The sequence below is a fragment of the Urtica dioica genome, chromosome 7 (genome assembly GCF_054948205.1).
Source record: "Urtica dioica subsp. dioica isolate 48M chromosome 7, U.dioica_male_clone48M_v1_H2, whole genome shotgun sequence".
Lineage (NCBI taxonomy): Eukaryota > Viridiplantae > Streptophyta > Magnoliopsida > Rosales > Urticaceae > Urtica > Urtica dioica.
The window spans coordinates 13641016-13784582 of NC_142762.1; positions in this window are offsets into that span (position 1 = coordinate 13641016).

Genomic DNA, 143567 nt, shown 5'->3' on the forward strand with positions numbered 1-143567 from the left:
AGTCGGCACGAGGAGTATCAGTCGACTCGCGGACTCAGAGCTCGACTCGAGGAGCGAACTGGACTCGAGGAGCGAGCTCGACCCGAGGAGCGAGCTCGAGTCGAGGAGCTAACTGGACTCGTGGAGCGAGCTCGACTCGAGGACTTGCGTGAAGAGTCGGCACGAGGAGTATCAGTCGACTCGCGGACTCAGAGCTCGACTCGAGGAGCGAACTGGACTCAAGGAGCGAGCTCGACCCGAGGAGCGAGCTCGACCCGAGGAGCGAGCTCGACTCGAGGAGCGAACTGGACTCGAGGAGCGAGCTCGACTCGAGGAATTGCGTGAAGAGTCGGCACGAGGAGTATCAGTCGACTCGCGGACTCGGAGCTCGACTCGAGGAGCGAACTTGACTTTGAGGAGCGAGCTCGACCCGAGGAGCGAGCTCGACTCGAGGAGCGAACTGGACTCGAGGAGCGAGCTCGACTCGAGGACTTGCGTGAAGAGTCGGCACGAGGAGTATCAGTCGACTCGCGGACTCGGAGCTCGACTCGAGGAGCGAACTGGACTCGAGGAGCGAGCTCGACCCGAGGAGCGAGCTCGATTCGAGGAGCGAACTGGGCTCGAGGAGCGAGCTCGGTTCGAGGACTTGCGTGAAGAGTCGGCACGAGGAGTATCAGTCGACTCGCGGACTCGGAGCTCAACTCGAGGAGCGAACTGGACTCAGGGAGCGAGCTCGACCCCAGGAGCGAGCTCGACTCGAGGAGCGAACTGGACTTGAGGAGCGAGCTCGACTCGAGGAGCGAACTGGACTCGAGGAGCGAGCTCGACTCGAGGACTTGCGTGAAGAGTCGGCACGAGGAGTATCAGTCGAATCGAGGACTCGGAGCTCGACTCGAGGAGTTGCGTGAAGAGTCGGCGAGGAGTATCAGTCGACTCGCGGACTCGGCTGGGCTCGAGGAGCGAGCTAGACCCGAGGAGTGAACTGTACTCGAGGAGCGAGCTCGACCCGAGGAGCGAGCTCGACTCGAGGAGCGAACGGGACTCGAGGAGCGAGCTCGACTCGAGGACTCGCGTGAAGAGTCGGCACGAGGAGTATCAGTCGACTCGCGGACTCGGAGCTCGAATCGAGGAGCGAACTGGACTCGAGGAGCGAGCTCGACCCGAGGAGCGAGCTCGACTCGAGGAGCGAACTGGACTCGAGGAGCGAGCTCGACTCGAGGACTTGCGTGAAGAGTCGGCACGAGGAGTATTAGTCGACTCGCGGACTCGGAGCTCGACTCGAGGAGCAAACTGGACTCGATGAACGAGCTCGACCCGACGAGCCAGCTCGACTCGTAGAGCGAACTGGACTCGAGGAGCGAGCTCGACTCGAGGACTTGCGTGAAGAGTCGGCGCGAGGAGTATCAGTCGACTCGCGGACTCGGAGCTCTACTCGAGGAGCGAACTGGACTCGAGGAGCGAGCTCGACTCGAGGAATTGCGTGAAGAGTCGGTGAGGAGTATCAGTCGGCTCGCGGACTCGCAACTCTACTCGAGGACTGAACTGGACTCGAGTAGCGAGCTCGACCCGAGGAGCGAGCTCGACTCGAGGAGCGAACTGGACTTTGAGGAGCGAGCTCGACCCGAGGAGCGAGCTCGACTCGAGGAGCGAACTGGGCTCGAGGAGCGAGCTCGACTCGAGGACTTGCGTGAAGAGTCGGCACGAGGAGTAGCAGTCGACTCGCAAACTCGGAGCTCGACTCGAGGAGCGAACTGTACTCGAGGAGTTGCGCAAAGAGTCGGCGAAGAATATCAGTCGACTCACAGACTCGGAGTTCGATTCGACGAGCGAACTGGGCTCGAGGAGCGAGCTCGACCCGAGGAGCGAACTGGACTCGAGAAGCGAGCTCGACTCGAGGAATTGCGTGAAGAGTCGGCACGAGGAGTATCAGTCGACTCGCGGACTCGAAGCAAGACTCGAGGAGCGAACTGGACTCGAGGAGTTGCGTGAAGAGTCGGCTAGGAGTATCAGTTGACTCGCGGACTCGGAGCTCGATTCTAGGGGCGAACTGGGCTCGAGGAGCGAGCTCGACTCGAAGAATTACGTGAAGAGTCGGCGAGGAGTATCAGTCGACTCGCGGACTCGGAGCTCGACTCGAGGAGTGAACTGGACTCGAGGAGCGAGCTCAACCCGAGGAGCGAGCTCGACTCGAGGAGCGAACTTGACTCGAGGAGCGAAGTGGGCTCGAGGAGCTAGCTCGACTCGAGGACTTGCGTGAAGAGTCGGCACGAGGAGTCTCGGTCGACTCGCGGACTCGCAGCTCGACTCGAGGAACGAACTGGACTCGAGGAGCGAGCTCGACCCGAGGAGCGAGCTCGATTCGAGGAGCGAACTGGGCTCGAGGAGCGAGCTCGGTTCGAGGACTTGCGTGAAGAGTCGGCACGAGGAGTATCAGTCGACTCGCGGACTCGGAGCTCGATTCGACGAGAGAACTGGGCTCGAGGAGCGAGCTAGACCCGAGGAGCGAGCTCGACCCGAGGAGCGAGCTCGACTCGAGGAGCGAACTGGACTCGAGGAGCGAGCTCGACTCGAGGACTCGCGTGAAGAGTCGACACGAGGAGTATCAGTCGACTCGCGGACTCGGAGCTCGACTCGAGGAGCGAACTGGACTCGAGGAGCGAGCTCGACCCGAGGAGCGAGCTCGACTCGACGAGCGAACTGGACTCGAGGAGCGAGCTCGACTCGAGGACTTGCGTGAAGAGTCGGCACGAGGAGTATTAGTCGACTCGCGGAGTCGGAGCTCGACTCGAGGAGCGAACTGGACTCGATGAGCGAGCTCGACCCGACGAGCGAGCTCGACTCGTAGAACGAACTGGACTCGAGGAGCGAGCTCGACTCGAGGAATTGCGTGAAGAGTCGGCGAGGAGTATCAGTCGGCTCGCGGACTCGCAACTCTACTCGAGGAGTGAACTGGACTCGAGGAGCGAGCTCGACCCGAGGAGCGAGCTCGACTCGAGGAGCGAACTGGACTTTGAGGAGCGAGCTCGACCCGAGGAGCGAGCTCGACTCGAGGAGCGAACTGGGCTCGAGGAGCGAGCTCGACTCGAGGACTTGCGTGAAGAGTCGGCACGAGGAGTATCAGTCGACTCGCAGACTCGGAGCTCGACTCGAGGAGCGAACTGGACTCGAGGAGTTGCGCAAAGAGTCGGCGAGGAGTATCAGTCGACTCGCGGACTCGGAGCTCGATTCGACGAGCGAACTGGGCTCGAGGAGCGAGCTCGACCCGAGGAGCGAACTGGACTCGAGAAGCGAGCTCGACTCGAGGAATTGCGTGAAGAGTCGGCACGAGGAGTATCAGTCGACTCGCGGACTCGAAGCTCGACTCGAGGAGCGAACTGGACTCGAGGAGTTGCGTGAAGAGTCGGCTAGGAGTATCAGTTGACTCGCGGACTCGGAGCTCGATTCTAGGGGCGAACTGGGCTCGAGGAGCGAGCTCGACTCGAAGAATTGCGTGAAGAGTCGGCGAGGAGTATCAGTCGACTCGCGGACTCGGAGCTCGACTCGAGGAGTGAACTGGACTCGAGGAGCGAGCTCGACTCGAGGAGCGAACTTGACTCGAGGAGCGAAGTGGGCTCGAGGAGCGAGCTCGACTCGAGGACTTGCGTGAAGAATCGGCACGAGGAGTCTCGGTCGACTCGCGGACTCGTAGCTCGACTCGAGGAGCGAACTGGACTCGAGGAGCGAGCTCGACCCGAGGAGCGAGCTCGACTCGAGGAGCTAACTGGACTTGAGGAGGGAGCTCGACCCGAGGAGCGAGCTCGACTCGAGGAGCGAACTGGACTCAAGGAGCGAGCTCGACTCGAAGACTTGCGTGAAGAGCCGGCACGAGGAGTATCAGTCGACTCGCGGACTCAGAGCTCGACTCGAGGAGCGAACTGGACTCGAGGAGCGAGCTCGACCCGAGGAGCGAGCTCGAGTCGAGGAGCTAACTGGACTCGTGGAGCGAGCTCGACTCGAGGACTTGCGTGAAGAGTCGGCACGAGGAGTATCGGTCGATTCGCGGACTCAGAGCTCGACTCGAGGAGCGAACTGGACTCGAGGAGCGAGCTCGACCCGAGGAGCGAGCTCGACTCGAGGAGCGAACTGGACTCGAGGAGCGAGTTCGACTCGAGGACTTGCGTGAAGAGTCGGCACGAGGAGTATCAGTCGACTCGCGGACTCGGAGCTCGACTCGAGGAGCGAACTTGACTTTGAGGAGCGAGCTCGACCCGAGGAGCGAGCTCGACTCGAGGAGGGAACTGGACTCGAGGAGCGAGCTCGACTCGAGGACTTGCGTGAAGAGTCGGCACGAGGAGTATCAGTCGACTCGCGGACTCGGAGCTCGACTCGAGGAGCGAACTGGACTCGAGGAGCGAGCTCGACCCGAGGAGCGAGCTCGATTCGAGGAGCGAACTGGGCTCGAGGAGCGAGCTCGGTTCGAGGACTTGCGTGAAGAGTCGGCACGAGGAGTATCAGTCGACTCGCGGACTCCGAGCTCAACTCGAGGAGCGAACTGGACTCAGGGAGCGAGCTCGACCCCAGGAGCGAGCTCGACTCGAGGAGCGAACTGGACTTGAGGAGCGAGCTCGACTCGAGGAGCGAACTGGACTCGAGGAGCGAGCTCGACTCGAGGACTTGCGTGAAGAGTCGGCACGAGGAGTATCAGTCGAATCGAGGACTCGGAGCTCGACTCGAGGAGTTGCGTGAAGAGTCGGCGAGGAGTATCAGTCGACTCGCGGACTCGGCTGGGCTCGAGGAGCGAGCTAGACCCGAGGAGTGAACTGTACTCGAGGAGCGAGCTCGACCCGAGGAGCGAGCTCGACTCGAGGAGCGAACGGGACTCGAGGAGCGAGCTCGACTCGAGGACTCGCGTGAAGAGTCGGCACGAGGAGTATCAGTCGACTCGCGGACTCGGAGCTCGAATCGAGGAGCGAACTAGACTCGAGGAGCGAGCTCGACTCGAGGAGCGAACTGGACTCGAGGAGCGAGCTCGACTCGAGGACTTGCGTGAAGAGTCAGCACGAGGAGTATTAGTCGACTCGCGGACTCGGAGCTCGACTCGAGGAGCAAACTGGACTCGATGAGCGAGCTCGACCCGACGAGCCAGCTCGACTCGTAGAGCGAACTGGACTCGAGGAGCGAGCTCGACTCGAGGACTTGCGTGAAGAGTCGGCGCGAGGAGTATCAGTCGACTCGCGGACTCGGAGCTCTACTCGAGGAGCGAACTGGACTCGAGGAGCGAGCTCGACTCGAGGAATTGCGTGAAGAGTCGGCGAGGAGTATCAGTCGGCTCGCGGACTCGCAACTCTACTCGAGGACTGAACTGGACTCGAGGAGCGAGCTCGACCCGAGGAGCGAGCTCGACTCGAGGAGCGAACTGGACTTTGAGGAGCGAGCTCGACCGGAGGAGCGAGCTCGACTCGAGGAGCGAACTGGGCTCGAGGAGCGAGCTCGACTCGAGGACTTGCGTGAAGAGTCGGCACGAGGAGTATCAGTCGACTCGCAAACTCGGAGCTCGACTCGAGGAGCGAACTGGACTCGAGGAGTTGCGCAAAGAGTCGGCGAAGAATATCAGTCGACTCGCGGACTCGGAGTTCGATTCGACGAGCGAACTGGGCTCGAGGAGCGAGCTCGACCCGAGGAGCGAACTGGACTCGAGAAGCGAGCTCGACTCGAGGAATTGCGTGAAGAGTCGGCACGAGGAGTATCAGTCGACTCGCGGACTCGAAGCTCGACTCGAGGAGCGAACTGGACTCGAGGAGTTGCGTGAAGAGTCGGCTAGGAGTATCAGTTGACTCGCGGAATCGGAGCTCGATTCTAGGGGCGAACTGGGCTCGAGGAGCGAGCTCGACTCGAAGAATTGCGTGAAGAGTCGGCGAGGAGTATCAGTCGACTCGCGGACTCGGAGCTCGACTCGAGGAGTGAACTGGACTCGAGGAGCGAGCTCAACCCGAGGAGCGAGCTCGACTCGAGGAGCGAACTTGACTCGAGGAGCGAAGTGGGCTCGAGGAGCGAGCTCGACTCGAGGACTTGCGTGAAGAGTCGGCGTGAGGAGTCTCGGTCGACTCGCGGATTCGCAGCTCGACTCGAGGAACGAACTGGACTCGAGGAGCGAGCTCGACCCGAGGAGCGAGCTCGATTCGAGGAGCGAACTGGGCTCGAGGAGCGAGCTCGGTTCGAGGACTTGCGTGAAGAGTCGGCACGAGGAGTATCAGTCGACTCGCGGACTCGGAGCTCAACTCGAGGAGCGAACTGGACTCAGGGAGCGAGCTCGACCCCAGGAGCGAGCTCGACTCGAGGAGCGAACTGGACTTGAGGAGCGAGCTCGACTCGAGGAGCGAACTGGACTCGAGGAGCGAGCTCGACTAGAGGACTTGCGTGAAGAGTCGGCACGAGGAGTATCAGTCGAATCGAGGACTCGGAGCTCGACTCGAGGAGTTGCGTGAAGAGTCGGCGAGGAGTATCAGTCGACTTGCGGACTCGGAGCTCGATTCGAGGAGCGAACTGGGCTCGAGGAGCGAGCTAGACCCGAGGAGCGAACTGTACTCGAGGAGCGAGCTCCACCCGAGGAGGGAGCTCGACTCGAGGAGCGAACTGGACTTGAGGAGCGAGCTCGACTCGAGGACTCGCGTGAAGAGTCGGCACGAGGAGTATCAGTCGACTCGCGGACTCGGAGCTCGACTCGAGGAGCGAACTGGACTCGAGGAGCGAGCTCGACCCGAGGAGCGAGCTCGACTCGAGGAGCGAACTGGACTCGAGGAGCGAGCTCGACTCGAGGACTTGCGTGAAGAGTCGGCACGAGGAGTATTAGTCGACTCGCGGACTCGGAGCTCGACTCGAGGAGCGAACTGGACTCGATGAGCGAGCTCGACCCGACGAGCGAGCTCGACTCGTAGAGCGAACTGGACTCGAGGAGCGAGCTCGACTTGAGGACTTGCGTGAAGAGTCGGCGCGAGGAGTATCAGTCGACTCGCGGACTCGGAGCTCGACTCGAGGAGCGAACTGGACTCGAGGAGCGAGCTCGACTCGAGGAATTGCGTGAAGAGTCGGCGAGGAGTATCAGTCGGCTCGCGGACGCGCAACTCTACTCGAGGAGTGAACTGGACTCGAGGAGCGAGCTCGACCCGAGGAGCGAGCTCGACTCGAGGAGCGAACTGGACTTTGAGGAGCGAGCTCGACCCGAGGAGCGAGCTCGACTCGACGAGCGAACTGGGCTCGAGGAGCGAGCTCGACTCGAGGACTTGGGTGAAGAGTCGGCACGAGGAGTATCAGTCGACTCGCAGACTCGGAGCTCGACTCGAGAAGCGAACTGGACTCGAGGAGTTGCGCAAAGAGTCGGCGAGGAGTATCAGTCGACTCGCGGACTCGGAGCTCGATTCGACGAGCGAACTGGGCTCGAGGAGCGAGCTCGACCCGAGGAGCGAACTGGACTCGAGAAGCGAGCTCGACTCGAGGAATTGCGTGAAGAGTCGGCACGAGGAGTATCAGTCGACTCGCGGACTCGAAGCTCGACTCGAGGAGCGAACTGGACTCGAGGAGTTGCGTGAAGAGTCGGCTAGGAGTATCAGTTGACTCGCGGACTCGGAGCTCGATTCTAGGGGCGAACTGGGCTAGAGGAGCGAGCTCGACTCGAGGAATTGCGTGAAGAGTCCGCGAGGAGTATCAGTCGACTCGCGGACTCGGAGCTCGACTCGAGGAGTGAACTGGACTCGAGGAGCGAGCTCAACCCGAGGAGCGAGCTCGACTCGAGGAGCGAACTTGACTCGAGGAGCGAAGTGGGCTCGAGGAGCGAGCTCGACTCGAGGACTTGCGTGAAGAGTCGGCACGAGGAGTCTCGGTCGACTCGCGGACTCGTAGCTCGACTCGAGGAGCGAACTGGACTCGAGGAGCGAGCTCAACCCGAGGAACGAGCTCGACTCGAGGAGCTAACTGGACTTGAGGAGCGAGCTCGACCCGAGGAGCGAGCTCGACTCGAGGAGCGAACTGGACTCAAGGAGCGAGCTCGACTCGAAGACTTGCGTGAAGAGTCGGCACGAGGAGTATCAGTCGACTCGCGGACTCAGAGCTCGACTCGAGGAGCGAACTGGACTCGAGGAGCGAGCTCGACCCGAGGAGCGAGCTCGATTCGAGGAGCTAACTGGACTCGTGGAGCGAGCTCGACTCGAGGACTTGCGTGAAGAGTCGGCACGAGGAGTATCAGTCGACTCGCGGACTCGAAGCTCGACTCGAGGAGCGAACTGGACTCGAGGAGTTGCGTGAAGAGTCGGCTAGGAGTATCAGTTGATTCGCGGACTCGGAGCTCGATTCTAGGGGCGAACTGGGCTCGAGGAGCGAGCTCGACTCGAGGAATTGCGTGAAGAGTCGGCGAGGAATATCAGTCGACTCGCAGACTCGGAGCTCGACTCGAGGAGTGAACTGGACTCGAGGAGCGAGCTCAACCCGAGGAGCGAGCTCGACTCGAGGAGCGAACTTGACTCGAGGAGCGAAGTGGGCTCGAGGAGCGAGCTCGACTCGAGGACTTGCGTGAAGAGTCGGCACGAGGAGTCTCGGTCGACTCGCGGACTCGTAGCTCGACTCGAGGAGCGAACTGGACTCGAGGAGCGAGCTCGACCCGAGGAGCGAGCTCGACTCGAGGAGCTAACTGGACTTGAGGAGCGAGCTCGACCCGAGGAGCGAACTGGACTCAAGGAGCGAGCTCGACTCGAAGACTTGCGTGAAGAGTCGGCACGAGGAGTATCAGTCGACTCGCGGACTCAGAGCTCGACTCGAGGAGCGAACTGGACTCGAGGAGCGAACTGGACTCAAGGAGCGAGCTCGACCCGAGGAGCGAGCTCGACCCGAGGAGCGAGCTCGACTCGAGGAGCGAACTGGACTCGAGGAGCGAGCTCGACTCGAGGACTTGCGTGAAGAGTCGGCACGAGGAGTATCAGTCGACTCGCGGACTCGGAGCTGAACTCGAGGAGCGAACTGGACTCAGGGAGCGAGCTCGACCCCAGGAGCGAGCTCGACTCGAGGAGCGAACTGGACTTGAGGAGCGAGCTCGACTCGAGGAGCGAACTGGACTCAGGGAGCGAGCTCGACCCCAGGAGCGAGCTCGACTCGAGGAGCGAACTGGACTTGAGGAGCGAGCTCGACTCGAGGAGCGAACTGGACTCGAGGAGCGAGCTCGACTCGAGGACTTGCGTGAAGAGTCGGCACGAGGAGTATCAGTCGAATCGAGGACTCGGAGCTCGACTCGAGGAGTTGCGTGAAGAGTCAGCGAGGAGTATCAGTCGACTCGCGGACTCGGAGTTCGATTCGACGAGCGAACTGGGCTCGAGGAGCGAGCTAGACCCGAGGAGCGAGCTCGACCCGAGGAGCGAGCTCGACTCGAGGAGCGAACTGGACTCGAGGAGCGAGCTCGACTCGAGGACTCGCGTGAAAAGTCGGCACGAGGAGTATCAGTCGACTCGCGGACTCGGAGCTCGACTCGAGGAGCGAACTGGACTCGAGGAGCGAGCTCGACCCGAGGAGCGAGCTCGACTCGAGGAGCGAACTGGACTCGAGGAGCGAGCTCGACTCGAGGACTTGCGTGAAGAGTCGGCACGAGGAGTATTAGTCGACTCGCGGACTCGGAGCTCGACTCGAGGAGCGAACTGGACTCGATGAGCGAGCTCGACCCGACGAGCGAGCTCGACTCGTAGAACGAACTGGACTCGAGGAGCGAGCTCGACTCGAAGACTTGCGTGAAGAGTCGGCGCGAGGAGTATCAGTCGACTCGCGGACTCGGAGCTCTACTCGAGGAGCGAACTGGACTCGAGGAGCGAGCTCGACTCAAGGAATTGCGTGAAGAGTCGGCGAGGAGTATCAGTCGGCTCGCGGACTCGCAACTCTACTCGAGGAGTGAACTGGACTCGAGGAGCGAGCTCGACCCGAGGAGCGAGCTCGACTCGAGGAGCGAACTGGACTTTGAGGAGCGAGCTCGACCCGAGGAGCGAGCTCGACTCGAGGAGCGAACTGGGCTCGAGGAGCGAGCTCGACTCGAGGACTTGGGTGAAGAGTCGGCACGAGGAGTATCAGTCGACTCGCAGACTCGGAGCTCGACTCGAGAAGCGAACTGGACTCGAGGAGTTGCGCAAAGAGTCGGCGAGGAGTATCAGTCGACTCGCGGACTCGGAGCTCGATTCGACGAGCGAACTGGGCTCGAGGAGCGAGCTCGACCCGAGAAGCGAACTGGACTCGAGAAGCGAGCTCGACTCGAGGAATTGCGTGAAGAGTCGGCACGAGGAGTATCAGTCGACTCGCGGACTCGAAGCTCGACTCGAGGAGCGAACTGGACTCGAGGAGTTGCGTGAAGAGTCGGCTAGGAGTATCAGTTGACTCGCGGACTCGGAGCTCGATTCTAGGGGCGAACTGGGCTAGAGGAGCGAGCTCGACTCGAGGAATTGCGTGAAGAGTCCGCGAGGAGTATCAGTCGACTCGCGGACTCGGAGCTCGACTCGAGGAGTGAACTGGACTCGAGGAGCGAGCTCAACCCGAGGAGCGAGCTCGACTCGAGGAGCGAACTTGACTCGAGGAGCGAAGTGGGCTCGAGGAGCGAGCTCGACTCGAGGACTTGCGTGAAGAGTCGGCACGAGGAGTCTCGGTCGACTCGCGGACTCGTAGCTCGACTCGAGGAGCGAACTGGACTCGAGGAGCGAGCTCAACCCGAGGAACGAGCTCGACTCGAGGAGCTAACTGGACTTGAGGAGCGAGCTCGACCCGAGGAGCGAGCTCGACTCGAGGAGCGAACTGGACTCAAGGAGCGAGCTCGACTCGAAGACTTGCGTGAAGAGTCGGCACGAGGAGTATCAGTCGACTCGCGGACTCAGAGCTCGACTCGAGGAGCGAACTGGACTCGAGGAGCGAGCTCGACCCGAGGAGCGAGCTCGATTCGAGGAGCTAACTGGACTCGTGGAGCGAGCTCGACTCGAGGACTTGCGTGAAGAGTCGGCACGAGGAGTATCAGTCGACTCGCGGACTCGAAGCTCGACTCGAGGAGCGAACTGGACTCGAGGAGTTGCGTGAAGAGTCGGCTAGGAGTATCAGTTGATTCGCGGACTCGGAGCTCGATTCTAGGGGCGAACTGGGCTCGAGGAGCGAGCTCGACTCGAGGAATTGCGTGAAGAGTCGGCGAGGAATATCAGTCGACTCGCAGACTCGGAGCTCGACTCGAGGAGTGAACTGGACTCGAGGAGCGAGCTCAACCCGAGGAGCGAGCTCGACTCGAGGAGCGAAATTGACTCGAGGAGCGAAGTGGGCTCGAGGAGCGAGCTCGACTCGAGGACTTGCGTGAAGAGTCGGCACGAGGAGTCTCGGTCGACTCGCGGACTCGTAGCTCGACTCGAGGAGCGAACTGGACTCGAGGAGCGAGCTCGACCCGAGGAGCGAGCTCGACTCGAGGAGCTAACTGGACTTGAGGAGCGAGCTCGACCCGAGGAGCGAACTGGACTCAAGGAGCGAGCTCGACTCGAAGACTTGCGTGAAGAGTCGGCACGAGGAGTATCAGTCGACTCGCGGACTCAGAGCTCGACTCGAGGAGCGAACTGGACTCGAGGAGCGAACTGGACTCAAGGAGCGAGCTCGACCCGAGGAGCGAGCTCGACCCGAGGAGCGAGCTCGACTCGAGGAGCGAACTGGACTCGAGGAGCGAGCTCGACTCGAGGACTTGCGTGAAGAGTCGGCACGAGGAGTATCAGTCGACTCGCGGACTCGGAGCTGAACTCGAGGAGCGAACTGGACTCAGGGAGCGAGCTCGACCCCAGGAGCGAGCTCGACTCGAGGAGCGAACTGGACTTGAGGAGCGAGCTCGACTCGAGGAGCGAACTGGACTCAGGGAGCGAGCTCGACCCCAGGAGCGAGCTCGACTCGAGGAGCGAACTGGACTTGAGGAGCGAGCTCGACTCGAGGAGCGAACTGGACTCGAGGAGCGAGCTCGACTCGAGGACTTGCGTGAAGAGTCGGCACGAGGAGTATCAGTCGAATCGAGGACTCGGAGCTCGACTCGAGGAGTTGCGTGAAGAGTCAGCGAGGAGTATCAGTCGACTCGCGGACTCGGAGTTCGATTCGACGAGCGAACTGGGCTCGAGGAGCGAGCTAGACCCGAGGAGCGAGCTCGACCCGAGGAGCGAGCTCGACTCGAGGAGCGAACTGGACTCGAGGAGCGAGCTCGACTCGAGGACTCGCGTGAAAAGTCGGCACGAGGAGTATCAGTCGACTCGCGGACTCGGAGCTCGACTCGAGGAGCGAACTGGACTCGAGGAGCGAGCTCGACCCGAGGAGCAAGCTCGACTCGAGGAGCGAACTGGACTCGAGGAGCGAGCTCGACTCGAGGACTTGCGTGAAGAGTCGGCACGAGGAGTATTAGTCGACTCGCGGACTCGGAGCTCGACTCGAGGAGCGAACTGGACTCGATGAGCGAGCTCGACCCGACGAGCGAGCTCGACTCGTAGAATGAACTGGACTCGAGGAGCGAGCTCGACTCGAGGACTTGCGTGAAGAGTCGGCGCGAGGAGTATCAGTCGACTCGCGGACTCGGAGCTCTACTCGAGGAGCGAACTGGACTCGAGGAGCGAGCTCGACTCGAGGAATTGCGTGAAGAGTCGGCGAGGAGTATCAGTCGGCTCGCGGACTCGCAACTCTACTCGAGGAGTGAACTGGACTCGAGGAGCGAGCTCGACCCGAGGAGCGAGCTCGACTCGAGGAGCGAACTGGACTTTGAGGAGCGAGCTCGACCCGAGGAGCGAGCTCGACTCGAGGAGCGAACTGGGCTCGAGGAGCGAGCTCGACTCGAGGACTTGCGTGAAGAGTCGGCACGAGGAGTATCAGTCGACTCGCAGACTCGGAGCTCGACTCGAGGAGCGAACTGGACTCGAGGAGTTGCGCAAAGAGTCGGCGAGGAGTATCAGTCGACTCGCGGACTCGGAGCTCGATTCGACGAGCGAACTGGGCTCGAGGAGCGAGCTCGACCCGAGGAGCGAACTGGACTCGAGAAGCGAGCTCGACTCGAGGAATTGCGTGAAGAGTCGGCGCGAGGAGTATCAGTCGACTCGCGGACTCGGAGCTCTACTCGAGGAGCGAACTGGACTCGAGGAGCGAGCTCGACTCGAGGAATTGCGTGAAGAGTCGGCGAGGAGTATCAGTCGGCTCGCGGACTCGCAACTCTACTCGAGGAGTGAACTGGACTCGAGGAGCGAGCTCGACCCGAGGAGCGAGCTCGACTCGAGGAGCGAACTGGACTTTGAGGAGCGAGCTCGACCCGAGGAGCGAGCTCGACTCGAGGAGCGAACTGGGCTCGAGGAGCGAGCTCGACTCGAGGACTTGCGTGAAGAGTCGGCACGAGGAGTATCAGTCGACTCGCAGACTCGGAGCTCGACTCGAGGAGCGAACTGGACTCGAGGAGTTGCGCAAAGAGTCGGCGAGGAGTATCAGTCGACTCGCGGACTCGGAGCTCGATTCGACGAGGGAACTGGGCTCGAGGAGCGAGCTCGACCCGAGGAGCGAACTGGACTCGAGAAGCGAGCTCGACTCGAGGAATTGCGTGAAGAGTCGGCACGAGGAGTATCAGTCGACTCGCGGACTCGAAGCTCGACTCGAGGAGCGAACTAGACTCGAGGAGTTGCGTGAAGAGTCGGCTAGGAGTATCAGTTGACTCGCGGACTCGGAGCTCGATTCTAGGGGCGAACTGGGCTCGAGGAGCGAGCTCGACTCGAGGAATTGCGTGAAGAGTCGGCGAGGAGTATCAGTCGACTCGCGGACTCGGAGCTCGACTCGAGGAGTGAACTGGACTCGAGGAGCGAGCTCAACCCGAGGAGCGAGCTCGACTCGAGGAGCGAACTTGACTCGAGGAGCGAAGTGGGCTCGAGGAGCGAGCTCGACTCGAGGACTTGCGTGAAGAGTCGGCACGAGGAGTCTCGGTCGACTCGCGGACTCGTAGCTCGACTCGAGGAGCGAACTGGACTCGAGGAGCGAGCTCAACCCGAGGAACGAGCTCGACTCGAGGAGCTAACTGGACTTGAGGAGCGAGCTCGACCCGAGGAGCGAGCTCGACTCGAGGAGCGAACTGGACTCAAGGAGCGAGCTCGACTCGAAGACTTGCGTGAATAGTCGGCACGAGGAGTATCAGTCGACTCGCGGACTCAGAGCTCGACTCGAGGAGCGAACTGGACTCGAGGAGTTGCGTGAAGAGTCGGCTAGGAGTATCAGTTGACTCGCGGACTCGGAGCTCGATTCTAGGGGCGAACTGGGCTCGAGGAGCGAGCTCGACTCGAGGAATTGCGTGAAGAGTCGGCGAGGAATATCAGTCGACTCGCGGACTCGGAGCTCGACTCGAGGAGTGAACTGGACTCGAGGAGCGAGCTCAACCCGAGGAGCGAGCTCGACTCGAGGAGCGAACTTGACTCGAGGAGCGAAGTGGGCTCGAGGAGCGAGCTCGACTCGAGGACTTGCGTGAAGAGTCGGCACGAGGAGTCTCGGTCGACTCGCGGACTCGTAGCTCGACTCGAGGAGCGAACTGGACTCGAGGAGCGAGCTCGACCCGAGGAGCGAGCTCGACTCGAGGAGCTAACTGGACTTGAGGAGCGAGCTCGACCCGAGGAGCGAGCTCGACTCGAGGAGCGAACTGGACTCAAGGAGCGAGCTCGACTCGAAGACTTGCGTGAAGAGTCGGCACGAGGAGTATCAGTCGACTCGCGGACTCAGAGCTCGACTCGAGGAGCGAACTGGACTCGAGGAGCGAACTGGACTCAAGGAGCGAGCTCGACCCGAGGAGCGAGCTCGACCCGAGGAGCGAGCTCGACTCGAGGAGCGAACTGGACTCGAGGAGCGAGCTCGACTCGAGGACTTGCGTGAAGAGTCGGCACGAGGAGTATCAGTCGACTCGCGGACTCGGAGCTGAACTCGAGGAGCGAACTGGACTCAGGGAGCGAGCTCGACCCCAGGAGCGAGCTCGACTCGAGGAGCGAACTGGACTTGAGGAGCGAGCTCGACTCGAGGAGCGAACTGGACTCAGGGAGCGAGCTCGACCCCAGGAGCGAGCTCGACTCGAGGAGCGAACTGGACTTGAGGAGCGAGCTCGACTCGAGGAGCGAACTTGACTCGAGGAGCGAGCTCGACTCGAGGACTTGCGTGAAGAGTCGGCACGAGGAGTATCAGTCGAATCGAGGACTCGGAGCTCGACTCGAGGAGTTGCGTGAAGAGTCAGCGAGGAGTATCAGTCGACTCGCGGACTCGGAGTTCGATTCGACGAGCGAACTGGGCTCGAGGAGCGAGCTAGACCCGAGGAGCGAGCTCGACCCGAGGAGCGAGCTCGACTCGAGGAGCGAACTGGACTCGAGGAGCGAGCTCGACTCGAGGACTCGCGTGAAGAGTCGGCAGGAGGAGTATCAGTCGACTCGCGGACTCGGAGCTCGACTCGAGGAGCGAACTGGACTCGAGGAGCGAGCTCGACTCGAGGACTTGCGTGAAGAGTCGGCACGAGGAGTATTAGTCGACTCGCGGACTCGGAGCTCGACTCGAGGAGCGAACTGGACTCGATGAGCGAGCTCGACCCGACGAGCGAGCTCGACTCGTAGAACGAACTGGACTCGAGGAGCGAGCTCGACTCGAAGACTTGCGTGAAGAGTCGGCGCGAGGAGTATCAGTCGACTCGCGGACTCGGAGCTCTACTCGAGGAGCGAACTGGACTCGAGGAGCGAGCTCGACTCAAGGAATTGCGTGAAGAGTCGGCGAGGAGTATCAGTCGGCTCACGGACTCGCAACTCTACTCGAGGAGTGAACTGGACTCGAGGAGCGAGCTCGACCCGAGGAGCGAGCTCGACTCGAGGAGCGAACTGGACTTTGAGGAGCGAGCTCGACCCGAGGAGCGAGCTCGACTCGAGGAGCGAACTGGGCTCGAGGAGCGAGCTCGACTCGAGGACTTGCGTGAAGAGTCGGCACGAGGAGTATCAGTCGACTCGCGGACTCAGAGCTCGACTCGAGGAGTGAACTGGACTCGAGGAGCGAGCTCAACCCGAGGAGCGAGCTCGACTCGAGGAGCGAACTTGACTCGAGGAGCGAAGTGGGCTCGAGGAGCGAGCACGACTCGAGGACTTGCGTGAAGAGTCGGCACGAGGAGTCTCGGTCGACTCGCGGACTCGTAGCTCGACTCGAGGAGCGAACTGGACTCGAGGAGCGAGCTCGACCCGAGGAGCGAGCTCGACTCGAGGAGCCAACTGGACTTGAGGAGCGAGCTCGACCCGAGGAGCGAGCTCGACTCGAGGAGCGAACTGGACTCAAGGAGCGAGCTCGACTCGAAGACTTGCGTGAAGAGTCGGCACGAGGAGTATCAGTCGACTCGCGGACTCAGAGCTCGACTCGAGGAGCGAACTGGACTCGAGGAGCGAACTGGACTCAAGGAGCGAGCTCGACCCGAGGAGCGAGCTCGACCCGAGGAGCGAGCTCGACTCGAGGAGCGAACTGGACTCGAGGAGCGAGCTCGACTCGAGGACTTGCGTGAAGAGTCGGTACGAGGAGTATCAGTCGACTCGCGGACTCGGAGCTGAACTCGAGGAGCGAACTGGACTCAGGGAGCGAGCTCGACCCCAGGAGCGAGCTCGACTCGAGGAGCCAACTGGACTTGAGGAGCGAGCTCGACTCGAGGAGCGAACTGGACTCAGGGAGCGAGCTCGACCCCAGGAGCGAGCTCGACTCGAGGAGCGAACTGGACTTGAGGAGCGAGCTCGACTCGAGGAGCGAACTGGACTCGAGGAGCGAGCTCGACTCGAGGACTTGCGTGAAGAGTCGGCACGAGGAGTATCAGTCGAATCGAGGACTCGGAGCTCGACTCGAGGAGTTGCGTGAAGAGTCAGCGAGGAGTATCAGTCGACTCGCGGACTCGGAGCTCGATTCGACGAGCGAACTGGGCTCGAGGAGCGAGCTCGACTCGAGGAGCGAACTGGACTCGAGGAGCGAGCTCGACTCGAGGACTCGCGTGAAGAGTCGGCACGAGGAGTATCAGTCGACTCGCGGACTCGGAGCTCGACTCGAGGAGCGAACTGGACTCGAGGAGCGAGCTCGACCCGAGGAGCAAGCTCGACTCGAGGAGCGAACTGGACTCGAGGAGCGAGCTCGACTCGAGGACTTGCGTGAAGAGTCGGCACGAGGAGTATTAGTCGACTCGCGGACTCGGAGCTCGACTCGAGGAGCGAACTGGACTCGATGAGCGAGCTCGACCCGACGAGCGAGCTCGACCCGACGAGCGAGCTCGACTCGTAGAACGAACTGGACTCGAGGAGCGAGCTCGACTCGAGGACTTGCGTGAAGAGTCGGCGCGAGGAGTATCAGTCGACTCGCGGACTTGGAGCTCTACTCGAGGAGCGAACTGGACTCGAGGAGCGAGCTCGACTCGAGGAATTGCGTGAAGAGTCGGCGAGGAGTATCAGTCGGCTCGCGGACTCGCAACTCTACTCGAGGAGTGAACTGGACTCGAGGAGCGAGCTCGACCCGAGGAGCGAGCTCGACTCGAGGAGCGAACTGGACTTTGAGGAGCGAGCTCGACCCGAGGAGCGAGCTCGACTCGAGGAGCGAACTGGGCTCGAGGAGCGAGCTTGACTCGAGGACTTGCATGAAGAGTCGGCACGAGGAGTATCAGTCGACTCGCAGACTCGGAGCTCGACTCGAGGAGCGAACTGGACTCGAGGAGTTGCGCAAAGAGTCGGCGAGGAGTATCAGTCGACTCGCGGACTCGGAGCTCGATTCGACGAGCGAACTGGGCTCGAGGAGCGAGCTCGACCCGAGGAGCGAACTGGACTCGAGAAGCGAGCTCGACTCGAGGAATTGCGTGAAGAGTCGGCACGAGGAGTATCAGTCGACTCGCGGACTCGAAGCTCGACTCGAGGAGCGAACTGGACTCGAGGAGTTGCGTGAAGAGTCGGCTAGGAGTATCAGTTGACTCGCGGACTCGGAGCTCGATTCTAGGGGCGAACTGGGCTCGAGGAGCGAGCTCGACTCGAAGAATTGCGTGAAGAGTCGGCGAGGAGTATCAGTCGACTCGCGGACTCGGAGCTCGACTCGAGGAGTGAACTGGACTCGAGGAGCGAGCTCAACCCGAGGAGCGAGCTCGACTCGAGGAGCGAACTTGACTCGAGGAGCGAAGTGGGCTCGAGGAGCGAGCTCGACTCGAGGACTTGCGTGAAGAATCGGCGCGAGGAGTCTCGGTCGACTCGCGGACTCGTAGCTCGACTCGAGGAGCGAACTGGACTCGAGGAGCGAGCTCGACCCGAGGAGCGAGCTCGACTCGAGGAGCTAACTGGACTTGAGGAGCGAGCTCGACCCGAGGAGCGAGCTCGACTCGAGGAGCGAACTGGACTCAAGGAGCGAGCTCGACTCGAAGACTTGCGTGAAGAGTCGGCACGAGGAGTATCAGTCGACTCGCGGACTCAAAGCTCGACTCGAGGAGCGAACTGGACTCGAGGAGCGAGCTCGACCCGAGGAGCGAGCTCGAGTCGAGGAGCTAACTGGACTCGTGGAGCGAGCTCGACTCGAGGACTTGCGTGAAGAGTCGGCACGAGGAGTATCAGTCGATTCATGGACTCAGAGCTCGACTCGAGGAGCGAACTGGACTCAAGGAGCGAGTTCGACCCGAGGAGCGAGCTCGACCCGAGGAGCGAGCTCGACTCGAGGAGCGAACTGGACTCGAGGAGCGAGCTCGACTCGAGGACTTGCATGAAGAGTCGGCACGAGGAGTATCAGTCGACTCGCGGACTCGGAGCTCGACTCGAGGAGCGAACTGGACTCGAGGAGCGAGCTCGACCCGAGGAGCGAGCTCGACTCGAGGAGCGAACTGGACTCGAGGAGCGAGCTCGACTCGAGGACTTGCGTGAAGAGTCGGCACGAGGAGTATCAGTCGACTCGCAGACTCGGAGCTCGACTCGAGGAGCGAACTGGACTCGAGGAGTTGCGCAAAGAGTCGGCGAAGAGTATCAGTCGACTCGCGGACTCGGAGTTCGATTCGACGAGCGAACTGGGCTCGAGGAGCGAGCTCGACGCGAGGAGCGAACTGGACTCAAGAAGCGAGCTCGACTCGAGGAATTGCGTGAAGAGTCGGCACGAGGAGTATCAGTCGACTCGAGGAGTTGCGTGAAGAGTCGGCTAGGAGTATCAGTTGACTCGCGGACTCGGAACTCGATTCTAGGGGTGAACTGGGCTCGAGGAGCGAGCTCGACTCGAAGAATTGCGTGAAGAGTCGGCGAGGAGTATCAGTCGACTCGCGGACTCGGAGCTCGACTCGAGGAGTAAACTGGACTCGAGGAGCGAGCTCAACCCGAGGAGCGAGCTCGACTCGAGGAGCGAACTTGACTCGAGGAGCGAAGTGGGCTCGAGGAGCGAGCTCGACTCGAGGACTTGCGTGAAGAGTCGGCACGAGGAGTCTCGGTCGACTCGCGGACTCGTAGCTCGACTCGAGGAACGAACTGGACTCGAGGAGCGAGCTCGACCCGAGGAGCGAGCTCGACTCGAGGAGCGAACTGGACTCAAGGAGCGAGCTCGACTCGAAGACTTGCGTGAAGAGTCGGCACGAGGAGTATCAGTCGACTCGCGGACTCAAAGCTCGACTCGAGGAGCGAACTGGACTCGAGGAGCGAGCTCGACCCGAGGAGCGAGCTCGAGTCGAGGAGCTAACTGGACTCGTGGAGCGAGCTCGACTCGAGGACTTGCGTGAAGAGTCGGCACGAGGAGTATCAGTCGATTCGCGGACTCAGAGCTCGACTCGAGGAGCGAAATGGACTCAAGGAGCGAGCTCGACCCGAGGAGCGAGCTCGACCCGAGGAGCGAGCTCGACTCGAGGAGCGAACTGGACTCGAGGAGCGAGCTCGACTCGAGGACTTGCGTGAAGAGTCGGCACGAGGAGTATCAGTCGACTCGCGGACTCGGAGCTCGACTCGAGGAGCGAACTGGACTCGAGGAGCGAGCTCGACTCGAGGAGCGAACTGGACTTGAGGAGCGAGCTTGACCCGAGGAGCGAGCTTGACCCGAGGATCGAACTGGACTCGAGGAGCGAGCTCGACTCGAGGACTTGCGTGAAGAGTCGGCACGAGGAGTATCAGTCGACTCGCGGACTCGCAGCTCGACTCGAGGAGCGAACTGGACTCGAGGAGTTGCGTGAAGAGTCAGCGAGGAGTATCAGTCGACTCGCGGACTCGAAGCTCGATTCGAGGAGCGAACTGGGCTCGAGGAGCGAGCTAGACCCGAGGAGCAAACTGGACTCGAGGAGCGAGCTCGACCCGAGGAGCGAGCTCGACTCGACGAGCAAACTGGACTCGAGGAGCGTGTTGTCAATGGTGCCCACAAGAAGAGTAGTAGTGTCTATTTATGTACATTCGATGTCATATAGTCTTACGAAGACTCTTGCTTGTAATTGCCTATCTATTCATTAATAAAGTTGAAACGTTCATTCATTCTTTCTTTGTTTGAAGCTTTATGATAAAACCATAGTCTTTTAGTCCATAAACAAACTTAACAACTTACGAAGAGACAAATGTAGATTTGCATGAACAAACTCTTCGTAGTTTGCTTAAAACGATATATTCGCAATCTTAGGGTCAAAGGACTATTGACCTCAGTATGATTGTTAGAAGAATCTATGATGTCTGGTTATGAGGCATTGAGAGTTGGGGACTCTATAGTTCTTCTAGGTATCTTCCGAAGGTACTGAATTGACCAGTGCACTTCTACAGACAATATAAGAACAAACCATTTAACCTCTTATGTCTCGAAGTCACTATGTATGAATTGCATCATGCTTACCTTAATCCTGAAATGAGACATGCCATTTCACACCTTAGTATTCTCATTTGAGAAAGTCAAAGTTCGGACTCACTATGTGATTCCGAACAAGGCCTATTGGTGAAGTACTAAGTTGTGAGTCTGTCATGAGTAACTTTGTGAAGTTCTCATAGATATGGAATTCATGTACAAGATTGCTGAAATGCAATGTATGTCACCTCATGCTTTGTTCCTTGGAGTGTGAATAAATGAACTGGCCAGTGTCCAAATTGAGTCCTGACTCTTTTGGATGAAACAATGTGACTTGTTAGCTCCTCGTCAATACATTATTTCTAACTTATTCACAAGCAACAAAGGAGTTGAGGAAATAACAGCTAGAAGGGTAAAATGGTAATTTAGTAAATCCCGACTAGCTGATGATATTCATGAAGGGTAAACATAGATAATATTCAGTGGATCCGCTCATCGTAATTAAGTCGAATTCTTGAGTAGAAAATAAATTCATTTGAACCGAGAGATTTTCAGTGTCAGCTCTTTAGTGGAGTCAGTTGGCATTAATCTAAACTTGGAAAAGGTTTGTGAACTTTTGAGTCCAAGTGTTTAGCTCAAGCTTTGTTCATTTGGGTCCATGAGGTCACTGTCACGAATCACATCGATAGGAATAGTTAAACTGGAAGCTAAGTCAAAACAAGAACGAAAATTGTCGAAAGGGTATTTTTGTCTTTTGAGACATAAGGATGAAATGGATGTCAATAAATTTTGACAAGTTCATTTGATGACTTAATGTCACTTGGCCATAATATGATTAATTGGGCCTTGTGAATTAATTTCGTTTCATAAGAATTTTATTGAAAATTCTTAATGGGCTTTTCTCATATTGTTATGAACAAATGAAGAAGCTTCTAGAAGCTCCTTCTAGATGAGGATAGGCGCCCAAGTACCCAAGGAAAAGAGAGATTATTTTGTGCATAAATGTATCAAGATACTTGCCAAAAGAAAATGAGGACACAAATCTCCTCTATGAGGAAAGTAGATGTTCGGCCAAAACAAGCCAAGAGAAAGTCAAAGGCAAGGCATGGAATAAAAGAGGAAACTAATCCCTTGGGGATGTGTTTGATGTAGGCGCCCATTTAAGGGATTTGGGCAATAAAAGATTGCTCAAAAAGGCTTGGAAAATAAGAGGAAACTACTTCCTTCCAAGGCTAACCCTTGTCCTATAAATAGGACCCTCATTCCTCTCATTCCATTCATCCCACACAAGTTAGAGATTGAGAGACTCTCTCTCTTGACATTGTGGCCGAAATCCTCTCTCTCTCTCTCTTTCTAGTTTATTTTCGATTTTTCTTGTTTTGGCACCTAGGTCCTCACTCGACCTAGTGTTTAGCTCTGCGACTTCGAGACTCGTTCTTAAGTCGTAGCGTTTAAAAGTGCCCACTCACTGATTCCTTCTTTTCGAGTGATTTAGTGATAGAAACTTTCGTGGTTGCTCGAGGTGCCGAGGAAAGAAAGAGAGACGTGCTGCGAGGGGCGACGAGCGTTGCAAACTTTCCACAAGCTTCTTCAAAGTTCAAGCTTCAAGAAAGGTTAGTAAACTTCTAGCTCATATTGGTTTTTAATTACATGTACTTGCACTTGTCTAGGTTAGTAAAAACTGTTTTACTTGTAAAAGAAAATTTTTAAAATTCCGCCGCTTACCGAAGCGTTAATTATTTTCTCAAACCCTAGATCGATTCCAACAAAGCGAGCTCGACTCGAGGACTCGCGTGAAGAGTCGGCACGAGGAGTATCAGTCGACTCGCGGACTCGGAGCTCGATTCGAGGAGCGAACTGGGCTCGAGGAGCGAGCTCGACTCGAGGACTTGCGTGAAGAGTCGGCACGAGGAGTATCAGTCGACTCGCGGACTCGGAGCTCGACTCGAGGAGCGAACTGGACTCGAGGAGCGAGCTCGACCCCAGGAGCGAGCTCGACTCGAGGAGCGAACTGGACTTGAGGAGCGAGCTCGACTCGAGGAGCGAACTGGACTCGAGGAGCGAGCTCGACTCGAGGACTTGCGTGAAGCGTCGGCACGAGGAGTATCAGTCGACTCGAGGACTCGGAGCTCGAGTCGAGGAGTTGCGTGAAGAGTCGGCGAGGAGTATCAGTCGACTCGCGGACTCGGAGCTTGATTCGAGGAGCGAACTGGGCTCGAGGAGCGAGCTAGACCCGAGGAGCGAACTGGACTCGACGAGCGAGCTCGACTCGAGGACTCGCATGAAGAGTCGGGACGAGGAGTATCAGTCGACTCGCGGACTCGAAGCTCGACTCGAGGAGCGAACTGGACTTTGAGGAGCGAGCTCGACCCGAGGAGCGAGCTCGACTCGAGGAGCGAACTGGACTCGAGGAGCGAGCTCGACTCGAGGACTTGCGTGAAGAGTCGGCACGAGGAGTATCAGTCGACTCGCGGACTCAGAGCTCGACTCGAGGAGCGAACTGCACTCGAGGAGCGAGCTCGACCCGAGGAGCGAGCTCGATTCGAGGAGCGAACTGGGCTCGAGGAGCGAGCTCGGTTCGAGTACTTGCGTGGAGAGTCGGCACGAGGAGTATCAGTCGACTCGCGGACTCGGAGCTCGACTCGAGGAGCGAACTGCACTCGGGGAGCGAGCTCGACCCCAGGAGCGAGCTCGACTAGAGGAGCGAACTGGACTTGAGGAGCGAGCTCGACTCGAGGAGCGAACTGGACTCGAGGAGCGAGCTCGACTCGAGGACTTGCGTGAAGAGTCGGCACGAGGAGTATCAGTCGACTCGAGGACTCGGAGCTCGACTCGAGGAGTTGCGCGAAGAGTCGGCGAGGAGTATCAGTCGACTCGCGGACTCGGAGCGAACTGGGCTCGAGGAGCGAGCTAGACCCGAGGAGCGAACTGGACTCGAGGAGCGAGCTCGACCCGAGGAGCGAGCTCGACTCGAGGAGTGAACTGGACTCGAGGAGCGAGCTCGACTCGAGGACTCGCGTGAAGAGTCGGCACGAGGAGTATCAGTCGACTCGCGGACTCGGAGCTCGACTCGAGGAGCGAACTTGACTCGAGGAGCGAGCTCGACCCGAGGAGCGAGCTCGACTCGAGGAGCGAACTGGACTCGAGGAGCGAGCTCGAGTCGAGGACTTGCGTGAAGAGTCGGCACGAGGAGTATTAGTCGACTCGCGGACTCGGAGCTCGACTCGAGGAGCGAACTGGACTCGATGAGCGAGCTCGACTCGAGGACTTGCGTGAAGAGTCGGCACGAGGAGTATCAGTCGACTCGCGGACTCGGAGCTCGACTCGAGGAGCGAACTGGACTCGAGGAGCGAGCTCGACCCGAGGAGCGAGCTCGATTCGAGGAGCGAACTGGGCTCGAGGAGCGAGCTCGGTTCGAGTACTTGCGTGGAGAGTCGGCACGAGGAGTATCAGTCGACTCACGGACTCGGAGCTCGACTCGAGGAGCGAACTGCACTCGGGGAGCGAGCTCGACCCCAGGAGCGAGCTCGACTAGAGGAGCGAACTGGACTTGAGGAGCGAGCTCGACTCGAGGAGCGAACTGGACTCGAGGAGCGAGCTCGACTCGAGGACTTCCGTGAAGAGTCGGCACGAGGAGTATCAGTCGACTCGAGGACTCGGAGCTCGACTCGAGGAGTTGCGCGAAGAGTCGGCGAGGAGTATCAGTCGACTCTCGGACTCGGAGCGAACTGGGCTCGAGGAGCGAGCTAGACCCGAGGAGCGAACTGGACTCGAGGAGCGAGCTCGACCCGAGGACTTGCGTGAAGAGTCGGCACGAGGAGTATTAGTCGACTCGCGGACTCGGAGCTCGACTCGAGGAGCGAACTGGACTCGATGAGCGAGCTCGACCCGAGGAGCGAGCTCGACTCGTAGAGCGAACTGGACTCGAGGAGCGAGCTCGACTCGAGGACTTGCGTGAAGAATCGGCGCGAGGAGTATCAGTCGACTCGCGAACTCGGAGCTCGACTCGAGGAGCGAACTGGACTCGAGGAGCGAGCTCGACTCGAGGAATTGCGTGAAGAGTCGGCAAGGAGTATCAGTCGGCTCGCGGACTCGCAACTCTACTCGAGGAGTGAACCGGACTCGAGGAGCGAGCTCGACCCGAGGAACGAGCTCGACTCGAGGAGCGAACTGGACTTTGAGGAGCGAGCTCGACCCGAGGAGCGAGCTCGACTCGAGGAGCGAACTGGGCTCGAGGAGCGAGCTCGACTCGAGGACTTGCGTGAAGAGGCGGCACGAGGAGTATCAGTCGACTCGCGGACTCGGAGCTCGACTCGAGGAGCGAACTGGACTCGAGGTGTTGCGCGAAGAGTCGGCGAGAAGTATCAGTCGACTCGCGGACTCGGAGCTCGATTCGAGGAATTGCGTGAAGAGTCGGCACGAGGAGTATCAGTCGACTCGCGGACTCGAAGCTCGACTCGAGAAGCGAACTGGACTCGAGGAGTTGCGTGAAGAGTCGGCTAGAAGTATCAGTCGACTCGCGGACTCGGAGCTCGATTCTAGGGGCGAACTGGGCTCGAGGAGCGAGCTCGACTCGAGGAGCAAACAGGACTCGAGGAGCGAGCTCGACCTGAGGAGCGCGCTCGACTCGAGGAGCGAGCTCGAGTCGAGGAATTGCGTGAAGAGTCGGCATGAGGAGTATCAGTCGACTCGCGGACTCGAAGCTCGACTCGAGGAGCGAACTGGACTCGAGGAGTTGCGTGAAGAGTCGGCTAGGAGTATCAGTCGACTCGCGGACTCGGAGCTTGACTCGAGGAGTGAACTGGACTCGAGGAGCGAGCTCGACCCGAGGAGCGAGCTCGACTCGAGGAGCGAACTGGACTTTGAGGAGCGAGCTCGACCCGAGGAGCGAGCTCGACTCGAGGAGCGAAGTGGGCTCGAGGAACGAGCTCGACTCGAGGACTTGCGTGAAGAGTCGGCACGAGGAGTATCGGTCAACTCGCGGACTCGTAGCTCGACTCGAGGAGCGAACTGGACTCGAGGAGCGAGCTCGACCCGAGGAGCGAGCTCGACTCGAGGAGCTAACTGGACTTGAGGAGCGAGCTCGACCCGAGGAGCGAGCTCGACTCGAGGAGCGAACTGGACTCAAGGAGCGAGCTCAACTCGAAGACTTGCGTGAAGAGTCGGCACGAGGAGTATCAGTCGAATCACGGACTCGGAGCTCGACTCGAGGAGCGAACTGGACTCGAGGAGCGAACTGGACTCGAGGAATTGCGTGAAGAGTTCGGCACGAGGAGTATCAGGTGACTCGCGGACTCAGAGCTCGACTCGAGGAGCGAACTGGACTCGAGGAGCGAGCTCGACCCGAGGAGCGAGCTCGAGTCGAGAAGCGAACTGGACTCGTGGAGCGAGCTCGACTTGAGGACTTGCGTGAAGAGTCGGCACGAGGAGTATCAGTCGATTCGCGGACTCGGAGCTCGACTCGAGGAGCGAACTGGACTCGAGGAGCGAGCTCGACTCGAGGAGCGAACTGGACTCGAGGAGCGAGCTCGACTCGAGGACTTGCGTGAAGAGTCAGCACGAGGAGTATCAGTCGACTCGCGGACTCGGAGCTCGACTCGAGGAGCGAACTGGACTCGAGGAGCGAGCTCGACTCGAGGACTTGCGTGAAGAGTCGGCACGAGGAGTATCAGTCGACTCGAGGACTCGGAGCTCGACTCGAGGAGTTGCGCGAAGAGTCGGCGAGGAGTATCAGTCGACTCGCGGACTCGGAGCGAACTGGGCTCGAGGAGCGAGCTAGACCCGAGGAGCGAACTGGACTCGAGGAGCGAGCTCGACCCGAGGAGCGAGCTCGACTCGAGGAGTGAACTGGACTCGAGGAGCGAGCTCGACTCGAGGACTCGCGTGAAGAGTCGGCACGAGGAGTATCAGTCGACTCGCGGACTCGGAGCTCGACTCGAGGAGCGAACTTGACTCGAGGAGCGAGCTCGACCCGAGGAGCGAGCTCGACTCGAGGAGCGAACTGGACTCGAGGAGCGAGCTCGACTCGAGGACTTGCGTGAAGAGTCGGCACGAGGAGTATTAGTCGACTCGCGGACTCGGAGCTCGACTCGAGGAGCGAACTGGACTCGATGAGCGAGCTCGACCCGAGGAGCGAGCTCGACTCGTAGAGCGAACTGGACTCGAGGAGCGAGCTCGACTCGAGGACTTGCGTGAAGAATCGGCGCGAGGAGTATCAGTCGACTCGCGAACTCGGAGCTCGACTCGAGGAGCGAACTGGACTCGAGGAGCGAGCTCGACTCGAGGAATTGCGTGAAGAGTCGGCAAGGAGTATCAGTCGGCTCGCGGACTCGCAACTCTACTCGAGGAGTGAACCGGACTCGAGGAGCGAGCTCGACCCGAGGAACGAGCTCGACTCGAGGAGCGAACTGGACTTTGAGGAGCGAGCTCGACCCGAGGAGCGAGCTCGACTCGAGGAGCGAACTGGGCTCGAGGACCGAGCTCGACTCGAGGACTTGCGTGAAGAGGCGGCACGAGGAGTATCAGTCGACTCGCGGACTCGGAGCTCGACTCGAGGAGCGAACTGGACTCGAGGAGTTGCGCGAAGAGTCGGCGAGGAGTATCAGTCGACTCGCGGACTCGGAGCTCGATTCGAGGAATTGCGTGAAGAGTCGGCACGAGGAGTATCAGTCGACTCGCGGACTCGAAGCTCGACTCGAGAAGCGAACTGGACTCGAGGAGTTGCGTGAAGAGTCGGCTAGAAGTATCAGTCGACTCGCGGACTCGGAGCTCGATTCTATGGGCGAACTGGGCTCGAGGAGCGAGCTCGACTCGAGGAGCAAACAGGACTCGAGGAGCGAGCTCGACCCAAGGAGCGCGCTCGACTCGAGGAGCGAGCTCGAGTCGAGGAATTGCGTGAAGAGTCGGCATGAGGAGTATCAGTCGACTCGCGGACTCGAAGCTCGACTCGAGGAGCGAACTGGACTCGAGGAGTTGCGTGAAGAGTCGGCTAGGAGTATCAGTCGACTCGCGGACTCGGAGCTTGACTCGAGGAGTGAACTGGACTCGAGGAGCGAGCTCGACCCGAGGAGCGAGATCGACTCGAGGAGCGAACTGGACTTTGAGGAGCGAGCTCGACCCGAGGAGCGAGCTCGACTCGAGGAGCGAAGTGGGCTCGAGGAACGAGCTCGACTCAAGGACTTGCGTGAAGAGTCGGCACGAGGAGTATCGGTCGACTCGCGGACTCGTAGCTCGACTCGAGGAGCGAACTGGACTCGAGGAGCGAGCTCGACCCGAGGAGCGAGCTCGACTCGAGGAGCTAACTGGACTTGAGGAGCGAGCTCGACCCGAGGAGCGAGCTCGACTCGAGGAGCGAACTGGACTCAAGGAGCGAGCTCAACTCGAAGACTTGCGTGAAGAGTCGGCACGAGGAGTATCAGTCGAATCACGGACTCGGAGCTCGACTCGAGGAGCGAACTGGACTCGAGGAGCGAACTGGACTCGAGGAATTGCGTGAAGAGTTCGGCACGAGGAGTATCAGGTGACTCGCGGACTCAGAGCTCGACTCGAGGAGCGAACTGGACTCGAGGAGCGAGCTCGACCCGAGGAGCGAGCTCGAGTCGAGAAGCGAACTGGACTCGTGGAGCGAGCTCGACTTGAGGACTTGCGTGAAGAGTCGGCACGAGGAGTATCAGTCGATTCGCGGACTCGGAGCTCGACTCGAGGAGCGAACTGGACTCGAGGAGCGAGCTCGACTCGAGGAGCGAACTGGACTCGAGGAGCGAGCTCGACTCGAGGACTTGCGTGAAGAGTCAGCACGAGGAGTATCAGTCGACTCGCGGACTCGGAGCTCGACTCGAGGAGCGAACTGGACTCGAGGAGCGAGCTCGACTCGAGGACTTGCGTGAAGAGTCGGCACGAGGAGTATCAGTCGACTCGAGGACTCGGAGCTCGACTCGAGGAGTTGCGCGAAGAGTCGGCGAGGAGTATCAGTCGACTCGCGGACTCGGAGCGAACTGGGCTCGAGGAGCGAGCTAGACCCGAGGAGCGAACTGGACTCGAGGAGCGAGCTCGACCCGAGGAGCGAGCTCGACTCGAGGAGTGAACTGGACTCGAGGAGCGAGCTCGACTCGAGGACTCGCGTGAAGAGTCGGCACGAGGAGTATCAGTCGACTCGCGGACTCGGAGCTCGACTCGAGGAGCGAACTTGACTCGAGGAGCGAGCTCGACCCGAGGAGCGAGCTCGACTCGAGGAGCGAACTGGACTCGAGGAGCGAGCTCGACTCGAGGACTTGCGTGAAGAGTCGGCACGAGGAGTATTAGTCGACTCGCGGACTCGGAGCTCGACTCGAGGAGCGAACTGGACTCGATGAGCGAGCTCGACCCGAGGAGCGAGCTCGACTCGTAGAGCGAACTGGACTCGAGGAGCGAGCTCGACTCGAGGACTTGCGTGAAGAATCGGCGCGAGGAGTATCAGTCGACTCGCGAACTCGGAGCTCGACTCGAGGAGCGAACTGGACTCGAGGAGCGAGCTCGACTCGAGGAATTGCGTGAAGAGTCGGCAAGGAGTATCAGTCGGCTCGCGGACTCGCAACTCTACTCGAGGAGTGAACCGGACTCGAGGAGCGAGCTCGACCCGAGGAACGAGCTCGACTCGAGGAGCGAACTGGACTTTGAGGAGCGAGCTCGACCCGAGGAGCGAGCTCGACTCGAGGAGCGAACTGGGCTCGAGGACCGAGCTCGACTCGAGGACTTGCGTGAAGAGGCGGCACGAGGAGTATCAGTCGACTCGCGGACTCGGAGCTCGACTCGAGGAGCGAACTGGACTCGAGGAGTTGCGCGAAGAGTCGGCGAGGAGTATCAGTCGACTCGCGGACTCGGAGCTCGATTCGAGGAATTGCGTGAAGAGTCGGCACGAGGAGTATCAGTCGACTCGCGGACTCGAAGCTCGACTCGAGAAGCGAACTGGACTCGAGGAGTTGCGTGAAGAGTCGGCTAGAAGTATCAGTCGACTCGCGGACTCGGAGCTCGATTCTATGGGCGAACTGGGCTCGAGGAGCGAGCTCGACTCGAGGAGCAAACAGGACTCGAGGAGCGAGCTCGACCCAAGGAGCGCGCTCGACTCGAGGAGCGAGCTCGAGTCGAGGAATTGCGTGAAGAGTCGGCATGAGGAGTATCAGTCGACTCGCGGACTCGAAGCTCGACTCGAGGAGCGAACTGGACTCGAGGAGTTGCGTGAAGAGTCGGCTAGGAGTATCAGTCGACTCGCGGACTCGGAGCTTGACTCGAGGAGTGAACTGGACTCGAGGAGCGAGCTCGACCCGAGGAGCGAGATCGACTCGAGGAGCGAACTGGACTTTGAGGAGCGAGCTCGACCCGAGGAGCGAGCTCGACTCGAGGAGCGAAGTGGGCTCGAGGAACGAGCTCGACTCAAGGACTTGCGTGAAGAGTCGGCACGAGGAGTATCGGTCGACTCGCGGACTCGTAGCTCGACTCGAGGAGCGAACTGGACTCGAGGAGCGAGCTCGACCCGAGGAGCGAGCTCGACTCGAGGAGCTAACTGGACTTGAGGAGCGAGCTCGACCCGAGGAGCGAGCTCGACTCGAGGAGCGAACTGGACTCAAGGAGCGAGCTCAACTCGAAGACTTGCGTGAAGAGTCGGCACGAGGAGTATCAGTCGAATCACGGACTCGGAGCTCGACTCGAGGAGCGAACTGGACTCGAGGAGCGAACTGGACTCGAGGAATTGCGTGAAGAGTTCGGCACGAGGAGTATCAGGTGACTCGCGGACTCAGAGCTCGACTCGAGGAGCGAACTGGACTCGAGGAGCGAGCTCGACCCGAGGAGCGAGCTCGAGTCGAGAAGCGAACTGGACGCGTGGAGCGAGCTCGACTTGAGGACTTGCGTGAAGAGTCGGCACGAGGAGTATCAGTCGATTCGCGGACTCGGAGCTCGACTCGAGGAGCGAACTGGACTCGAGGAGCGAGCTCGACCCGAGGAGCGAGCTCGACTCGAGGAGCGAACTGGACTCGAGGAGCGAGCTCGACTCGAGGACTTGCGTGAAGAGTCGGCACGAGGAGTATCAGTCGACTCGCGGACTCGGAGCTCGACTCGAGGAGCGAATTGGACTCGAGGAGCGAGCTCGACTCGAGGAGCGAACTGGACTTGAGGAGCGAGCTCGACCCGAGGAGCGAGCTTGACTCGAGGAGTGAACTGGACTCGAGGAGCGAGCTCGACTCGAGGACTTGCGTGAAGAGTCGGCACGAGGAGTATCAGTCGACTCGCGGACTCGGAGCTCGACTCGAGTAGCGAACTGGACTCGAGGAGTTGCGTGAAGAGTCAGCGAGGAGTATCAGTCGACTCGCGGACTCGGAGCTCGATTCGAGGAGTGAACTGGGCTAGAGGAGCGAGCTAGACCCGAGGAGCAAACTGGACTTGAGGAGCGAGCTCGACCCGAGAAGCGAGCTCGACTCGAGGAGCGAACTGGACTCGAGGAGCGAGCTCGACTCGAGGACTCGCGTGAAGAGTCGGTACTAGGAGTATCAGTCGACTCGCAGACTCGGAGCTCGACTCGAGGAGCGAACTGGACTCGGAGCTCGACTCGCGGACTCGGAGCTCGACTCGAGGAGCGAGCTCGACTCGAGGACTTGCGTGAAGAGTCGGCACGAGGAGTATCAGTCGACTCGCGGACTCGGAGCTCGAGTCGAGGAGCGAGCTCGACTCGAGGAGCGAACTTGACTCGACAAGCGAGCTCGACTCGAGGACCTGCGTGAAGAGTCGGCACGAGGAGTATCAGTCGACTCGCGGACTCGGAGCTCGACTCGAGGAGCGAACTGGACTCGAGGAGCGAGCTCGACCCCAGGAGCGAGCTCGACTCGAGGAGCGAACTGGACTTGAGGAGCGAGCTCGACCCGAGGAGCGAGCTCGACTCGAGGAGCGAACTGGACTCGAGGAGCGAGCTCGACTCCAGGACTTGCGTGAAGCGTCGGCACGAGGAGTATCAGTCCACTCGAGGACTCGGAGCTCGACTCGAGGAGTTGCGTGAAGAGTCGGCGAGGAGTATCAGTCGACTCGCGGACTCGGAGCTCGATTCGAGGAGCGAACTGGGCTCGAGGAGCGAGCTAGACCCGAGGAGCGAACTGGACTCGAGGAGCGAGCTCGACCCGAGGAGCGAGCTCGACCCGAGGAGCGAGCTCGACTCGAGGAGCGAACTGGACTCGAGGAGCGAGCTCGACTCGAGGACTCGGATGAAGAGTCGGGACGAGGAGTATCAGTCGACTCGCGGACTCGGAGCTCGACTCGAGGAGCGAACTGGACTTTGAGGAGCGAGCTCGACCCGAGGAGCGAGCTCGACTCGAGGAGCGAACTGGACTCGAGGAGCGAACTGGACTCGAGGAGTGAACTGGACTCGAGGAGCGAGCTCGACCCGAGGAGCGAGCTCGACTCAAGGAGCGAACTCGACTCGACTCGGAGCTCGACTCGAGGAGCGAACTTGACTCGACAAGCGAGCTCGACTCGAGGACCTGCGTGAAGAGTCGGCACGAGGAGTATCAGTCGACTCGCGGACTCGGAGCTCGACTCGAGAAGCGAACTGGACTCGAGGAGCGAGCTCGACCCCAGGAGCGAGCTCGACTCGATGAGCGAATTGGACTTGAGGAGCGATTTCGACCCGAGGAGCGAGCTCGACTCGAGGAGCGAACTGGACTCGAGGACTCGAGGACTTGCGTGAAGCGTCGGCACGAAGAGTATCAGTCCACTCGAGGACTCGGAGCTCGACTCGAGGAGTTGCGTGAAGAGTCGGCGAGGAGTATCAGTCGACTCGCGGACTCGGAGCTCGATTCGAGAAACGAATTGGGCTCGAGGAGCGAGCTAGACCCGAGGAGCGAACTGGACTCGAGGAGCGAGCTCGACCCGAGGAGCGAGCTCGATTCGAGGAGCGAACTGGACTCGAGGAGCGAGCTCGACTCGAGGACTCGCATGAAGAGTCGGGACGAGGAGTATCAGTCGACTCGCGGACTCGGAGCTCGACTCGAGGAGCGAACTGGAGTTTGAGGAGCGAGCTCGACCCGAGGAGCGAGCTCGACTCGAGGAGCAAACTGGACTCGAGGAGCGAGCTCGACTCGAGGACTTGCGTGAAGAGTCGGCACGAGGAGTATCAGTCGACTCGCGGACTCGGAGCTCGACTCGAGGAGCGAACTGGACTCGAGGAGCGAGCTCGAACCGAGGAGCGAGCTCGATTCGAGGAGCGAACTGGGCTCGAGGAGCGAGCTCGGTTCGAGGACTTGCGTGGAGAGTCAGTACGAGGAGTATCAGTCGACTCACGGACTCGGAGCTCGACTCGAGGAGCGAACTGGACTCGGGGAGCGAGCTCGACCCCAGGAGCGAGCTCGACTCGAGGAGCGAACTGGACTTGAGGAGCGAGCTCGACTCGAGGAGCGAACTGGACTCGAGGAGCGAGCTCGACTCGAAGACTTGCGTGAAGAGTCGGCACGAGGAGTATCAGTCGACTCGAGGACTCGGAGCTCGACTCGAGGAGTTGCGTGAAGAGTCGGCGAGGAGTATCAGTCGACTCGCGGACTCGGAGCTCGATTCGAGGAGCGAACTGGGCTCGAGGAGAGAGCTAGACCCGAGGAGCGAACTGGACTCGAGGAGCGAGCTCGACCCGAGGTGCAAGCTCGACTCGAGGAGTGAACTGGACTCGAGGAGCGTGCTCGACTCGAGGACTCGCGTGAAGAGTCGGCACGAGGAGTATCAGTCGACTCGCGGACTCGGAGCTCGACTCGAAGAGCGAACTGGACTCGAGGAGCGAGCTCGACCCGAGGAGCGAGCTCGACTCGAGGAGCGAACTGGACTCGAGGAGCGAGCTCGACTCAAGGACTTGCGTGAAGAGTCGGCACGAGGAGTATTAGTCGACTCGCGGACTCGGAGCTCGACTCGAGGAGCGAACTGGACTCGATGAGCGAGCTCGATCCGAGGAGCGAGCTCGACTCGTAGAGCGAACTGGACTCGAGGAGCGAGCTCGACTCGAGGACTTGCGTGAAGAGTCGGCGCGAGGAGTATCAGTCGACTCGTGGACTCGGAGCTTGATTCGAGGAGTGAACTGGGCTCGAGGAGCGAGCTAGACCAGAGGAGCAAACTGGACTTGAGGAGCGAGCTCGACCCGAGGAGCGAGCTCGACTCGAGGAGCGAACTGGACTCGAGGAGCGAGCTCGACTCGACGACTCGCGTGAAGAGTCGGCACTTGGAGTATCAGTCGACTCGCGGACTCGGAGCTCGACTCGAGGAACGAACTGGAATCGAGGAGCGAGCTCGACTCGAGGACTTGCGTGAAGAGTCGGCACGAGGAGTATCAGTCGACTCGCGGACTCGGAGCTCGAGTCGAGGAACGAACTGGACTCGAGGAGCGAGCTCGACTCGAGGAGCGAACTTGACTCGACAAGCGAGCTCGACTCGAGGACCTGCGTGAAGAGTCGGCACGAGGAGTATCAGTCGACTCGCGGACTCGGAGCTCGACTCGAGAAGCGAACTGGACTCGAGGAGCGAGCTCGACCCTAGGAGCGAGCTCGACTCGATGAGCGAATTGGACTTGAGGAGCGATTTCGACCCGAGGAGCGAGCTCGACTCGAGGAGCGAACTGGACTCGAGGACTCGAGGACTTGCGTGAAGCGTCGGCACGAAGAGTATCAGTCCACTCGAGGACTCGGAGCTCGACTCGAGGAGTTGCGTGAAGAGTCGGCGAGGAGTATCAGTCGACTCGCGGACTCGGAGCTCGATTCGAGAAACGAATTGGGCTCGAGGAGCGAGCTAGACCCGAGGAGCGAACTGGACTCGAGGAGCGAGCTCGACCCGAGGAGCGAGCTCGATTCGAGGAGCGAACTGGACTCGAGGAGCGAGCTCGACTCGAGGACTCGCATGAAGAGTCGGGACGAGGAGTATCAGTCGACTCGCGGACTCGGAGCTCGACTCGAGGAGCGAACTGGACTTTGAGGAGCGAGCTCGACCCGAGGAGCGAGCTCGACTCGAGGAGCAAACTGGACTCGAGGAGCGAGCTCGACTCGAGGACTTGCGTGAAGAGTCGGCACGAGGAGTATCAGTCGACTCGCGGACTCGGAGCTCGACTCGAGGAGCGAACTGGACTCGAGGAGCGAGCTCGAACCGAGGAGCGAGCTCGATTCGAGGAGCGAACTGGGCTCGAGGAGCGAGCTCGGTTCGAGGACTTGCGTGGAGAGTCAGTACGAGGAGTATCAGTCGACTCACGGACTCGGAGCTCGACTCGAGGAGCGAACTGGACTCGGGGAGCGAGCTCGACCCCAGGAGCGAGCTCGACTCGAGGAGCGAACTGGACTTGAGGAGCGAGCTCGACTCGAGGAGCGAACTGGACTCGAGGAGCGAGCTCGACTCGAAGACTTGCGTGAAGAGTCGGCACGAGGAGTATCAGTCGACTCGAGGACTCGGAGCTCGACTCGAGGAGTTGCGTGAAGAGTCGGCGAGGAGTATCAGTCGACTCGCGGACTCGGAGCTCGATTCGAGGAGCGAACTGGGCTCGAGGAGAGAGCTAGACCCGAGGAGCGAACTGGACTCGAGGAGCGAGCTCGACCCGAGGTGCAAGCTCGACTCGAGGAGTGAACTGGACTCGAGGAGCGTGCTCGACTCGAGGACTCGCGTGAAGAGTCGGCACGAGGAGTATCAGTCGACTCGCGGACTCGGAGCTCGACTCGAAGAGCGAACTGGACTCGAGGAGCGAGCTCGACCCGAGGAGCGAGCTCGACTCGAGGAGCGAACTGGACTCGAGGAGCGAGCTCGACTCAAGGACTTGCGTGAAGAGTCGGCACGAGGAGTATTAGTCGACTCGCGGACTCGGAGCTCGACTCGAGGAGCGAACTGGACTCGATGAGCGAGCTCGATCCGAGGAGCGAGCTCGACTCGTAGAGCGAACTGGACTCGAGGAGCGAGCTCGACTCGAGGACTTGCGTGAAGAGTCGGCGCGAGGAGTATCAGTCGACTCGTGGACTCGGAGCTTGATTCGAGGAGTGAACTGGGCTCGAGGAGCGAGCTAGACCAGAGGAGCAAACTGGACTTGAGGAGCGAGCTCGACCCGAGGAGCGAGCTCGACTCGAGGAGCGAACTGGACTCGAGGAGCGAGCTCGACTCGACGACTCGCGTGAAGAGTCGGCACTTGGAGTATCAGTCGACTCGCGGACTCGGAGCTCGACTCGAGGAACGAACTGGAATCGAGGAGCGAGCTCGACTCGAGGACTTGCGTGAAGAGTCGGCACGAGGAGTATCAGTCGACTCGCGGACTCGGAGCTCGAGTCGAGGAACGAACTGGACTCGAGGAGCGAGCTCGACTCGAGGAGCGAACTTGACTCGACAAGCGAGCTCGACTCGAGGACCTGCGTGAAGAGTCGGCACGAGGAGTATCAGTCGACTCGCGGACTCGGAGCTCGACTCGAGAAGCGAACTGGACTCGAGGAGCGAGCTCGACCCTAGGAGCGAGCTCGACTCGATGAGCGAATTGGACTTGAGGAGCGATTTCGACCCGAGGAGCGAGCTCGACTCGAGGAGCGAACTGGACTCGAGGACTCGAGGACTTGCGTGAAGCGTCGGCACGAGGAGTATCAGTCCACTCGAGGACTCGGAGCTCGACTCGAGGAGTTGCGTGAAGAGTCGGCGAGGAGTATCAGTCGACTCGCGGACTCGGAGCTCGATTCGAGAAACGAATTGGGCTCGAGGAGCGAGCTAGACCCGAGGAGCGAACTGGACTCGAGGAGCGAGCTCGACCCGAGGAGCGAGCTCGATTCGAGGAGCGAACTGGACTCGAGGAGCGAGCTCGACTCGAGGACTCGCATGAAGAGTCGGGACGAGGAGTATCAGTCGACTCGCGGACTCGGAGCTCGACTCGAGGAGCGAACTGGACTTTGAGGAGCGAGCTCGACCCGAGGAGCGAGCTCGACTCGAGGAGCAAACTGGACTCGAGGAGCGAGCTCGACTCGAGGACTTGCGTGAAGAGTCGGCACGAGGAGTATCAGTCGACTCGCGGACTCGGAGCTCGACTCGAGGAGCGAACTGGACTCGAGGAGCGAGCTCGACCCGAGGAGCGAGCTCGATTCGAGGAGCGAACTGGGCTCGAGGAGCGAGCTCGGTTCGAGGACTTGCGTGGAGAGTCATTACGAGGAGTATCAGTCGACTCACGGACTCGGAGCTCGACTCGAGGAGCGAACTGGACTCGGGGAGCGAGCTCGACCCCAGGAGCGAGCTCGACTCGAGGAGCGAACTGGACTTGAGGAGCGAGCTCGACTCGAGGAGCGAACTGGACTCGAGGAGCGAGCTCGACTCGAAGACTTGCGTGAAGAGTCGGCACGAGGAGTATCAGTCGACTCGAGGACTCGGAGCTCGACTCGAGGAGTTGCGTGAAGAGTCGGCGAGGAGTATCAGTCGACTCGCGGACTCGGAGCTCGATTCGAGGAGCGAACTGGGCTCGAGGAGAGAGCTAGACCCGAGGAGCGAACTGGACTCGAGGAGCGAGCTCGACCCGAGGTGCAAGCTCGACTCGAGGAGTGAACTGGACTCGAGGAGCGTGCTCGACTCGAGGACTCGCGTGAAGAGTCGGCACGAGGAGTATCAGTCGACTCGCGGACTCGGAGCTCGACTCGAAGAGCGAACTGGACTCGAGGAGCGAGCTCGACCCGAGGAGCGAGCTCGACTCGAGGAGCGAACTGGACTCGAGGAGCGAGCTCGACTCAAGGACTTGCGTGAAGAGTCGGCACGAGGAGTATTAGTCGACTCGCGGACTCGGAGCTCGACTCGAGGAGCGAACTGGACTCGATGAGCGAGCTCGATCCGAGGAGCGAGCTCGACTCGTAGAGCGAACTGGACTCGAGGAGCGAGCTCGACTCGAGGACTTGCGTGAAGAGTCGGCGCGAGGAGTATCAGTCGACTCGTGGACTCGGAGCTTGATTCGAGGAGTGAACTGGGCTCGAGGAGCGAGCTAGACCAGAGGAGCAAACTGGACTTGAGGAGCGAGCTCGACCCGAGGAGCGAGCTCGACTCGAGGAGCGAACTGGACTCGAGGAGCGAGCTCGACTCGAGGACTCGCGTGAAGAGTCGGCACTTGGAGTATCAGTCGACTCGCGGACTCGGAGCTCGACTCAAGGAACGAACTGGAATCGAGGAGCGAGCTCGACTCGAGGACTTGCGTGAAGAGTCGGCACGAGGAGTATCAGTCGACTCGCGGACTCGGAGCTCGAGTCGAGGAACGAACTGGACTCGAGGAGCGAGCTCGACTCGAGGAGCGAACTTGACTCGACAAGCGAGCTCGACTCGAGGACCTGCGTGAAGAGTCGGCACGAGGAGTATCAGTCGACTCGCGGACTCGGAGCTCGACTCGAGAAGCGAACTGGACTCGAGGAGCGACCTCGACCCTAGGAGCGAGCTCGACTCGATGAGCGAATTGGACTTGAGGAGCGATTTCGACCCGAGGAGCGAGCTCGACTCGAGGAGCGAACTGGACTCGAGGACTCGAGGACTTGCGTGAAGCGTCGGCACGAGGAGTATCAGTCCACTCGAGGACTCGGAGCTCGACTCGAGGAGTTGCGTGAAGAGTCAGCGAGGAGTATCAGTCGACTCGCGGACTCGGAGCTCGATTCGAGGAGCGAACTGGGCTCGAGGAGCGAGCTAGACCCGAGGAGCGAACTGGACTCGAGGAGCGAGCTCGACCCGAGGAGCGAGCTCGATTCGAGGAGCGAACTGGACTCGAGGAGCGAGCTCGACTCGAGGACTCGCATGAAGAGTCGGGACGAGGAGTATCAGTCGACTCGCGGACTCGGAGCTCGACTCGAGGAGCGAACTGGACTTTGAGGAGCGAGCTCGACCCGAGGAGCGAGCTCGACTCGAGGAGCAAACTGGACTCGAGGAGCGAGCTCGACTCGAGGACTTGCGTGAAGAGTCGGCACGAGGAGTATCAGTCGACTCGCGGACTCGGAGCTCGACTCGAGGAGCGAACTGGACTCGAGGAGCGAGCTCGACCCGAGGAGCGAGCTCGATTCGAGGAGCGAACTGGGCTCGAGGAGCGAGCTCGGTTCGTAGACTTGCGTGGAGAGTCAGCACTAGGAGTATCAGTCGACTCACGGACCCGGAGCTCGACTCGAAGAGCGAACTGGACTCGAGGAGCGAGCTCGACCCGAGGAGCGAGCTCGACTCGAGGAGTGAACTGGACTCGATGAGCGAGCTCGACTCGAGGACTTGCGTGAAGAGTCGGCACGAGGAGTATTAGTCGACTCGCGGACTCGGAGCTCGACTCGAGGAGTGAACTGGACTCGATGAGCGAGCTCGACCCGAGGAGCGAGCTCGACTCGTAGAGCGAACTGGACTCGAGGAGCGAGCTCGACTCGAGGACTTGCGTGAAGAGTCGGCGCGAGGAGTATCAGTCGACTCGTGGACTCGGAGCTCGACTCGAGGAGCGAACTGGACTCGAGGAGCGAGCTCGACTCGAGGAATTGCGTGAAGAGTCGGCGAGGAATATCAGTCGGCTCGCGGACTCGCAACTCTACTCGAGGAGTGAACCGGACTCGAGGAGCGAACTGGACTTTGAGGAGCGAGCTCGACCCGAGGAGCGAGCTGGAGTCGAGGAGCGAACCGGGCTCGAGGAGCGAGCTCGACTCGAGGACTTGCGTGAAGAGGCGGCACGAGGAGTATCAGTTGACTCGCGGACTCGGAGCTCGACTCGAGGAGCGAACTGGACTCGAGGAGTTGCGCGAAGAGTCGGCGAGGAGTATCAGTCGACTCGCGGACTCGAACCTCGACTCGAGGAGCGAACTGGACTCGAGGAGTTGCGTGAAGAGTCGGCTAGGAGTATCAGTCGACTCGCGGACTCGGAGCTCGATTCTAGGGGCGAACTGGGCTCGAGGAGCGAGCTTGACTCGAGGAGCAAACAAGACTCGAGGAGCGAGCTCGACCCGAGGAGCGAGCTCGACTCGAGGAGCGAGCTCGAGTCGAGGAATTGCGTGAAGAGTCATCACGAGGAGTATCGGTGGACTCGCGGACTCGAAGCTCGACTCGAGGAGTGAACTGGACTCGAGGAGCGAGCTCGACCCGAGGAGCGAGCTCGACTCGAGGAGCGAACTGGACTTTGAGGAGCGAGCTCAACCCGAGGAGCGAGCTCGACTCGAGGAGCGAAGTGGGCTCGAGGAGCGAGCTCGACTCGAGGACTTGCGTGAAGAGTCGTCACGAGGAGTATCGGTCGACTCGCGGACTCGTAGCTCGACTCGAGGAGCGAACTGGACTCGAGGAGCGAGCTCGACCCGAGGAGCGAGCTCGACTCGAGGAGCTAACTGGACTTGAGATGCGAGCTCGACCCGAGGAGCGAGCTCGACTCGAGGAGCGAACTGGACTCAAGGAGCGAGCTCGACTCGAAGACTTGCGTGAAGAGTCGGCACGAGGAGTATCAGTCGACTCGCGGACTCAGAGCTCGACTCGAGGAGCGAACTGGACTCGAGGAGCGAGCTCGACCCGAGGAGCGAGCTCGAGTCGAGGAGCGAACTGGACTCGTGGAGCGAGCTCGACTTGAGGACTTGCGTGAAGAGTCGGCACGAGGAGTATCAGTCGATTCGCGGACTCGGAGCTCAACTCGAGGAGCGAACTGGACTCGAGGAGCGAGCTCGACTCGAGGAGCGAACTGGACTCGAGGAGCGAGCTCGACTCGAGGACTTGCGTGAAGAGTCGGCACGAGGAGTATCAGTCGACTCGCGGACTCGGAGCTCGACTCGAGGAGCGAACTGGACTCGAGGAGCGAGCTCGACTCGAGGAGCGAACTGGACTTGAGGAGCGAGCTCGACCCGAGGAGCGAGCTTGACTCGAGGAGTGAACTGGACTCGAGGAGCGAGCTCGACTCGAGGACTTGCCTGAAGAGTCGGCACGAGGAGTATCAGTCGACTCGCGGACTCGGAGCTCGACTCGAGGAGCGAACTGGACTCGAGGAGTTGCGTGAAGAGTCAGCGAGGAGTATCAGTCGACTCGCGGACTCGGAGCTCGATTCGAGGAGCGAACTGGGCTCGAGGAGCGAGCTAGACCCGAGGAGCAAACTGGACTTGAGGAGCGAGCTCGACTCGTAGAGCGAACTGGACTCGAGGAGCGAGCTCGACCCGAGGAGCGAGCTCGACTCGAGGAGCGAACTGGACTCGAGGAGCGAGCTCGACTCGAGGACTTGCGTGAAGAGTCGGCGAGGAATATCAGTCGGCTCGCGGACTCGCAACTCTACTCGAGGAGTGAACCGGACTCGAGGAGCGAACTGGACTTTGAGGAGCGAGCTCGACCCGAGGAGCGAGCTGGAGTCGAGGAGCGAACCGGGCTCGAGGAGCGAGCTCGACTCGAGGACTTGCGTGAAGAGGCGGCACGAGGAGTATCAGTTGACTCGCGGACTCGGAGCTCGACTCGAGGAGCGAACTGGACTCGAGGAGTTGCGCGAAGAGTCGGCGAGGAGTATCAGTCGACTCGCGGACTCGAACCTCGACTCGAGGAGCGAACTGGACTCGAGGAGTTGCGTGAAGAGTCGGCTAGGAGTATCAGTCGACTCGCGGACTCGGAGCTCGATTCTAGGGGCGAACTGGGCTCGAGGAGCGAGCTTGACTCGAGGAGCAAACAAGACTCGAGGAGCGAGCTCGACCCGAGGAGCGAGCTCGACTCGAGGAGCGAGCTCGAGTCGAGGAATTGCGTGAAGAGTCATCACGAGGAGTATCAGTGGACTCGCGGACTCGAAGCTCGACTCGAGGAGTGAACTGGACTCGAGGAGCGAGCTCGACCCGAGGAGCGATCTCGACTCGAGGAGCGAACTGGACTTTGAGGAGCGAGCTCAACCCGAGGAGCGAGCTCGACTCGAGGAGCGAAGTGGGCTCGAGGAGCGAGCTCGACTCGAGGACTTGCGTGAAGAGTCGTCACGAGGAGTATCGGTCGACTCGCGGACTCGTAGCTCGACTCGAGGAGCGAACTGGACTCGAGGAGCGAGCTCGACCCGAGGAGCGAGCTCGACTCGAGGAGCTAACTGGACTTGAGGGGCGAGCTCGACCCGAGGAGCGAGCTCGACTCGAGGAGCGAACTGGACTCAAGGAGCGAGCTCGACTCGAAGACTTGCGTGAAGAGTCGGCACGAGGAGTATCAGTCGACTCGCGGACTCAGAGCTCGACTCGAGGAGCGAACTGGACTCGAGGAGCGAGCTCGACCCGAGGAGCGAGCTCGAGTCGAGGAGCGAACTGGACTCGTGGAGCGAGCTCGACTTGAGGACTTGCGTGAAGAGTCGGCACGAGGAGTATCAGTCGATTCGCGGACTCGGAGCTCGACTCGAGGAGCGAACTGGACTCGAGGAGCGAGCTCGACTCGAGGAGCGAACTGGACTCGAGGAGCGAGCTCGACTCGAGGACTTGCGTGAAGAGTCGGCACGAGGAGTATCAGTCGACTCGCGGACTCGGAGCTCGACTCGAGGAGCGAACTGGACTCGAGGAGCGAGCTCGACTCGAGGAGCGAACTGGACTTGAGGAGCGAGCTCGACCCGAGGAGCGAGCTTGACTCGAGGAGTGAACTGGACTCGAGGAGCGAGCTCGACTCGAGGACTTGCGTGAAGAGTCGGCACGAGGAGTATCAGTCGACTCGCGGACTCGGAGCTCGACTCGAGGAGCGAACTGGACTCGAGGAGTTGCGTGAAGAGTCAGCGAGGAGTATCAGTCGACTCGCGGACTCGGAGCTCGATTCGAGGAGCGAACTGGGCTCGAGGAGCGAGCTAGACCCGAGGAGCAAACTGGACTTGAGGAGCGAGCTCGACTCGTAGAGCGAACTGGACTCGAGGAGCGAGCTCGACCCGAGGAGCGAGCTCGACTCGAGGAGTGAACTGGACTCGATGAGCGAGCTCGACTCGAGGACTTGCGTGAAGAGTCGGCACGAGGAGTATTAGTCGACTCGCGGACTCGGAGCTCGACTCGAGGAGCGAACTGGACTCGATGAGCGAGCTCGACCCGAGGAGCGAGCTCGACTCGTAGAGCGAACTGGACTCGAGGAGCGAGCTCGACTCGAGGACTTGCGTGAAGAGTCGGCGCGAGGAGTATCAGTCGACTCGTGGACTCGGAGCTCGACTCGAGGAGCGAACTGGACTCGAGGAGCGAGCTCGACTCGAGGAATTGCGTGAAGAGTCGGCGAGGAATATCAGTCGGCTCGCGGACTCGCAACTCTACTCGAGGAGTGAACCGGACTCGAGGAGCGAACTGGACTTTGAGGAGCGAGCTCGACCCGAGGAGCGAGCTGGAGTCGAGGAGCGAACCGGGCTCGAGGAGCGAGCTCGACTCGAGGACTTGCGTGAAGAGGCGGCACGAGGAGTATCAGTCGACTCGCGGACTCGGAGCTCGACTCGAGGAGCGAACTGGACTCGAGGAGTTGCGCGAAGAGTCGGCGAGGAGTATCAGTCGACTCGCGGACTCGAACCTCGACTCGAGGAGCGAACTGGACTCGAGGAGTTGCGTGAAGAGTCGGCTAGGAGTATCAGTCGACTCGCGGACTCGGAGCTCGATTCTAGGGGCGAACTGGGCTCGAGGAGCGAGCTTGACTCGAGGAGCAAACAAGACTCGAGGAGCGAGCTCGACCCGAGGAGCGAGCTCGACTCGAGGAGCGAGCTCGAGTCGAGGAATTGCGTGAAGAGTCATCACGAGGAGTATCAGTGGACTCGCGGACTCGAAGCTCGACTCGAGGAGTGAACTGGACTCGAGGAGCGAGCTCGACCCGAGGAGCGAGCTCGACTCGAGGAGCGAACTGGACTTTGAGGAGCGAGCTCAACCCGAGGAGCGAGCTCGACTCGAGGAGCGAAGTGGGCTCGAGGAGCGAGCTCGACTCGAGGACTTGCGTGAAGTGTCGTCACGAGGAGTATCGGTCGACTCGCGGACTCGTAGCTCGACTCGAGGAGCGAACTGGACTCGAGGAGCGAGCTCGACCCGAGGAGCGAGCTCGACTCGAGGAGCTAACTGGACTTGAGGAGCGAGCTCGACCCGAGGAGCGAGCTCGACTCGAGGAGCGAACTGGACTCAAGGAGCGAGCTCGACTCGAAGACTTGCGTGAAGAGTCGGCACGAGGAGTATCAGTCGACTCGCGGACTCAGAGCTCGACTCGAGGAGCGAACTGGACTCGAGGAGCGAGCTCGACCCGAGGAGCGAGCTCGAGTCGAGGAGCGAACTGGACTCGTGGAGCGAGCTCGACTTGAGGACTTGCGTGAAGAGTCGGCACGAGGAGTATCAGTCGATTCGCGGACTCGGAGCTCGACTCGAGGAGCGAACTGGACTCGAGGAGCGAGCTCGACTCGAGGAGCGAACTGGACTCGAGGAGCGAGCTCGACTCGAGGACTTGCGTGAAGAGTCGGCACGAGGAGTATCAGTCGACTCGCGGACTCGGAGCTCGACTCGAGGAGCGAACTGGACTCGAGGAGCGAGCTCGACTCGAGGAGCGAACTGGACTTGAGGAGCGAGCTCGACCCGAGGAGCGAGCTTGACTCGAGGAGTGAACTGGACTCGAGGAGCGAGCTCGACTCGAGGACTTGCGTGAAGAGTCGGCACGAGGAGTATCAGTCGACTCGCGGACTCGGAGCTCGACTCGAGGAGCGAACTGGACTCGAGGAGTTGCGTGAAGAGTCAGCGAGGAGTATCAGTCGACTCGCGGACTCGGAGCTCGATTCGAGGAGCGAACTGGGCTCGAGGAGCGAGCTAGACCCGAGGAGCAAACTGGACTTGAGGAGCGAGCTCGACCCAAGGAGCGAGCTCGACTCGAGGAGCGAACTAGACTCGAGGAGCGAGCTCGACTCGAGGACTCGCGTGAAGATTCGGCACGAGGAGTATTAGTCGACTCGCGGACTCGGAGCTCGACTCGAGGAGTGAAATGGACTCGAGGAGCGAGATCGACCCGAGGAGCGAGCTCGACTCGAGGAGCGAACTGGACTCGACGAGCGAGCTCGACTCGAGGACTTGCGTGAAGAGTCGGCACGAGGAGTATCAGTCGACTCGCGGACTCGGAGCTCGACTCCAGGAGCGAACTGGACTCGAGGAGCGAGCTCGACCCGAGGAGCGAGCTCGACTCGTAGAGCGAACTGGACTTGAGGAGCGAGCTCGACCCGAGGAGCGAGCTTGACTCGAGGAGTGAACTGGACTCAAGGAGCGAGCTCGACTCGAGGACTTGCGTGAAGAGTCGGCACGAGGAGTATCAGTCGACTCGAGGAGCGAACTGAACTCGAGGAGCGAGCTCGACTCGAGGAGCAAACTTGACTTGAGGAGCGAGCTCGACCCGAGGAGAGAGCTCGACTCGAGGAGCGAACTGGACTCGAGGAGCGAGCTCGACTCGAGGACTTGCGTGAAGAATCAGCACGAGGAGTATCAGTCGACTCGCGGACTCGGAGCTGGAGTCGAGGAGCGAACTGGACTCGAGGAACGAGCTCGACTCATGGAGCGAACTGGACTCGACAAGCGAGCTCGACTCGAGGACCTGCGTGAAGAGTCGGCACGAGGAGCATCAGTCGACTCGCGGACTCGGAGCTCGACTCCAGGAGCGAACTGGACTCGAGGAGCGAGCTCGACCCGAGGAGCGAGCTCGACTCGTAGAGCGAACTGGACTTGAGGAGCGAGCTCGACCCGAGGATTGAGCTCGACTCGAGGAGCGAACTGGACTCGAGGAGCGAGCTCGACTCGAGGACTTGCGTGAAGAGTCGGCACGAGGAGTATCAGTCGACTCGAGGAGCGAACTGGACTCGAGGAGCGAGCTCGACCCGAGGAGCGAGCTCGACTCGAGGACTAAACTTGACTTGAGGAGCGAGCTCGACCCGAGGAGCGAGCTCGACTCGAGGATCGAACTGAACTCGAGGAGCGAGCTCGACTCGAGGACTTGCGTGAAGAGTCGGCACGAGGAGTATCAGTCGACTCGCGGACTCGGAGCTCGACTCGAGGAGCGAATTGGACTCGAGGAGCGAGCTCGCCCGAGGGCGAACTCGACTCGTGGAGCGGGCTCGACTCGAGGTGCGAACCGGACTCGAGGAGCGAGCGCGACTCGAGGAGTTGTGTGGAGTCGGAACGAGGAGTATTAGTCGACTCGCGGACTTGGAGCTTGACTCGAGGAGCGTAAAGATTCTCTTCGGGACCTCCGGCCTAACCATCGGCCCCTTGAGACTTTGTTTTTATTATTATTTATTGAGCATTGATCCCCATTAGCCCCCCGAGTTTCTTGCGTTTGTGAAACGAAGGCCAAGAAACTCTCGTGTCGGAGGTATACAACAGTGTGTTAGAACAAATCTCTATTGCAATAAAGGGGGTCGGCACAAGTAGTCATGGCACTCGGCTTTTTTTGAAAAAGAAAGTTGCATTTTCGCAATAAAAGCGATCACAAGGTCGATCGGGTTCGGTCGTGAGTTAGAGGGTGGAGGCTGCGACAATCATGGCTTGCTAGTAGGACTCGGAGCTCGACTCGAGGAGTGAACTGGACTTTGAGGAGCGAGCTCGACCCGAGGAGCGAGCTCGACTCGAGGAGTGAATTCGACTCGAAGAGCGAGCTCGAGTCGAGGACTTGCGTGAAGAGTCGACACGAGGAGTATCAGTCGACTCGCGGACTCGGAGCTCGACTCGAGGAGCAAACTGGACTCGAGGAGTTGCGCGAAGAGTCGGCGAGGAGTATCAGTTGACTCGCGGACTCGGAGCTCGATTCGAGGAGCGAACTGGGCTCGAGAAGCAAGCTCGACCCGAGGAGCGAACTGGACTCGAGGAGCGAGCTCGACTCGAGGAATTGCGTGAAGAGTCGGCACGAGGAGTATCAGTCGACTCGTGGACTCGAAGCTTGACTCGAGGAGCGAACTAGACTCGAGGAGTTGCGTGAAGAGTCGGCGAGGAGTATCAGTCTACTCGCGGACTCGGAGCTCGACTCGAGGAGTGAACTGGACTCGAGGATCGAGCTCGACCCGAGGAGCGAGCTCGACTCCAGAAGCGAACTGGACTCGAGGAGCGAGCTCGACCCGAGGAGCGAGCTCGACTCGTAGAGCGAACTGGACTTGAGGAGCGAGCTCGACCCGAGGAGCGACCTTGACTCGAGGAGTGAACTGGACTCAAGGAGCGAGCTCGACTCGAGGACTTGCGTGAAGAGTCGGCACGAGGAGTATCTGTCGACTCGAGGAGCGAACTGAACTCGAGGAGCGAGCTCGACTCGAGGAGCAAACTTGACTTGAGGAGCGAGCTCGACCCGAGGAGAGAGCTCGACTCTAGGAGCGAACTTTACTCGAGGAGCGAGCTCGACTCGAGGACTTGCGTGAAGAATCAGCACGAGGAGTATCAGTCGACTCGCGGACTCGGAGCTGGAGTCGAGGAGCGAACTGGACTCGAGGAACGAGCTCGACTCATGGAGCGAACTGGACTCGACAAGCGAGCTCGACTCGAGGACCTGCGTGAAGAGTCGGCACGAGGAGCATCAGTCGACTCGCGGACTCGGAGCTCGACTCCAGGAGCGAACTGGACTAGAGGAGCGAGCTCGACCCGAGGAGCGAGCTCGACTCGTAGAGCGAACTGGACTTGAGGAGCGAGCTCGACCCGAGGATTGAGCTCGACTCGAGGAGCGAACTGGACTCGAGGAGCGAGCTCGACTCGAGGACTTGCGTGAAGAGTCGGCACGAGGAGTATCAGTCGACTCGAGGAGCGAACTGGACTCGAGGAGCGAGCTCGACCCGAGGAGCGAGCTCGACTCGAGGACTAAACTTGACTTGAGGAGCGAGCTCGACCCGAGGAGCGAGCTCGACTCGAGGATCGAACTGAACTCGAGGAGCGAGCTCGACTCGAGGACTTGCGTGAAGAGTCGGCACGAGGAGTATCAGTCGACTCGCGGACTCGGAGCTCGACTCGAGGAGCGAATTGGACTCGAGGAGCGAGCTCGCCCGAGGGCGAACTCGACTCGTGGAGCGGGCTCGACTCGAGGTGCGAACCGGACTCGAGGAGCGAGCGCGACTCGAGGAGTTGTGTGGAGTCGGAACGAGGAGTATTAGTCGACTCGCGGACTTGGAGCTTGACTCGAGGAGCGTAAAGATTCTCTTCGGGACTTGGAACTTGACTTGAGGAGCGAGCTCGACTCGAGGAGTGAATTCGACTCGAAGAGCGAGCTCGAGTCGAGGACTTGCGTGAAGAGTCGACACGAGGAGTATCAGTCGACTCGCGGACTCGGAGCTCGACTCGAGGAGCAAACTGGACTCGAGGAGTTGCGCGAAGAGTCGGCGAGGAGTATCAGTTGACTCGCGGACTCGGAGCTCGATTCGAGGAGCGAACTGGGCTCGAGAAGCAAGCTCGACCCGAGGAGCGAACTGGACTCGAGGAGCGAGCTCGACTCGAGGAATTGCGTGAAGAGTCGGCACGAGGAGTATCAGTCGACTCGTGGACTCGAAGCTTGACTCGAGGAGCGAACTAGACTCGAGGAGTTGCGTGAAGAGTCGGCGAGGAGTATCAGCCGACTCGCAGACTCGGAGCTCGATTCGAGGAGCGAACTGGGCTCGAGGAGCAAACTGGACTCGAGGAGCGAGCTAGACTCAAGGAATTGCGTGAAGAGTCGGCGAGGAGTATCAGTCTACTCGCGGACTCGGAGCTCGACTCGAGGAGTGAAACGGACTCGAGGAGCGAGCTCGACCCGAGGAGCGAGCTCGACTCAAGGAGCGAACTGGACTCGAGGAGCGAGCTCGACTCGAGGAGCGAACTTGACTCGACAAGCGAGCTCGACTCGAGGACCTGCGTGAAGAGTCGGCACGAGGAGTATCAGTCGACTCGCGGACTCGGAGCTCGACTCGAGAAGCGAACTGGACTCGAGGAGCGAGCTCGACCCCAGGAGCGAGCTCGACTCGATGAGCGAATTGGACTTGAGGAGCGATTTCGACCCGAGGAGCGAGCTCGACTCGAGGAGCGAACTGGACTCGAGGACTCGAGGACTTGCGTGAAGCGTCGGCACGAGGAGTATCAGTCCACTCGAGGACTCGGAGCTCGACTCGAGGAGTTGCGTGAAGAGTCGGCGAAGAGTATCAGTCGACTCGCGGACTCGGAGCTCGATTCGAGGAGCGAATTGGGCTCGAGGAGCGAGCTAGACCCGAGGAGCGAACTGGACTCGAGGAGCGAGCTTGACCCGAGGAGCGAGCTCGATTCGAGGAGCGAATTGGACTCGAGGAGCGAGCTCGACTCGAGGACTCGCATGAAGAGTCGGGACGAGGAGTATCAGTCGACTCGCGGACTCGGAGCTCGACTCGAGGAGCGAACTGGACTTTGAGGAGCGAGCTCGACCCGAGGAGCGAGCTCGATTCGAGGAGCAAACTGGACTCGAGGAGCGAGCTCGACTCGAGGACTTGCGTGAAGAGTCGGCACGAGGAGTATCAGTCGACTCGCGGACTCGGAGCTCGACTCGAGGAGCGAACTGGACTCGAGGAGCGAGCTCGACCCGAGGAGCGAGCTCGATTCGAGGAGCGAACTGGGCTCGAGGAGCGAGCTCGGTTCGTAGACTTGCGTGGAGAGTCGGCACGAGGAGTATTAGTCGACTCGCGGACTCGGAGCTCGACTCGAGGAGCGAACTGGACTCGATGAGCGAGCTCGACCCGAGGAGCGAGCTCGACTCGTAGAGCGAACTGGACTCGAGGAGCGAGCTCGACTCGAGGACTTGCGTGAAGAGTCGGCGCGAGGAGTATCAGTCGACTCGTGGACTCGGAGCTCGACTCGAGGAGCGAACTGGACTCGAGGAGCGAGCTCGACTCGAGGAATTGCGTGAAGAGTCGGCGAGGAATATCAGTCGGCTCGCGGACTCGCAACTCTACTCGAGGAGTGAACCGGACTCGAGGAGCGAACTGGACTTTGAGGAGCGAGCTCGACCCGAGGAGCGAGCTGGAGTCGAGGAGCGAACCGGGCTCGAGGAGCGAGCTCGACTCGAGGACTTGCGTGAAGAGGCGGCACGAGGAGTATCAGTCGACTCGCGGACTCGGAGCTCGACTCGAGGAGCGAACTGGACTCGAGGAGTTGCGCGAAGAGTCGGCGAGGAGTATCAGTCGACTCGCGGACTCGAACCTCGACTCGAGGAGCGAACTGGACTCGAGGAGTTGCGTGAAGAGTCGGCTAGGAGTATCAGTCGACTCGCGGACTCGGAGCTCGATTCTAGGGGCGAACTGGGCTCGAGGAGCGAGCTTGACTCGAGGAGCAAACAAGACTCGAGGAGCGAGCTCGACCCGAGGAGCGAGCTCGACTCGAGGAGCGAGCTCGAGTCGAGGAATTGCGTGAAGAGTCGGCACGAGGAGTATCAGTCGACTCGCGGACTCGAAGCTCGACCCGAGGAGTGAACTGGACTCGAGGAGCGAGCTCGACCCGAGGAGCGAGCTCGACTCGAGGAGCGATTTGGACTTTGAGGAGCGAGCTCGACCCGAGGAGCGAGCTCGACTCGAGGAGCGAAGTGGGCTCGAGGAGCGAGCTCGACTCGAGGACTTGCGTGAAGAGTCGTCACGAGGAGTATCGGTCGACTCGCGGACTCGTAGCTCGACTCGAGGAGCGAACTGGACTCGAGGAGCGAGCTCGACCCGAGGAGCTAGCTCGACTCGAGGAGCTAACTGGACTTGAGGAGCGAGCTCGACCCGAGGAGCGAGCTCGACTCGAGGAGCGAACTGGACTCAAGGAGCGAGCTGGACTCGAAGACTTGCGTGAAGAGTCGGCACGAGGAGTATCAGTCGACTCGCGGACTCAAAGCTCGACTCGAGGAGCGAACTGGACTCGAGGAGCGAGTTCGACCCGAGGAGCGAGCTCGAGTCGAGGAGCGAACTGGACTCGTGGAGCGAGCTCGACTTGAGGACTTGCGTGAAGAGTCGGCACGAGGAGTATCAGTCGATTCGCGGACTCGGAGCTCGACTCGAGGAGCGAACTGGACTCGAGGAGCGAGCTCGACTCGAGGAGCGAACTGGACTCGAGGAGCGAGCTCGACTCGAGGACTTGCGTGAAGAGTCGGCACGAGGAGTATCAGTCGACTCGCGGACTCGGAGCTCGACTCGAGGAGCGAACTGGACTCGAGGAGCGAGCTCGACTCGAGGAGCGAACTGGACTTGAGGAGCGAGCTCGACCCGAGGAGCGAGCTTGACTCGAGGAGTGAACTGGACTCGAGGAGCGAGCTCGACTCGAGGACTTGCGTGAAGAGTCGGCACGAGGAGTATCAGTCGACTCGCGGACTCGGAGCTCGACTCGAGGAGCGAACTGGACTCGAGGAGTTGCGTGAAGAGTCAGCGAGGAGTATCAGTCGACTCGCGGACTCGGAGCTCGATTCGAGGAGCGAACTGGGCTCGAGGAGCGAGCTAGACCCGAGGAGCAAACTGGACTTGAGGAGCGAGCTCGACCCAAGGAGCGAGCTCGACTCGAGGAGCGAACTAGACTCGAGGAGCGAGCTCGACTCGAGGAGTCGCGTGAAGATTCGGCACGAGGAGTATTAGTCGACTCGCGGACTTGGAGCTCGACTCGAGGAGCGAAATGGACTCGAGGAGCGAGATCGACCCGAGGAGCGAGCTCGACTCGAGGAGCGAACTGGACTCGACGAGCGAGCTCGACTCGAGGACTTGCGTGAAGAGTCGGCACGAGGAGTATCAGTCGACTCGCGGACTCGGAGCTCGACTCCAGGAGCGAACTGGACTCGAGGAGCGAGCTCGACCCGAGGAGCGAGCTCGACTCGTAGAGCGAACTGGACTTGAGGAGCGAGCTCGACCCGAGGAGCGAGCTTGACTCGAGGAGTGAACTGGACTCAAGGAGCGAGCTCGACTCGAGGACTTGCGTGAAGAGTCGGCACGAGGAGTATCAGTCGACTCGAGGAGCGAACTGAACTCGAGGAGCGAGCTCGACTCGAGGAGCAAACTTGACTTGAGGAGCTAGCTCGACCCGAGGAGAGAGCTCGACTCGAGGAGCGAACTGGACTCGAGGAGCGAGCTCGACTCGAGGACTTGCGTGAAGAATCAGCACGAGGAGTATCAGTCGACTCGCGGACTCGGAGCTGGAGTCGAGGAGCGAACTGGACTCGAGGAACGAGCTCGACTCATGGAGCGAACTGGACTCGACAAGCGAGCTCGACTCGAGGACCTGCGTGAAGAGTCGGCACGAGGAGCATCAGTCGACTCGCGGACTCGGAGCTCGACTCCAGGAGCGAACTGGACTCGAGGAGCGAGCTCGACCCGAGGAGCGAGCTCGACTCGTAGAGCGAACTGGACTTGAGGAGCGAGCTCGACCCGAGGATTGAGCTCGACTCGAGGAGCGAACTGGACTCGAGGAGCGAGCTCGACTCGAGGACTTGCGTGAAGAGTCGGCACGAGGAGTATCAGTCGACTCGAGGAGCGAACTGGACTCGAGGAGCGAGCTCGACCCGAGGAGCGAGCTCGACTCGAAGACTTGCGTGAAGAGTCGGCACGAGGAGTATCAGTCGACTCGCGGACTCGGAGCTCGACTCGAGGAGCGAATTGGACTCGAGGAGCGAGCTCGCCCGAGGGCGAACTCGACTCGTGGAGCGGGCTCGACTCGAGGTGCGAACCGGACTCGAGGAGCGAGCGCGACTCGAGGAGTTGTGTGGAGTCGGAACGAGGAGTATTAGTCGACTCGCGGACTTGGAGCTTGACTCGAGGAGCGTAAAGATTCTCTTCGGGACTTGGAACTTGACTTGAGGAGCGAGCTCGACTCGAGGAGTGAATTCGACTCGAAGAGCGAGCTCGAGTCGAGGACTTGCGTGAAGAGTCGACACGAGGAGTATCAGTCGACTCGCGGACTCGGAGCTCGACTCGAGGAGCAAACTGGACTCGAGGAGTTGCGCGAAGAGTCGGCGAGCAGTATCAGTTGACTCGCGGACTCGGAGCTCGATTCGAGGAGCGAACTGGGCTCGAGAAGCAAGCTCGACCCGAGGAGCGAACTGGACTCGAGGAGCGAGCTCGACTCGAGGAATTGCGTGAAGAGTCGGCACGAGGAGTATCAGTCGACTCGTGGACTCGAAGCTTGACTCGAGGAGCGAACTAGACTCGAGGAGTTGCGTGAAGAGTCGGCGAGGAGTATCAGCCGACTCGCAGACTCGGAGCTCGATTCGAGGAGCGAACTGGGCTCGAGGAGCAAACTGGACTCGAGGAGCGAGCTAGACTCAAGGAATTGCGTGAAGAGTCGGCGAGGAGTATCAGTCTACTCGCGGACTCGGAGCTCGACTCGAGGAGTGAACTGGACTCGAGGAGCGAGCTCGACCCGAGGAGCGAGCTCGACTCAAGGAGCGAACTGGACTCGAGGAGCGAGCTCGACTCGAGGAGCGAACTTGACTCGATAAGCGAGCTCGACTCGAGGACCTGCGTGAAGAGTCGGCACGAGGAGTATCAGTCGACTCGCGGACTCGGAGCTCGACTCGAGAAGCGAACTGGACTCGAGGAGCGAGCTCGACCCCAGGAGCGAGCTCTACTCGATGAGCGAATTGGACTTGAGGAGCGATTTCGACCCGAGGAGCGAGCTCGACTCGAGGAGCGAACTGGACTCGAGGACTCGAGGACTTGCGTGAAGCGTCGGCACGAGGAGTATCAGTCCACTCGAGGACTCGGAGCTCGACTCGAGGAGTTGCGTGAAGAGTCGGCGAGGAGTATCAGTCGACTCGCGGACTCGGAGCTCGATTCGAGGAGCGAACTGGGCTCGAGGAGCGAGCTAGACCCGAGGAGCGAACTGGACTCGAGGAGCGAGCTCGACCCGAGGAGCGAGCTCGATTCGAGGAGCGAACTGGACTCGAGGAGCGAGCTCGACTCGAGGACTCGCATGAAGAGTCGGGACGAGGAGTATCAGTCGACTCGCGGACTCGGAGCTCGACTCGAGGAGCGAACTGGACTTTGAGGAGCGAGCTCGACCCGAGGAGCGAGCTCGACTCGAGGAGCAAACTGGACTCGAGGAGCGAGCTCGACTCGAGGACTTGCGTGAAGAATCGGCACGAGGAGTATCAGTCGACTCGCGGACTCGGAGCTCGACTCGAGGAGCGAACTGGACTCGAGGAGCGAGCTCGACCCGAGGAGCGAGCTCGATTCGAGGAGCGAACTGGGCTCGAGGAGCGAGCTCGGTTCGTAGACTTGCGTGGAGAGTCAGCACTAGGAGTATCAGTCGACTCACGGACCCGGAGCTCGACTCGAAGAGCGAACTGGACTCGAGGAGCGAGCTCGACCCGAGGAGCGAGCTCGACTCGAGGAGTGAACTGGACTCGATGAGCGAGCTCGACTCGAGGACTTGCGTGAAGAGTCGGCACGAGGAGTATTAGTCGACTCGCGGACTCGGAGCTCGACTCGAGGAGCGAACTGGACTCGATGAGCGAGCTCGACCCGAGGAGCGAGCTCGACTCGTAGAGCGAACTGGACTCGAGGAGCGAGCTCGACTCGAGGACTTGCGTGAAGAGTCGGCGCGAGGAGTATCAGTCGACTCGTGGACTCGGAGCTCGACTCGAGGAGCGAACTGGACTCGAGGAGCGAGCTCGACTCGAGGAATTGCGTGAAGAGTCGGCGAGGAATATCAGTCGGCTCGCGGACTCGCAACTCTACTCGAGGAGTGAACCGGACTCGAGGAGCGAACTGGACTTTGAGGAGCGAGCTCGACCCGAGGAGCGAGCTGGAGTCGAGGAGCGAACCGGGCTCGAGGAGCGAGCTCGACTCGAGGACTTGCGTGAAGAGGCGGCACGAGGAGTATCAGTCGACTCGCGGACTCGGAGCTCGACTCGAGGAGCGAACTGGACTCGAGGAACGAGCTCGACTCATGGAGCGAACTGGACTGGACAAGCGAGCTCGACTCGAGGACCTGCGTGAAGAGTCGGCACGAGGAGCATCAGTCGACTCGCGGACTCGGAGCTCGACTCCAGGAGCGAACTGGACTCGAGGAGCGAGCTCGACCCGAGGAGCGAGCTCGACTCGTAGAGCGAACTGGACTTGAGGAGCGAGCTCGACCCGAGGATTGAGCTCGACTCGAGGAGCGAACTGGACTCGAGGAGCGAGCTCGACTCGAGGACTTGCGTGAAGAGTCGGCACGAGGAGTATCAGTCGACTCGAGGAGCGAACTGGACTCGAGGAGCGAGCTCGACCCGAGGAGCGAGCTCGACTCGAAGACTTACGTGAAGAGTCGGCACGAGGAGTATCAGTCGACTCGCGGACTCGGAGCTCGACTCGAGGAGCGAATTGGACTCGAGGAGCGAGCTCGCCCGAGGGCGAACTCGACTCGTGGAGCGGGCTCGACTCGAGGTGCGAACCGGACTCGAGGAGCGAGCGCGACTCGAGGAGTTGTGTGGAGTCGGAACGAGGAGTATTAGTCGACTCGCGGACTTGGAGCTTGACTCGAGGAGCGTAAAGATTCTCTTCGGGACTTGGAACTTGACTTGAGGAGCGAGCTCGACTCGAGGAGTGAATTCGACTCGAAGAGCGAGCTCGAGTCGAGGACTTGCGTGAAGAGTCGACACGAGGAGTATCAGTCGACTCGCGGACTCGGAGCTCGACTCGAGGAGCAAACTGGACTCGAGGAGTTGCGCGAAGAGTCGGCGAGCAGTATCAGTTGACTCGCAGACTCGGAGCTCGATTCGAGGAGCGAACTGGGCTCGAGAAGCAAGCTCGACCCGAGGAGCGAACTGGACTCGAGGAGCGAGCTCGACTCGAGGAATTGCGTGAAGAGTCGGCACGAGGAGTATCAGTCGACTCGTGGACTCGAAGCTTGACTCGAGGAGCGAACTAGACTCGAGGAGTTGCGTGAAGAGTCGGCGAGGAGTATCAGCCGACTCGCAGACTCGGAGCTCGATTCGAGGAGCGAACTGGGCTCGAGGAGCAAACTGGACTCGAGGAGCGAGCTAGACTCAAGGAATTGCGTGAAGAGTCGGCGAGGAGTATCAGTCTACTCGCGGACTCGGAGCTCGACTCGAGGAGTGAACTGGACTCGAGGAGCGAGCTCGACCCGAGGAGCGAGCTCGACTCAAGGAGCGAACTGGACTCGAGGAGCGAGCTCGACTCGAGGAGCGAACTTGACTCGATAAGCGAGCTCGACTCGAGGACCTGCGTGAAGAGTCGGCACGAGGAGTATCAGTCGACTCGCGGACTCGGAGCTCGACTCGAGAAGCGAACTGGACTCGAGGAGCGAGCTCGACCCCAGGAGCGAGCTCGACTCGATGAGCGAATTGGACTTGAGGAGCGATTTCGACCCGAGGAGCGAGCTCGACTCGAGGAGCGAACTGGACTCGAGGACTCGAGGACTTGCGTGAAGCGTCGGCACGAGGAGTATCAGTCCACTCGAGGACTCGGAGCTCGACTCGAGGAGTTGCGTGAAGAGTCGGCGAGGAGTATCAGTCGACTCGCGGACTCGGAGCTCGATTCGAGGAGCGAACTGGGCTCGAGGAGCGAGCTAGACCCGAGGAGCGAACTGGACTCGAGGAGCGAGGTCGACCCGAGGAGCGAGCTCGATTCGAGGAGCGAACTGGACTCGAGGAGCGAGCTCGACTCGAGGACTCGCATGAAGAGTCGGGACGAGGAGTATCAGTCGACTCGCGGACTCGGAGCTCGACTCGAGGAGCGAACTGGACTTTGAGGAGCGAGCTCGACCCGAGGAGCGAGCTCGACTCGAGGAGCAAACTGGACTCGAGGAGCGAGCTCGACTCGAGGACTTGCGTGAAGAATCGGCACGAGGAGTATCAGTCGACTCGCGGACTCGGAGCTCGACTCGAGGAGCGAACTGGACTCGAGGAGCGAGCTCGACCCGAGGAGCGAGCTCGATTCGAGGAGCGAACTGGGCTCGAGGAGCGAGCTCGGTTCGTAGACTTGCGTGGAGAGTCAGCACTAGGAGTATCAGTCGACTCACGGACCCGGAGCTCGACTCGAAGAGCGAACTGGACTCGAGGAGCGAGCTCGACCCGAGGAGCGAGCTCGACTCGAGGAGTGAACTGGACTCGATGAGCGAGCTCGACTCGAGGACTTGCGTGAAGAGTCGGCACGAGGAGTATTAGTCGACTCGCGGACTCGGAGCTCGACTCGAGGAGCGAACTGGACTCGATGAGCGAGCTCGACCCGAGGAGCGAGCTCGACTCGTAGAGCGAACTGGACTCGAGGAGCGAGCTCGACTCGAGGACTTGCGTGAAGAGTCGGCGCGAGGAGTATCAGTCGACTCGTGGACTCGGAGCTCGACTCGAGGAGCGAACTGGACTCGAGGAGCGAGCTCGACTCGAGGAATTGCGTGAAGAGTCGGCGAGGAATATCAGTCGGCTCGCGGACTCGCAACTCTACTCGAGGAGTGAACCGGACTCGAGGAGCGAACTGGACTTTGAGGAGCGAGCTCGACCCGAGGAGCGAGCTGGAGTCGAGGAGCGAACCGGGCTCGAGGAGCGAGCTCGACTCGAGGACTTGCGTGAAGAGGCGGCACAAGGAGTATCAGTCGACTCGCGGACTCGGAGCTCGACTCGAGGAGCGAACTGGACTCGAGGAGTTGCGCGAAGAGTCGGCAAGGAGTATCAGTCGACTCGCGGACTCGAACCTCGACTCGAGGAGCGAACTGGACTCAAGGAGTTGCGTGAAGAGTCGGCTAGGAGTATCAGTCGACTCGCGGACTCGGAGCTCGATTCTAGGGGCGAACTGGGCTCGAGGAGCGAGCTTGACTCGAGGAGCAAACAAGACTCGAGGAGCGAGCTCGACCCGAGGAGCGAGCTCGACTCGAGGAGCGAGCTCGAGTCGAGGAATTGCGTGAAGAGTCGGCACGAGGAGTATCAGTCGACTCGCGGACTCGAAGCTCGACTCGAGGAGTGAACTGGACTCGAGGAGCGAGCTCGACCCGAGGAGCGAGCTCGACTCGAGGAGCGAAGTGGGCTCGAGGAGCGAGCTCGACTCGAGGACTTGCGTGAAGAGTCGTCACGAGGAGTATCGGTCGACTCGCGGACTCGTAGCTCGACTCGAGGAGCGAACTGGACTCGAGGAGCGAGCTCGACCCGAGGAGCGAGCTCGACTCGAGGAGCTAACTGGACTTGAGGAGCGAGCTCGACCCGAGGAGCGAGCTCGACTCGAGGAGCGAACTGGACTCAAGGAGCGAGCTCGACTCGAAGACTTGCGTGAAGAGTCGGCACGAGGAGTATCAGTCGACTCGCGGACTCAGAGCTCGACTCGAGGAGCGAACTGGACTCGAGGAGCGAGCTCGACCCGAGGAGCGAGCTCGAGTCGAGGAGCGAACTGGACTCGTGGAGCGAGCTCGACTTGAGGACTTGCGTGAAGAGTCGGCACGAGGAGTATCAGTCGATTCGCGGACTCGGAGCTCGACTCGAGGAGCGAACTGGACTCGAGGAGCGAGCTCGACTCGAGGAGCGAACTGGACTCGAGGAGCGAGCTCGACTCGAGGACTTGCGTGAAGAGTCGGCACGAGGAGTATCAGTCGACTCGCGGACTCGGAGCTCGACTCTAGGAGCGAACTGGACTCGAGGAGTTGCGTGAAGAGTCAGCGAGGAGTATCAGTCGACTCGCGGACTCGGAGCTCGATTCGAGGAGCGAACTGGGCTCGAGGAGCGAGCTAGACCCGAGGAGCAAACTGGACTTGAGGAGCGAGCTCGACCCAAGGAGCGAGCTCGACTCGAGGAGCGAACTAGACTCGAGGAGCGAGCTCGACTCGAGGACTCGCGTGAAGATTCGGCACGAGGAGTATTAGTCGACTCGCGGACTCGGAGCTCGACTCGAGGAGCGAAATGGACTCGAGGAGCGAGATCGACCCGAGGAGCGAGCTCGACTCGAGGAGCGAACTGGACTCGACGAGCGAGCTCGACTCGAGGACTTGCGTGAAGAGTCGGCACGAGGAGTATCAGTCGACTCGCGGACTCGGAGCTCGACTCCAGGAGCGAACTGGACTCGAGGAGCGAGCTCGACCCGAGGAGCGAGCTCGACTCGTAGAGCGAACTGGACTTGAGGAGCGAGCTCGACCCGAGGAGCGAGCTTGACTCGAGGAGTGAACTGGACTCAAGGAGCGAGCTCGACTCGAGGAGCGAACTGGACTCGAGGAGCGAGCTTGACTCGAGGAGTGAACTGGACTCAAGGAGAGAGCTCGACTCGAGGAGCGAACTGGACTCGAGGAGCGAGCTCGACTCGAGGACTTGCGTGAAGAATCAGCACGAGGAGTATCAGTCGACTCGCGGACTCGGAGCTGGAGTTGAGGAGCGAACTGGACTCGAGGAACGAGCTCGACTCATGGAGCGAACTGGACTCGACAAGCGAGCTCGACTCGAGGACCTGCGTGAAGAGTCGGCACGAGGAGCATCAGTCGACTCGCGGACTCGGAGCTCGACTCCAGGAGCGAACTGGACTCGAGGAGCGAGCTCGACCCGAGGAGCGAGCTCGACTCGTAGAGCGAACTGGACTTAAGGAGCGAGCTCGACCCGAGGATTGAGCTCGACTCGAGGAGCGAACTGGACTCGAGGAGCGAGCTCGACTCGAGGACTTGCGTGAAGAGTCGGCACGAGGAGTATCAGTCGACTCGAGGAGCGAACTGGACTCGAGGAGCGAGCTCGACCCGAGGAGCGAGCTCGACTCGAGGACTAAACTTGACTTGAGGAGCGAGCTCGACCCGAGGAGCGAGCTCGACTCGAGGATCGAACTGAACTCGAGGAGCGAGCTCGACTCGAGGACTTGCGTGAAGAGTCGGCACGAGGAGTATCAGTCGACTCGCGGACTCGGAGCTCGACTCGAGGAGCGAATTGGACTCGAGGAGCGAGCTCGCCCGAGGGCGAACTCGACTCGTGGAGCGGGCTCGACTCGAGGTGCGAACCGGACTCGAGGAGCGAGCGCGACTCGAGGAGTTGTGTGGAGTCGGAACGAGGAGTATTAGTCGACTCGCGGACTTGGAGCTTGACTCGAGGAGCGTAAAGATTCTCTTCGGGACCTCCGGCCTAACCATCGGCCCCTTGAGACTTTGTTTTTATTATTATTTATTGAGCATTGATCCCCATTAGCCCCCCGAGTTTCTTGCGTTTGTGAAACGAAGGCCAAGAAACTCTCGTGTCGGAGGTATACAACAGTGTGTTAGAACAAATCTCTATTGCAATAAAGGGGGTCGGCACAAGTAGTCATGGCACTCGGCTTTTTTTGAAAAAGAAAGTTGCATTTTCGCATTAAAAGCGATCACAAGGTCGATCGGGTTCGGTCGTGAGTTTGAGGGTGGAGGCTGCGACAATCATGGCTTGCTAGTAGGACTCGGAGCTCGACTCGAGGAGTGAACTGGACTTTGAGGAGCGAGCTCGACCCGAGGAGCGAGCTCGACTCGAGGAGTGAATTCGACTCGAAGAGCGAGCTCGAGTCGAGGACTTGCGTGAAGAGTCGACACGAGGAGTATCAGTCGACTCGCGGACTCGGAGCTCGACTCGAGGAGCAAACTGGACTCGAGGAGTTGCGCGAAGAGTCGGCGAGGAGTATCAGTTGACTCGCGGACTCGGAGCTCGATTCGAGGAGCGAACTGGGCTCGAGAAGCAAGCTCGACCCGAGGAGCGAACTGGACTCGAGGAGCGAGCTCGACTCGAGGAATTGCGTGAAGAGTCGGCACGAGGAGTATCAGTCGACTCGTGGACTCGAAGCTTGACTCGAGGAGCGAACTAGACTCGAGGAGTTGCGTGAAGAGTCGGCGAGGAGTATCAGCCGACTCGCAGACTCGGAGCTCGATTCGAGGAGCGAACTGGGCTCGAGGAGCAAACTGGACTCGAGGAGCGAGCTAGACTCGAGGAATTGCGTGAAGAGTCGGCGAGGAGTATCAGTCTACTCGCGGACTCGGAGCTCGACTCGAGGAGTGAACTGGACTCGAGGAGCGAGCTCGACCCGAGGAGCGAGCTCGACTCAAGGAGCGAACTGGACTTTGACGAGCGAGCTTGACCCGAGGAGCGAGCTCGACTCGAGGAGCGAACTGGGCTCGAGGAGCGAGCTCGACTCGAGGACTTGCGTGAAGAGTCGGCACGAGGAGTATCAGTCGACTCGCGGACTCGGAGCTCGACTCGAGGAGCGAACTGGAATCGAGGAGCGAGCTCGACCCGAGGAGCGAGATCGACTCGAGGAGCGAACTGGACTTGAGGAGCGAGCTCGACTCGAGTAGCGAACTGGACTCGACGAGCGAGCTCGACTCGAGGACTTGCGTGAAGAGTCATCACGAGGAGTATCAGTCGACCCGCGGACTCGTAGCTCGACTCGAGGAGCGAACTGGACTCGAGGAGTTGCGTGAAGAGTCGGCGAGGAGCATCAGTCGACTCGCGGACTCGGAGCTCGATTCGAGGAGCGAACTGGGCTCGAGGAGCTGGCTAGACCCGAGGAGCGAACTGGACTCGAGGAGCGAGCTCGACCCGAGGTGCGAGCTCGACTCGAGGAGCGAACTGGACTCGACGAGCGAGCTCGACTCGAGGACTTGCGTGAAGAGTCGGCACGAGGAGTATCAGTCGACTCGCGGACTTGGAGCGAACTGGACTCGAGGAGCGAACTGGAATCGAGGAGTTGCGTGAAGAGTCGGCAAGGAGTATCAGTCAACTCGCGGACTCGGAGCTCGATTCGAGGAGCGAACTGGGCTCTAGGAGCGAGCTAGACTCGAGGAGCGAACTAAACTCGAGGAGCGAGCTCGACCCGAGGAGCGAGCTCGACTCGAGGAGCGAACTGGACTCGAGGAGCGAGCTCGACTGGAGGACTCGCGTGAAGAGTCAGCACGAGGAGTATCAATCGACTCGCAGACTCGTAGCTCGACTCGAGGAGCGAACTGGGCTCGAGGAGCGAGCTCGACTCGAGGACTTGCGTGAAGGGTCGGCACGAGTAGTATCAGTCGACTCGCGGACTCGGAGCTCGACTCGAGGAGAGAACTGGAATCGAGGAGCGAGCTTGACCCAAGGAGCGAGCTCGACTCGAGGAGCGAACTGGACTTGATGAGCGAACTCGACCCGAGGAGCGAGCTCGACTCGAGGAGCGAACTGGACTCGAGGAGCGAGCTCGACTCGAGGACTTGCGTGAAGAGTCAGCACGAGGAGTATCAGTCGACTCGCGGACTCGGAGGTCGACTCGAGGAGCGAACTGGACTCGAGGAGTTGCGTGAAGAGTCGGCGAGGAGTATCAGTCGACTCGCGTACTCGGAGCTCGATTCGAGGAGCGAACTAGGCTCGAGGAGCGGGCTAGACCCGAGGAGCGAACTGGACTCGAGGAGAGAGCTCGACCCGAGGAGCGAGCTCGACTCGAGGAACGAACTGGACTCGAGGAGCGAGCTCGACTCGAGGAGTTGCGTGAAGAGTCGACACGAGGAGTATCAGTCGACTCGCGGACTCGGAGCTCGACTCGAGGAGCGAACTGGACTCGAGGAGCGAGCTCGACCCGAGGAGCGAGCTCGACTCGAGGAGCGAACTGGACTCGAGGAGCGAGCTCGACTCGAGGACTTGCGTGAAGAGTCGGCACGAGGTGTATCAGTCGCCTCGCGGACTCGGAGCTCGACTCGAGGAGCGAACTGGACTCGAGGAGTTGCGTGAAGAGTCAGCGAGGAGTATTAGTCGACTCGCGGACTCGGAGCTCGATTCGAGGAGCGAACTGGGCTCGAGGAGCGAGCTAGACCCGAGGAGCGAACTGGACTCGAGGAGCGAGCTCAACCCGAGGAGCGAGCTCGACTCGAGGAGCGAACTGGACTCGAGGAGCGAGCTCGACTCGAGGACTTGCGTGAAGAGTCGGCACGAGAAGTATCACTCGACTTGCGGACTCGGAGCTCGACTCGTGGAGCGAATTGGACTCGAGGAGCGAGCTCGACCCGAGGGGCGAACTCGACTCGAGGAGCGGGCACGACTCGAGGTGCGAACCGGACTCGAGGAGCGAGCTCGACTCGAGGAGTTGTGTGGAGTTGGAAAGAGGAGTATTAGTCGACTCTCGGACTCGGACCTCGACTCGAGGAGCGAGCTCGACTCGAGGAGCGTGAAGACTCTCTTCGGGACCTCCGGCCTAACCATCGGCCCCTTGAGACTTTGTTTTTATTATTATTTATTGAGCATTGATCCCCATTCGCCCCGCCGAGTTTCTTGCGTTTGTGAGACGAAGGCCAAGAAACTCTCGTGTCGGAGGTATACAACAGTGTGTTAGAACAATTCTCTATTGCAATAAAGGGAGTCGGCACAGGTAGTCATGGCACTCGGCCTTTTCTGAAAAAGAAAGTTGCATTTTCGCAATAAAAGCGATCACGAGGTCGATCGGGTTCGGTCGTGAGTTTGAGCGTAGAGGCTGCGACAATCATGGCTTGCTAGCAGATGCGACGAATTCCTTGAAGTCCCCACTTCGAAGTAGGGAATCAATTCGCTTCCTAAGCTGGTAGCATTCTGTTGTCGCGTGCCCGTGGTCATGGTGATATTCGCATTGCTTGCTCTTGTCCCTTGTCGCAGGGTCCGTTTTTAATGGGGCCGGAGATCCTAGCTTCTCCCTGTGTAAGCTCAGGATCCGGTCGGGCGCCGTGTTGAGTGGGACGAAGGGTTGCTCCGGGGCTGGAGACAGATGGTCATTAGGGACTCGACCGCCTCTACGCCTCTTCCCTCGTGGCCGGCGCTATGAGTGGGGCGGCGCGTCTTTTGTTGGGTGCACAGTCAGCAACGTTGGGTGGTTGATGTCCCAAGACGACTTCTCTCTCGACCCCGCATCGGGCGTTGAATTTTTCTCTCAAGTCGCTCCCATGAGATTCCCTTCGGGAATTGAGGCGATCTCTCAAGTCTCCGGTGGCCGTCCCTATTACTTTAGGCGAGGATACGTCATTTGGGTGACGTCCTCGACGGACGCCACGGCCACTGACGTCGTCATTTTCCCGGGGGTTTTGGACGCGGATGGTGAGCTTGGAGCGTCCCTTTCGGGACCTAGAGGTCGAGTGTCCCCGAGCATTACTCGACCCTTGACGCCCTGGCGTGGTCGCCCGAGGGTGTCCCCTCGAGGGCGCGTCCGTGTGCCCGTTAGAAAGTTGACGTCTAGACGCGGTCGCCCGAGGGTGTCCCTTTGGAAGCGTGCGCGTGCGTCCCCTTTCGTGAAGAGCGTGGTGGAGCTCGGTCTTGTTGCCTCTCGACTTTGCCACGTAATCGGGGTTTTTCTCGTCGTGGTTGACGTCGTCAACGTTGTTGGAGTCGAGGAGGTCGGCGATGAGCGTGCCGGTGACGCCGGGGCGGTCTAGGAGCTCGGTGAGCCTCCGAGCCGTGTCCTCTCGGACTGCGGCCTCGGGGTCGTTCGTCGGGTCTCGGGGCTGGCTCTCATTATCATGATGTTGTCCTTCGAGACGGTGCGCGGAGCTTTGGAGGTCGTGCCTCGAGCTAGTCGCCCGGCCGGCCGCGGAGGTGACGGGCAATTGACTCATCTCTCGAGAGCTTTGCCGTTGAAGGATGAAGAAGAGTGGTAGAGGGAAAGCGTCGATAAGGTCGGGAGATCCCCTCCCTCTACTAACGTCGGCTCAGGTGGCCGTCGACCTGGCCGGAGCTCTTCCCGCCGGCGCTCGTGGCGGTACGATCGGGGGTGAATCTTGGCGAGCGCCGAGGCTGGATCGCGAGCGCCGGGGTCGTCCGGATCTATAGCGTCGGCTGGGTCGCGAGCGCCGTGGTCGTCTGGATCTGCAACGTCGGAGCTGGTTCGCGCGCCCTGGGAGATCTGAGATGAAGACCCTGAGGAACCTCTTTTTTTTTTTTCTTCTCGCTGGAGATCTGAGATGAAGACCAGAGAGGAAATCGTTTTTTCTCTCTTTTGTTTTGTGGCTGAAGAATAAAACGGGAGAGAGAATCTGTTTGATTTTTTGGTGGTCTTCCGTGGAGGAAGCGAGTTTGCCGGTGGAGAGCTCGTGGTTGTTCTCGAGATCCCCTCCTTCTAGCGCCAAAATGTTGTCGCCGATTTTCGGACAATGATTTAGGAGCCCAAAGTGGTTAGACCCAAGGCCAGACCAAGTGGTCTCACTTCGGCTCGAGCGTGTCGGACCTGGTTGCCCAGATCTTCCCTTGGCTGTCGATGGTGTTTGAGCTCGCCTGGGTACCTGGAAAAGGTGAGAGGACCGTGAGCTAAGAAGGGAAAACAGAGGGGGTGCCTCTGTTTACCTCTCCGACGCTCAACATTAGTGGGATTGAGGTGGAGTATAGAGGATTTAGAGGGTGAGACACCAAAGATGAGGAAACGAGTGAAGTCTGAGTTCTACAGCGTTTCTGGACTAAAAAATGGGTTACCTGGAGAAGGTGAGTGGCGCCTGTTATTTATAGGCGATCAAGAGGTCACTGGTGGGCCCCCTTGGCCGAGAATAACACGGGCTGGCGTCATTGGCGTGTCCCTTGGCCGAGGATGATGTAGGTTGGCAGAGGATAACATAGGCTCGGCAGAGGATAGCATAGGATGGAGTCATTGGTGGGCCCCTTGGCCGAGGATAGCACAGGGCCGAGGATAAGCTTGTGAGGCCGAGGTCGAGCTCGTCAGGCCGAGGTCGAGCTGAGGGCGAGGTCGAGCTCGCCAGCCGAGGTCGAGCTGAGGCCGAGCTGAGGCCGATGTTGAGCTCGTCAGGCCGAGGTCGAGCTGAGGCCGAGGTCGAGCTCGCCAGGCCGAGGTCGAGCTGTGGCCGAGGTCGAGCTCGCCAGGCCGAGGTCGAGCTGAGGCCGAGGTCGAGCTCGTCAGGCCGAGGTCGGGCTGAGGTCGAGCTGAGGCAGAGGTCGAGCTCGTCAGGCCGATCTTTGCCCCTTGGCCATGGGACTCGCGGGCGCCCGCGGGCGCCGTCGACCCGGAACGGACTGACAACAAGTTTGAAATTTATATGGAAGAGTTGGTGTTGTTGGTTCTTGAAATTTACTCGTCATTCGGTGGTGGTGGTGGTGGGTTCGCCGGATATTGAGGAGGTGCCATATGCGGTGGCCACTGTGGTGGTGCGTACGGATAGTCGGAGTACTGAGGATATGGAGGAAATAACATCTGATTCTCTTGGTTGATGTCCCACCGAGAGTAGAGATCGTTCAATTGATTGATGTGAGAGGCGCCATACTCCGCTTGTTGGTGCATGTACTGTTGCGTGAGTTGGAACCCCCCGACGAGATAGCTGGAGCAATGAGCAATGTAGTCGATGGTGGCGGGGTCGATTACTGGAGGTGCTGGTAAGCGCAATAGGGGCTCCGCTTCCCCCTCTTCCCCCTCTTCCTCCGCTTCCTCCGCTTCCTCCGCTTGTGGATCCTCCCTAATCTTGTACCACTCGATAATGGAATCCGTAATAGGCCTCATTGGACTGTTGATCGTATCCCTTTTCGAGCGTGGTACCCCCGCATTTGTACAAAGGCCGGTAATGATCGACGGATATAGCAAACCGTGTCGTTCATTAGTATAGTCGAGTTTCTTCATCCAAGTATAGATGAATCGACCGACGTTAATGGAAAGGCCTTTAACAATGCAGAACAACACCTGGATACGATCCTCGTCGAGAGTGGTGAAGTGCTGGATCGGATAGAGACGAGCGCAAACAAAGTAAATCCACGCTTTAGCGATCCTGGTGGGTTGGTCACGCTTGAGTACCCTTTTTCCTTTTTCAGTGACCCAATCTTCTCCCGAAATGCACAACACCTGCGACATCTCCTGATGGCTGCAACTTCTTGGGAGTCCGGCAAGTTTGCGTAGGAACAGCTGGGGTCCCAAGAAGATCGTTGATAGCTTCGACACTCATATCGACCGGTTTCCCACGGACCGTCACAACATCACCTTGGGAGTCCGGCAAGTTTGCGTAGAATTCGTACACGAAGTTGACGTTCGAATCGAACTCGGGTACAGCACAATACCTCCCCCAATCATGACCAACTATGCTGTTGCGGATTTGCTTTCCTATATCCGACGTATTGCTTACATTGAATCCTCTCTCATGGATAATGTTACGCGGCAAGATTTTGTCGTAGCGTTCCTCCGCGACCTTGCTAGTAAAGATACTCGAGTTGTATTCCTCTTCGGGAGACTGTTGACGAGGTCGCTTGTTTTTCCTTTACTCTGACCTCTGGAAGAGCTCGGAGCCTTGGAGCCCGCTGTGTTTTTAGTTCGACGCATTTTCAAGCTCCTACAAAACACAATCATAAACAATTCTACCATTAACATATAACAAATTATATATCAATTCCAACAATATATATTTAAACATGACAAATTAAAACAATTCCAACAATCACAAATAATTCATAAACAATTCGACCAATCACAAATTCATGAACAATTCGATCAATCACAAATTCATAAACAATTCAATCTCAACATTAATATACATAACCATTTTAACCACTAACCTATGTAACAATATGTCAAACACAATCCGGATATTTCAATTTAACTCAAATTCTCATTCAAATTCATTCATATCAACAAAACCCTAATTTCACTAAATTCACTCATTCAAACTCCACTAACCTAAATTCACTCATTCAAATTCCACTAACCTAAACCCTAATTTCTTGTTCTAAAAAGAGAAAATCAAACAAAACCCTAAATTTGTGAATTAAAAAAATCAAACTATATGCAATTCGGGTAAACAACAAGAAATCCATATCAACAACACGAAATTAAATCAATAACTACCTTAAAAAACTTTTAAAATCATACCTTACGATGAGGCGGCAAGAGAGAGAGAGAGAGAGAGAGGCGCGAGAGGAAGCACGCCGAGGACTCGGCGACGGCGAGATTTTGGGGCGGCGAGGACGTGGCGAGGGATTTTGGAAGAAAAACACTGGAGAGATGCGGCCGAAAATGGTTGTCTCGTGTGTGGGTATTGGAAAAAATGAGAAAAAAAACTGAAAACGGCCTTTTATAGTGAAAACCTAAAAAACCTCGCCGCGGCGAAAATATGTCGTCGCCGCGGCGAGACGTTCCTACAACGGTTATAATATCCGTTGTAGGAACACCTCGCCGCGGCGAGATTCCTCACTCGCCGCGGCGAGACAGTTTCTTAAAAAACTGCTTGGCCACGGTATCCACCTCGCCGCGGCGGAGAATATTAAATACCAAATTCTAACTAAATAATAACATAAATCAAATTAAATTCAAAACAAGTTGGGAAATAACAAACCCGGTGAAGGCGAGGACGTGGCGAGCGAGAGGTGAGGTGGAGGCGGGGCAGGGGCGAGGTGGAGGCGGGGCTGGACGAGGTGGAGGCCGGGCTGGGCGATGTGGAGGCGGGGCAGGGGGCAAGGTGGAGGCGGGGCTTGGCGAGGTGGAGGCCGGGCTGGGCGAGGTGGAGGCGGGGCTGTGCGATGTGGAGGCGGGGCTGGGCGAGGACGTGGCAAGCGAGAGGCGAGGTGGAGGCGAGGACGTGGCGAGCGAGAGGCGAGGTGGAGGCGGGGCAGGGGCGAGGTGGAGGCGGGACTGGGCGAGGTGGAGGCCGGGCTGGGCGATGTGTAGGTGGGGCAGGGGGGCGAGGTGGAGGCGGGGCTGGGCGAGGTGGAGGCGGGGCTGGGCGAGTTGGAGGCGGGGCTGGGCGATGTGGAGGCGGGGCTGGGCGAGGTAGAGGCGCGGTAGGGGCGAGATGTTCCTACAACGGATATTATAACCGTTGTAGGAACATCTCGCCGCGGCGAGATTCCTCACTCGCTGCGGCGAGACAGTTTCTTAAAAAACTGCTTGGCCACGGTATCCACCTCGCCGCGGCGGAAAATATTTCTAGCTGCGGCGAGATATATTCACCGCGGCGAGATATATACCTCGCCGCGGTGACGAGTTTCTACATCGCTTTTGTTTAGTGTTGTAGAAACCACCCGCCGCGGCGAGGTATGAATTTCGCCGCGGCGGATTACATTTTTCTACAACGCTTTCATTGTGCGTTGTAGTAAGTTCTCGCCGCGGCATAAAACACATGACGCCGCGGCGTGGATTCTACAACGGATTTTTAAAGCGTTGTGGGAAATCTGAATCTCCAAGTTTCTACAACGCTTATCCATAAGCGTTGTAGAAACACCAAGTTTCTACAACGCTTATCCATAAGCGTTGTAGAAACACCAAGTTTCTACAACGCTTATCCATAAGCGTTGTAGAAACACCAAGTTTCTACAACGCTTGTCATAAGCGTTGTAGAATCACTAGTTTCTACAACGCTTGTCATAAGCGTTGTAGAAAGTGGGTTGTATAATCCAACATTTGTAGTAGTGGTCTCACTTTCGGATTAGCTCATTGAGCAATGATCAGTGCAAAGGGCCCTTGAGTACTCTCATTTAAGAGAGGGACACGAGGGTGACTCTTAGTCTAGCGACAATTGCACTTTTCATTCAAGTCAATGAAGAGAAGAAAAGAGGGGAAATGTGTTGGGGATCGTGGGTTAAAAACAACAAGTATAACCTTCCCACTTAGTTTTTGGAGTTGGTTCATCTACTCTTATAAGTTCGGAAACGGTTTTCCTAGTTATAGAGCGATAGAGCGGACAACTAGAAGAGAATCCTAAATATTCATGTTCAGAGCAGTATTAGTGCATAAAGGCACAAGGTACATACTCGATCTTTTCCTATTTTCTATTTCGGGAAAGTGCGTGAGGGAAGTGTGAACTTCAACTCACTCGAACACTTGAAAGTTTGAGATTACACATCTTTTTATTTTTCGGCTTGTCTACAAGGAGACCTCCCACTCAGATTTTCAAGAGCATATAGATTTTGAACATATGTGATATAGATATAGTTTTGAAAACTTATTTGATTTGGATGACAAAATATTTTTCAAGTTTGAAAGTGAAAACGGTTTTTCAAAATTCAAACTAGTTTTGTAAAAATTCAATTTCAATTAAACTTTCAAAAATCAAAACATTTTAATCTTACACATCATGTTTATAATCTTATAAAAAACATTTTTGCTCAAGAAATTTTTCTCGTTAGAGTTCTATAACTCATGGTAGTGGGGCTGAAAATCCGGAATTCTAAAAAAAACTGGAGTTTCGGAACAGCCGCGCACCTCGGAGTAAAATCGCCATAACTGGCGGTTCCGATGTCCTTTTGACCTGAAACCGGTGGCATTGGAGAGAGGACAGACAGAGCTTTAATTTTATTTAAGAATCATTAAATCTGGATTTATGAGCAGAGAGTTATGACAGTTTTACTGAGGGTTTTACTCCAGCTCGAAGAAAAAGAAATAATTAAAGCTTGGTCCTTTTTAGGTGCGAAAAAGAATCGAGTGTAACGGAAAGTTTTAGGATGTTGTTAAAGCTTTTATTTGTGTTTTATTATCAAAGTAATAATATGGTATAAAAGAAATAACAACATGCATAAAACGATTCAAGTAAATAAAAGAAACTAGTAAGACAAAAAAAAACTAGTCACAAAATTTACTCGAAATTTCTCAAACCTTTAAAACACGTTTTTCAATATAAAAAATTAAAAACTTTTAGAACTGATTCTAATGTGTTTTAATAACATCCCAAACTCATAGAAAATCAACATTATTTTTAATTTAAAGGCAAGAGCAATAAATTAAAAAAAATCTAAGAAAACAATTCTAACTTGTTACAAAATTAGTAAACTTTCGAAAACGATTTTCAAGCTCATATTTTTAAATACATGTACATGCATATCTTTGACCATAGCTCTGATACCATTTGTTGGAATTGATCTAGAGTTTAAGAAAACGTTTAACGCTTCGTTTGAGCGGCGGAATTTTAGAAAAATTTCTTTTTCAAGTAAAACAATTTTTACTAACCTAGACAAAGTGCAAGCACATGTAAATAAAACTAATATGAGCATAATAAATTTACTAACTGTTGTCGGTCCGTCTCGGACCGACGGGGACTAAGGCGTCACTTCGACCCACGCGACCGGTGCAAGGCCTCGAGCGGCGAAACCTTGCCTCGGCCTTTGGCCGGTCCAAACCAATGGTCGGGCCAAGGGTCAGCCGGCCAGCGGCCGGCCATATGCTTGACCGGCCTGTCGCCGGCCCAAAGGTCAGTCGGCCAGTGGCCGGCCATATTCTCAGCCGACCCAAGGCCGGCCCTCCTCCAAGGCCGGCACTCCATGGCCGGCCCTCCTCCAAGGCCGGCACTCCATGGCCGGCCCTCCTCCAAGGCCGGCTCTCCAAGGCCGGCGCTCCAAGGCCGGCTCTCCAAGGCCGGCGCTCCAAGGCCGGCTCTCCAAGTCCGGCTCTCCAAGGCCGGCGCTCCAAGGCCGGCTCTCCAAGGCCGGCTCTCCAAGGTCGGCTCTCCAAGGCCGCCTCTCCAAGGCCGGCGCTCCAAGGCCGCCTCTCCAAGGCCGGCGCTCCTAGGCCGGCGCTCCAAGGCCGCCTCTCCAAGGCCGGCGCTCCAAGGCCGCCTCTCCAAGGCCGGCTCTCCAAGGCCGGCTCTCCAAGGCCGGCTCTCCAAGGCCGGCTCTCCAAGACCGCCTCTCCAAGGCCGGCTCTCCAAGGCCGCCTCTCCAAGGCCGCCTCTCCAAGGGCGGCTCTCCAAAGCCGGCTCTCCAAGGCCGGCTCTCCAAGGCCGGCGCTCGACCAAGGGGTTCCCTAAACACCCCTTGGCCGCCTATAAATATGAGGGTCTCTCCCTTGACCCAGGTAATCCATTCTTGAGTACTGAAACGCTGTCCAACTCGTACCTCGATCGTTTCTCTCAAGTCCCGGCCTCTAAACACCCCTAAAACCTCTATACTCCACCTCAATCCCGCTAATGTTGAGCGTCGGAGAGGTAAACAGGGGCACCCCCCCTGTTTCCCCTTTGTAGTTCACAATCTCTTTCTTGCTTTTCAGGTATCGAGACGAGGTGAGCTTCACCCACAGCTAAGGGACGACTTGGGATACCAAGTCCGACATGCTCGAGCCGGAGTGAGACCACTTGGTCCGGCCTTGGGTCTAACCACTCTGGGCTCCTAAATAGTTGTCCAAAAATCAGCGACAACACTAACCTCTTTAGAAGCTTGAACGTTGATGAGCCTTCGGAAGGTTGAAAACGTTCGTCTCTCTCGCAGCACGTCTCTCTTTCTTTCCTCGGCAACTCGAGCAAGCACGAAAGTTTCTATCACTAAATCACACGAAATAAAAGGAATTAGTGTGTGGGCAATTTTAAACACTATGACTTAAGAACGAGTCTTGAAGTCGCAGAGCTAAACTCTAGGTCAAATGAGGACCTAGGTGCCAAAACAATAAAACGAAATTGAATAGAGAGAGAGAGGAGAGGGGCGGCCAAGTCTAGAGAGAGCAGTGTTGTCGCTGTTTTTCGGACAACTATCTAGGAGCCAAAGACGGTTAGACCCAAGGCCGGACCAAGTGGTCTCGTCTTGGCTCGAGCGTGTCGGACTTGGTATCCCAAGTCGTCCCTTAGCTGTGCATGTCCCTTGAGTTCGCCAAAGTACCTTAAAAGGAGCAAAGAACACGTGAACTACAAAGGGGAAACAGGGGGGGTGCCCCTGTTTACCTCTCCGACGCTCAACATTAGTGTGATTGAGGTGGAGTATAGAGGTTTTAGGGGTGTTTAGAGGCCAAAGCTTGAGAGAAACGAGCGAGGTACGAGTTCGGCAGCGTTTCAGTGCTCAAGAATGGATTCCCTGGACTAGGGGAGCGGCCCCTGTATTTATAGGCAGCCAAGGGGTGGTTTGAAGACCCCTTGGCCGAGTGAGCAAGGTTGGGCCGGCCTTGGAGGAGGGCCGGCCATGGAGAGCCGGCCATGGAGGCGGGCCGGCCTTGGAGGAGGGCCGGTCTTGGAGGAGGGCCGGCCTTGGAGTGCCGGCCTTGGAGAGCCGGCCTTGGAGGAGGGCCGGCCTTGGAGTGCCGGCCATGGAGAGCCGGCCTTGGAGGAGGGCCGGCCTTGGAGTGCCGGCCATGGAGAGCCGGCCTTGGAGGAGGGCCGGCCTTGGAGTGCCGGCCATGGAGAGGGGCCGGCCTTGGAGGGCCGGCCATGAAGAGCCGGCCTTGGAGGAGGGCCGGCCTTGGAGCGCCGGCCATGGAGAGCCGGCCTTGGAAGAGGGCCGGCCTTGGAGGGCCGGCCATGGAGAGCCGGCCTTGGAGGAGGGCCGGCCTTGGAGCGCCGGCCATGGAGAGCCGGCCATGGAGGAGGGCCGGCCTTGGAGTGCCGGCCATGGAGGAGGGCCGGCCTTGGAGTGCCGGCCATGGAGGAGGGCCGGCCTTGGAGTGCCGGCCATGGAGAGCCGGCCATAGAGGAGGGCCGGCCTTGGAGTGCCGGCCTTGGAGGAGGGCCGGCCTTGGAGGGCCGGCCATGGAGATCCGGCCATGGAAGAGGGCCGGCCTTGGACATGGCCGACTGACCTTTGGGCCGGCGACAGGCCGGTCAAGCATATGGCCGGCCATTGGCCGGCTGAGCATATGGCCGGCCACTGGCCGGCCGACCCTTGGCCCGGCCATTGGTTTGGGCCGGCCAAAGGCCGAGGCAAGGGTTCGCCCCTCGAGGCCTTGCACCGGTCGCGTGGGTCGAAGTGACGCCTTAGTCCCCGTCGGTCCGAGACGGACCGACAACATTAGCCCCCCGAGTTTCTGGTCGAGCGTAGATCGAGTGGAAACTCAAAATCCACGCTTTCATATGGATTGGGTTTGCGTCATGAGGAATGGCCTTCGCGCGTCGCGAGGGACGACTTTTTGTTTCGGGTTGATCGTGCGTGGCTCATTTTCTCGATCTACCAATGAGGGCGTGATCGATTAGCACGACTTTATTGTGTTGTGCGCATCTTATTTTCTCGACTTGCCAACGAAGGCATAACCGATTTGCACGTCTTTGTTGTCTTGTGCGCGTCTTGTTTTCTCGATTTGCCCACGAAGGCATAATCGATTTGCGCGTCTTCGTCGTTTTGTGCGCGTCTTGTTTTCTCGATTTGCCACCGAAGGCATAATCGATTTGCACGTCTTTTTTGTATCGTGCGCGTCTTGTTTTCTCGATTTGCCAACGAAGGCATAATCGATTTGCGCGTCTCTTTTGTTTTGTGCGCGTCTTGTTTTCTCGATTTGCCACCGAAGGCATAATCGATTTGCACGTCTTTTTTGTATCGTGCGCGTCTTGTTTTCTCGATTTGCCAACGAAGGCATAATCGATTTGCACGTCTTTTTTGTATCGTGCGCGTCTTGTTTTCTCGATTTGCCAACGAAGGCATAATCGATTTGCGCGTCTTTTTTGTATTGTGCGCGTCTTGTTTTCTCGATTTGCCAACGAAGGCATAATCGATTTGCACGTCTTTTTTGGACGCAGACCTTGAACCCATTTGTAACTCGTTGCCTGTCGGCCGACGAGCTGGGCGGCGAGCGCGATGCCACATTTGTGTGGCGAGGTTTCTCGTGGATGCTGGCTAGACCAGATACGCCCTGCGGACGCAGACCTTGAACCCATTTGTAACTCGTTGCCTATCGGCCGAGGAGCTGGGCGGCGAGCGCGATGCCACATTTGTGTGGCGAGGTTTCCCGTGGGCGCTGGCTTGACCAGATACGCCCTGGCGGACGCAAGCCTTGAACCCATTTGTAACTCGTTGCCTTTCGGCCGATGAGCTGGGCGGCGAGCGTGATGCCACATTTGTGTGGCGAGGTTTCCCGTGGGCGCTGGCTTGACCAGATACGCCCTGGCGGACGCAAGCCTTGAACCCATTTGTAACTCGTTGCCTTTCGGTCGACGAGCTGGGCGGCGAGCGTGATGCCACATTTGTGTGGCGAGGTTTCCCGTGGGCGCTGGCTTGACCAGATACGCCCTGGCGGACGCAAGCCTTGAACCCATTTGTAACTCGTTGCCTTTCGGCCGACGAGCTGGGCGGCGAGCGCGATGCCACATTTGTGTGGCGAGGTTTCCCGTGGACACTGGCTGGACCAGATACGCCCTGCGGATGCAGACCTTGAACCCATTTGTAACTCGTTGCCTATCGGCCGACGAGTTGGGCGGCGAGCGCGGACTCAAAACTCAACTCGAGGGCTCATGTAGAGCCCGCACGAGGAATAGTTAGTTGACTTGTGGACTTGGGACTCAACTCGAGGACTCATGTAAAGCCTGCAAGAGGAATTTCGTGAAGAGTCGTCGCGAGGAGTATCGGTCGACTCGCGGACTCGGAGCTCGACTCGAGGAATGAATTCATCTCGAGGAGACATGCGAAGAGTCGGCACAAGGAGTATCAATCGACTCGTGGATTCGAACTCGACTCGAGGACTCACGTAAAGCCTGTACGAGGAGTCTTGTGAAGAGTCGGCGCGAGGAGTATCGGTCGACTCGCGGACTCGTAGCTCGACTCGAGGAATGAATTCATCTCGAGGAGACATGTGAAGAGTTTCTCTTATTTTTATTTTTTGAGTTGTTGTTGAATTGTTTTCTGATTGAGCGTTGGTCCCTGTTAGCCCCCCGAGTTTCTTGCGTTTGTGTGACAAAGGTTGAGAAACTCTCGCGTTAGAGGTATACAATACTATGCGTTACATTTTTTCATGTGTGAAATAACTCTTTATTGCAATAAGGGGGTCATTACAGTTTGCCATGGCACTTGGCCTTCTTTGAAAAAAGGAAATTACATTTTTGAAATGAAAGTGACCACGAAGCCGATCGAGTTCGGGCGTGAATGTCGAAGTCGCGACCATCATGGCTTGCTAGTAGACGCGACGAATTCCCTGAGATTCCCAACTCGAATTAGGGAATCAATTCGCTTCTTGAGCTGCTTGCATTCGATCGTCACGTGCCCGTGATCTTTGTGGTATTCGCAGAACCTGCTTCGATCTCGCTTCGCGGGGTCCTTTGTGAGTGGAGCGGGGCTTCCCAGCTCATCGCGGCGTAAGCGCAAGATCCGGTCGGGCGTTGTGTTGAGCGGGACGAAGGATCACTTCGGGGTCGGAGAAGGGTGGTCGTTAGGGACTTGACCCTTCCGGCGCCTTTTCCTTCGTGACTCGGGACCACCGGCCGGCATCACAAGCGTGGCTGCGCGCTCTTGGTCGAGTGCTCGATCAATGTTGGGTGGTTGCTGCCCCAAGATGATCGCGGTCTCGCGTCGGGCGTTGAGCTTTTCTCTCAAGTCGAACTCGGGATCCTCTCTTTGAGAGTTGAGGCGGTCTCTCAAGTCTCCGGAGGCCGTCCCTATCACCCTTGTTAAGGGCGCATCATTCAGGCGACGCCTTTGGCGGAGGCCGAGACCATCGACGTTGTCACCTTCACAAGGGTTTTGGACGCGGATGGTGAGCTTGGAGCGTCCCTTTCGGGACCTCGAGGTCGAGCGTCCTCGGGCATTGTGCGAGCTTTGATGCCTTGACGTGGTCGCCCGAGGGTGTCCCCTCGAGGGCGCGTGTGCGTGCTCACCAGAAAGTTGACGTTTTGACGCGGCCGCCCGAGGGTGTCCCCTTGAAGGCGTGCGCGCGTGTCCACTTTCGTGAATAGCGTGGTCGAGGTTGGTCTCATGGTTGATGTCATCGACATTGTTGGAGTCGAGGAGGTCGGTGATGAGCGCGCCGGTGACGCCGGGGCGGTCTAGGAGCTCGGCGAGCCTTCGAGCCGTGTCCTCTCGGACTGCGGCCTCGGGGTCATTCGCCAGGTCTCGGGGCTGGCTCTCATTATCACGAGGTTGCCCTTCGAGACGGCGCATGGAGCTTTGGAGGTCGCGCCTCGAGCTAGTCGCTCGGGCGCCCACGGAGGTGGCGGGGCTACGACTCATCTCTCGAGAGTCGTAGAAGTGAGAAGAAGACTGGTAGAGGGGATGTGTTGCCAAGGTCGAGAGATCCCCTCCTTCTAGCGCCAAAATGTTGTCGCTGTTTTTCGGACAACTATCTAGGAGCCAAAGACGGTTAGACCCAAGGCCGGACCAAGTGGTCTCGTCTTGGCTCGAGCGTGTCGGACTTGGTATCCCAAGTCGTCCCTTAGCTGTGGATGTCCCTTGAGTTCGCCAAAGTACCTGAAAAGGAGCAAAGAACACGTGAACTACAAAGGGGAAACAGGGGGGTGCCCCTGTTTACCTCTCCGACGCTCAACATTAGTGTGATTGAGGTGGAGTATAGAGGTTTTAGGGGTGTTTAGATGCCAAAGCTTGAGAGAAACGAGCGAGGTACGAGTTCGGCAGCGTTCCAGTGCTCAATAATGGATTCCCTGGACTAGGGGAGCGGCCCCTGTATTTATAGGCAGCCAAGGGGTGGTTTGAAGACCCCTTGGCCGAGTGAGCAAGGTTGGGCCGGCCTTGGAGGAGGTCCGGCCATGGAGAGCCGACCATGGAGGCGGGCCGGCCTTGGAGGAGGGCCGGTCTTGGAGGAGGGCCGGCCTTGGAGTGCCGGCCTTGGAGAGCCGGCCTTGGAGGAGGGCCGGCCTTGGAGTGCCGGCCATGGAGAGCCGGCCTTGGAGGAGGGCCGGCCTTGGAGTGCCGGCCATGGAGAGCCGGCCTTGGAGGAGGGCCGGCCTTGGAGTGCCGGCCATGGAGAGGGGCCGGCCTTGGAGGGCCGGCCATGGAGAGCCGGCCTTGGAGGAGGGCCGGCCTTGGAGCGCCGGCCATGGAGAGCCGGCCTTGGAAGAGGGCCGGCCTTGGAGGGCCGGCCATGGAGAGCCGGCCTTGGAGGAGGGCCGGCCTTGGAGCGCCGGCCATGGAGAGCCGGCCATGGAGGAGGGCCGGCCTTGGAGTGCCGGCCATGGAGGAGGGCCGGCCTTGGAGTGCCGGCCATGGAGAGCCGGCCATGGAGGAGGGCCGGCCTTGGAGTGCCGGCCATGGAGAGCCGGCCATAGAGGAGGGCCGGCCTTGGAGTGCCGGCCTTGGAGGAGGGCCGGCCTTGGAGGGCCGGCCATGGAGAGCCGGCCATGGAGGAGGGCCGGCCTTGGACATGGCCGACTGACCTTTGGGCCGGCGACAGGCCGGTCAAGCATATGGCCGGCCATTGGCCGGCTGAGCATATGACCGGCCACTGGCCGGCCGCCCCCTGGCCCGGCCATTGGTTTGGGCCGGCCAAAGGCCGAGGCAAGGGTTCGCCCCTCGAGGCCTTGCACCGGTCGCGTGGGTCGAAGTGACGCCTTAGTCCCCGTCGGTCCGAGACGGACCGACAACAAGCAGCTCTCCATCTCTAAAACTTCTGATTAATGAAATGTGTGGAATGAGGCTCCTATTTATAGGAGAGGTCTCACCTTCAATAAGGTAGTTTCTTCCTCTATAGAACATCACATGTTCATGAGCCAATTCCCCCTTTTTTCTCTTGACATACTCGGCCAACATAGGCTTCATTAAGCCTTGGATTTGTTTCCTTTTTTGTTCCTTGCCTTGCCTTGTCTCTCTCTTGGCCGAATCCCTTATGCATCCATATGCAAATATGTTTCCTCCTTTTCTTTTGGCAAGAATCTTGATACATTTATGCACAAAATAATCTCTCCTATTTCTCTATAGGGTAGGCGCGCAAATGGTCTCTAGAAAGGCCTTCTAGAAGCTTTTCTATTTGTTCATGACAACATGAAAAGGCCCATTAAGAATTTTCAATAAAATTCTTATGAAATGAAATTAATCCACAAGGCCGAATGATCAAGTCATGGCCGAGTATTATCAAGTCATCAAATGACCTTGTCAAAAAATTTATTGACATTCATTTCATGCAATGTCTCAAAACACAAAATTACCCTGTTGTCGGTCGTTTTCGGAAAACCCGAGACGCCAGGAAGGCACGCCGCTCAAAGGGCCGATGGTCAGGCCGGAGGTCCCGAAGAGCGGCAAATCTTCAAGCCCTCGCCCGAACTCCTAACTCCTCGAGTCGAGCTTCGCTCCTCGAGTCGAGCCTTGAGTCAATCTCCTCGAGTCGAGCCTTGAATGGTTCCTCGAGTCGAGCCTTTAATTGTTCCTCGAGTCAAGCCTCGAGTCATTTTCGAGTCGAGCCTCGAGTCATCCTCGAGTCACTCCTCGAATCAAGTCGCTAGTCGCTCTCGCCGGGCCGAGCCTTGCTCCTCGAATCGAGTCACTCTCATCAAGTAGAAAGCTTCATATTTCACGTGAGAAGAATGACATTCGAAGGCCCGCAAGAACCCGGCCAAGACGAGCCGTCCATCACGCACACGGCGCGCTACGCTGGCCGGCCGTGCAGCAAACGGCGCGCGCCGCGCGCTCCATGCGCCGCGCGACCTGCGCCGCGCGACCTGCGCCGCGCCTGGTGACCCTCGCGCCGCGCCCGGTGACACGCGCGCCGCGCCCCTTGCGCCGCGCGCCGCGCGCCGCGCGTTGTGCGCCGCTCTTTGTGCGCCGCGCGCACCGTACGCCTCCACTTGATGGCATGCGCGATCCTAGTCCCACATGGACGAAAAAGGGACCTTCTAAGGCTCCCAAACACCTATAAATACCCTCTCTCATTGAGGGGAAGATCCATCCCAAAATATCCAAGAATTCTCTTCGTCTCTTATCGACACGCTCGATTTCCCTGCTTCTCTGGATGCCACATTTGGCCTGAAGCAGGTTCTCTTCTCTCTCCCTCGTTCTCAAAGGTGCCGAAGCACTCACGGGAACTTCCCGGACGTCGCTCCCTTTGACCGAACGTTCTCCGGTGCTCAAGCACGCCCCTAGGGTTCTCAACTAGAGCTACCCTCGCGCGTCTAACACGCTAGACGCATACGCAATCTCCGAAGTTCTGAGACGCTGCCGAGGACTCCTCGTGCCCCGTTTCCTTCATCGAGCACGCCTCTTCGCCAAGGCTCCACGCCTCATACTGCGTCACTCACGCTTGAACTACGTTCTGACCTGATCCCACGCACGGGTACGTAGGCAGCCGACAGCCAAGGCACGGTCACTCATCCTCCTCACCCCCTACCTCTCCCGAGAGGCGGGTTGATCGGAGAGAACCCTAGCTCAAGACTATCGAGTTCACACTCTTGGCCCGGGTGCGATCACTTGGTCCGGCCTTGGATCGAACCGCCCGAGGTTTTAAATAGTTGTTCATTTTCGTGCGACAACATACCCTTTTGACAATTTTCGTACTTGTTTTGACTTAGCTTCCAGTTTAACTATTCCTAATCGATGTGATTCGTGACAGTGACCTCATGGATCCAAATGAACAAAGCTTGAGCTAAAATACTTGGAGTCAAAAGTTCACAAACCTTTTCCAAGTTTAGCTTAATGTCAACTGACTCCACTAAAGAGTTGACACTGAAAATCTCTCGGTTGAAATGAATTTATTTTCTACTCAAGAATTCAACCTAATTGTAATGAGTGGATCCACATAATATTATCAGTGTTTACCCTTCATGAATATCATCAGCTAGTCGGGATTTATAAAATTACCATTTTACCCTTCTAGCTGTTATTTCCTCAACTCCTTTGTAGCTTGTGAATAAGTTAGAAACAATGTATTGACGAGGAGCTAACAAGTCACATTGTTTCAGCCAAAAGAGTCAAGACTCAATTTGGACACTGGCCAGTTCATTTATTCACACTCGAAGGAACAAAGCATGAGGTGATATACATTGCATTTCAGCAATCTTGTACATGAATTCCATATCAATGAGAACTTCACAAAGTTACTCATGACATTCTCACAACTTAGTACTTCGCCAATAGGCCTTGTTCGGAATCACATAGTGAGTCCGAACTCTGACTTTCTCAAATGAGAATTCTAAGGTGTGAAATGACATGTCTCTTTCAGGATTAAGGTAAGCACGATGCAATTCATACGTAGTGACTTCGAGACATAAGAGGTTAAATGGTTTCTTCTTATCTTGTCTCTAGAAGTGCACTGGTCAATTCAGTACCTTCGGAAGATACCTAGAAGAACTATAGTGTCTCCAACTCTCAATGCCCCATAACCAGACATCATAGATTCTCCTAACAATCGTACTGAGGTCAATAGTCCTTTGACCTTTAGATTGCGAATATATCGTTTTAAGCAAACTACGAAGAGTTTGTTCATACAAATCTACATTTGTCTCTTCGTAAGTTGTTTAGTTTGTTTATGGACTAAAGACTAATGTTTTATCATAAAGCTTCAAACAGACACGGAAGAATGAATGAACGTTTCAACTTTTATTAGTAAATAAGCAGTTACAAGCAAGAGTCTTCGTAAGACTATATGACATCAAATGTACATAAATACATACTACAACTCTTCTTGTGGGCACCATTGACAACACGGTAACCTTTTTGGGAGTGGACAGCGAAAGTCCCTTCCTTTTCGTAGGGACCACTCCTTCTCCTTCTTCTTTTTCTCTCTTCCTCATCATCTTCCCCGATCTTCTTCCCCTTGCACCCCGCACATGCAATAAAGGTCACGTCGGCACGAGATCAGGATGAGTAACCACGTGAGTGATCACCAGATCAGAATAATCAAAGCTCGTCTACGACACAGGCTGTTCAATTGAGGGCTTGGGAACCAAGATCTCCTTACCCTTAGCCGAAGACGCCAATGCATCCTTTTAGTCGCCACTTTTAGCTCAACCTCATTCTCTGTAGCTTCATCTGCCGCAACCTTCTTTGCAGCAACCTCCCTCATCGTTGCTTTCTTCTTTCCCCTCCGACCATCAGTTTGAGCCTTCATCTCTTCTTCACCTAGATCCCCTTGTCCTGGATCTTTGTCTTCTTCTGCTCTGTCCGGACTTACTTGTCCTGGATCTTGGTCTTCCCATTCTCTGTATGGGTTCGCTTGTCTTGGATCTTCGTCCTGATGCTGAGCCCGAGCAGACAAGTCTTCCACAGGTACAATAAAGGAAACAAGAATTCATAGCAGTAAAAAGCCCAAAAAAAAAGAATTGAGGATTCCTACCTCGAATTTCCAAACCAAAAAAAGCCCGGTCAAACCTTGCTCGTGTAAATCCGTCCCAATCCACAGGTCCGCTCCATCTGAAGCGTTCTAATAAGATCCTCGAACCGATCATCCGAAGCAATAGTCTTCAAAGAAACTGCATTGCAAACCATGAAACATCATCATAAGAAAAGGCACATGGGAAGAAAGAGGAAGTAGAAGCAAGAAGCTAGCCTATCTGGCTCCTCTAGACTAATCCATGCTAACTAGGTCGGCATAGCGACTTACGGTGAGCTCTGAAATCCTAACATAAAAATATATCTCCGCCCGTTTATAGTCCCTCGTAGGGATTCCATGAAAATAGTCATTGCGGGCTTCCACGAGAAATAGAATGTCCCGGGATTACAATAATTTCTCCTAGTCGTAATAAGACGAATCAGATCGTTTAGGGAAAGATCTACCCCTAATTCATCGGCTAGGGTAAGCAGCCCGCACACGATCTGTAAAGTATAAACTTTTGAATCACAACTTGTAAATTCAACTTGAATAAACGAGCTTCCGTTGTTACAACTAAATTCTTGAGTGGATTATGGTTCAATAAGTGTATCGAATTATTTAAAATATGTTAAGGTAATGAAAAATCTCGGAATAAGTAAAGGAATTATCGAGTTCGTCTCGAATATTAAATTATTTTCGGAGGAAACATTACGGAAATTAATTTAATAAATAAATTCTCAATAACGAGAATTATTTCTAAGAAACCTTAAATATATATGAATTAATCGAGATCAAACGAGAAAATTATGGTTCAAATCATATAATTATAATCCGTTCGATATGGATTTAATTAAATAAATATGTGATGACGGACTCAGTTATAATAATCTTTCATGACCCATTTGAAATAAATTTTGAATGTGGGGTCACTTAGACTCGGTGAGGAAATTGAGGGGTTTAATGAATGAATATGAAATTCTTGTTTCATATATAAGCCATCTCTTTTTATCTCTCATCACACTTCTCATTCTTCACCTTCCTCTTCATTCGCTCTTCTTCTGCGCGACCCACCTACAAAACCATGCAATGAAACATGAGAAAAAAGGAAAAGAAAAGAAAGAATCAAAGCAGCTACCATCTTCATCTCCTTTGATCTTCTTCTTATTCTTCGCCCATCAACTCGGGCGACCTCCAACGCCAACCTTGCACGCGTGCTCTGACCGAGAAGGGAGAGCCACCGCACGCTAAACAAGGACGTCGGATCCAGGAAACTCATCGGAAAAGAGAGTGAGGACACTGGAGAAGCTATCAGAGGTAAGAATTAATTCATCAATTTTCTCCGAAAATATTCAAGCTTTTTGCAAGGGTTTAAAACCCCTTTTTTCTTGTCTCTCTTCTCGGCTGCGTGACTTACGAGCTCTGGCGAGCATCTCAGACTCTGAGAATGAATCATTGTTGCGTTTAATATGGAATTTAATTTGTTTGTGAATGCTCGGGTTTGATAGTTGTGTTTGAAACTCGCAGTGTGTTCGCAACCCGAATCAGGACGAGAAGAGAGCTGACGTGATAAAAAATATCAAGGCCGGAGATAAAAAAGAAAAGAGTAGATCCCGATCTAACTTTTGAGTATCGCCATTCTCTTTGTAGTGTTTCATACTCTCGAGTTATAGGTCGTAGATCTAATTATTTTGGACATTATTTTAAATAATTGTGGTTTATTCTCAAAGATGTTCGGGAATTTAATTTCAGTTAATAATATTAAAATCATGATTTTTAAGATTTTGGATTATTTATTTAAGACTCGTTGAAAATAAAATAATGGAATTTTGGTTCGTACTATTTTTCAATACAAAAGCTTACGGGTCTTAAATAAGGATTAATTTTTGAAAGATCGAGAATTAATAAATTAAATTCTCGAACCTCGAACCGACTTGTGACAAACGAAATTTCCGAATTGAATAACTAATGAAATTTCATCTACAGATCCTTACTCTATCGATGCTCCAGAACATGTCAAGTAGTATCGAGAAGCGTGTGAAGCGAAGTGACTCTGCAAAAAAACAAGTGTTGTTGCATATCTATTCTAGGTAAGTGCGGAGACCTAAGTCAACTACTTACCATGGGAATAAGCTTGTTTATGTGCATTTATGTGATAGTAAAAAAGAGTAGGTGAAAGCCTTAAAAACGAATAAACTCAAAGATTAAGGCTTCAGCCACTTCTTGAAAACTTAGTAGGGGTTCTCCCGATAAGTTCAAACATAGATTGTTGAAACCGAGCCTCTGCTACGTGATATAATTGTCCCTTATAAGTTCTGCGCTTGAGCCGTTAGAACAGGGGAGACATGAGAGAATTGATCGACTCTAGAATTTGAATCGAGGGTAGAAGTTTCGGGAGTTACGTCTCGAGTCTCCAACTTAAAACACTAACAAGCATAAAAAGGAAATAATAATTCTTTGGGGGTTTATCCCGAGTTGCTCTCCTGTAAGTAGCATAGGTTTGTACTCTGAGTGCTGCAGAGTACCCAAATCATAATGAACTGTTTTCGATGGTACCTGTAACTCATTGACTTATATTGAGGACCATGCCCGTTCAAAAGGCACTGAGTACTCAAGCAGAGGCTCGCCAAGCGCCCCCATTCCGCAAAGGGATTGCTTCACGAATCGCGAGCTCGTTGCTGACTGAGGACTCAAGCGGAGGCCCATCAAGCGGCACTGTTCCGCAATGGGATTGCTTCGTGAATTGCGAACTCATTACCGTATGAGGACTCAATCAGAGGGCCACCGAGCGCCCCCATTCCGTAATGGGAATGCTTCATAAATCATGAGATCATCGCCATCTGGAGACTTAAGTGGAGGCCCGTTGAGTACCCCGTGCCACAATTGGACTACATCGTGAATTCGCGAGCTCATTACAGCAAGAGCCCAGCACGCGCCGACGTCACGATGAAGATGGCACCACTAGTGGATCCCAGACAACCGAAAAAACTCTTAGGCCATCAGAAGACTAGTACTCGAAGTCTAAGGCTGGTCTCTTGTAGTTCTGAAGGTTCTATAAGGAGATGTGTTGTAACCGTGGTGACGACAAGTACTAGTTACAATGTGCATACATTATTCATGATCTAGAACTAGTTAGATTTGCAGTTTGCATTCTTATATGCTTGTTTGCACGTCACATGGAATTAATTTATGTTTCTTTCCTAAGTTAGACTCTCGCTTGCTGAGTCAATCGACTCATAGTTTTATGACCATTTCAAATGATGTGAATGAAGAAACTGAAGACCGGCACCGGATGTGTATCTCTTGACGTATGGGCTAATGTGGTCTCACCCGGGATTAGAACTATTATATATTAGTATTTTGTCAAACTCTTTCCCATCTACGTTCCTAAAGTATCCCCCGTATATATACATAAAGCCAAGAGCTTGTATGTATATAAGAGTCGTTATAAGACTCAAAGTTCAGAAACAAAAAATGAAAAATTCCCCGGGATTTTTATATAACCACTTTTATACTTATTATCTCACTTATCATATGTTTAGTATAAGTATTTACGGTTATTTTGTTTCTTTATTTATTTATCTGCTTGATATTTATTTATGATGTGGTGATTACGTTGTTGTCAATGGTGCCCACAAGAAGAGTTGTAGTGTGTATTTATGTACATATGATGTCATATAGTCTTACGAAGACTCTTGCTTGTAACTGCTTATTTATTAATAAAAGTTGAAACGTTCATTCAATCTTCCTTGTCTGAAGCTTTATGATAAAACATTAGTCTTTAGTCCATAAACAAACTAAACAACTTACGAAGAGGCAAATGTAGATTTGCATGAACAAACTCTTCGTAGTTTGCTTAAAACGATATATTCGCAATCTAAGGGTCAAAGGACAATTGACCCCAGTATGATTGTTAGAAGAATCTATGATGTCTGGTTATGAGGCATTGGGAGTTGGAGACTCTATAGTTCTTCTAGGTATCTTCTGAAGGTACTGAATTGACCAGTGCACTTCTAGAGACAAGATAAGAACAAACCATTTAACCTCTTATGTCTCGAAGTCACTATGTATGAATTGCATCGTGCTTACCTCTATCCTGAAATGAGACATGTCATTTCACACCTTAGTATTCTCATTTGAGAAAGTCAGAGCTCGGACTCACTATGTGATTCTGAACAAGGCCTATTGGTGAAGTACTAAGTTGTGAGTATGTCATGAGTAACTTTGTGAAGTTCTCATAGATATGAAATTCATGTACAAGATTGCTGAAATGCAATGTATATCACCTCATGCTTTGTTCCTTGGAGTGTGAATAAATGAACTGGCCAGTGTCCAAATTGAGTCTTGACTCTTTTGGATGAAACAATGTGACTTGTTAGCTCCTCGTCAATACATTGTTTCTAACTTATTCACAAGCGACAAAGGAGTTGAGGAAATAACAGCTACAAGGGTAAAATGGTAATTTTGTAAATCCCGACTAGCTAATGATATTCATAAAGGGTAAACACTGATAATATTCTGTGGATCCACTCCTTACAATTAGGTTGAATTCTTGAGTAGAAAATAAATTCATTTGAACCGAGAGATTTTCAGTGTCAACTCTTTAGTGGAGTCAGTTGACATTAAGCTAAACTTGGAAAAGGTTTGTGAACTTTTGAGTCCAAGTATTTTAGCTCAAGCTTTGTTCATTTGGATCCATGAGGTCACTGTCACGAATCGCATCGATTAGGAATAGTTAAACTGGAAGTTAAGTCAAAACAAAAACGAAAATTGTCAAAAGGGTATTTTTGTCTTTTGAGACATAGCATGAAATGAATGTCAATAAATTTTTTGACATTGTCATATGATGACAAATGAAGTTAAAACCTCACGGCCAAGTTAAAGAATTTGGGCCTTGAAGATTAATTTCATTTCATGGAATTTTATGTGAAAATTCTTAATGGGCTTTTCTTATTTTGTCATGAACAAATAAAGAAACATCTAGAAGCATGTTCTAGACTCAAAATTTCGTGCATACCATAGAGGGAAAGAGGAAATTATTTTGTGCATTGATGTATGAAGATACTTGCCAAAAGAAAAAGAGGAAACAAATTTCCTATGCATGGTAATGGGAATTTCGGCCAAGTAAGGAAGGGAACAAAAGAGGAAACAAATCCAAGGGCTTCTAGAAGCCTATTTGGCCGAGTGACTCTAAGGGAAGGAGAGCAATATTTGCTCATGAATATGTGATATTCAATGAAAGAGGAAACTACCTTATTGAAGGTAAAACCTCCCCTATAAATAGAGGCCTCATTCCCTTCATTTCATTCATTCAACATAAGTTAGAGATTGAGAGACTCTCTCTCTAGACATTGTTGGCCGCCCCTCTGCTCTCTCTCTCTAGTCAATTTCGTTTTATTATTTTGGCACCTAGGTCCTCATTTGACCTAGAGTTTAGCTCTGCGACTTCAAGACTCATTCTTAAGTCGTAGTGTTTAAAAGTGCCCACTCACTGATTCCTTTTATTTCGAGTGATTTAGTAATAGAAACTATCGTGGTTGCTCGAGTTGCCGAGGAAAGAAAGAGAGACGTGATGCGAGGGAGACGAGCGTTGCAACTTTCCAAAAGCTTCTCAAAGTTCAAGCTTCAAGAAAGGTTAGTAAACTTCTATGCTCATAATAGTTTTTATTTACATGTGCTTGCTCTTTGTCTAGGTTAGTAAAAACCGTTTTACTTAAAAAAAGAAAATTTTAAAAATTCCGCCGCTTTGCGAAGCGTTAAACTTTTTCTTAAACCCTATATCAATTCCAACATACGTGATATGCTACTTGACCGGGTCGTGACCCACGGGGGAGCATGCGTTCGCGGGTCGTGACAAGTTTTGTGATATCAGAGCTCAAGTTTAGCCTTTTCTGTAGACTTGAGATACACGTTATGGTACGGATTATGGTGTCATGCTTATGATCATCGGTGACCTCTTTTTTTATTAATACGGATGGTACAGGGAAAGATCCGCACGTACCATGACTAGTAGATGTGCATTCCTCCATCTGCTCAGACCTTAAGCGAATGCGCGAGTTACGTCGACCTAGACTCGTTGGATCGGCCTCACCATCGAGTGGATGGGTGCCGTTTCGATGCCATGCAGGTTTCATACGAGCGTTGCGGTGGCTCTTCTTCGAGGACCCACCTTAAGCCCGTGGAGTCACTACTCCACGAGTAGGGATGTTTGTCGAGACTGCAGGTCATTTTGGGAGGGGTTTTCGGGCCTCAGGGGCACAGAGACCAGTCAGAGGAGAGTGCCCGCGAGTTTTACCAGCTTGGCTTCGAGTCTATTCATTAGTACGAAGATAGTTTTGCGGATAAGATCGTGAATGCTTGTCCGTTTATGCTCGATGGTAGGGAGCAGCAACTGATCTTTTTACCAGGGTCTACGCCATGACTTTAGGTACCCACTACAAGGTCATGACTTTCCCTCGATTGCTATTCTTTGACAGCGCATTGAGTTTTTTGTTCAGACTCGGGCGGTACTTGAGTACCCCTAGCTCCTCATGTGGTTCCACTATTAGTTGTTCCCCCGCCAGTCGCTCTGCCAGTCGTCGAGGTGATTCTCGACGACAATGATGAGGATGTTGATGCGGATGAGGGCGATTGTGATGTTGAGGACCAGGAGGAGGATGACCCCAAGGATGATCCTGAGGAGGACACAGAGGAGGATCCTGCAGAGGAAGACCAGGAGGAGGACCCGCCTCTGATTGATCCGGCTGTAGGAGCGTAGATGACGCAGATTGTTAGTCAGTAATGATAGGCATTCCTTTTGTTCTGTTTTCACGGGTTGTGGACATCTTTCTTTTTAGAGCTCGTTCGACTGAGCCTCAGAGAAGGCTAGTCTCTTTTTAGGATTCTGTAGATGTGTATATAGTGTTAGTTTCCATGGGATATGTATATAATAATTGTATGAATGTAGGTTTTATATATCTTTTGTTTGATGTGTATATGTGATGTTTTGTATGAAATCTCGTTTCGAGTTATGATCGTGTGTTGATATGTTTACTTTTCTTGCATTCTCGATTTGGTGAATTGTATGTTAACCATGCCCCTCTTCTATGTGTAGAATTGAGAAAGCATGTGACCTAGATGAGACTCGTCTAATGCCGAGAATGTTTCAGTGACGGATCTCACGGAGATCAGACGCACGCTAGAGAGACAAGCTGCCGATGCGACTCAAAGGGATGAGTTGAGCCAATAGCTGGATGTGCATAATCGCACGATCGCGGAGCTCTTAACGAGGTTGAACGCCTGTTGGAATAGATCTAGGATTAAGAAAAGTTTAACGCTTCTTCAAGTGGCGGAATATAAAAAATTTCTCTAAACAAGTAAAAACGATTTTTACTAACCTAGACAAAGAGCAAGCACATGTTATTTTAAATTAAAACTATTGAAGAGTAATTGCTCGTTTACTAACCTTTACGTAGCTTGATCGTTGAGAAGCTTGTGGAGGTTGAATCGCTCGTCTCCCCACATAGCTCGCCTTTCTTCATTCTCCTGGAATTTGAGTAACCACGAAAGTTTCTATCACATGAATCACTCGAGAGAAGAAGGATTTAGTGTGTGAGAACTTTTAAACATGACGACTTAAGAACAAGTCTTAGAGTCGAAGAGTTAAAACAAAACGCTAGGTCAAATGTGGACCTAGGTTCCTAAAACAAAAATGAAAAGGGTTAGAGAGAGAGAGAGATGGGCGGCTATCTAGAGAGAGAGAGCTCGAAAAATGGGATGAGAAACAATGAGAACGAGGGCTCTATTTATAGGCGAAGTCATACCTCGAAAAGGTAGTTTCCTCTTTTCTATAGAATGTCACATATTCATGAGCAAATATTTGCTTCTCCTTCCTCATTTCACACGTCCAAGGCATCTTCTAGAAGGCCTTGGATTTGTTTCCTCTTTTATTTGCTCTCTCCTTGGCTGCCTGTTGTCGCTCATTTTCGGACAACTATTTAGGAGCCTCAAGCGGTTAGACCCAAGGCCGGACCGAGTGGTCTCACTTTGGCTCGAGCATGTCGGACTTGGTATCCCAAGTCGTCCCTTAGCTGTCAATGATCCTTGAGTTCGTCAGAACACCTGAAACAAGAGAAAGAACACATCAACTACAAAGGGAAAACAGAGGGGGTGCCTCTGTTTACCACTCCCACGCTCAACATTAGGAGGATTGAGGTGGGGTATAGAGGCTTTAGTGTTTAGAGGGTCGAAGCTTGAGAGAAACGAGCGAAGTATGAGTTCGGCAGTGTTTTAGTACTCAATTTTGGATAACCTGACTCGAGGGGTCGAGCCTCATATTTATAGGCGACCCATGAGTGTTTGGGCTCCCCTTGGCCGTGTGAAGGTGGGCTAGCCATTGGCCGGGTGAGGCTCAGCCGGCCAACGGCCGAGAGAAGGCGCTGGGGCTGTCGATAGCCAGGCGAAGAGGTTGGGCCGGCCAATGGCCGAGCGAAGGCTGGGCAGGCTTTAGCCGGGAGAAGAGCTTGGGCCGGCCAATGGCCGAACAAAGGTTGGGCCGGACATTGGCCGGGCGAAGAGGTTGGTGTTGTCGGCCCGTCTCGGACCGACGAGGGCAAGAGCGTCACATCAACCCACGTGATCGGCGCGAGTCCTTGAACGGCGAAACCTTGCCTCGGCCATTGGCCGGCCCAAACAATTGGCCAACCCAAGGCTCAGCTGGCCAATAGCCGGCCCAATGTTCAGCCGGCCAATGGCCGGCACAAGGCTCAGCCGGCCAATGGCCGGCCAATGGCCGGCCCAATTCACTCGGCCATTGGCCGAGTCAAAGCTTGAGTCGGCCAATGGCCGACCCAAGAGTCTCACTCGGCCATTGGCCGAGTCAAAGCTTCAGCCGGCCAATGGCCGGCCCAATTCACTCGGCCATTGGCCGAGTCAAAGCCTCAGTCGGCCAATGGTCGACCCAAGAGTTTCACTCGGGCATTGGTCGAGTCAAAGCTACAGCCGGCCAATGGCCGGCCCAAAGCTTCACTCGGCCATTGGCCGAGTCAAAGATACAGCCGGCCAATGGCCAGCCCAAAGCTTCACTCGGCCATTGGCCGAGTCAAAGCTACAGCCGGCCAATGGCCGGCCCAAAGCTTCACTCGGCCATTGGCCGAGTCAAAGCTACAGCCGGCCAATGGCCGGCCCAAAGCTTCACTCGGCCATTGGCCGAGTCAAAGCTAAGGTCGGCCAATGGCCGACCCAAAGTTTCACTCGGCCATTGACCGAGTCAAAGCTAAGGTCGGCCAATGGCCGACCCAAAATGGCTCACCCGGCCAAAGGGTTCCCCAAACACCCCTTGGCTGCCTTTAAATAGAGAGGTCCGCCATCTCCCAAAGGTAATCTGAATTTGAGTACTGAAACGCTGTCGAACTCGTAACTCACTCATTTCTCTCAAGTCTCGGCCTCTAAACACTTAAACCCTCTATATCCACCTCAATCCTACTAATGTTGAGCGTCAGAGAGGTAAACAGAGGCCCCTTTTGTAGTTCACACCTCTTCTCTTATCTTTTCAGGTGCCTGGACGAGATAGACCTCATCAACTGCTACGGGACGACTTGGGATACCAAGTCTGACACGCTCGAGCTGAAGTGAGACCACTTGGTCCGGCCTTGGGTCTAACCACTTTGGGCTCCTAAATACTTGTCCGAAAACGAGCGACAACATTTTGGGGCTAGAAGGAGGGGACCTCCAGACCTTGGCAACGCTCTCCCTTCCAATCCTTTTCTTCCCACTTTTATGACTCTCGAGAGATGAGTCAAGTTCCCGCTACCTCCGCTAACACTCGAGCGACGGGCTCGAGGTACAGCCCCCAAAGCCTCGCGCACCGTCTAGGAGGGCAACCTCGTGACAATGAGAGCCAGCCCCGTGACTCGGCGCATGACCCCGAGGCCGCGCTCCGAGAGGACACGGCTCGAAGCCTCGCCGAGCTCCTAGACCGTCCCGGCGTTGACGGCGCACTCATCACCGATGTCCTTGGCTACAACAACGTCGACGACGTCAACCATGATAACAAAGACCCCAACCATGTGGCGAAATCAAAAACCTGCGAGACGAACCCCGTCCGCGCTATTCACGAGAGTGGAGGCGCACGAACGCCTTCGAGGAGACTCCCTTAGGCAACCACGTCAAGACATCAATCGTCGGGTGAACAAACACGTGCGCCACCAAGGGGACACCCTTGAGAGACCATATCAAGACAAACATCGAGCAATGTTTGAGGACGCTCAATCTCGAGGTCCCTAAAGGGACGCTCCAAGCTCACCATTTACGTCCAAAACCCTTGTAGAGACGACGACGTCGATGATAACGGCATCCGTCAAGGGCGTCGCCTGAATGACATACCCTTGCCAAGGGTGATAGGAACGGCCAGCGGAGACTTGAGAGACCGCCTCAATTCGGCCAGCGTAGACTTGAGACACCGTCTCAATTCTCGAAGGGAATCTCATGGGAGTGACTTGAGGGATAAACTTAACGCCCGACGCGAGATCGTGAGAGAGGTCGTCTTGGGACGCCAACCACCCAACGTTGCTAACCGCGCATCTAGCAAGAAGCACGCCGCCACACTTGTGGCACCGGCCGTCGGTCCCGACTTGCGAAGGAAAAGGCGCAGAAATGGTCAGGTCCCCAATGACCTTCCTTCTCCGACCCCGAAGCAATCCTTCGTCCCTCTCAACACGACACCCGACCGGATCCTGAGCTTACACAGAGAGAAGCTATGATCCCCGGCCCCGTTGAAGACGGACCCCGCAACACGGGACAGAAGCAAGCAATGCGAATATCACCAAGACCACGGACATGTGACAACTGAATGCTACCAACTTAGGAAAAAAATTGACACCCTGATTCGACGCGAGAATCTCAAAGAGTTCGTGGCATAACCTCGAGCATGAGAGAAGCGAGACGACGAGCACAGTTCATCGACTAAAGAACAAGTTTGCACCATTCGCGGCCGAGACCGACACAGTTTTCGCCTTTAAATTCATGCCTGAACTTGCTCGACTGTGTAATCGCTTTATTTCAAGCATATTGTTTTCTTTTCCCTAAAAAGGCCAAATGCCAAGGCAAGCTGTAAAAACTTCTTTATTACAATAAAGGTTGTTCTACCCATTGTAACATACTATTGTATACCTCCAACACGAGAGTTTCTTGGTCTTCGTCTCACAAACACAAGAAACTGGGGGGCTAACGGGAAACAATGCCCAATGAAACCCTCAAAAGTCAAAACCAAGAAATAATAATAAAAGGGTAACGAAGTCTCAAGGGGCCGATGGTTAGGCTGGAGGTCCCGAAGAGAAACAATCTACACATTACTCCTCGAGTTGAGTTCACTCCTCGAGTCGAGTACCGAGTCCATGAGTCGACCAACTACTCCTCGTACCGACTCTACATGACTCCTCGAGTTGAGTTCACTCCTCAAGTCGAGTTCACTCCTCGAGTTGAGTTCACTCCTCGAATTGAGTTCACTCCTCGAGTCGAGTTCACTCCTTGAGTCGAGTTCACTCCTCGAGTCGAGTTCACTTCTCGAGTTGAGTTCACTCCTCGAATTGAGTTCACTCTTCGAGTCGAGTTCACTCCTCCAGTTGAGTTCACTCCTCGAGTTGAGTTCACTCCTCGAGTTGAGTTCACTCCTCGAGTCGAGTTCACTCCTCGAGTTGAGTTCACTCCTCGAGTTGAGTTCACTCCTCGAGTCGAGTTCACTCCTCGAGTTGAGTTCACTCCTCGAGTTGAGTTCATTCCTCTAGTCAAGTACCGAGTCCACGAGTCGACTAACTACACCTCGTGCCGACTCTTCATGACTCCTCGAGTTGAGTTCACTCCTCGAGTCGAGTACCGAGTCCACGAGTCGACTAACTGCTCCTCATGCCGACTCTACATGACTCCTCGAGTTGAGTTCACTCCTCGAGTCGAGTACCGAGTCCACGAGTCGACTAACTACTCCTCATACCGACTCTACATGACTCCTTGAGTTGAGTTCACTCCTCGAGTCGAGTACCGAGTCCACGAGTCGACCAACTACTCCACGTGTCGACTCTACATGACTCCTCGAGTTGGGTTCACTCCTCAAGTCGAGTACCGAATCCACGAGTCGACCAACTACTCCTCGTGCCGAATCTACATGACTCCTTGAGTTGAGTTCACACCTCGAGTCGAGTACCGAGTCCACGAGTCTACTAACTACCCCTCGTGCCGACTCTACATGACTCCTCGAGTTGAGTTCACTCCTCGAGACGAGTACCGAGTCCATGAGTTGACTAACTAATCCCCGTGCCAACTCTGCATGACTCCTCGAGTTGAGTTCACTCCTCGAGTCGAGTACCGAGTCCACGGGTCGACCAACTACCCCTCGTGCCGACTCTACATGACTCCTCGAGTTGAGTTCACTACTCAAGTTGAGTTCTCTCCTGGAGTTGAGTTCACTCCTCGAGTAAAGTCCCGAGTCCACGAGTCGACTGATAGGTCCTCGTGCCGAAACTACACATGACCAACCCTCGAGACGACCTCACACGTAGCCCCTCAGGTTAGGTCTATTCCGCGAGTCTCGAGTTGAAAGTCCTCATGTCAAACATGCACGACTTCTTGACTCACTAATAACCGATAGACTCGTAAATCTCGATGACAGATCTACTCTCGTACAAGCAACAGAAAAACAGTCCCTAACGACGTGCCTGAGTAAGCCCTAATGGGTTCACTCCTCAAGTCGAGTACCGAGTCCATGAGTCGACTAACTACTCCCCGTGCCGACTCTGCATGACTCCTCGGGTTGAGTTCACTCCTCGAGTCGAGTACCGAGTCCACGGGTCGACCAACTACCCCTCGTGCCGACTCTACATGACTCCTCGAGTTGAGTTCACTCCTCAAGTCGAGTTCACTCCTCGAGTTGAGTTCACTCCTCGAATTGAGTTCACTCCTCGAGTCGAGTTCACTCCTTGTGTCGAGTTCACTGCTCGAGTCGAGTTCACTCCTCGAGTTGAGTTCACTCCTCGAATTGAGTTCACTCTTCGAGTCGAGTTCACTCCTCCAGTTGAGTTCACTCCTAGAGTTGAGTTCACTCCTCGAGTTGAGTTCACTCCTCGAGTCGAGTTCACTCCTCGAGTTGAGTTCACTCCTCGAGTTGAGTTCACTCCTCGAGTCGAGTTCACTCCTCGAGTTGAGTTCACTCCTCGAGTTGAGTTCATTCCTCTAGTCAAGTACCGAGTCCACGAGTCGACTAACTACACCTCGTGCCGACTCTTTATGACTCCTTGAATTGAGTTCACTCCTCGAGTCGAGTACCGAGTCCACGAGTCGACTAACTGCTCCTCATGCCGACTCTACATGACTCCTCGAGTTAAGTTCACTCCTCGAGTCGAGTACCGAGTCCACGAGTCGACTAACTACTCCTCATACCGACTCTACATGACTCCTCGAGTTGAGTTCACTCCTCGAGTCGAGTACCGAGTCCACGAGTCGACTAACTGCTCCTCATGCCGACTCTACATGACTCCTCGAGTTAAGTTCACTCCTCGAGTCGAGTGCCGAGTCCACGAGTCGACTAACTACTCCTCATACCGACTCTACATGACTCCTCGAGTTGAGTTCACTCCTCGAGTCGAGTACCGAGTCCACGAGTCGACTAACTGCTCCTCCTGCCGACTCTACATGACTCCTCGAGTTGAGTTCACTCCTCGAGTCGAGTACCGAGTACATGAGTCGACTAACTACTCCCCGTGCCGACTCTGCATGACTCCTCGAGTTGAGTTCACTCCTCGAGTCGAGTACCGAGTCCACGGGTCGACCAACTACCCCTCGTGCCGACTCTACATGACTCCTCGAGTTGAGTTCACTCCTCAAGTCGAGTTCACTCCTCGAGTTGAGTTCACTCCTCGAATTGAGTTCACTCCTCGAGTCGAGTTCACTCCTTGTGTCGAGTTCACTCCTCGAGTCGAGTTCACTCCTCGAGTTGAGTTCACTCCTCGAGTCGAGTTCACTCCTCGAGTTGAGTTCACTCCTCGAGTTGAGTTCACTCCTCGAGTCAAGTTCACTCCTCGAGTTGAGTTCACTCCTCGAGTTGAGTTCATTCCTCTAGTCAAGTACCGAGTCCACGAGTCGACTAACTACACCTCGTGCCGACTCTTCATGACTCCTCGAGTTGAGTTCACTCCTCGAGTCGAGTACCGAGTCCACGAGTCGACTAACTGCTCCTCATGCCGACTCTACATGACTCCTCGAGTTAAGTTCACTCCTCGAGTCGAGTACCGAGTCAACAAGTCGACTAACTACTCCTCATACCGACTCTACATGACTCCTCGAGTTGAGTTCACTCCTCGAGTCGAGTACCGAGTCCACGAGTCGACTAACTGCTCCTCCTGCCGACTCTACATGACTCCTCGAGTTGAGTTCACTCCTCGAGTCGAGTACCGAGTACATGAGTCAACTAACTACTCCCCGTGCCGACTCTGCATGACTCCTCGAGTTGAGTTCACTCCTCGAGTCGAGTACCGAGTCCACGGGTCGACCAACTACCCCTCGTGCCGACTCTACATGACTCCTCGAGTTGAGTTCACTCCTCGAGTTGAGTTCTCTCCTGGAGTTGAGTTCACTCCTCGAGTAAAGTCCCGAGTCCACGAGTCGACTGATAGGTCCTCGTGCCGAAACTACACATGACCAACGCTCGAGACGACCTCACACGTAGCCCCTCATGTTAGGTCTATTCCGCGAGTCTCGACTTGAAAGTCCTCATGTCAGACATGCACGACTTCTTGACTCACTAATAACCGATAGACTCGTAAATCTCGATGACAGATCTACTCTCCTACAAGCAACAGAAAAACCGTCCCTAACGACGTGCCTGAGTAAGCCCTAATGGGTTCACTCCTCAAGTCGAGTACCAAGTCCATGAGTCGACTAACTACTCCTCATACCGACTCTACATGACTCCTCGAGTTGAGTTCACTCCTCGAGTCGAGTACCGAGTCCACGAGTCGACTAACTGCTCCTCCTGCCGACTCTACATGACTCCTCGAGTTGAGTTCACTCCTCGAGTCGAGTACCGAGTACATGAGTCGACTAACTACTCCCCGTGCCGACTCTGCATGACTCCTCGAGTTGAGTTCACTCCTCGAGTCGAGTACCGAGTCCACGGGTCGACCAACTACCCCTCGTGCCGACTCTACATGACTCCTCGAGTTGAGTTCACTCCTCGAGTTGAGTTCTCTCCTGGAGTTGAGTTCACTCCTCGAGTAAAGTCCCGAGTCCACGAGTCGACTGATAGGTCCTCGTGCCGAAACTACACATGACCAATGCTCGAGACGACCTCACACGTAGCCCCTCATGTTAGGTCTATTCCGCGAGTCTCGACTTGAAAGTCCTCATGTCAGACATGCACGACTTCTTGACTCACTAATAACCGATAGACTCGTAAATCTCGATGACAGATCTACTCTCCTACAAGCAACAGAAAAACCGTCCCTAACGACGTGCCTGAGTAAGCCCTAATGGGTTCACTCCTCAAGTCGAGTACCGAGTCCATGAGTCGACTAACTACTCCCCGTGCCAACTCTGCATCACTCCTCGAGTTGAGTTCACTCCTCGAGTCGAGTACCGAGTCCACGGGTCGACCAACTACCCCTCGTGCCGACTCTACATGACTCCTCGAGTTGAGTTCACTCCTCAAGTCGAGTTCACTCCTCGAGTTGAGTTCACTCCTCGAATTAAGTTCACTCCTCGAGTCGAGTTCACTCCTTGTGTCGAGTTCACTCCTCGAGTCGAGTTCACTCCTCGAGTTGAGTTCACTCCTCGAATTGAGTTCACTCTTCGAGTCGAGTTCACTCCTCCAGTCGAGTTCACTCCTCGAGTTGAGTTCACTCCTCGAGTTGAGTTCACTCCTCGAGTCGAGTTCACTCCTCGAGTTGAGTTCACTCCTCGAGTTGAGTTCATTCCTCTAGTCAAGTACCGAGTCCACGAGTCGACTAACTACACCTCGTACCGACTCTTCATGACTCCTCGAGTTGAGTTCACTCCTCGAGTCGAGTACCGAGTCCACGAGTCGACTAACTGCTCCTCATGCCGACTCTACATGACTCCTCGAGTTGAGTTCACTCCTCGAGTCGAGTACCGAGTCCATGAGTCGACTAACTACTCCTCATACCGACTCTACATGACTCCTCGAGTTGAGTTCACTCCTCGAGTCGAGTACCGAGTCCACGAGTCGACTAACTGCTCCTCATGCCGACTCTACATGACTCCTCGAGTTGAGTTCACTCCTCGAGTCGAGTACCGAGTCCATGAGTCGACTAACTACTCCCCGTGCCGACTCTGCATGACTCCTCGAGTTGAGTTCACTCCTCGAGTCGAGTACCGAGTCCACGGGTCGACCAACTACCCCTCGTGCCGACTCTACATGACTCCTCGAGTTGAGTTCTCTCCTGGAGTTGAGTTCACTCCTCGAGTAAAGTCCCGAGTCCACGAGTCGACTGATAGGTCCTCGTGCCGAAACTACACATGACCAACGCTCAAGACGACCTCACACGTAGCCCCTCATGTTAGGTCTATTCCGCGAGTCTCGACTTGAAACTCCTCATGTCAGACATGCACAACTTCTTGACTCACTAATAACCGATAGACTCGTAAATCTCGATGACAGATCTACTCTCCTACAAGCAACAGAAAAACCGTCCCTAACGACTTGCCTGAGTAAGCCCTAATGGCGCACCAAAATCCGCTCCAGGACGTTCTCGTGGGAGGAAGAATGGGTCAACCGAGTCCCCAATCGTGACGCATGCACCGTGGCGCTACGCTCGCAAGGGCACAAGACTCGACCCAAGAGACTCTACCCGAAAACGAGACCAGTGCACTAAGGTGCCACACTCGCCGGGGGATCAAGTCTACACCAAACCCCGCCTATCACGTGACACGTGCTCGCAAGGGTGCTACACTCATAAGGTGGTACGGGCACGCTCGCCGCCCAGCTCGTGCGCCAATAGGCAGCGAGTCACAAATGGGTTTCAAAGGCATGCGCCCGCCGGACGAAACTGGTCTAGCCAGCGTCCACGGAAAACCTGGTCACACAAATGTGACACCGAGGCCCCACGAGGTCAAAGCCGTGCAAATCGATCACGCCTTCATTGGTAGGTCGAGAAAATAAGCCAAGCACAATAAAGTCGTGCAAATCGATCACGCCTTTATTGGTAAGTCGAGAAAATAAGCCACGCATAATAAAGCCGTGCAAATCGATCGTGCCTTCATTGGTAGGTCGAGAAAATAAGCCACGCATAATAAAGCCGTCCAAATCGATCATGCCTTCATTAGTAGGTCGAGAAAATAAGCCACGCACAATAAAGCCGTGCAAATCGATCGTGCCTTCATTGGTAGGTCGAGAAAATAAGCCACGCACAATAAAGCCGTGCAAATCGATCACGCCTTCATTGGTAGGTCGAGAAAATAAGCCACGCACAATAAAGCCGTACAAATCGATCGCGCCTTCATTGGTAGGTCGAGAAAATAAGCCACGCACAATAAAGCCGTGCGAATCGATCACGCCTTCATTGGTAGGTCGAGAAAATAAGCCACACACAATAAAGCTGTGCAAATCGATCATGCCTTCATTGGTAGGTCGAGAAAATAAGCCACGCACAATAAAGTCGTGCAAATCGATCACGCCTTCATTGGTAGGTCTAGAAAATAAGCCACGCACAATAAAGCCGTGCGAATCGATCACGCCTTCATTGGAAGGTCGAGAAAATAAGCCACGCACAATAAAGCCGTGCGAATCGATCACGCCTTCATTGGTAGGTCGAGAAAATAAGCCACGCACAATAAAGCCGTGCAAATCGATCACGCCTTCATTGGTAGGTCGAGAAAATAAGCCACGCACAATAAAGCCGTGCGAATCGATCACGCCTTCATTTGTAGGTCGAGAAAATAAGCAACGCACAATAAAGCCGTGCAAATCGATCACTCCTTCATTGGTAGGTCAAGAAAATAAGCCATGCACAATAAAGCCGTGCAAATCGATCGTGCCTTCATTGGTAGGTCGAGAAAATAAGCCATGCATAATAAAGCCGTCCAAATCGATCATGCCTTCATTAGTAGGTCGAGAAAATAAGCCACGCACAATAAAGCCGTGCAAATCGATCACGCCTTCATTGGTAGGTCGAGAAAATAAGCCACGCACAATAAAGCCGTGCGAATCGATCACGCCTTCATTTGTAGGTCGAGAAAATAAGCAACGCACAATAAAGCCGTGCAAATCGATCACGCCTTCATTGGTAGGTCAAGAAAATAAGCCATGCACAATAAAGCCGTGCAAATCGATCGTGCCTTCATTGGTAGGTCGAGAAAATAAGCCACGCATAATAAAGCCGTCCAAATCGATCATGCCTTCATTAGTAGGTCGAGAAAATAAGCCACGCACAATAAAGCCGTGCAAATCGATCGTGCCTTCATTGGTAGGTCGAGAAAATAAGCCACGCACAATAAAGCCGTGCAAATCGATCACGCCTTCATTGGTAGGTCGAGAAAATAAGCCACGCACAATAAAGCCGTACAAATCGATCGCGCCTTCATTGGTAGGTCGAGAAAATAAGCCACGCACAATAAAGCCATGCGAATCGATCACGCCTTCATTGGTAGGTCGAGAAAATAAGCCACACACAATAAAGCTGTGCAAATCGATCATGCCTTCATTGGTAGGTCGAGAAAATAAGCCACGCACAATAAAGTCGTGCAAATCGATCACGCCTTCATTGGTAGGTCTAGAAAATAAGCCACGCACAATAAAGCCGTGCGAATCGATCACGCCTTCATTGGTAGGTCGAGAAAATAAGCCACGCACAATAAAGCCGTGCAAATCGATCACGCCTTCATTGGTAGGTCGAGAAAATAAGCCACGCACAATAAAGCCGTGCGAATCGATCACGCCTTCATTTGTAGGTCGAGAAAATAAGCAACGCACAATAAAGCCGTGCAAATCGATCACGCCTTCATTGGTAGGTCAAGAAAATAAGCCATGCACAATAAAGCCTTGCAAATCGATCGTGCCTTCATTGGTAGGTCGAGAAAATAAGCCACGCATAATAAAGCCGTCCAAATCGATCATGCCTTCATTAGTAGGTCGAGAAAATAAGCCACGCACAATAAAGCCGTGCAAATCGATCACGCCTTCATTGGTAGGTCAAGAAAATAAGCCATGCACAATAAAGCCGTGCAAATCGATCGTGCCTTCATTGGTAGGTCGAGAAAATAAGCCACGCATAATAAAGCCGTCCAAATCGATCATGCCTTCATTAGTAGGTCGAGAAAATAAGCCACGCACAATAAAGCCGTGCAAATCGATCAAGCCTTCATTGGTAGGTCGAGAAAATAAGCCATGCACCATCAAGACGTGCGAATCGATTACGCCTTCACTCGGCCATTGGCCGAGTCAAAGCTTCAGTCATCCAATGGCCGACCCAAGAGTCTCACTTGGCCATTGGCCGAGTCAAAGCTTCAGCCGGCCAATGGCCGGCCCAATTCACTCGGCCATTGGCCGAGTCAAAGCCTCAGTCGGGCAATGGCCGACCCAAGAGTTTCACTCGGCCATTGGCCGAGTCAAAGCTACAGCCGGCCGAAGCTTCACTCGGCCATTGGCTGAGTGAAAGCTACAATGTATTGACGAGGAGCTAGCAAGTCACATTGATTCATCCAAAAGAATCATGACTCAATTTGGACACTGACCAGTTCATTTATTCACATTCCAATGAACAAAGCATGAGGTGATATACATTGCATTTCAACCATCTTGTACATGAATTCCATATCTATGACATCTTCGCAAAGTTACTAATGACATCATCATAACTTAGTACTTCACCAAAAGGTCCTGTTCAGAATTACATAGTGAATCTGAACTCTGACTTTCTTAAATGAGAATACGTAAGCTATGAAGGACATGTCTCATTTCAGGATTGAGGTAAGTATGATGCAATTCATACGTAGTGACTTTGAGACATAAGAGGTTAAATGGTTTGTTCTTATCTTGTCTCTAGAAGTGCACTGATCAATTCAGTACCTTCAGAAGATACCTAGAAGAACTATAGAGTCTCCAACTCTTAATGTCCCATAACCAGACATCATAGATTCTCCTAACAATCGTCCTGAGATCAATAGTCCTTTGATCCTTAGATTGCGAATATATTGTTTTAAGCAAACCAGTAAGAGTTTGTTCATGCAAATCTACATTTGTCTCTTCATGTGTTGTTAGGTTTGTTTGAGGACTAAAGACTAAGGTTTTATTCTTAAAGCTTCAGACAAGGAAGAATGAATGAACGTTTTAACTTTTATTAATAAATAAGCAGCTACAAGCAAGAGTCTTCGTAAGACTATATGACTTTGGAATGTTATTAAAACACATTAGATTAGAATCAGTTCTAAAAGTTTTTAATTTTTTATAATGAAAAACGTGTTTTTAAAGTTTGAGAAATTTCGGATAATTTTGTGACTAGTTATATTGTCTTGCTAGTTTCATTTATTTACTCGTTTCGTTTTACGTTTGTTGTTATTTACTTTTATACCATGTTATTCCCATGTTAATAAAAAATAAATAAAAGCTTTAACAACACTCTAATACATTCCGTTACACTCGATTCTTTTACGCTCAAGTCCGAACTTTAATTATTTCCAATTTTTTTCGAGCTCGAGAAAAATCCGCAGTAAAAGTGGCATACATCTCTGCTCCGAATTTGAAATTTAATTATTCTTAAATCAAGTTAAAGGTCTGTTTGTCTTCTTTCCAATGCAATTGATTTTAGGTCAAAAGGACGTCGGAGCCGCTAGTTATGACGATTTTACTCTTAGGTGCGCGGCTGTTCCGAAAGTCCAGTTTTTTAGAATTTTTGAACTCCGGATTTCGGACCCCATGTTGTCAATGGTGCCCACAAGAAGAGTTGTAGTCTTTATTTTGTACATTTGATGTAATAAAGTCTCATGAAGACTCTTGCTTGTAATTGCCTATCTATTCATTAATAAAGTTGAAACGTTCATTCAATCTTCTTTGTTTGAAGCTTTATGATAAAACCTTAGTCTTTTAGTCCATAAACAAACGTAACAACTTACGAAGAGACAAATGTAGATTTGCATGAACAAACTCTTCGTAGTTTGCTTAAAACGATATATTCGCACTCTAAGGGACAAAGGACTATTGACCTCAGTATGATTGTTAGAAGAATCTATGATGTCTGGTTATGAGGCATTGAGAGTTGGAGACTCTATAGTTCTTCTAGGTATCTTCCGAAGGTACTGAATTGACCAGTGCGCTTCTAGAGACAATATTAGAACAAACCATTTAACCTCTTATGTCTCGAAGTCACTATGTATGAATTGCATCATGCTTACCTTAATCCTGAAATGAGACATGCCATTTCACACCTTAGTATTCTCATTTGAGAAAGTCAAAGTTCGGACTCACTATGTGATTCCGAACAAGGCCTATTGGTGAAGTACTAAGTTGTGAGTCTGTCATGAGTAACTTTGTGAAGTTCTCATAGATATGGAATTCATGTACAAGATTGCTGAAATGCAATGTATGTCACCTCATGCTTTGTTCCTTGGAGTGTGAATAAATGAACTGGCCAGTGTCCAAATTGAGTCCTGACTCTTTTGGATGAAACAATGTGACTTGTTAGCTCCTCGTCAATACATTGTTTCTAACTTATTCACAAGCGACAAAGGAGTTGAGGAAATAACAGCTAGAAGGGTAAAATGGTAATTTTGTAAATCCCGACTAGCTGATGACATTCATGAAGGGTAAACATAGATAATATTCAGTGGATCCGCTCATCATAATTAAGTCGAATTCTTGAGTAGAAAATAAATTCATTTGAACCGAGAGATTTTCAGTGTCAGCTCTTTAGTGGAGTCAGTTGGCATTAAGCTAAACTTGGAAAAGGTTTGTGAACTTTTGAGTCCAAGTGTTTAGCTAAAGCTTTGTTCATTTGGGTCCATGAGGTCACTGTCACGAATCACATCGATAGGAATAGTTAAACTGGAAGCTAAGTCAAAACAAGAACGAAAATAGTTAAAAGGGTATTTTTGTCTTTTGAGACAAAGGATGAAATGAATGTCAATAAATTTTTGACAAGGTCATTTTATGACATGTTTCACTCGGCCATGACTTGATCATTGGGCCTTGTGAATTAATTTCATTTCATAAGAATTTTATTGAAAATTCTTATTGGGCCTTTTTCATGTTGTCATGAACAAATGGAAAAGCTTCTAGAAGCCCATTCTAGAAGGACATAGGCGCCCAACATACCCAACCAAGAGAGAATATTTTGTGCATAAATGTATCAAGATACTTGCCAAAAGAAAAAGAGGAAACAAATTTGCATGAGGATGCTTTAGGGTAATCGGCCAAGAGAGAACAAGGCAAGGCAAGGAACAAAAATGGAATCAAATCCAAGCCTTCTAGAAGGCATCCTTGGCCGAGCATCTCAAGTGGGAAAAGAGGTAATTGGCTTATGAATATTTGATATTCTATAGAAGAGGAAACTACCTTATAGAAGGTGAGACCTCTCCTATAAATAGGAGCCCCTTTTTCTCACAATTGATTCATTCCAAAGTTTTAGAGATTGAGAGCTTCTCTCTCTAGACTTGGCCGCCCCTTCCTCTCTCTCTCTCTAGTTTATATTTTCGATTTTTCTTGTCTTGGCACCTAGGTCCTCACTCGACCTAGTGTTTAGCTCTGCGACTTCGAGACTCGTTCTTAAGTCGTAGCGTTTAAAAGTGCCCACTCACTGATTCCTTCTTTTCGAGTGATTTAGTGATAGAAACTTTCGTGGTTGCTCGAGGTGCCGAGGAAAGAAAGAGAGACGTGCTGCGAGGGGAGACGAGCATTGCAAACTTTCCACAAGCTTCTTCAAAGTTCAAGCTTCAAGAAAGGTTAGTAAACTTCTAGCTCATATTGGGTTTTAATTACATGTACTTGCACTTGTCTAGGTTAGTAAAAACTGTTTTACTTGTAAAAGAAAATTTTTAAAATTCCGCCGCTTACCGAAGCGTTAAATATTTTCTCAAACCCTAGATCGATTCCAACAAATGGTATCAGAGCTATGGTCAAAGATTAGCATGTACATGTTTTTAAAATTATGAGCTTGAAAATCGTTATCGAAAGTTTACTAATTTTGTGACAAGTTAGAATTGTTATCTTAGTTTTTTTTTTAATTTATTGCTCATGTCTTTAAATTAAAAAGCATGTTGATTTTATATGAGTTTGGGATGTTTTTAAAAGACATTATAATCAGTTCTAAAAGTTTTTAATTTTTTATATTGAAAAACGTGTTTTAAAGGTTTGAGAAATTTCGGTAAGTTTTGTGACTAGTTACTTTGTCTTTCTAGTTTCTTTTATTTACCGTATTCGTTTTATGCTTGTTGTTATTTATTTTATTCTATGTTATTACCCTGCTAATAAAACACAAATAAAAGCTTTAAACAACATCTTAAAACGTTCCGTTACACGCGATTCTTTTTCGCACCTAAAAAGGACCAAGCTTTAATTTATTTCTTTTTCTTTGAGCTGGAGTAAACCCGCATTAAAAGTGGCATAACTCTCTGCTCAGAAATTGAAATTTAATGATTCTTGAATCAAATTAAAGCTCTGTCTGTCCTCTGTCCAATGCCACCGGTTTCGGCTCAAAAGGACATCGGAGCCGCCAGATATGGTGATTTTACTCCGAGGTGCGCGGCTGTCTGAAACTCCAGTGTTTTTAGAAATCCGGATTTTCAAACCCCACTACCATGAGTTATAGAACTCTAATGAGAAAATTTTCTTGAGCAAAATGTTTTTCATATGATTATAAACATGATGTGTAAGATTAAAATGTTTTGATTTTTGAAAGTTTAATTGAAATTGAATTTTTACGAAACTAGTTTGAATTTTGAAAAACCGTTTTCACTTTCAAACTTGAAAATATTTTGTCATCCAAATCAAATAAATTTTCAAAATGTTTTCAAAACTATATCTATATCACATATGTTCAAAATCTATATGCTCTTGAAAATTTGAGTGGGAGGTCTCTTTGTAGACAAGCCGAAAAATAAAAAGATGTGTAATCTCAAACTTTCAAGTGTTCGAGTGAGTTGAAGTTCACACTTCCCTCACGCACTTTCCCGAAATAGAAAATAGGAAAAGATCGAGCATGTACCTTGTGCCTTTATGCACTAATACTGCTCTGAACATGTCGATCTAGGATTCTCTTCTAGTTGTCCGCTCTGTCGCTCTCTAACTAGGAAATTTGTTTCCGAACTTATAAGAGTCGATGAACCAACTCCAAAAACTAAGTGGGAGGGTTATATTCGTTGTTTGTAACTCGCGATCCCCAACACTAGTGAAAGATGCAATAACGTGGGACTAAGAGCCGCTCTTGCGACCCTCACTTAAATGTGAGTACTCCAAGGCGTTATTGCTTCGATCATTGCTCAATGAGCTACGTCCGAGAGTGATGCAATGATGGCAAGGCCTCCCCTTGGGGGATTGTTTTTCAAAGCTGATCTTTTGGACTAAGTGGTTGGTTGCACGCTTAGGCTCAATCCCTAGTATCCTCCCTTGAGGCTCTGCGAAAGGATGTGAGTGATCAAACCAATTTACAAGGTGGCTAGTCAAAATAGATGTATTGACATCTTGGCTTAGCATTAATGATGTGTCATTTACTTATAAATGGAGATTTTTTGCGGCCTTCTCTTGAGGGAGTAAATTATCGTTTGGTTTATAACACCTTTGGATTTTATAAAGTCTTAAACAAACTTAAATCCTAAACCAAAGACTAATCATAAACTTGTTTCAACTTATATAGGCAATATGTCTCTCAAACACCTCTCAATCTTTCTTTCATCGATCAAACTCGAAAACGAAAACTACGTAGATTCGAAACGTAACCTCGACATAAAACCTACCGTTAACAAGCACAAATGGGTACTCACCACCCCATGTCCTCTTCTGACGAATGATGATTCAACTCAAGAGGACAATGACGCCTTAGCGGCCTGGCTTCGATCCGATGAGATTGTGAGGTGCTATATCTTGGCATCTATGAACAATATGCTGAAAGAGCAACATCGTGACATCGAGACTGCCGCTGACATGCTCTACAATCTCCTTGAGATGTTTGGAGGGCAAATGCGTCAAGCAAGGCAAAAAGCAGTCCGACAATTTATGAACTGTCGCATGAAGGCTAGGACTCCTGTTGGAGACTTTATGATATTGATCATTAGTCATCTGAGTAAAATGGAAATCTTAGGATCTGAGATTGATGGGAAGAATGTCATAGATATGATCTTAGAAACTCTCCCCGCATCTCTTGATACCTCCAAGATGAACTACTTCATACACAAGCTAGAGTACACTGTTACCAAGCTTATGATGGACTTCACACTGCTGTAGGTCTCACTAAGAGAAAGAGGAATCAAGGAGAGGCACATGCTACTGAGCAAAAAGCCTCCGCCTCTGGAACTAAGAACAGACCTTACAAAGCCGATAAAAAGAACTGTCTTGCCAATCTCAAAGCAAAGGAACATAGTATTGTACTAGTTACCGAAGCATGCTTAGTAGCTGATAATGTATCAACGTGGATTCTTGACTCCGGTGCTACTAACCATATTTGTTGTTCCTTAAATGGTTTCAAGAAAACCAAAAGCTTAGAGGAAGACGAGCTCTGTTTCAAATGGGGTGATGGGAGCCTGGTGTCCGCAAAGGCTGTGGGATCTGTGACGCTGTCTTTTGAAGACCGCACTTTAAACTTGAATAATGTTTATTTTGTTCCTACCTTTGGGAAGAACTTAATATCCGTTGCTCGTCTTCGTGATCAAGATTATTGTTTAAAGTTCTTTAAGAATGGAATTCGTATTTCGTTTCCTGATAATTCTTTTGTCACTGATGCATGTATGAAGAATGGTCTTTTCTACATCTATCCCACTCAACCTTCTCTTTTAGACACCGAAATAGATAACGATCTAATTAGGGAGCCAAAGAGGATCAAACTTTCTGAATCCTTCGATCTAACAAAATCAACATACCTCTGGCGCTTAAGACTTGGTCATATCAGTCTAGATAGGATTAAGAGACTTGTGAGGGATGGTCCACTCCAAGCCTCTGCAATAGGTTCACTACCTACTTGTGAATCCTGCATAGAAGGAAAAATGACTAAGCGACCTTTCTCCGATAAGGGTCGAAGAGCCACTGAGTTGCTAGAACTAATACATTCTGATGTATGTGGTCCGCTCAACCAACAGGCACGTGGAGGATACGAATACTTCGTTACCTTCACTGATGATTACTCAAGATATGGGTTTGTCTATTTGCTTAAACACAAATCCGAGACCTTTAACGTATTTAAGGTCTTTAGGGCTTTAGTGGAAAAGCAAACTGGCAAAGTGATCAAAACCCTTGGATCTGATCGAGGTGGTGAGTATATGTCTGGAGAGTTCGATGACTTTCTTAAAGAAGAAGGTATCGCTTCTCAGCTTACCGCACCTGGCACACCTCAACAAAACGGAGTGTCAGGGAGAAGAAACCGAACTCTTATGGAGATGGTTAGATCGATGATGAGTTACTCATCACTCCCGCTTTCCTTTTGGGGATATGCCCTCGAAACAGCCGCTTACATTCTGAACCAAGTTCCGTCTAAAACGGTTCCTGGTACTCCTTATGAACGATGGACTGGCCGTAAAGTGAATCTTGGCCGCATCCGAATTTGGGGTTGCCCTGCACACGTGCTGAGGCAAAAGACTAGCAAGTTGGCTAGTAGGTCAGAATTGTGCCTGTTTGTAGGATATCCGAAGGAAACCAAAGGTTTTACTTTCTATAGTCCCGAGGACGATAAGACTTTCGTTAGCACGAATGCTCGTTTCCTTGAGGAGGACTTTATGAAGGATGCGAAACCTAGAAGACAAATTGTGCTTGAAGAAAAGTTGGGTGAGGAAGCTTCTACCTCATATGTAAGAACTGTTCTTACCCCAACTGAAACACAACCTAACTCATCAGAATCTCGTCAAGTAGTACTTAGACATAGTGGGAGGGCTACTCAAAAGCCTGACAGGTACATGTCTTATGGAGACTCTCTTGTAGCCGTCTCCGACATGGATGACCCTGTTTCCTATACCCAAGCAATGGCTTGTTCTGAATCAAACCTTTGGCTTGACGCCATGAAAGTTGAAATGCACTCGATGTATGTCAACAAAGTCTGGAAACTTGTAGACCTTCCTGAAGGGATTAAACCCGTAGGGTGTAAGTGGATATACAAGAAGAAAAGGGGTCCTGATGGGAACGTCGAGACGTTCAAAGCACGACTTGTGGCAAAGGGTTATACCCAACAAGAAGGGATTGACTAAGAAGAAACCTTCTCGCCAGTCGCAATGCTTAAATCCATCCGCATACTCCTATCCATAGATGCAGCTCTCGACTATGAGATCCGGCAAATGGATGTCAAGACAGCCTTTCTGAATGGCAATCTTGACGAGCGCATTTACATGGCTCAACCAGACGGTTTCGTGGATAAAGGTCAAGAGACCAAGGTTTGTGAGTTGCTTAAATCCATTTATGGACTAAAGCAAGCATCTAGGTCATGGAATATTAGATTCGATGAAACTGTAAAGAGCTTCGGCTTTGAACAGTCAATAGATGAGCCTTGTGTTTACAAGTTAATACACGAAGGCAAAGTTGTGTTTCTGGTACTATATGTCGATGATATACTACTCATTGGTAATGACGTGGGTAAGTTATCTGAGGTTAAGGTCTGGCTAGCAAAGCAATTCGATATGAAGGATCTAGGAGAAGCCGCGTACATTCTGGGAATTCAAATCTTTCGAGATAGGAAAAACCGGACCATGTCGCTCTCTCAAGCATCTTATATTGATAAGGTGATGGATCGCTTCTCGATGCAAGACTGCAAGAGGGGTCAAACACCCTTTAGGCATGGAGTTTCACTCTCTAAGGACCAGTCTCCCAAGACTGCACAAGAGATTGAAGACATGAGGAAGATTCCTTACGCTTCTGCCGTAGGAAGCCTCATGTATGCTATGCTTTGCACTAGACCTGATATATGTTTCGCCGTTGGCGTAGTTAGCCATTTCCAATCCAACCCTGGACCCGAGCACTGGATTGCTGTTAAGCATGTTCTTAAGTACCTTCGAAGAACTAGGAACTTGATGCTTACATACTCAGGTACTGACCTGACTATGACGGGATATACCGACTCCGATTTTCAAGCGGATAAGGATTCCAGGAAATCCACTTCGGGATCTGTGTTCATCCTTAATGGTGGAGCTGTTGTGTGGAGAAGTATTAAGCAATCTTGCATTGCTGACTCCACAATGGAAGCAGAATATGTGGCTTCTTGTGAAGCATCCAAAGAGGTTGTATGGCTTAGAAAGTTCCTTAAGTATTTGGAAATTGTTCCAAACGTCGACGAGCCCATGACCCTTTATTGTGATAATAGTGGGACTGTCGCTAACTCAAAGGAACCTAGAAGCCATAAGCGCTCTAAGCATATTGAGAGGAAATACCATTTGATTCGAGAGATCGTGCAGCGTGGAGACGTGGAAGTGAAGAAGATCTCAACGGTGGACAACCTCGCAGATCCATTCACCAAGGCCCTAGCGAACAAGGTCTTCGACCAACATCGTGAGGGATTAGGCATGAAGGACTACACACACCTTCTTTGAGTCAAGTGGGAGTTTGTTGTCAATGGTGCCCACAAGAAGAGTTGTAGTCTTTATTTTGTACATTTGATGTAATAAAGTCTCATGAAGACTCTTGCTTGTAATTGCCTATCTATTCATTAATAAAGTTGAAACGTTCATTCAATCTTCTTTGTTTGAAGCTTTATGATAAAACCTTAGTCTTTTAGTCCATAAACAAACTTAACAACTTACGAAGAGACAAATGTAGATTTGCATGAACAAACTCTTCGTAGTTTGCTTAAAACGATATATTCGCAATCTAAGGGTCAAAGGACTATTGACCTCAGTATAATTGTTAGAAGAATCTATGATGTCTGGTTATGAGGCATTGAGAGTTGGAGACTCTATAGTTCTTCTAGGTATCTTCCGAAGGTACTGAATTGACCAGTGCACTTCTAGAGACAATATAAGAACAAACCATTTAACCTCTTATGTCTCGAAGTCACTATGTATGAATTGCATCATGCTTACCTTAATCCTGAAATGAGACATGCCATTTCACACCTTAGTATTCTCATTTGAGAAAGTCAAAGTTCGGACTCACTATGTGATTCCGAACAAGGCCTATTGGTGAAGTACTAAGTTGTGAGTCTGTCATGAGTACCTTTGTGAAGTTCTCATAGATATGGAATTCATGTACAAGATTGCTGAAATGCAATGTATGTCACCTCATGCTTTGTTCCTTGGAGTGTGAATAAATGAACTGGCCAGTGTCCAAATTGAGTCTTGACTCTTTTGGATGAAACAATGTGACTTGTTAGCTCCTAGTCAATACATTGTTTCTAACTTATTCACAAGCGACAAAGGAGTTGAAGAAATAACAGCTAGAAGGGTAAAATGGTAATTTAGTAAATCCCGACTAGCTGATGACATTCATGAAGGGTAAACATAGATAATATTCAGTGGATCCGCTCATCATAATTAAGTCGAATTCTTGAGTAGAAAATAAATTCATTTGAACCGAGAGATTTTCAGTGTCAGCTCTTTAGTGGAGTCAGTTGGCAATAAGCTAAACTTGGAAAAGGTTTGTGAACTTTTGAGTCCAAGTGTTTAGCTAAAGCTTTGTTCATTTGGGTCCATGAGGTCACTATCACGAATCACATCGATAGGAATAGTTAAACTGGAAGCTAAGTCAAAACAAGAACGAAAATAGTTAAAAGGGTATTTTTGTCTTTTGAGACAAAGGATGAAATGAATGTCAATAAATTTTTGACAAGGTCATTTTATGACATGTTTCACTCGGCCATGACTTGATCATTGGGCCTTGTGAATTAATTTCATTTCATAAGAATTTTATTGAAAATTCTTATTGGGCCTTTTTCATGTTGTCATGAACAAATGGAAAAGCTTCTAGAAGCCCATTCTAGAAGGACATAGGCGCCCAACATACCCAACCAAGAGAGAATATTTTGTGCATAAATGTATCAAGATACTTGCCAAAAGAAAAAGAGGAAACAAATTTGCATGAGGATGCTTTAGGGTAATCGGCCAAGAGAGAACAAGGCAAGGCAAGGAACAAAAATGGAAACAAATCCAAGCCTTCTAGAAGGCATCCTTGGCCGAGCATCTCAAGTGGGAAAAGAGGTAATTGGCTCATAAATATGTGATATTCTATAGAAGAGGAAACTACCTTATAGAAGGTGAGACCTCTCCTATAAATAGGAGCCCCTTTTTCTCACCATTGATTCATTCCAAAGTTTTAGAGATTGAGAGATTCTCTCTCTAGACTTGGCCGCCCCTTCCTCTCTCTCTCTCTAGTTTATATTTTCGATTTTTCTTGTCGTGGCACCTAGGTCCTCACTCGACCTAGTGTTTAGCTCTGCGACTTCGAGACTCGTTCTTAAGTCGTAGCGTTTAAAAGTGCCCACTCACTGATTCCTTCTTTTTGAGTGATTTAGTGATAGAAACTTTCGTGGTTTCTCGAGGTGCCGAGGAAAGAAAGAGAGACGTGCTGCGAGGTGAGACGAGCGTTGCAAACTTTCCACAAGCTTCTTCAAAGTTCAAGCTTCAAGAAAGGTTAGTAAACTTCTAGCTCATATTGGGTTTTAATTACATGTACTTGCACTTGTCTAGGTTAGTAAAAACTGTTTTACTTGTAAAAGAAAATTTTTAAAATTCCGCCGCTTACCGAAGCGTTAATTATTTTCTCAAACCCTAGATCGATTCCAACACCCCACTCCATGAGTTATAGAACTCTAATGAGAAAATTTCCTTCAGCAAAATTATTTTTATAAGATAATAAACATAATGTGAAAGATTAAAATGTTTTGATTTTGAAAATTTGATTGAAATTAATTTTTTATAAAACTAGTTTGAATTTTGAAAAACCGTTTTCGCTTTCAAACTTGAAAATATTTTGTCATCCAAATCAAATAAGTTTTCAAAATGTTTTAAAAACTATATCTATATCACATATGTTCAAAATCTATATGCTCTTGAAAATTCTAGTGGGAGGTCTCCTCGTAGACGAGCCGAAATATAAAGATGTGTAATCTCAAAGTTTCAAGTGTTCGAGTGAGTTGAAGTTCACATTTCCCTCATGCACTTTCCTGAATAGAAAATAGGAAAATGTCCGAGTATGTACCTTGTGCCTTTATGCACTAATACTGCTCTTCCTTGAACATGAAGATCTAGGATTCCTTTCTAGAACTCCACTCTATCTCTTTTAACACTAGGAAAGCATGTTTCCGAAATGTATTAGAGACGATGTGCCTTTTCTAAAAACTAAGCGGGAGGGTTATATTTGTTGTTTATAACCCACGATCCCCAACACTAATGAAAAGTGTGATTATCGCCAGACTAAGAGTCACCCTCGTGGCCCTCTCTTAAATGAGAGTACTCAATGGCGCTTTGCTCTGATCATTGCTCAATGAGCTACGTCCGAGAGTGAGACAATGAGACAAGGCCTCCCCTCGGTGGATTGTTTTTCAAAGTCGATCTTTTGGACTAAGTGGTTGGTTACACACTTAGACTCCATCCCTAATAATCCTCCCTCGAGGCCCTGCGAAAGGATGTGAGTGATCAAACTTTTTTTATAAGGTGGCTAGTCAAATATGATGTATTGACATCTTGGCTATGCATTAATGATGAATCATTTACTTATGAAAGGAGACTCGTTGCGGCCTTCCCTCGAAGGAGTAAAGTGTCATTTCTTTCATAACACCTATGGATTTTTCCGGTCTTGTTCATCCTAAAAACTTAAACAAACTTAAATCCTCAACCAAAAGACTAATCATAAACTTGTTTCAACTTTTCAGCATAATGTCTCTCAACCTTCTCGCAACCATCCTTTCCTCGAATAAACTCGAAGGGGAAAATTACGCCGACTGGAAACGTAACCTCGACATAGTCCTTAGCGTCGACAAGCACAAATGGGTACTCACCACCCCATATCCTCAAACGAATGATGATTCGACACAAGAGGAAAAAGACGCCTTGGCGGCCTGGCTCCGATCCGATGAGATTGCGAGGTGTATATCTTAGCATCAATGAACAATGTGTTGCAACAACAATATCGTGACATCGAGACTGCCGCCGACATGCTCTATAATATCCATGAGATGTTTGGAGGGAAAGGACGTCAACCAAGGTATCAAGCGGTCCGACAGTTTATGAACTGTCGCATGAAGGCTGGAACTCACGTTAGAGATCATATGATTGTTGGAATTTATCCAGGGTTAAGAAAAGATTTAACGCTTCGAGCAAGCGGCGGAAAATAAAAATTTTCTTTTAAACAAGTAAAACAATTTTACTAACCTAGACAAAGAGCAAGCACATGTTCATATTTAAATTAAAACTATTAAAGAGCATTACTCGTTTACTAACCTTTGTGAATTTTGAACGTTGAGAAGCCTTAGGAAGGTTGAAACGTTCGTCTCCCCACGCAGCTCGTCTTTCTTCGTTCTTCGTGATCTTGAGTTACCACGATAGTTTCTATCACATGAATTACTCGAGATTAAAAGGAATTAGTGTGTGGGAACTTTTAAACACAACGACTCAAGAACAAGTCAAAGAGTTGAATAGCTAAAACTCTAGGTCAAATGTGGACCTATGTCCCAATACAAAAACGAAAGAAACCTAGAGAGAGAGAGAGGGAGAAAGGGCGGCCAAGGGTTATAGAGAGAGAAGCTCTCAATTTCTAAAACTTTGGAATGAGAAAACAATGAGAATGAGGCCTGTATTTATAGGGGAGGGATTACTTTCATGAAGGTAGTGTCCTCTTCTATGGAATATGACATATTCATGAGCAAAATTTTGCTCCTTCCTTCCTCATTCACACGGCCAAGACTTGCCAAGCAAGTCCTTGGATTTGTTTCCTCTTTTATCTTGCTTATCATTGACTTGTGTATGCCACCCATATTCATTTCCTCTTAGAGGAAATTTGTTTCCTCTTTTTTTTGGCAAGTATCTTGATACATTAATGCACAAAATAATCTCTCTTTTTTCCTTTGGGTTGGAAGACCAAATGCATTCTACATGAGCTTCTAGATGTTTCTTCATTTGTTCATGTCAACATAAGAAAGGCCCATTAAGAATTTTCATGTAAAATTCTATGAAATGAAATTAATCCAAAGGCCCAAATTATTCATCTTGGCCGAGTGGTTTAAGTCATCATATGACAATGTCGAAAAATTTATTGACATTCATTTCATCTTATGTCTAAAAAGACAAAAATACCCTTTAAACAATTTTCGTACAACTTGTCTCGTTCTTGTTTTGACTTAGCTTCTAGTTTAACTATTCCTACTAAATATGATTTGTGATAGTGACCTCATGGATCCAAATGAACAAAGCTTGAGCTAAAATACTTGTACTCAAAAGTTCACAAACCTTTTTCAAGTTTAGCTTAATGTCCACTGACTCCACTAAAGAGTTGACACTGAGAATCTCTCGGTTCAAATGAATTTATTTTCTACTCAAGATATCAGGTTTAGTGCAAAGTATATCATACATGAGACTTCCTACGGTTGAGGTGTAAGGAATTTACCTCATGTCTTCAATCTCTTGTGCAGTCTTGGGAAACTGGTCCTTAGAGAGTGAGACTCCTTGCCTAAACGGTGTTTGGCCCTTCTAGGAGTCTTGCATAGAGAAGCGGTCCATCTCCTTATCAATATAAGATGCTTGAGAGAGCGAAAAAGTCTGGTTTTTCCGATCTCGAAAGATTTGGATCCCCAGAATGTACGCGGCTTCTCCTAGATCCTTCATATCGAATTGCTTTGACAGCCAGACCTTAACCTCAGATAACTTAGCAACATCATTACCTATGAGTAATATATCATCGACATATAGTACCAGAAACACAACTTTACCTTCGTGCATTAACTTGTAAACACACGTCTCATCCATTGACTGCTCAAAACCGAAGCTCTTCACAGTTTCATCGAATCTAATATTCCATGACCTAGGTGCTTGCTTTAATCCATAAATAGACTTATGCAACTCGCAAACCTTGGTCTCTTGACCTTCTTCCACGAAACCGTCTGGTGGAGCCATATAAATTCCCTCGTCATGATTACCATTCAAGAAGGCAGTCTTGTCATCCATTTGCTAGAACTCATAATCGAGACCTGTAGCTGTTGTCGCTGTTTTTCGGACAACTATTTAGGAGCCAAAGACGGTTAGACCCAAGGCCGGACCAAGTGGTCTCGTCTTGACTCGAGCGTGTCGGACCCGGTGTCCCGAGTCGTCCCTTAGCTGTGGATGTCCCTCGAGTTCGTCAGAGTACCTGAAAAGGAGTAGAGAACACGTGAACTACAAAGGGGAAACAGGGGGGGTGCCCCTGTTTACCTCTCCGACGCTCAACATTAGTGTGATTGAGGTGGAGTGTAGAGGTTTTAGGGGTGTTTAGAGGCCAAAGCTTGAGGGAAACGAGCGAGGTACGAGTTCGGCAGCGTTTCAGTGCTCAAGAATGGATTACCTGGACCAAGGGGGGTGCCTTGGTATTTATAGGCGACCAAGGGGCATTTTGGGCATCCCCTTGGCCGAAGGCCGCCTCTGACCCGGCCATGGCCGCCTCTGACTCGGCCGTGGAGGCCATGGCCGGCTCTGACTCGGCCGTGGAGGCCATGGCCGGCTATGACTCGGCCGTGGAGGCCATGGCCGGCTCTGACTCGGCCATGGCCGGCTCTGACTCGGCCTTGGAGCTGGGAGGCCGGCTCTAGGCAAGGCCGGCACTGGAGGAAGGCCGGCTCTAGGCAAGGCCGGCACTGGAGGAAGGCCGGCTCTAGGCAAGGCCGGCTCTGGAGCAAGGCCGGCGCTGGAGCAAGGCCGGCTCTGGAGGAAGGCCGGCTCTGGAGGAACGCCGACTCTGGAGCAAGCCCGGCTCTAGAGCAAGGTTGGGTCGGCCATTGGCCGGCTGAAGGGTTGGGCCGGCCAATGGCCGAGTGGGGATGTTGGGTCGGCCATTGGCCGACTGAAGCTTTGCCTCGGCCAATGGCCGAGTGAACTGGGCCGGCCATTGGCCGACTGAAGCTTTGCCTCGGCCAATGGCCGAGTGAACTGGGCCGGCCATTGGCCGACTGAAGCCTTGCCTCGGCCAATGGCCGAGTGAACTGGGCCGACCATTGGCCGACTGAAGCTTTGCCTCGGCCAATGGCCGAGTGAGACCCTTGGGCCGGCCATGGGCCGGCTGAGCATATGGCCGGCCATTGGCCGGCTGGAACTTGGGCCGGCCATTGGTTTGGGCCGGCCAAGGGCTGAGGCAAGGCTCCGTCGTCAAAGGCCTCGCGCCGGTCGCACGGGTCGAAGCGATGTCTTTTTCCTCGTCGGCCCGAGACGGGCCGACAACATTAGCCCCCCGAGTTTTCGGTCGAGCGTAGATCGAGTGGAAACTCAAAATCTACGCTTTTATACGGATGCAGGACGAACGCTCTCGGGTTTTCGGGATGATCGTGTGCAGCTTATTTTCTTGATCTACCCGTGAGGGCATGATCGATTAGCAGGGCTTTATTGTATGTGGCCTATTTTCTCGACTTGCCCACGAAGGCGCGGTCGTTTTGCACGTCTTTGTCGTGTTATGCGCGTCTTCTTTTCTCGATTTGCCAACGAAGGTATGATCGATTTGCGCGTCTTTGTTGTATTGTGCGCGTCTTATGTCCTCGATTTGCCACCGAAGGCGTAATCGATTTGCACGTCTTTGTTGTGTGGACGCAGACCTTGAACCCATTTGTAACTCGTTGCCTATCGGCCGACGAGGTGGGCGGTGAGCGCGATGCCACATTTGTGTGGCGAGGTTTCCCGTGGACGCTGGCTAGACCAGATACACCCTGCGGACGCAGACCTTGAACCCATTTGTAACTCGTTGCCTATCGGCCGACGAGCTGGGCGGCGAGCGCGATGCCACATTTGTGTGGCGAGGTTTCCCGTGGACGCTGGCTAGACCAGATACGCCCTGCGGACGCAAGCTTTGAACCCATTTGTAACTCGTTGCCTATCGGCCGACGAGCTGGGCGGCGAGCGCGATGTCACATTTGTGTGGCGAGGTTTCCCGTGGACGCTGGCTTGACCAGATACGCCCTGGCGGACGCAAGCCTTGAACCCATTTGTAACTCGTTGCCTATCGGCCGACGAGTTGGGCGGCGAGCGCGATGCCACATTTGTGTGGCGAGGTTTCCCGTGGACGCTGGCTTGACTAGATACGCCCTGGCGGACGCAAGCCTTGAACCCATTTGTAACTTGTTGCCTATCGGCCGACGAGCTGGGCGGCGAGCGCGATGCCACATTTGTGTGGCGAGGTTTCCCGTGGACGCTGGCTAGACCAGATACGTCCTGTGGACGCAAGCCTTGAACCCATTTGTAACTCGTTGCCTATCGGCCGACGAGCTGGGCGGCGAGCGCGATGCCACATTTGTGTGGCGAGGTTTCCCGTGGACGCTGGCTTGACCAGATACGCCCTGGCGGACGCAAGCCTTGAACCCATTTGTAACTCGTTGCCTATCGGCCGACGAGCTGGGCGGCGAGCGCGATGCCACATTTGTGTGGCGAGGTTTCCCGTGGACGCTGGCTAGACCAGATACGTCCTGCGGACGCAAGCCTTGAACCCATTTGTAACTCGTTGCCTATCGGCCGACGAGCTGGGCGGCGAGCGCGAACTCAAGACTCAACTCGAGGGCTCATGTAGAGCCTGCACGAGGAATAGTTAGTTTTCTTGTGGACATGGGACTCAACTCGAGGACTCTCGCAGAGCCTACACGAGGAGTTTCGTGAAGAGTCGGCGCGAGGAGCATCGGTCGATTCGTGGACTCGGAGTCTTGACTCGAGGAATGAATCCATCTCGAGGAGACATGTGAAGAGTCGGCACGAGGAGTATTAGTCGACTCGTGGACTCAAACTCGACTCGAGGAATGAACTCGTCTCGAGGAGATATGTGAAGAGTCGGCACGAGTAGTATTAGTCGACTCGTGGACTCAAACTCGACTCGAGGAATGAACTCGTCTCGAGGAGATATGTGAAGAGTCGGCACGAGGAGTATTAGTCGACTCGTGGACTCAAACTCGACTCGAGGAATGAACTCATCTCGAGGAGATATGTGAAGAGTCGGCACGAGGAGTATTAGTCGACTCGTGGACTCGAACTCGACTCGAGGAATGAACGCATCTCGAGGAGACATGTGAAGAGTCGGCACGAGGAGTATTAGTCGACTCGTGGACTCGAACTCGACTCGAGGAATGAACGCATCTCGAGGAGACATGTGGAGCCTGCACGAGGAGTGTCAATCGACTCGTGGACTCGAACTTGACTCGAGGACTCACGTAGAGCCTGCACGAGGAGTTTCGTAAAGAGTCGTCGCGAGGAGTATCGATCGACTCGCGGACTCGAAGCTCGACTCGAGGAATGAACTCATCTCCAGGAGTCATGTGAAGAGTTGGCACGAGGAGTATCAGTCGACTCGTGGACTCGAACTCGACTCGAGGACTCTCGTAGAGCCTGCACGAGGAGTTTCGTAAAGAGTCGTCGCGAGGAGTATCGATGGACTCGCGGACTCGAAGCTCGACTCGAGGAATGAACTCATCTCGAGGAGTCATGTGAAGAGTTGGCAAGAGGAGTATCAGTCGACTCGTGGACTCGAACTCGACTCGAGGACTCTCGTAGAGCCTGCACGAGGAGTTTCGTAAACAGTCGTCGCGAGGAGTATCGATTGACTCGCGGACTCGAAGCTCGACTCGAGGAATGAACTCATCTCGAGGAGTCATGTGAAGAGTTGGCACGAGGAGTATCAGTCGACTCGTGGACTCGAACTCGACTCGAGGACTCTCGTAGAGCCTGCACGAGGAGTTTCGTAAAGAGTCGTCGCGACGAGTATCGATCGACTCGCGGACTCGAAGCTCGACTCGAGGAATGGAGTTGGCACGAGGAGTCATGTGAAGAGTTGGCACGAGGAGTATCAGTCGACTCGTGGACTCGAACTCGACTCGAGGACTCTCGTAGAGCCTGCACGAGGAGTTTCGTAAAGAGTCGTCGCGAGGAGTATCGATCGACTCGTGGACTCGAAGCTCGACTCGAGGAATGAACTCATCTCGAGGAGTCATGTGAGAAGTCTTTCTTTGGGACCTCCGGCCTAACCATCGGCCCCTCGAGACTTTATTATTATTATATATATATATATTTTTTTTTGTCGAGTTATTTTTATTGATCATTGATCCCTGTTAGCCCCCCGAGTTTCTTGCGTTTGTGAGACGAAGGCGAAGAAACTCTTGCGTTAGAGGTATACAAAAGTATGCGCTGCATTTTTTCATGTGTGAAGTAACTCTTTATTGCAATAAGGGGGTCGTTACAGTTTGTCATGGCACTTGGCCTTCTTTTATGAAAAAAAGAAAATTACATTTTTGAAATAAAAGCAATCACGAGGTCGATCGAGTGAGTTTAAGGGTCGAAGTAACGATACTCATGGCCTGCTAGCAGACGCGACGAATTCCTTGAAATCCCCATCTCGAATTAGGGAATCAATTCGCTTCTTAAGCTGCTTGCACTCGATCGTCGCGTGCCCGTGATCTTTGTGGTATTCGCAGAACCGACTTCGATCTCGCTTCGCGGGGTCCTTTGTGAGTGGAGCGGGGCTTCCCAGCTCATCGCGGCGTAAGCGCAGGATCCGGTCGGGCGTTGTGTTGAGCGGGACGAAGGATCGCCTCGGGGCTGGAGAAGGGTGGTCGTTAGGGACTTGACCCTTCCGGCGCCTTTTCCTTCGTGACTCGGGACCAACTGCCGGCATCACAAGCGTGGCTGCGCGCTTTTGGTTGGGTGCTTGATCAGTGTTGGGTGGTTGCTGCCCCAAGACGATCGCGGTCTCACGTTGAACGTCGAGTTTTTCTCTCAAGTCGAACTCGTGATTTTCTCTTTGAGAGTTGAGGCGGTCTCTCAAGTCTCCGGAGGCCGTCCCTATCACCCTTGTTAAGGGCGCGTCATTCGGGCGACGCCTTTGGCGGAGGCCGAGACCATCGACGTCGTCACCTTCACAAGGGTTTTGGACGCGGACGGTGAGCTTGGAGCGTCCCTTTCGGGATCTCGAGGCCGAGCGTCCTCGGGCATTGTGCGAGCTTTGATGCCTTGACGTGGTTGCCCGAGGGTGTCCCCTCGAGGGCGCGTGCGGGTGCTCATCAGAAAGTTGACGTTTCGGCGCGGCCGCCCGAGGGTGTCCCCTTGGAAGCGTGCGCGTGTGTCCACTTTCGTGAGTAGCGTGGTCGAGGTTGGTCTCGTGGTTGATGTCGCCGACGTTGTTGGAGTCCAGGAGGTCGGCGATGAGCGCGCCGGTGACGCCGGGGCGGTCTAGGAGCTCGGCGAGCCTTCGAGCCGTGTCCTCTCGGACTGCGGCCTCGGGGTCATTCGCCGGGTCTCGGGGCTGGCTCTCGTTATCACGAGGTTGCCCTTCGAGACGGTGCGCAGAGCCTTGGAGGTCGCGCCTCGAGCTAGTCGCTCGGGCGCCCACGGAGATGGCGGGGCTACGACTCATCTCTCGAGAGTCGTAGAAGTGAGAAGAAGACTGGTAGAGGGGATGTGTTGCCAAGGTCGAGAGGCCCCCTCCTTCTAGCGCCAAAATGTTGTCGCTGTTTTTCGGACAACTATTTAGGAGCCAAAGACGGTTAGACCCAAGGCCGGACCAAGTGGTCTCGTCTTGACTCGAGCGTGTCGGACCCAGTGTCCCGAGTCGTCCCTTAGCCGTGGATGTCCCTCGAGTTCGTCAGAGTACCTGAAAATGAGTAGAGAACACGTGAACTACAAAGGGGAAACAGGGGGGGTGCCCCTGTTTACCTCTCCGACGCTCAACATTAGTGTGATTGAGGTGGAGTGTAGAGGTTTTAGGGGTGTTTAGAGGCCAAAGCTTGAGGGAAACGAGCGAGGTACGAGTTCGGCAGCGTTTCAGTGCTCAAGAATGGATTACCTGGACCAAGGGGGGTGCCTTGGTATTTATAGGCGACCAAGGGGCATTTTGGGCATCCCCTTGGCTGAAGGCCGCCTCTGACCCGGCCATGGCCGGCTCTGACTCGGCCGTGGAGGCCATGGCCGGCTCTGACTCGGCCATGGCCGGCTCTGACTCGGCCCTGGAGGCCATGGCCGGCTCTGACTCGGCCGTGGAGGCCATGGCCGGCTCTGACTCGGCCATGGCCGGCTCTGACTCGGCCTTGGAGCTGGGAGGCCAGCTCTGACTCGGCCTTGGAGGAAGGCCGGCTCTAGGCAAGGCCGGCACTGGAGGAAGGCCGGCTCTAGGCAAGGCCGGCACTGGAGGAAGGCCGGCTCTGGAGCAAGGCCGGCGCTGGAGCAAGGCCGGCTCTGGAGGAAGGCCAGCTCTGGAGGAGCGTCGACTCTGGAGCAAGGCCGGCTCTAGAGCAAGGTTGGGTCGGCCATTGGCCGACTGAAGGGTTGGACCGGCCAATGGCCGAGTGGGCATGTTGGGTCGGCCATTGGCCGACTGAAGCTTTGCCTTGGCCAATTGCCGAGTGAACTAGGCCGGCCATTGGCCGACTGAAGCTTTGCCTCGGCCAATGGCCGAGTGAACTGGGCCGGCCATTGGCCGACTGAAGCCTTGCCTCGGCCAATGGCCGAGTGAACTGGGCCGGCCATTGGCCGACTGAAGCTTTGCCTCGGCCAATGGCCGAGTGAGACCCTTGGGACGGCCATGGGCCGGCTGAGCATATGGCCGGCCATTGGCCGGCTGGAACTTGGGCCGACCATTGGTTTGGGCCGGCCAAGGGCTGAGGCAAGGCTCCGTCGTCAAAGGCCTCGCGCCGGTCGCACAGGTCGAAGCGATGTCTTTTTCCTCGTCGGCCCGAGACGGGCCGACAACATTAGCCCCCCGAAACTCCTCGTGTAGGCTCTGCGAGAGTCCTCGAGTTGAGTCCCATGTCCACAAGTCAACTAACTATTCCTCGTGCAGGCTCTACATGAGCCCTCGAGTTGAGTCTTGAGTTTGCGCTCGCCGCCCAGCTTGTCGGCCGATAGGCAACGAGTTACAAATGGGTTCAAGGCTTGCGTCCGCAGGACGTATCTGGTCTAGCCACCTTCCACGGGAAACCTCGCCACACAAATGTGGCATCGCGCTCGCCGCCCAGCTCGTCGGCCGATAGGCAACGAGTTACAAATGGGTTCAAGGCTTGCGTCCGCCAGGGCGTATCTGGTCAAGCCAGCGTCCACGGGAAACCTCGCCACACAAATGTGGCATCGCGCTCGCCGCCCAGCTCGTCGGCCGATAGGCAACGAGTTACAAATGGGTTCAAGGCTTGCGTCCGCAGGACGTATCTGGTCTAGCCAGCGTCCACGGGAAACCTCGCCACACAAATGTGGCATCGCGCTCGCCGCCCAGCTCGTCGGCCGATAGGCAACGAGTTACAAATGGGTTCAAGGCTTGCGTCCGCCAGGGCGTATCTAGTCAAGCCAGCGTCCACGGGAAACCTCGCCACACAAATGTGGCATCGCGCTCGCCGCCCAGCTCGTCGGCGGATAGGCAACGAGTTACAAATGGGTTCAAGGCTTGCGTCCGCCAGGGCGTATCTGGTCAAGCCAGCGTCCACGGGAAACCTCGCCACACAAATGTGGCATCGCGCTCGCCGCCCAGCTCGTCGGCCGATAGGCAACGAGTTACAAATGGGTTCAAAGCTTGCGTCCGCAGGGCGTATCTGGTCTAGCCAGCGTCCACGGGAAACCTCGCCACACAAATGTGGCATCGCGCTCGTCGGCCGATAGGCAACGAGTTACAAATGGGTTCAAGGTCTGCGTCCGCAGGGCGTATCTGGTCTAGCCAGCGTCCACGGGAAACCTCGCCACACAAATGTGGCATCGCGCTCACCGCCCAGCTCGTCGGCCAATAGGCAACGAGTTACAAATGGGTTCAAGGTCTGCGTCCACACAACAAAGACGTGCAAATCGATTACGCCTTCGGTGGCAAATCGAGGACATAAGACGCGCACAATACAACAAAGACGCGCAAATTGATCATGCCTTCGTTGGAAAATCGAGAAAACAAGACGCGCATAACACGACAAAGACGTGCAAAACGACCGTGCCTTCGTGGGCAAGTCGAGAAACTAGGCCACATACAATAAAGCCCTGCTAATCGATCATGCCCTCACCGTTAGATCAAGAAAATAAGCCGCACACGATCAACCCAAAAACCCGAGAGCGTTCGTCCTGCATCCGTATAAATGCGTAGATTTTGAGTTTCCACTCGATCTACGCTCGACCGGAAACTCGGGGGGCTAATGTTGTCGGCCCGTCTCGGGCCGACGAGAAAAAGACATCCCTTCGACCCGTGCGACCGGCGCGAGGCCTTTGACGACGGAGCCTTGCCTCAGCCCTTGGCCGGCCCAAACCAATGGCCGGCCCAAGTTCCAGCCGGCCATATGCTCAGCCGGCCCATGGCCGGCCCAAGGGTCTCACTCGGCCATTGGCCGAGGCAAAGCTTCAGTCGGCCAATGGCCGGCCCAGTTAACTCGGCCATTGGCCGAGGCAAGGCTTCAGTCGGCCAATGGCCGGCCCAGTTCACTCGGCCATTGGCCGAGGCAAAGCTTCAGTCGGCCAATGGCCGGCCCAGTTCACTCGGCCATTGGCCGAGGCAAAGCTTCAGTCGGCCAATGGCCGACCCAACATGCCCACTCGGCCATTGGCCGGCCCAACCCTTCAGCCGGCCAATGGCCGACCCAACCTTGCTCTAGAGCCGGCCTTGCTCCAGAGTCGACGTTCCTCCAGAGCCGGCCTTCCTCCAGAGCCGGCCTTGCTCCAGCGCCGGCCTTGCTCCAGAGCCGGCCTTGCCTAGAGCCGGCCTTCCTCCAGTGCCGGCCTTGCCTAGAGCCGGCCTTCCTCCAGTGCCGGCCTTGCCTAGAGCCGGTCTTCCTCCAAGGCCGAGTCAGAGCCGGCCTCCCAGCTCCAAGGCCGAGTCAGAGCCGGCCATGGCCTCCACGGCCGAGTCAGAGCCGGCCATGGCCGAGTCAGAGCCGGCCATGGCCTCCACGGCCGAGTCAGAGCCGGCCATGGCCTAGTCAGAGCTGGCCATGGCCTCCACGGCCGAGTCAGAGCCGGCCATGGCCGGGTCAGAGGCGGCCTTCGGCCAAGGGGATGCCCAAAATGCCCCTTGGTCGCCTATAAATACCAAGGCACCCCCCTTGGTCCAGGTAATCCATTCTTGAGCACTGAAACGCTGCCGAACTCGTACCTCGCTCGTTTCCCTCAAGCTTTGGCCTCTAAACACCCCTAAAACCTTTACACTCCACCTCAATCACACTAATGTTGAGCGTCGGAGAGGTAAACAGGGGCACCCCCCTGTTTCTCCTTTGTAGTTCACGTGTTCTCTACTCCTTTTCAGGTACTCTGACGAACTCGAGGGACATCCACAGCTAAGGGACGACTCGGGACACCGGGTCCGACACGCTTGAGTCAAGACGAGACCACTTGGTCCGGCCTTGGGTCTAACCGTCTTTGGCTCCTAAATAGTTGTCCGAAAAACAGCGACAACAGTAGCTATGGATAGAAGTATGCGGATGGATTTAAGCATCACGAATGGCAAGAAGTTTTCTTCATATTCCATCCCTTCTTTTTGGTCATAACCCTTGGCCACAAGTCGTCCTTTGAACGTCTCGACGTTCCCATCCGGACCCCTTTTCTTCTTGTATATCCACTTACACCCTACGGGTTTAATCCCTTCAGAAAGGTCTACAAGTTTCCAGAGTTTGTTGACATACATCGAGTGCATTTCAGCTTTCATGGAGTCAAGCCAAAGGTTTGATTCAAACCAAGCCATCGCTTGGCTATAGGAATCAGGGTCATCCATGTCAGAGACGGCTACGAGGTGTCTCCATAAGACATGTACCTGTTAGCCTTTTGAGTAGCCCTCCCACTACGTCAAAGTACTACTTGACGAGATTCTGATGAGTTAGGTTTTGTTTCATTTGGGGTAAGAACAATTCTTACAGATGAGGTAGAAGCTTCCTCACCCAACTTTTCTTCAAGCACAATTTTGCTTCTAGGTTTTACATCTTTCATAAAGTCCTCCTAAAGGAAACGAGCATTCATGCTAACAAAAGTCTTATCGTCCTCGGGACTATAGAATGTGAAACCCTTGGTTTCCTTTGGATATCCAACGAACAAACACAATTCTGACCTACTAGCCAACTTACTAGTCTTTTGCCTCAGCACCTGTTACCGGATATTCAAAAACGATTCAAGGCCGGTCGGGCTTTGCCGGCCGGAAGCCCAACGGGCCCCGGCCCACCAGGCCCGAGCGCCCCTACGCACCCGCGGCCCGGCACGGCCGGCGCACGCGCACCTACACCCCCGGCCCAACGGGTCTCAGCGCGCCCTATCGCGCGTGGCTCGCGCGCACCCTTTGCCCCGGCCTCCCGGCCCACGCGCACACTCCTGCGCCCCGACCTCCTGGCCCGCGCGCACACTCCCGTGCGCCTCGGCCTCCTGGCCCGCGCGTGCACTCCTGCGCCCCGACCTCCCGGCCCGTGCGCACACTCCCGCGCACCCCGGCCTCCCGGCCTGCGCACGCCTCGGCACCCCGGCCGAGCGCCCCTGCTGCCTCAGCTGGGTGTCCCTGCCACATCGGCCACCTTGGTCGAGCGCCTTCGCCAGCTCGGCCACCTCGGCCGAGAGTCTTCGTCAGCTCGGCCACCTCGACCGAGCGTGTTTGCCACCTCGGCCACCTCGGCCGAGCGTCTTTGCCCCCTCGGCCACCTCAGCCGAACGTCTTTGCCACCTCGGCCACCTCGGTCGAGCGTCCTTGCCACCTCGGCCGAGCGTTCTTGCCACCTCGGCCGGGCACGCCCGCTGCCGGGCACGCCGCGCCCGGCCAAGTCCCGCACCTGGCACGCCCCGCGCCCATCCAGGCGACATGTCCCGCGCGCCCTGCGCTCTCTTGGGCGTGAGGCCTCGCGCGCCTCGCTCCTGGCCACCCGGTGGGCCTCAAGGGGCCGGCCCAAGGCCTCCCCTCAAATACTATAAATACCCCCCCTAGGGGAGGAAAAAAGAGATTGAATTGATACATTTCAAGAACAATACTTCTCTTCTCTTGAGAATTCTTTCGTGCTCTTGTGACATTCCAAGAACGCGCAATCCTCCTCCCTCGACTCAGAAGGTCAAGGACCCCCTTCCACGAGAGGGAGCGCGCTCCTCTTCTGCCACCCGAGCCTCTGCAGTACCTACTGCTCTTCTGCTTCTTGGCCCTTGAGCTAGAACTCCGAGCTACGAGGCAAGCGACCCCTCTAGAGTCTTCACTAGAAGCTACGAGCCCGGTCCCCCTCTAAAGCCTTGGATTCACAAAGCCTCCGAGCCTAAGATAGCCTCCGAATACACAAATTGAACTACGTTCTGACCTGATCCCGACTAAATGGTACGTAGGCAGCCAACCTTTGGCACGGTCACACCCCCCAAAACACACCTCAGGGTTTGGAGGGTGCAGCTCGGTCTACGAGCTCCCATTTTTGGCCCGGGCGCGATCACTTGGTCCGGCACTGGATCGAACCGCCCGAGGTATTTAATCGTTGTTCAATTTCGTGCAACAACAGCACCTGTGCAGGGCAACCCCAAATTTTGATGCGGCCAAGATTCACTTTACGGCCAGTCCATCGTTCATAAGGAGTACCAGGAACTGTTTTAGAACGAACTTGGTTTAGAATGTAAGCGGGTGTTTCGAGGGCATATCCCCAAAAGGAAAGAGGTAGTGATGAGTAACTCATCATTGATCTAACCATCTCCATAAGAGTTCGGTTTCTTCTCTCTGACACTCCATTTTGTTGAGGTGTGCCAGGTGCGGTAAGCTAAGAAGCGATACCTTCTTCTTTAAGAAAGTCATCGAACTCTCCATTTTGATCACTGTCTGGAGAGTTCGATGACTTTCTTAAAGAAGAAGGTATCGCTTCGTAGCTTACAGCACTTGGCACACCTCAGCAGAACGGAGTGTCAGAGAGAAGGAACTGAACTCTAATGGAGATGGTTAGATCAATGATGAGTTACTCATCACTCCCTCTTTCCTTTTGGGGATATGCCCTCAAAACAGCTGCTTACATTCTGAACCAAGTTCCGTCTAAAACGGATCCTGGTACTCCTTATGTACGATGGACTGGCCGTAAAGTAAATCTAGGCCAAATCCGAATTTGGGGTTGCCCTGCACATGTGCTAAGGCTAAAGACTAGCAAGTTGGCTAGTAGGTTAAAATAGTGCTTGTTCGTTGGTTATCCAAAGGAAACCAAAGGTTTCACATTCTATAATCCCGAGGAAGACAAGACTTTCGTTAGCACGAACACTCGTTTCCTTGAGGAGGACTTTATCAAAGATATAAAACATAGAAGCAAAATTGTGCTTGTAGAAAAGTTGGGTGAGGAAGCTTCTACCTCATCTGTAAGAACTATTCTTACCCCAACTGAAACACAACCTAACTCATCAGAACCTTGTCAAGTAGTACTTCGACATATTGGGATGGCTACTCAAAAGCCTGACAGGTACATGTCTTACGGAGCTACTCTCGTAGCCGTCTCTGACATGGATGACCCTGCTTCATATAGCCAAGCGATGGATGGTGCTTAATCAAACCTTTGGCGTGACGCCATGAAAGTTGAAATGCACTCGATGTATGACAACAAAGTTTGGAAACTTGTAGACCTTCCTAAAGGGATTAAACCCGTAGGGTGTGTTGTCAATAGTACCCAAAAGAAGAGTTGTAGTCTTTACTTATGTACATTTGATGTAATAAAGTATCACAAAGACTCTTGCTTGTAATTGCTTATTTATTAATAAAAGTTGAAACGTTCATTCATTCTTCCTTGTCTGAAGCTTTATGATAAAACCTTAGTCTTTAGTCCATAAACTAACTTAATAACTTACGAAGAGACAAATGTAGATTTGCATGAACAAACTCTTCGTAGTTTGCTTAAAACGATATATTCGCAATCTAAGGGTCAAAGGACTATTGACCTCAGTATGATTATTAGGAGAATCTATGATGTCTGGTTATGGGGCATTTGAGAGTTGGAGGCTCTATAGTTCTTCTAGGTATCTTCCGAACGTACTGAATTGACCAGTGCACTTCTAGAGACAATATAAGAAAAAACCATTTATCCTCTTATGTCTCGAGGTCACTATACGTATGAATTGCATCATGCATACGTCAATCCTGAAATGAGACATGCCATTTCATAGCTTACGTATTCTCATTTGAGAACGTCAGAGTTCGGATTCACTATGTCATTCTGAACAGAACCTATCGGTGAAGTACTAAGTTATGAAGATGTCATGAGTAACTTTGTGAAGTTCTTATAGATATGGAATTAACGTACAAGATTGCTGAAATGCAATGTGTATCACCTCATGCTTTGTTCCTTGGAATGTGAATAAATGAATTGGCCAGTGTCCAAATTGAGTCATGACTCTTTTGGATGAATCCATGTGACAAAAGAGTTGAGGAAATAACAGCTAGAAGGGTAAAATGGTAATATTGTAAATCCCGTCTAGCTGATGATATTCATGAAGGGTAAACATAGATAATATTCAGTGGATCCACTCATCACAATTAACTTGAATTCTTGAGTAGAAAATAAATTCATTTGAACCGAAAGATTCTCAGTGTCAACTCTTTAGTGGAGTCAGTTGACATTAAGCTAAACTTCGAAAAGGTTTGTGAACTTTTGAGTCCAAGTATGTTAGCTCAAGCTTTGTTCATTTGGATCCATGAGGTTATTGTCACAAGTCATATTGAGTAGGAATAGTTAAACTAGAAGCTAAGTCAAAACAAGAACTAGACGAGTTTTACGAAAATTGTCTAAAGGGTATTTTTGTCTTTTTTGACATAGGACGAAATGAATGTCAATAAATTTTTTTGACATTGTCATATGATGACGAATGAAATGTTTCACTCGGCCATGATGAAATTTTTGGGCCTTAAGGATTAATTTCATTTCATGGAATTTTACTTGAAAATTCTTAATGGGGTTTTCTTTTGTTGTCCTAAACAAGTGAAGAAACATCTAGAAGCTCCTTCTAGAAGACCCTTGGCCATCCAAACAAGAGAGAAAAAGGGAGATTATTTTGTGCATTGATGTATGAAGATACTTGCCAAAAGAAAAAGAGGAAACAAATTTCCTCTACAAGGAATTCAAGGGGGCGGCAAACACAAGGCAAGAGAGAAGCAAAACAAAAGAGGAAACAAATCCAATGGCTTCTAGAAGCTCTCCTTGGCCGTGTGACTTAATGGGAGGAAGGGCAATATTTGCTCATGAATATGTGATATTCTATAGAAGAGGAAACTACCTTGTTGAAGGTAATCCTTCTCTTATAAATATGGCCCTCATTCACATTGTTTTCTCATCCCAAAGTTTTAGAGATTGAGAGCTTCTCTCTCTAGACTTGGTCGCTCATCTCCCTCACTCTCTTTAGCTCCTTTCGTTTTTGTTTTGGAACATAGGCCCACATTTGAGCTAGTGAGTACTTTAGCCCTTCGACTCTAAGACTTGTTCTTGAGTCATCGTGTTTAAAAGTGCCAACACACTAATTCCATCTTACCTTGAGTGATTTATGTGATAGAAACTTTCATGGTTACTCGAGTTCCCGAAGAACGAAGAAAGATGAGCAGCGTGGGGAGACGAGCGATTCAACCTCTACAAGCTTCTCAACGATCAAGCTTCATAAAGGTTAGTAAACGTGTAATCGCTTTTAGATAGTTTTAATAATAATATGTGCTTGCTCTTTGCCTAGGTTAGTAAAAACGTTTTACTTATTAAAAAGAAAATTTTTATTTTCCGCCGCTTGCTAGAAGCGTTAAATCTTTTCTTAACCCTAGATCTACTCCAACAATTCTGTCACTAGAAGTGCACTGGTCAATTCAGTAACTTCAGAGATACCTAGAAGAACTATAGAGTCCCAACCATGTGACCCATAGATTACGAATATACTGTTTCAAGCAAACCATGAAGAGTTTGTTCATGCAGATCTATATTTTACTCTTCATATGTTGTTAGGTTTGTTTAAGGACTAAACACTATAGTTTATCATAAAGCTTCAAACAGACAAGGAAGAATGAATGAACGTTTCAACTTTTATTAATAATTCAGCAGTTACAAGAAAGAGTCTTCGTGAGACTTTATTACATCAAATGTACATAAGTAAAGACTACTACTCTTCTTTTGGGCACCATTGACAACAAACTCCCATTTCAATCAAAGAAGATGTGAGTAGTCCTTCATGCCTAATCCCTCCCGATGCTGGTCAAAGACCTTGTTTGCTAGGGCCTTGGTGAATGGATCTGTGAGGTTGTCCACCGTTGAGATCTTCTTCACCTCCACGTCTCCACGCTTCACGATCTCTCGAATCAAATGGTATTTCCTCTCAATATGTTTAGAGCGCTTATGGCATCGAGGTTCCTTTGAGTTAGCGATAGCCCCACTATTATCAAAATAAAGGGTCATGGGCTCGTCGACGTTTGGAACAACATCCAAATACTTAAGGAATTTTCTAAGCCATACATCCTCTTTGGATGCTTCATACTCAACCACACAACAGCTCCACCATTAAGGATGAACACAAATCCTGAAGTGGATTTCCTGGAATCCTTATTCGCTTGAAAATCGGAGTTAGTATATCCCGTCATAGTCAGGTCATTACCTGAATATGTAAGCATCAAGTTCCTAGTTCTCTGAAGATACTTAAGAACATGCTTAACAGTAATCCAGTGCTCGGGTCCAGGGTTGAATTGAAAACGGCTAACTACGCCAACTGCAAAGCAGATACCTGGCCTAACGCAAAGCATAGCATACATGAGACTTCCTACGGATAAGGCGTAAGGAATATTTCTCATGTCCTCAATCTCTTGTGCAGTCTTGGGAGACTGGTCCTTAGAGAGTGAGACTCCATGCCTAAAGGGTGTTTGGCCCTTCTTGGAGTCTTGCATCGAGAAGCGATCCATCACCTTATCAATATAAGATTCTTGAGAGAGCGACAAGGTCTGGTTCTTCCGATCTCAAAAGATTTGGATCCCCGAATGTACGCGGCTTCTCCTAGATCCTTCATATCGAATTGCTTTGCTAGCCAGATCTTAACCTCAGATAACTTACCTACATCATAACCTATGAGTAATATATCATCGACATACAGTACTAGAAACACAAATTTGCCTTCGTGTAGTAACTTGTAAACACAAGGCTCATCTATCGACTATTTAAAGCCGAAGCTCTTCACAGTTTCATCGAATATAATATTCCATAACCTAGATGCTTGCTTTAATCCATAAATAGACTTAAGCAACTCACAAACCTTGGTCTCTTGACCTTCTTGCATGAAACCGTCTGGTTTAGCCTTATAAATGCGCTCGTCAAGATTGCTATTCAGGAAGGCAGTCTTGACATCCATTTGCTAGATCTCATAATCGAGAGCTGCAGCTGTGGATAGAAGTATGCGGATGGATTTAAGCATTGCGACTGGCGAGAAGGTTTTTTCATAGTCAATCCCTTCTTTTTGGGTGTAACCCTTAGCCACTAGTCGTGCTTTGAATGTCTCGACATTCCCATCCGGATCCCTTTTCTTCTTGTATATCCAATTACACCCTACGGGTTTAATCCCTTCGGGAAGGTCAACAAGTTTCCAGACTTTGTTGACATACATCGAGTGCATTTCAACTTTCATGGTGTCAAGCCAAAGGTTTGATTCAGAACCAGCCATGGCATGGCTGTAGGAAACAGGGTCATCCATGTCAGAGACGGCTACGAGAGTATGTCCGTAAGACATGTACCTATCAGGCTTTTGAGAACCCTCCCAATACGTCGAAGTACTACTTGACGAGTTTCTGATGAGTTAGGTTGTGTTTTAGTTGGGGTAAGAATAGTTCTTACAGATGAGGTAGAAGCATCCTCACCCAACTTTTCTTCAAGCACAATTTTGCTTCTAGGTTTTACATCTTTCATGAAGACCTCCTCAAGGAAACGAGTGTTCGTGCTAACGAAAGTCTTGTCGTCCTCAGGACTATAGAATGTGAAACCTTTGGTTTCCTTTGGATATCCCACAAACAAGCACAATTCTGAGTTACTAGCCAACTTGCTAGTCTTTTGCCCTAGATTTACTTTACGGCCAATCCATCATTCATAAGGAGTACCAGGAACCGTTTTAGACGGAACTTGGTTCAGAATGTAAGATGCTGTTTCGAGGGCATATCTGAAACGGAAAGAGCGAGTGAGGAGTAACTCATCATTGATCTAACCATCTCCATTAGAGTTTGGTTCCTTCTCTGTGACACTCCGTTTTGTTGAGGTGTGCCGTGTGCTGTAAGCTGAGAAGCGATACTTTCTTCTTTAAGAAAGTCATCGAACTCTCCAGACATATACTCACCACCTCGATCTGATCGAAGCATTTTGATCTATTTTCCAGTTTTCTTTTCCACTAAAGCCCGGAATACCTTAAATACGTTAAAGGTCTCGGATTTGTGTTTGAATAATAGACAAAACTGTATCTCAGGTAATCATCGATGAAGGTAACGAAGTATTTATATCCTCCTTGTGCCTGTGTACTAAGCGGACCACATACATCATAATGTATAAGTTCCAGCAACTCAATGGCTCTTCGACCCTTAGCTAGAGAAAGGTCGCTTAGTCATTTTTCCTTCTATACAAGATTCAAAAGTAGGTAGTGAACCTATTGCAGAGGCTTGGAGTGGACCGTCCCTCACAAGTCTCTTAATCCTCTCTAGACTGATATGACCAAGTCTTAAGTGCCAGAGATATGTTGATTTATTTGATCAGAGGAATCAGAAAGTTTGATCCGCTTTTGCTCCCTAACTAGATCATTATCTATTTCAGTGTCTAAAAGAGAAGGTTGCGTGGAAAAATGTAGAAAAGATCATTCTTCATACATGCATCAGTGACAAAAGAATTTGAAAAAGAAATACAAATTCCATTCTTTATAAAATTTAAACAATTGTTATCGGCCCGACGAGGTCCGATGACGCGATCGACGTTTCGGGCGGACGGACAAGCTCACCCGGCCAATGGCCGTCCCAGTTCACTCGGCCATTGGCCGACCCAAGCAATTCACTCAGCCAATGGCCGAGTGAGCCCACAGCCGGCCCACCATGCTCACTCGGCCAATGGCCGAATGAGGCCTCAGACGTCCGAGCATGTTCGCTCGGCCAAGGGCCGAGCGAAGTCTCCAGCCGGCCCACCATGCTCACTCGGCCAATGACCGAGTGAGGCCCCGAGCGGCCCAACATGTTCGTTCGGCCGAAGGCCGAGTGAAGACTCCTGCCGGCCCAACAGCTCGCTCGGCCAACTGCCGAGTGAGTCTTCTCTCGGCCCAGACTTTTCACTCGGCCAATGGCCGAGTGAAACTCACCCGGCATCCATTCCTTCGCTCGGCCATTGGCCGAGTGAATCTCCCTCGGCGGCCAGCATCTCACCCGGCCCTCTTCCGGCTGAGCCTCACTCGGCCGATGGCCGACTCAGCCTCACTCGGCCAAGGGACCCTCAAAACGTCCCTTGGTCGCCTATAAATACAGGGGTCCCTCCCCTAGTCCAGGTAATCCATTCTTGAGTACTGAAACGCTGTCGAACTCGTACCTCGCTCGTTTCTCTCAAGTCTCGGCCTCTAAACACCAAAACCTCCTATATCCACCTCAATCCTACTAATGTTGAGTGTCGGAGAGGTAAACAGAGGCAACCCCTCTGTTTCCCCTTTGTAGTTCACACCTTCTCTTCTCGCTTTTCAGGTGCCTGGACGAGATAGACAACACCTACAGCTAAGGGATGGCTTGGGAGACCAAGCCCGACACGCTCGAGTCAAGACGAGACCACTTGGTCCGGCCTTGGGTCTGACCGTCTGTGACTCCTAAATCGTTGTCCGAAAAACTGCGACAACAACAATAATCTTGCTCAAAAAGTTGAGCAACAGATATTAAGTTTTTTCTAGGGAAGGAACATAATAAACATTATTCAAATTTAAAGTGCGGTCTTCAAAAGACAGCGTCACGGATCCCATACCCTTCGCATACACCAAGCTCCCATCACCCCACTTGAAGCAGAAGTTGCCTTCCTCTAAACTTTTGCTTTTCCTGAAACCAGTCAAGGAGCAACAAATATGGTTAGTAGTAGAGAAGTCAAGAATCCACGTTGATACATTATGAGCTACTAAACATGCTTCGGTAATAAGTACAATATCTTTTACCTTAGTTTTGAGGTAGGTAGGACAGTTCCTGCGCCAGTGTCCAGGTTCATTGCAGTGGTGGCACTTGTCATTAGACTTGTCCACCTTAGGAACCCGGGGCTTCTTCTTCTTTTGAACCTTAGGTTGGTTCTTCTTCTTGGCCTTGCAAGGTCTCTTCGTAGATCCAGAGGTGGAGGTAGTAGCATGTACCTCTCGTTGAGTCCTCTTTTTCTTAGTTTGACCTTCAGCGGTGTGAAGCTCCTTCATAAGCTCGGTAACAGTGTAATCTAGCTTGTTCATGGAGTAGTTCAGGTTGAAGGTATCAAAAGACTGGAGGAGAGTTTCCAAGATCATATCTATTTTGGTCTCCCCATCAATCTCATATCCAAGGATCTTCATCTCGTTTAGATAACTAATTATCAGCATCATATGGTCTCTAACGGGAATCCCAACCTTCATGCGACAGTTCATAAATTGTCGGACCGCTTGTTGCCTTGCTTGACGCCCTTGCCCTCCAAACATCTCGTGGAGATTGTAGAGCATGTTAACGGCAGTCTCGATGTCACGATGTTGTTGTTGCAACACATTGTTCATTGATGCTAAGACATAGCATCTTGCAATCTCATCGGATCGGAGCCAGGCCGCCGAGGCGTCTTTTTCCTCTTGTGTCGAATCATCATTCGTTTGAGGGCAGGGGGTGGTAAGTACCCATTTTTGCTTGTCCATGGTAAGGACTATGTCGAGGTTACGTTTCCAGTCGACGTAATTCTCGCCTTCGAGTTTATTCGAGGAACGAATGGTTGAGAGAGGATTGAGAGACATTATGCTGAAATGGTTGAAACAAGTTTATGATTAGACTTTTGGTTTAGGATTTAAGTTTGTTTATGTTTTTAGGATGAATAAGACCGAAAAAATCCAAAGGTGTTATGAACGAAATGAAACTTTACTCCTTCGAGGGAAGGCCGCAAAAAGTCTCATTTCATAAGTAAATTACTCATCAGTAATGCATAGCCAAGATGTCAATACATCGAGCTTGACTAGCAACCTTATAAAAAAAGTTTGATCACTCACATTCTTTCGCAGGGCCTCGAGGGAGGATTACTAGGGATGTAGTCTAAGTGTGTAACCAACCACTTAGTCCAAGTGATCGTCAAAATAAGAACTAGACAAGTTTTACGAAAATTGTCTAAAGGGTATTTTTTTTCTTTGTGAACATATGATAAAATGAATGTCAATAAATAAGTTTTTTTGACATTGTCATATGATGAAAAATCAAAGACATCACTCGCCACATTGAGAATATTAGGCCTTGAGGACTAATTTCATTTCATGGAATTTTACTTGAAAATTCTTAATGGGATTTTCTTATGTTGTCATGAACAAATGAAGAAACATCGAGAGGCTCCTTCTAGAAGCCTTTACTCGTCCAACCTAAGCAAGAGAAGAGGAATTATTTTGTGCATTGATGTATGAAGATACTTGCCAAAAGAAAAAGAGGAAACAAATTTCCTATAAAAGGAAGTGATGTGGGCGGCCAAGGAGAGAGCAAACAAAAGAGGAAACTGTTGTCAATTGTGCCCACAAGAAGAGTTGTAGTCTTTCTTTTATGCATTTGATGTAGTAAAGTCTCATGAAGACTCTAGCTTGTAATTTCTTATTCATTAATAAAAAGTTGAAACGTTCATTCATTCCTCCTTGTCTGTTTGAAGCTTTATGATAAAACATTAGTCTTTAGTCCACAAACAAACTAAACAACTTACGAAGAGACAAATGTAAATTTGCATGAACAAACTCTTCGTAGTTTGCTTAAAACGATATATTCGCAATCTAAGGGTCAAAGGCCTATTGACCTCAGTATGATTGTTAGGAGAATCTATGATGTCTGGTTATGAGGCATTGAGAGTTGGAGACTCTATAGTTCTTCTAGGTATCTTCCGAAGGTACTGAATTGACCAGTGCACTTCTAGAGACAAGATAAGAACAAACCATTTAACCTCTTATGTCTCGAAGTCACTACGTATGAATTGCATCGTGCTTACCTTAATCCTGAAATGAGAAATGCCATTTCACACCTTACGTATTCTCATTTGAGAAAGTCAGAGTTCGGACTCACTATGTGATTCCAAACAAGGCCTATTGGTGATATACTAAGTTGTGAGAATGTCATGAGTAACTTTGTGAAGTTCTCATAGATATGGAATTCATGTACAAGATTGCTGAAATGCAATGTATATCACCTCATGCTTTGTTCCTTGGAGTGTGAATAAATGAACTGGCCAGTGTCCAAATTGAGTCCTGACTCTTTTTGATGAAACAATGTGACTTTTTAGCTCCTCGTCAATACATTGTTTCTAACTTATTCACGAGCGACAAAGGAGTTGAGGAAATAACAGCTAGATGGGTAAAATGGAAATTTTGTAAATCCCGACTGGCTGATGATATTCATGAAGGGTAAACACTGATAATATTATGTGGATCCACTCATTACAATTAGGTTGAATTCTTGAGTAGAAAATAAATTCATTTGAACCGAGAGATTTTCAGTGTCAACTCTTTAGTGGAGTCAGTTGACATTAAGCTAAACTTGGAAAAGGTTTTGTGAACTTTTGAGTCCAAGTGTTTAGCTCAAGGTTTATTCATTTGGATCCATGAGGTCACTGTCGCGAATCACATCGAGTAGGAATAATTAAACTGGAAGCTAAGTCAAAACAAGAACGAAAATTGTCAAAAGGGTATTTTTGTCTTTTGAGACATAGGATGAAACGAATGTCAATAAATTTTTTGACAAGGTCATTTGATGACATGTTTCACTCGGCCAATATTAGTCTTATTGAGCCTTGTGGATTAATTTCATTTCATAAGAATTTTATTGAAAATTCTTAATGGGCCTTTTTCATGTTGTCATGAACAAATGGAAAAGCTTCTAGAAGGCCTTTCTGGATTGAAATAGGCGCCCAACATACCCAAAGAAAGAGAGAATATTTTGTGCATGAATGTATGAAGATACTTGCCAAAAGAAAAAGAGGAAACAAATTTCCCCTAAGAGGAAACCAAGGTGGGCGCGCCCAAATAGGTCAAGGGAGAAGCAAATAAAAAAGGAAACAAATCCAAGGACTTGCTTGGCAAGTCTTGGCCGCCCAAATGAAGGAGAAGAAAAGGAAATTGGCTCATGAATATGTGATATTCTATAGAAGAGGAAACTACCTTATTGAAGGTGAGACCTCTCCTATAAATAGGAGCCTTATTCTTCACATTTCATTCATCCAAAGTTTTAGAGATTGAGAGCTTCTCTCTCTAGACTTGGCCGCCCATCTTCTCTCTCTCTCTATTCAATTTCGTTTTTTTTGTTTTGGCACCTAGGTCCTTATTTGACCTAGTTTTTAGCTCTGCGACTTCAAGACTCGTTCTTAAGTCGTAGTGTTTAAAAGTGCCCACACACTAATTCCTTTTTATCTCGAGTGATTTAGTGATAGAAACTATCGTGGTTGCTCGAGTTGCCGAGGAAGGAAGAGAGACGTGCTGCGAGGGAGACGAACGTTGCAACCTTTTCTAAAAGCTTCTCAACGTTCAAGCTTCTAAAAAGGTTAGTAATATTTTATGCTCATATTAGTTTTTATTTACATGTGCTTGCTCTTTGTCTTGGTTAGTAAAAACTGTTTTACTTGAAAAAGAAAATTTTTAAAATTCCGCCGCTTACCGAAGCGTTAAACTTTTTCTTAAACCCTAGATCAATTCCAACAAATGGTATCAGAGCTATGGTCAAAGATATGCATGTACATGTATTTAAAAATATGATCTTGAAAATCGTTTTCGAAAGTTTACTAATTTTGTGACAAGTTAGAATTGTTTTCATATATTTTTTTTTTAATTTATTACTCTTGCCTTTAAATTAAAAATCATGTTGATTTTCTATGAGTTTGGGATGTTATTAAAACATATTATAATCAGTTCTAAAAGTTTTTAATTTTTTATATTGAAAAACCTGTTTTTAAGTTTGAGAAAATTTCGAGTAAATTTTGTGACTAGTTTTCTTGTCTTACTAGTTTCTTATATTTACTTGAATCGTTTTATGCTTGTTGTTATTTATTTTATACCTTGTTATTACCTTGCTAATGAAACACAAATAAAAGCTTTAACAACTTCCTAAAACGTTTCGTTACACTCGATTCTTTTCGCACCTTAAAAGACCAAACTTTAATTATTTCTTTTCCTTCGAGCTGGAGTAAAACCCGCAGTAAAAGTAGCATAACTCTCTTCTCAGAAATTTAAATTTAATGATTCTTAAATAAAATTAAAGGTCTGTCTGTCCTCTTTCCAATGCCACCGGTTTTGGGTCAAAAGGACATCGGAGCCACCAGTTATGGCGATTTTACTTCGAGGTGCGCGGCTGTTCAGAAAGTCCAGTTTTTTAGAATTCCGTATTTTCAGCCCCACTACCATGAGTTATAGAACTCTAATGAGAAAAATTTCTCGAGCAAAAATGTTTTTTATGAGATTATAAACATGATGTGAAAGATTAAAATGTTTTGGTTTTGAAAGTTTTATTGAAATTGAATTTTTACAAAACTAGTTTGAATTTTGAAAAACCGCTTTCGTTTTCAAACTTGAAAATATTTTGTCATCCAAATCAAATAAGTTTTCAAAATGTTTTCAAAACTATATCTATATCACATATGTTCAAAATCTATATGCTCTTGAAAAATTGAGTGGGAGGTCTCTTCGTAGACAAGCCAAAAAATAAAAAGATGTGTAATCTCAAACTTTCAAGTGTTCGAGTGAGTTGAAGTTCACACTTCCCTCATGCACTTTCCCGAAATAGAAAATAGGAAAATATCCGAGTATGTCCCTTGTGCCTTTATGCACTAACACTGCTTTGAACATGAAAATCTAGGATTCTCGTCTAGTTGTCCGCTCTGTCGCCCTCTAACTAGGAAATCCGTGTCCGAACTTATAAGAGTCGATGAACCAACTACAAAAACTAAGTGGGAGGGTTAACTTGTTGTTTGTAACCCACGATCACAAACACTAATGAAAGAAGCAATTAACGTGGGACTAAGAGCCGTTCTTGCGACCCTCTCTTAAATGGGAGTACTCCAAGGTGTTTTTTCTTCGATCATTGCTCAATGAGCTACGTCCGAGAGTGAGACGATGATGACAAGGCCTCCCCTTGGGGGATTGTTTTTCAAAGTTGACCTTTTGGACTAAGTGGTTGGTTGCACACTTAGGCTCAATCCCTAGTAATCCTCCCTTGAGGCTCTGCGAAAGGATGTGAGTGATCAAACCAATTTAAAAGGTGGCTAGTCAAAATTGGTGTATTGACATCTTGGCTAAGCATTAATGATGTGTCATTTACTTATAAATGGAGATTTTTTGCGGCCTTCTCTCGAGGGAGTAAATTATCGTTTGGTTTATAACACCTTTGGATTTTATCAAGTCTTTAATAAAACTTAAATCCTAAACCAAAGACTAATCATAAACTTGTTTCAACTTTTATAGGCAATATGTCTCTCAAACCTCTCTCAACAATTCTTTCCTCGAATAAACTCGAAGACGACAATTACGTCGACTGGAAACGTAACCTCGACATAGTCCTTACTGTCGACAAGCACAAATGGGTTCTCACCACCCCCTGTCCTCAAACGAATGAAGATTCGACGGAAGAGGAAAAAGATGTCTTGGCGGCCTGGATTCAATCCGATGAGATTGCGAGGTGCTATATTTCTGGCATCTATGAACAATGTGTTGCAACAACAACATCGTGATTACGAAATTGCCACCGATATGCTCTACAATATCCATGAGATGTTTGGAGGGCAAGGACGTCAAGCTAGGCAACAAGCGGTCCGACAGTTTATGAAATGTCGCTGAAGGCTGGGACTCCCGTTAGAGATCATATGATGCTGATCATTAGCTATCTAAACGAAATGGAGATCCTTGGATCTGAGATTGATGGGGAGACTAAAATAGATATGATCTTGGAAACTCTCCCCAAAACCTTTGATACCTTCAACCTGAATTACTCCATGAACAAGCTAGAGTACACTGTTACCGAGATCATGAAGGAACTTCAAACCGCTGAGGCACTCACTAAGAAAAAGAGGGCTCTAGGAGAGGTACATGCTACTGCCTCCACCTCTGGATCTAAGATGAGACCTCGCAAGGCCGAGAAGAAGAACCAACCTAAGGTTCAAACGAAGAAGAAGGCGCCAAAGGCTCTGAAGGTGGATATGTCTAACGACAAATTCAACCACTGCAATGAGCCTGGTCATTGGCGTAGGAACTGTCCTGCCTACCTCAAAATCAAAGTAAAAGGTATTGTACTTATTACTGAAGCTTGTTTAGTAGCTGATAATGTATCATCGTGGATTATTGACTCCGCTGCTACTAACCATATTTGCTGCTCCTTAACTGGTTTTAGGAAAAGCAAAAGCTTAGAGGATGGCGACTTCTGCTTCAAGTGGGGTGATGGCAGCGTAGTGTCTGCGAAGGCTGTGGGATCCGTGACGCTATCTTTTGAAGATCGCACTTTAAATTTGAATAATGTTTATTATGTTCCTTCCTTTGGGAAAAACCTAATATCTGTTGCTCAACTTATAGAGAAATATTATTATTTAAAGTTTATAAAGAATGGAATTCGTATTTCTTTTTCAAATTCTTTTGTCACTGATGCACGTATGAAGAATGGTCTTTTTTACATTTATCCCACTCAACCTTCACTTTTAGACACCGAAATAGATAATGATCTTATTAGGGAGCCAAAGAGGATCAAACTTTCTGAATCCTCCGATCTAACAAAATAAACATACCTATGGCACTTAAGACTTGGTCATATCAGTCTAGATAGGATTAAGAGACTTGTGAGGGACGGTCCACTCCAAGCCTCTGCAATAGGTTCACTACCTACTTGTGAATCCTGCATAGAAGGAAAAATGACTAAGCGACCTTTCTCCGATAAGGGTCGAAGAGCCACTAAGCTGCTGGAACTAGTACATTCGTATGTATGTGGTCCGCTCAGTCAACAGGCACGTGGAGGATACGAATACTTCGTTACCTTCACCGATGATTGTTGTCGCACGAAAATGAACAACTATTGAAAACCTCGGGCGGTTCGATCCAAGGCCGAACCAAGTGATCGCACCCGGGCCAAGAGTGTGAACTCGAAAGTCTCGAGCTAGGCTTTCTCCGATCAACCCGCCTCTCGGGAGAGGTAGGAGGTGAGGAGGAGGAGGAGTGACCGCACCTTGGTTGTCGGCTGCCTACGTACCCGTGCGTGGGATCAGGTCAGAACGTAGTTCAGGCGTATAAGACGCTGTGTGAGGCGTAGAACCTTGGTGGAGAAGCGTACTCGACGAAGGATACGGGGCACAAGGAGTCCTTGGCGGCGTCTCAGAACCTCGGAGATCGCGTGCGCGCCTAGCGTGTTAGGCGCGGGAGGGGAACTCTAGTCGAGAACCCTAGGGGCGTGCTTGAGCACCGGGGGCGTTCGGTCAGAGGGAGTGCCGTCCAGGGAGTTCCCGTGAGTGCTTCAGAACCTCTGAGAACGAGAGAGACTTGTGAGAATGCTTCATGCCGAAAACGGCATCAAGAGAAGTAGAGAAGAGTGAGAAATCGAGCGTATCGATAGGAGATGAAGGAATGAACTTCCACTCAATGGGAGGGGGTTTATATAGGTGTTTGGGGACCCTAAGGGGGTCCTTTGGCGTCCATGTGGGACTAGTAATGCGCTCCTTTTCAAGAGGAGGCGCGTAAAGGAGCAGCGGCGCGGCGCGCGACCCACGGCGCATGGGCAGCGCTGCTCGATGCGCGGCGCGTGTCCCTGCCAGCGTGGCGCGCGCTGGGCTTCGTCTTTGCCGGCTTTTCGCGATCGTCTCGCTTCCGGGCCCGTTGAACTATTGTGCACTTGGTATTTCGGGCTTATGACAAAAATGTTTTGTCGACGGATAGGGCTCAAGCCGAGGCTCGATTCGAGGAACGATGCTCGACTCGAGGTGACCGATTCAAGGCTCGACTCGAGAAGCGAGGCTCGAATCGAGGAGTCCGATTCAAGGCTCGACTCGAGGAGACCGATTCAAGGCTCGACTCGAGGAGACCGATTCAAGGCTCGACTCGAGGAGCGAGTCTCGAGTCGAGGAGACCGATTCAAGGCCCGACTTGAGGAGCGAGGCTTGACTCGAAGAGACCGACTCAAGGCTCGACTCGAGGAGAGAGGCTCGACTCGAGGAGACCGACTCGTGGCTCGACTTGAGGAGCAAAGCTCGACTCGAGGAGACCGATTCAAGGTTCAACTCGAGGAGCGAGGCCCGACTCGAGGAGACTGAACCAAGTCTCAACTCGAGGGGCGAGGCTCGACTCGAGGAGCCGACTCAAGTCTCGACTCGAGGGGTTCCGCTCGACTCAAGGAGTCAAGAGTTAGGGACGAGGATTTGAAGGCTTGCCACTCTTTAGGACCTCCGGCCTGACCATCGGCCCTTTGAACGACGTGCCTTCTCGGCGTCTCGGGTTTTCCGAAAACGACCGATAACATTAGCCCCCCAAGTTCGCCGCTCGGGATGTTCCCGGCGGTGAACTTTTTGTCTTTCCCGTTGGGTGTTTGAGGAAAATATTTACAAAACCCCCATTGCCCAAGGAAGTTTTTTTTTTTTTTTTGGGAGCAGCCGTGCGGCGCGCGCCCTGGATGGCGCGGCGCGCGGTCTGAGCAGCGCAACCCGCGCGGGGCTGGCTCGCTTTGAGCGGGGGAAATCCGACTTTTCAGAGTTTTTCTCCGTTTTTTCTCCTTGTGGGAGTAGGATTTCGACTCCTACCCCCCCAGGAGTCTATAAATAGACCCCCCCTCTCTCTTATTCCTCCACTTTATTTTCTCTCTCTTTCTCTACGCTTGTTTCTTTTTTACGCTTGCATTATGGGTGTCCCTCCCCTTTTCACAACTGAGAGTCCTGAGATTGATTTCTCTCTCTTGTTTCAGGGTTCTGAA